The sequence below is a fragment of the Pipistrellus kuhlii genome, unplaced genomic scaffold, assembly GCF_014108245.1.
Source record: "Pipistrellus kuhlii isolate mPipKuh1 unplaced genomic scaffold, mPipKuh1.p scaffold_m20_p_3, whole genome shotgun sequence".
Taxonomy (NCBI): Eukaryota; Metazoa; Chordata; class Mammalia; order Chiroptera; family Vespertilionidae; genus Pipistrellus; species Pipistrellus kuhlii.
Window position 1 is genome coordinate 74807062 of NW_023425529.1, and position 132702 is coordinate 74939763.

General features: G+C 39.7%; 1 protein-coding gene across 10 annotated transcripts; it reads right to left on the reverse strand.

Moving 5' to 3' along the window:
• Nucleotides 1-11211: 11211 nt before the first annotated feature.
• POC1B (POC1 centriolar protein B) lies at nucleotides 11212-120332 on the reverse strand. 10 transcript variants are annotated; one of them, XM_036454890.2, is made up of 12 exons: nucleotides 120019-120332; nucleotides 119340-119424; nucleotides 96559-96730; nucleotides 92300-92479; nucleotides 78142-78249; nucleotides 77899-78014; nucleotides 76558-76691; nucleotides 74317-74385; nucleotides 73258-73410; nucleotides 55847-55927; nucleotides 16195-16413; nucleotides 11212-12294 (listed from the first exon to the last, which is right to left on the reverse strand). In XM_036454890.2, the coding sequence occupies exons 1-12, from the start codon at nucleotides 120031-120033 to the stop codon at nucleotides 12190-12192; spliced, it is 1437 nt and encodes a 478-aa protein (XP_036310783.1). In that variant the 5' UTR covers nucleotides 120034-120332; the 3' UTR covers nucleotides 11212-12189. The 10 variants fall into 10 exon arrangements, 9 of the variants coding, with proteins under 9 accessions (XP_036310783.1, XP_036310776.1, XP_045444286.1 ...); XM_036454883.2 differs by lacking the exons at nucleotides 119340-119424; nucleotides 120019-120332 and adding an exon at nucleotides 117348-119082; XM_045588330.1 differs by lacking the exons at nucleotides 119340-119424; nucleotides 120019-120332 and adding an exon at nucleotides 116666-117015.
• Nucleotides 120333-132702: the final 12370 nt, after the last annotated feature.

Consider the following 132702-nt stretch of genomic DNA (forward strand, 5'->3'; position numbering starts at 1 on the left):
GAAAGAGGGGGAAAAAACACATTAAACTTAACTTGATTAACTGAAAGAACATGAAAATGTTCTTACATGCAGCCATTCCCCCCCCCCCTTTTTTTTGTGGCAAGCAAGAGAAAACCTAGTAATGTGTAAGACCATAAAATATTATTTAATGAGGTATCTAAAACCAGGTGTGAGGTCTATGTTTTTGTATGTTTTTTTCCACTCAAGGTTAGAATCTGTACTTCTGCCTCCAGAATTTTGCTTGGCATTTTCATAAAACTCTGTTCAGGACTGAAAGTCTAATATCTTGAGCCACCAGAAAACTTCCCCTTCCGTCTCATTAGTCAGGATGCAGGCACATGGCCAACCTGAGCTACAAAGGAAGTGAGGAAGTGAGCTTCTGGCAAAGAAAAGTGGGATTGTCATGACCAAGCAAAGCGCCTGCTTCAGCGTGTTTAAAAATAGGGTTTTATTTTACTACAAAAGTTAACACATTAAAGAAAGGTTGGAACATAGAAAAATAATTTCTTAGGGCCACTGCCCACAGTCTTTTCTCAATGCACTATTTTAACAGTTTCAATCATATTGTACATAGTGTGATCCTTCCCCCCCCCCCCACTATTTAACATATGATTAAGACTGTATGGTTTTTGAAATAGATTTACCATTTTGAGATATAATGTAAATGAAAGGAGTCAGCACAAAACAGTACAGGGCTGACTCATGAGTGACGGGACTGTGCTTCTGGCTCAGGTCCTGACACTAATCTATATCTCCATTTCCTCACAATCAAGAGGTGCTCTGGCCGGTGTAGCTCAGCTGGTTGAAGAGGCCCACAAATCAGAAGGTGGTGGTTTGATTTCCAGTCAGGGCTCATGCAGGAGGCAGCCCATGGATGTTTCTCTCTCTCTCTCTCTCTCTCTCTCTCTCTCTCTCTCTCTCTCTCTCTCTCTCTCTCTCTTTCTCTCTCTCCCTCTCTCCCTCCCTAGCTCTAAAATCAATAAAAATAAATAAAGAGGTGTATTTTCCTTAGTTCTATCATTTCTAAGACTACAACATTATGAGACCTGTGCCTTTAAGACACAGAAAGCCACACTGTTCAGATAATGATTCGACACAGCAGGTCACAGCCACCAAGACAAGCAGACCCGTGAGCTTGAAGTTGTTGCCGTGTGAAATTGATGTCCACTATATAATAATGTAACATACAATATGTAATATGTAGTGTATGGCAACAATACATACCGGCTCTTCCAATTTTTCAACAGAAAGCAAAAAAATCTGGATTTTTGTGTAAAATTGTTTGATTTTTAAATATAGGCACCTAATTTGAAAAACAAAATACTGTAGAGGCCAAACACATGTGTGTGGAATGCCCATCTGCCTCTTCACCTAAATCAGCAGCCAACTTGATCAACATCAGGTAAAGGGTATTCAGAAGATTAAAAAAAAAGCTGCTTCCTGGGAGGTCCCAGAGCCCACGCACCTCGGGGCAGCTTCAGGTCATGCCATGTTACAAGTCTACACATCCACGGGCAGTGCACTCAAGGGGCAGGCTCGGTGAGCACCAAGTCCCACTGAAGCAAGTCCTGCTCCACAGAGGTGCCTCTGGCACAGCGGCTCTCCCACTGTAGCTGCAGCTGGTCCAGAGCCAACTGGCCTGGAGGTCAGTTCCTCCCAGTGATGCCAACAGCAATCAAAGCTCAGCTACAAGACTGTGTACTCCCCCCACACAGGGGTGCACCTAGACCCCAGCTCAGGTGACTGAGGACATGTGGGGAGGCACGGGATTTGGTTGGAAGGTCTGTAAGGAGGATTCTCCAAAAGTTCAGGGGCCTCTGGGAGGGTCTTGCCGAAGGCGGCAGCCCCTGCATTTACTTTTCCAAACAAGTCCAATCCCCCGGAGTGTTTTGCTAGAATCTCTACGTTTAGTTTTAGAAGACCCAACCTTGTAAAAGCATATACTTTCTCAAGGATGCTTACCCTGCTGATTGTATCTAGAGGTTAATTTTATTTTAAGCTGTTGTAACAATAAAAGCCTATTAAGGCAGGCGAATAGGACTTCTTTTTACTTCTAAAGTAAAACAGACCCTTAGCCCTCTCTTTCACAGAAATGTCTGTCAGAGGAATCTGTTCATCCATCACTTAGGGTCTGCAGGTCAGCTCTTGCAGGGAGGCTGAGCCACTGGGCCCTATAGGACACCTACTTCCCCAGCCACTCTACCAATTTCCGCCTTCCTCCCTCACCCCTTCCCTCTGAGACATAGCAGCTCTAACTAACACATAGAAAGAAACACAGGGAAGCAGCCAAAATGTGGAGACAAAGAAAAATGTCACAAATGAAAGAACTGAAGAAATCTCCAGAAAAAGAATGAAATGGAAGTATGCAAATCATTAGATACAGAGTTCAAAACCATGATTATAAGGATGCTCAAGGAACTTAATGAGAGCTTCAATGAACTTAGTGAGAATTTATAGGAACTTAGTGAGAATATCAAAGACATAAAAAAGGACCAGTCAGAAATAAAGCATATACAAACTGAAATGAAGAATAATTTACAGGCGATCAACAGTAGAGGACACTGAGAATCAAATCTGTGATTTGAAATATGAGGAAGCAAAATACACCCAATTAGAAAAACAAAAAGAAAAAAATATGAAGATAGTGTAAGGAGCCTCTGGGACAACTTGAAGGCTACCAACATTCACATTATGAGGGGATGACAGGAGAAGAGAGGGAGCAAATTGAAAACCTATTTGAAGAAATAATGGCAGAAAACTTTCCCCACCTGGTGAAAGAAATAGACTTACAAGTTCAGGAAATGCAGAGAGTCCCAAATAAGAGGAACTCAAAGAGGCAACACCAAAACACATCATAATGAAAATGCCAGGGTTTAAAAGCAGCAAGAGAAAAAGTTAGTACCTATACGACTGTCAGTTGATTTCTCAACAGAATCTTTGCAGGTCAGAAGGGAGTGGCAAGAAATATTCAAAATGATGAAACATAAGCCTATAACCAACATTACTTTACCCAGAAAAGCTATCATTTAGAATTGAAGGTTGATAAACAGCTTCACAGACAAGAAAAAGCTAAAGGAACTCATCACCACCAAAACAGTATTACAAGAAATGTTAAAGGCTCTTCTTTAAGAAGAAGAAAAAACAAGATAAAAAATATGAACAATAAAATGGCAATAAATACATATTTATCAATAGTTTAATCTAAAAATTAAAATAAGTGAGCAAGTAATCTAATGAATATAATAGAACCAGACGCATGAACACATGGAACAGAGTGAGGAATCTCAGAAGGAAAGATGGAGGGGGAGGTGGGAAGAGATTAACCAAATATCTTATATGCATATATGCATTACCTATGGACACAGACAATCTATCTATCTATATATAAAAGCCTAAGTGACTGTTATGACTGGTCAACCAGTTACTATGATGTGCACTGACCACGCTCAATGCAGGAGCTTCCCCCTGGTGGTCAGTGCATTCCCACAGCCAACCTGCCATGGCCAGTTAACCTTCCATGGTCCCTCACCTGACTGGTCAGCCCCTATCAGCCTTGATCAGGGTTGGCCGGCCAACCTCCCACAGTATCCTCTCCCCCAACTATGGGCCCTGATCCAAGGCTAGGCCAAGAAACCCCACCCAAATATGAATTCATGCACTGCACCTCTAGTGTATATATATATAAAAGCCCAAGCAACCAGCCGACTGGCCAGTAGCTATGATGCACACTGACCACCATTGGGCAGACACTCAATGCAGAAAGGAAAACCACAGGCATGGAAACATGGAATAGACTGATGAATCTCAGAGGGAAGAAGAGAGGGAGGAAGGCGGAAAGAGATTAACCAAAGATCTTATATGCATACGAATTCATGCACCCGTGGGGTCCCTTGGCTTGGGGTGGGGTGGGAACTGGGTAGAGGGGAGCAATGGGGAAAAAAGGGACACACCTGTAATACTCTCAGCAATAAAGATTTTAAAAATTAATAACATTTTAAAGAGGAGCTGCTTATAAGACATTTTGACTGTACAGCAATTGGGTTATTACAGTTAAAACATCAAATTCTTATATTAATGATGAATACAGTCCAGAATGTTGTCATCTCTGGGTTTTTACATTGACAGTATAATTACTTCCAGTCTATAGTTCCAAATGTCCCGGTGGAGTCTGAGCTGAGCTTTGGTTCCCTCTCTTAAATAAGCATGTACTGTGTTAGAAGCAACTACGTTTGGACCCTCTGAAGACACAGCTCCTTTTATAAGTATTTTTCATGATCCCATCTGCTTCATAATCAAGTCCTGCATCTTTTGCCTTTATCACTCAGTTAAAGGTGAAAATGAAGATAGAAATGATGAGTCTTAGACAGGTATTCGCTTGAGTAAGAACTGCCACCTTGAGCAGTTTATTCTCTTCTGCCCGGAATGTTATGTGCTTGCTCTCTCCTCTCAGAGAGTGATCAAATCACCTGCACCTTTGCTCTTGGCAATTCTGACTCTCTCTTGCTGAAAAGCAGTGCAAAAAGAGGATGTAAAAACTTTGAACTCTTTCTGTGACTTTTGCCTTTGACACAGCTGTTATTAAGAGTTCTGAAAAAGCACAGTCCCTACAAGAACATCAGGTTTCTAAATGATTCATCTCCTCACAGACCTTGATATTCAATCCAGGTGTAGGAATAAACAGTATAGCTCTCGGCTCCGTCCTGCGGGCTTGGACCAGCTTCAGTGAAATTCTATAGCGAAAGGCCCTGCGCTTCCCCTGACTTTCTCTTTGTTCTACTAACTTTTATCTCTGAAAAGCAAAGGGATTTCCTTTGGGGATTAAGCAGGGGAAACAACCTAAGGTAGCGATAGTGTTTCATTAGAATTATGGGATGCACAGTGTCCTGAAGTCTGCCCAGCAAGAAGCTCCTTTCTGTTTAGGACATGCCCAGGGCCAGTCCCGCAGGGAGCTCCAGCCTCACTTCCCTTCCTCTTAGCCCCAGGGCACCTGGGCAAACAGCGGTGGTTTCTTGAGTAGGCAGAGCAGTGACCCAAAAGTGATGAGAAAGTGATACATGCTTTTTTTTTTTTTTTTTTTTTTAACTTTTACTTTGTATTTTTTTTTTTTTTAATGTACAAGTATTATTTTGTCAACACTAAACCATTTTGAAATAACTATCTTAAATTTTGACAGGAGCCACCCTCATCCTGCCAAGCCATGGTTTCAGTCACTGAAATAAACAGGGGCAGAAAACAAAGCAGAGGATACATTTTCTTAATGACAGCTGTACAAAGAATGAGATGGAGGTGAGGAGTTCCCTGTTCGCGGAAGGGACATGGGCTGCTTTACAAATCTGTCCTCCTCAGACTTTTTGTCCGGCCCTGGAGTCTGCAGAAGGCCCAGGGCCTGGCAGCAAAGGGGCAGGGCTTTGTATCAAAGCAGCTACACCCTTGCTCACCTGACATCTCCATCTCCGGTCTGCGCAGATGAGGTGAAAGTACTACTTCGCAGATACTACCCAAGAACCACTAAAAAAAATCTTGAAGTAAATAAGAACATAAGTCACATTTCTACTAGATTTATTTCTGAAATGTTTACATTCTGATTTGCGGTTGAGATTTACTTTTCAAATGTTCAATGCTAATCCAAATGACTGAATTCTAAGTTAACAATGTTTTAATTAATTACTCTTGAAGTAAAACAAGTTTCTTGGGTAAATTTTAACTTTAAAAGTTTCAGAGACACTGTTTTTCATATTTCTTATTTTAACTTTGTTATATTTTGCTGTCACTTATTTATAACCACACTTGACACTTTTAGGAAGATGCTTGGCCATATTTTTACGGTTTTAGCCATATTCCGTTTAATTTGACTCAATGCCTTCCTATTTGTATTTAAAAATCACAACCTTTTGGGGGTTTGTCTCTGACCCAAATATTATTTAGTGGGAATTAAGTTTTCTTTCCCATATTTTCTGTTATTGAGCATTTTATTTTTTTATTTCTAATTTTATGATTTATTCTCTGGATATATGGAGGATAGACTTATGACTTCTATTGTGTGGTCCAGAACATGGTAAATTTTTGTTTGTAATGTACTTGGGGAAAAAAAAAAGCATATTTACTCATATTATCACATAGGTTTTTTTTTTTTCCAGTTCTCACACAGGATATGTCTTTTTAATTAATGAGAGAGAGGGAGAGGGAGGGAAGGAGAGAGAGAGAGAGAGAGAGAGAGAGAGAGAGAGAGAGAGAGAGAGAGAGGGAGAGAGAGAGAGAGAAGAAAATTGATCTGTTGCCTCCCATATGTCTCCCGATCAGGATCGAACCTATAACCTGGGTGGTATGTATTTCCTGACTGGGAATCAGACCTGCAAACTTTTGGTGTATGAGATGATGCTCCAACTAATTGAGCCCCAAGGCCAGGGCACCATGTTGTTCTTTATACATGTTAAATCTGTCTTATTAATTTTGTGTAATTTTATATCACATGGATTAACTAGATTCTACTCCTAAACTGTTGATATTCCCAATTATGTGTTGTATTTCTGTCAATTTTTTCTATTCATGTACTTTGCTTTATACATTTAGAAGTTTTACCTGATCGAGTTAATTCTCCTACTGCTTTTGTTGTGAAATCTACTTTAATATAAACAAAATCTTAAACCAGAGTCTATATTTTTTAATAGGAACAAGTTTCAGATTTAACCCCCCCCCCCCCCCCCCAAAAATGCAACGGATGTAGTCTTCTGCAAAGAAAAAAGGAGCTGTGCACCCACCCCCCCCCATTAACCTCAGCCTCTTGGCAAAACATTGACCTGTTTTCCTCAGCCCAGGCTGCCATTGTGTACCTGGCTGAGTCACAGTTAGGGCTTATAGAGGACAACCTGGCAATCACTCTGTGTTCCTAGACTCAACGTACATTCATAAATCCTCTGTGCATAACGTTGAAACCTCGTGACTTGCTAAGGCAAAACATTGAATAAGCCATAAGGGGAAATGAAGCATATAGTGTATTGATGGTATAATTCCACCTGAATACTAAGATAGACCCATCTGTTTTTATAATTAAACTCACTATTGAATTGAGCATGATTATTTGTCAGTACTTCCTGATATTAATTTTTTTCTCTCTCAGCAACCCAGGGACAGATGGTTTATCTCCCAATTCTTTTAGATGTATAGAATTTATCTTGGGAATAATAAACTCCCAAGTTGGTTCTAAATATGAATGAAGAGTTAAGCGAGAATCTGGACTGCCTTGTCTTTAGAGAAAAAGCAGTGATAATACCTGTTTTCCAAGTGGTCAAAGGGCCGGGATGATATGGGTTGTAGGCTGGTTCACATTCCAGGCCCTTCTACTTCCTTGTTTTTCTCTCATCTTTATTTAGGACTAGTGATCTGGTGCACAGATCCGTGCACATTGAAAGAAAATTAATTAGAAGGTGGCCAGGGGCGGGACTGGGCCAGATGGGCTAGACACGCCCTGGAGCCAACCTCCCAGGGTCCCTCCCAGCTTCTGCAGAGTGAGTGGGGTCCCTCCAGCAGTGTATACATATATACACTGAGTGGCAAGATTATTAAGCGTTCAGAGATCATAATAATCTGGCCACCCAGTGGATATAAATAATTATAGCAAATTTATTCTCAGGTTGAGTTCCTCTGGAGTGGTTCAATGGCCAAGATTTGGCCTGAACCTTGCAGTTTTCTGTGTATGAAAGTCTAATCTCCTAATAGATTTATTATTGTTGTTGAACTTTTAAATAAAATAAAATACTAATTTTGGATTAAGTACCATGCTTTCATTTGTTACCACTGTCAATGTACAATACAAAAATTCCAAACTTGTAGAGCATTTTTATGAGTTTGAGTCAAAGCTGATGACATGCAAGAGAGCAAGATCTCAAATACTCTGGAAAATAAGTTTGCAGTTTCCTTTAAGCAAAATTTGAAATTAAAGAGGGAATGTAAGGAAGATTGCATGAGGGTGGGACAAAGAAAAACCAGGATTGGATTATAAGAAGGAAGGTCTGCAAGGGGGCATCTCAAAGGTGTTTTAACCCAGATGCACAGAAACAATGGACAGGGCCTGAACAAGGCAAAGACAAGGTTGTGTGTGTTATTCTGTTTTGTTTTGTTTTGAAATAAGGTTAAAGAAAAGTGTACTTTAATATATTTTTATTGATTTTTAGAGAGAGGAAGGGAGAGGGAGAGAGTGACGATGGGAGAGAATCTCTGATTGGCTGTTTCCTGCATGCCCTCTACTGGGGATTGAGGCCACAGCCTGGGCGTGTGCCCTGATCAGGAATTGAACTGGTGACCACTTTGGTTCCTGGGTTGATGCTCAACCACTGAGCAGCACTGGCTGGACAAAGACAAGGTTTTTAATAAAGAAGTTATATGCCTGTGACTATCTACCAAAACTTGTGCAGCAAGTAATTTATCAACAGATCATCCTATGAGGCATACTTTGCACAGAATCCCATTTTTTGTCCACACCATTTAATACAATACTTATCTTTGTATCTTTTCCATAGTATAGTTGAAATCCTATTATTTAGAAATGCAGTCCAGTAAAACAAAATGATTATAGCAATGCAGCTACATTTATTGAGTGCTTAACTCTTACTGAACTTATGCTAATCATTTCACAAACACAATTCACATTATTGCTTTCACCTTTTACAGTTAGGGAAATTTCTGCTTTGTATCTTTCCTGAAAGTCACACTATTACAGAAAAGCAAAGATGGAATTTGCACTCAAGTCTTTCCAGCATTAAACACTATGCATTTAAGCCCTAACTGGTTTGTCTCAGTTGATAGAGTGTCTTCCTGCGGACTCAAGGGTCCCAGGTTTTTTTTTTTTGTTTGTTTGTTTTTGTTTTTAAATATATATTTTATTGATTTTTTACAGAGAGGAAGGGAGAGAGATAGAGAGCTAGAAATATCGATGAGAGAGAAACATCGACCAGCTGCCTCTTGCACACCCCCTACCGGGGATGTGTCCGCAACCAAGGTACATGCCCTTGACCGGAATCGAACCCAGGACCTTTCAGTCCGCAGACCGATGCTCTACCACTGAGCCAAACCAGTTTTGGCGGGTCCCAGGTTTGATTCCAGTCAAGGGCATGTACCTTGGTTGCGGGCACAATCCCAGTAAGGGGTGTGCAAGAGGCAACTGATCAATGTTTCTCATCAATGTTTCAAACTCTCTATCCCTCTCCCATCTTCTCTATAAAAAAAATTAATAAAATATATAAAACAACAACAAAAAACACTATGCATTTAAGACTGATCTATAAAACAAATAGCAGGCCAGAACATTCAGTCCCCCACATTAAGCATCTAAAATTTACATCTAAATTTAGATCTAAAGCATCTAACATAGATGTCATTTCCTCTAGTCCACTCAGTCTAGTTTTTGCTGCTTTTGGCTCTAAGTGAAGAGCAATGTTTTAAAGCCCCTTGACTAAATGAAAATTCTCACTTATGCAACAGCTATTTGTTTAGCTTTTCTTATGGATGGTGCGAGGTGGGCAATCTAATGATGACGGTTAGGTGACAGCTCTTTGAGGTCACATCACAGAGGAAGAGGCAGAATTGTATTCTGTTGCAATCTGCTGTACCCGATATGCAGGCAGTGGATGGAGGGTTATTGTTTCATACAGGGCCATTAGAGAGAGCCTGCTGGAAAGGCAGTCTGAGAGCAGGGCTGGGTGAGCAGGCTGGAATGTTATGATATCAGAGAACAGAGTGTTCAGGGCAGAGGGAATGGCAAGCACAAATGCCCTCAGGGGGAGCTTATTTGGTTCTTCAAACGGAAGCAAAGAAGCCCTATGGCCAGAAGTTAGTGAGGGAGTGAGGGTGACTCAAGGGGGAAGGGTGCAGGTCCAAGAGGAGCTGGAAAGAGAGCACATCATGTACGACGTCTGGGCTTTTATGATGGGAAGACCTGAAGGGTTTTGGGCAAAGAGCCACGATTTTAATTCAGGTTTTCAAGAAGCACTCTGGCCTGCTGTACAGGTGACAGGAGGGAGACCAGCTGGAATTAACTGCAGAAGTCCAGGTAAGAGATGATGGTGGGTGATGTAGGTGGTGAGATGTGGCAGGGTTTTCATCTGTTCTGACAAGGTGGGCTGAGGGAATGGGACGTGCGGTGTGAGAGAAGAGTCGAGGATGACTCACTTCCAGGTCTTCAGCCTGAGCACCGGGAAGGCAGGTTGCCATTTATTGAGCCTGGATGACTAGGAGAGGAACTGGCTGGTGGGGGAGGGGGAACTGTGGGCAGCAGAATTTAGTTTTGGACGTATTTAGAGATGCCTACTAATCTTCTAAGTGGAGATGTTCATCAGGCAGCTGAATATACAAGTCAGAAAAGATGAGAGGCTGGAATCCGGTAAACACCAAGGAGAATCTGCAAAAGCTTAAAATAAGAGGAGGTGGGGGGAGCAGCGCAATTAAATGACTCTCTTGAAAAAGTTTCAAGGCATTTTAATTTATACCATCACTGTTTCTATACCACTCACAAAGGTCTGTGATGACTGTAAAAGAATGGGGCAGCATCATGCTGTAAGCAGCAGCTATAGCTAGATCAATGGTTTCTAAAGGGTGGGCTTCAGGCCAACAAACATCTATCTCACCCGGAGCTTCTCGGAGATGCACGTTATTGGGCTCCAGCGACCGACTGAATCCTACACTCTGGGAAGGGGGCCCAGGAAACCGTTTTGACAGGTTTTCCAGGAGGTAGTTATGCACATTAAAATGGAACCAGCCAGATAATAACAAGTTTAGAATTTCCAGGTTTCAATCATTAAAAAAAGGAACAACATTTTTTTATGGGTAAAATGTCTTTATTGTTTGAAGCATAAAAAAAGAATAAACAAAGTCAGTATGACATTTCATTTCTTACTTAATCTTCTCAATGAGTTTATAAAAATACTTGCCACTTAGTCTGTATAGACTCTTGAAAATGTCTAGAAGTTTATATATGATATAAAAAGGCATTTAAAACATGAGATAATAAAAAATCACCTCACTAATACAACTGAAGTTGCTTTGAGAAAAATTTCTACATATAGACTGACTCCTACATAAATAGGACCTCACTCTTTCTTGTTTTCCAACACATGCATAGCATTTTTTCCATGTAACCTATAGACCATCTTCCCTCACCCTCTTTGTCCTTGATATAAGTTAACAGAAAAGCAAGCTAAAATTCATGTTGCTTTTCCCCCCATTTAATCTATTTTGCTGAAGCTAAAACAAAATTCTTAACTTGTAACCAAGATCTTTTAGCACACCTGGCTCATTTTCATTTAGTTTCAAATCACAGTTCAGTTAATTGTGATGATGTAAATGTATTTTTAAAAATATCTATTATTCAGCTGCCAAAATCATACCAAGCAACATTTCTGAAGCATGTGAACATATATGGTGTATATCTGTAAGTATTGCTGCTGCATCATTCTGGCTTTTGAGACGAATGAAATCATAGTAAGGTAATCTTTGTAAACTGAGATTATAAGTTAAAATACAACTCAAAGCATTCAGCTATGAAAGAAAGATGTGTGCTTCACATATTTTTAACTTCATTTTCTTTCAGGTTGGTCAAAGATAAACAATATAAAACATACATTAAATAAAAGCCTGCTGACCTATGTCATACATGTACTGTTGCAAATTAAAATAAGTGTACTCTTGCTGTGGAAGTTCTGTGTTTTGGAAATATTTATACGATCATCTTTTCAAGGCATTGGTAAAAAAGGATAAATGTTTTCTTTGAACATATAGGATGCTATTTTAGAGGAGAGTTATGTTCCCCTAAGAGTTCTCACTAAAAAAATACATCAATTGCTTAAAAGGAATTGTATGAACATAGTTAATCTGAAGTGATTTAACAATGCAATCCAAAGACTTGGTTACTTTTCTGGTGGGGTTTAGACTACATGGGAAAAATAATATGGGGAAAATAGAGCCACTTGAATGCATATCACTTTATTACTGCAATCATAAACGGTAATGATTTGAAATAGTCTTTGACATTGATTTGTGAATTTAAGTTCATCCTTAATTATGCCTTTTCTTCTGCTGCTCACCCTTGTAAGAAATGCCATGATGATTAGCACATGGTTGTGTCCCATGGTGATTCCTGTATTGCCTTCCGGTGTATGTACATGAGATCATTCATCGTGCCTCTGCTCACTTTTCTATTTAGATTTTCTGTTGCATGGCGTGGCAAAGCCTTTGCTGATTTTCAAGGCAGTCTCTCAGCTTATCCTCTGTCAAAGTCAATCGCTGCTCCAAGATTGAAACAGTCTGCAAAAAGGAGAACAAAATAATCAATGATGATGAGGACAATGATGATAAATCTCTGCAAAGGAGGTCTTCTTAGAACCAGAATGCCTACCCTTTTGCCAGGAAGTTGGCTCAAAAATGGGCCCCAGAACTTGTTCTGCCTCTGGGCTGTACTCCAGGGCAAAGCACTGTCAAGCAGTTTGAAGAAAAGAAAAAAAGAAAAAAGAAAAAAGAAAAAAACTAAAAACTGATGCATTTGAGGAAAAACAGAAAAGATCTTCCAAAGCATCGATGATAGGGAAGAGGCCACATGCGGAGATCTAAGTGGTATGGGGAGAAGGGTGGGGCTACAATGCCACATGCCTAGACCATCACTGGCCATTCTATCATAGTCAATGACAGATCATATCTATACCACCTTAGTCTGCTGGCTATCTAGTTTACTTTGAAAAAACCATAATGCTTGCCTCTAGTTCTCATGTCCCAAAGATGATAATAGCACTTCAAAGGGTTGTTAGGAAGACTGAATGAAATGATGTGTCAAAAATGCCAGTTAATGAAAGAGAAACACCACATGACCTCATTCATTTATGGATAATAAAGAACATTATAAACTGATGAACCAAAAGATAGATATAGAGACAGTAAAGTAACAAGCAAACTGTCAAATTACAGTGGGGAGGGAAGGGAGATCTGGGGGAGATAAGAGATCAACTGAAGGACTTGTATACATGCATATAAGTACAACCAATGGACACAAAACTCTGGGGAGGGTGGGTATGTATGGGTGAGGGGGCAATGGTAAAATATGTACACAGATAATTTAATAAAAAAATTTTTTTTAAATGCCTCAGCTAGTGTCTGGCACACAGGACATGATGAATCTTAGCTAGTCTAATGCCTTCAGCTAATAAATAAGTATATGAACACATACATACACACACACACACACACACACACACACACACACACACACGACTACTCTTAAATTTGGGAAATCAAATTTTTTTTGTGATATTGACTTCGTATTCAGTCTTTTGCATCTTTTAAAACAACTTTTACTATAAAACTAGAGGCCCAGTGCATGAAATTCGTGTAGTTGGAGGAGGGTGTGTGTGTGTGTGTGTGTGTGTGTGTGTGTGTCTCAGCCTGGCCTGTGCCCTTTAGCAGTCTGGAAACCCTCAGGGGATGTCTGACTGATGTCCCAAGGGGAGCAGGCCTAAGCAGACAGTCGGACATCCTTAGCACTGTGTGGAAGTGGGAGAAGTTCCTTCCTGCCATAGGCCACTGTGCCAGCTATGAACCCGTCTCAGGGCTCCTGCATTGAACTTCTGCGCCCTGGTGCTCAGTGTGCCTCATAGCAACCAGTCGTTCGGCTGTTTAGTCAATTTGCATATTAGCCTTTTATTATATAGGCTAAAACAGATTCAGGAAGCCACATAAAGGACGCGTTACAATGACTTTTCATGAGAAACTCTTCTAATCAGCACCCAGGTCCAGCACTAGAACTCGGCCAGCCACCCAGGTGCCTTTCCAGGTGTCTGTCAGAATCACCACTCCTGCCTGCTCTCTTAACAGTTACTATCCTGACCATTACAGTATCACTTTCTTTTATTTCTTTATCATTTTACATTTCGGGTATACATCCCCAGACACTTTAATTTTGTCATAACCATTCTAAAGCGTTAATATGCATTTCATCTTTTACTAATCAACTAGAGGCACGGTGCATCTGTGGGGTCTGGCCAGCCCACACCAATTGAAGTAGGGGGACTGACTGGGGGTGGGGCTGGCCGGGGGGAGGGGCTGAGGGTGGTTGGCCAGCTGGCCCTGCCCCTGGTCGAACTCCTGGTCTAATTTCTGGTCGAGGGGACAATTTGCATATTAGCCTTTTATTATATAGAATAGGCTGCTATCCCTTCTCTTCCTTTTCTTTACAAGTGCTGTCAGGCTGAGAACATGTGAAGGCAGAGTTCCCACAAGTCTGGACTTTAGGAATGGAACACCCAGGTCCAGCACAGTCCGCTCTTCTACCCTCCTTGTCTTCGATCATTTGGCAGTTGGACTCAAAGGCTGGTAAGACTTAGGCTAGATCCCTTGGTAAGACTGTAAGTGGAAGTCTGTTTTTTCATTAGAAGGCACATTACTAAGGTTTGGTTGTTTCTCTTTTCGTAATGTTAGTAACTACTCAATGCTGAGAGCTCTGAATTCTTTGGAGTTGTAAGTGATGATACTAAATTCCATCTTTAAAAATATATTAGGGTAATTTATAAATAAGAGACATTTCCCTCATCTACTATTTGGTTATGTAGAGTTCATAGGGGAAAGGCCAGGTAAATCTTGGTTATTTCAGCAGCAAGTTTCAAGATAATGAATAAGTGCTCTATCATCCTTTGAAAGTAACCTATTTTTAAAACTGTTATTATTTATAGCTTTTGCTTTCATATTTGATAGTACAGATCATGACAAGTTAAAAATAACAATGATGCTGGTAATGTTCTGCTATTTCTTGAGTGCCTACTATGAGTCAAGTATTTTACCAGATACTTTATATACATTATCACAATTCCACATGCTAAAGGTGTTAAAAATATTATCAACATCTTTAACAATATACTCCATTTATTTTCCATCTAAACATAATTTCATTTAAATTTATTTCTAATTATAGTTCAGTAAAGATAGTAACACTGCAGCTGAGTTAGAAGCCCAGTCACCTGTAAATAAAGTGAATCAGAACATGTCTGTGTTACTGGTACTGGCCCACAGATTCACTGTTCATGTTTTGCAAGTGTGCTGCGCCTGCTTTTAACCACTTTCATATGTAAAAGCCAGCCAGCTATTCAAAATTGAAGATAAAAAAATCATGCAGACATTCAATAAAGCTTAACGTGATTCATTTATCTGTAAATCAGGCCAAAGGAAGTAGAAATGGGTGAAGCTGAAAGAGTGGAGAATGAAAACATTCACATGAGAGATGTATGAGGACTCAACACTGCATGCAAGAGTGCAGTGAGGCAGTTGTGGCAGTGTGGGGAATAGCCAGCCAGGACTGAATTTGCTGAATGTTTTTACTCTGTATTTAGTGGCTTTAAACCCTGGCTATCACACAAAATCCTATGGGGTGATTGAAAGACCTTATCCCAGACCAATGTAAATAAATTCTCCAGAGATGAGAATAGGACATCTGAATGCTTATGAACTACCCAAGTGATTATAATGTATAGACAGGGTTGAGAACATAATAAGATTATTTCTATGTAGGACCTATTTCAACTAGAAATATTTATTCTGGAAAAGTAAATGACATATCCAGATCACATTACAACCTCTTCTTATAACTGTGACAAGACTGTTTTGATGAATACTGGTATTCTTAGTCTATGTATCAAAGAGGAACAAAAGAAAACTTCTTCAAAGGAAATACTGAATCAGCGAAGTTGGAAAAGAAACCTTTGGTGGTTTCAACACAACACTCCCCTTAAATGAAGTCTATATCTCCTGACCAAGAATTGGAAGACCTTTGGTATATTAACATCCATGGTATTCTTTCTTTGCAAAGGTAAACTGGTAAGATTCTAAAATGGGAATGCAAACCCTATCACCTGCAGAAGAACTCAGCATCAATGCAAGAAGCTCTGGAATGAGGGGATAGCAAGAATATCTTCAGAGTGAAGAAACTGTAAACACTGCCAGTAGTTCTTTCTAACCAGAAATAATTAATCCCAATACATTTGTCTTTTGGCCCTAAATATGCCACTGAAAATGTCCTAATCTGAACATATCAATACTTCTTAGGCTAAAACATTGCTACCTAGATTAAAAGAGAGGAATTTACCCCTACTCTGCTAATTCTACAACCTGCTGTAACCAGGATTGTTCTGCATATCTTGCCCCCCAGGGCAAAGCATAGCAATTCACCTGTGTCAGAACATTGAGCTGTTCCATAATATGCTCTAAAGCTTCAGTCACAGCGAGTGGTATGCTTCTTTGATTCTCAGAAGGGAGGTCACTCATGTCTTCTGATTTCTTTTTCAAGGTTGTTTGTGGATATTCTGATGACATTAAAGAAGGATTCAAGAAATATTTGCTCAGCTCTTCATCCTTGTCTGGTGGAGTTCTAGCAACAGTGTCCGTTGTCTTTGACATCATAGAAAGAAGAAAAAGAGTTCGTTACATTGTCCAAACTTTAAAATAATATATCCATAAAAGTTTTCAATATTCTCCTTCTAAAAGCCCAGCTTTTCTTTAATTGTTTATCCTCAACCATGACAAAGTATGGAAATTACAATTATAACAAGAAACTAAAGCTAAAAATTAACGCAGAAAATTCACAGTTTTCCTTTATTTTTTTCTATGGACTACATTTTGCATGTATCTGTCTGAGAGATTAGCTATTCTATCGTTAAAAGATTGTTAGATGCACTCTAATTCTTAATCAAATATTACATTCATTAAGGTGATTATTATTATTTTTAAATGTAAAATAATAAGAATTGGTGAGGATGTGAAGAAATTGGAACGCTTGTGTATTGCTGATGTATGAAATACTGCAGTTCCTGTAAAAACAGTTTCACTGCTCCTCAAAAGTTAAGCATAGAATTACCATATGATCAATTCCACTCCTAGATATATACCTTAAATAATTGAAATCAGGAACTTGAACAGATATTCGTACACCAATGTGAAAAGTATCATTGTTCAAAATAGCCAAAGGTGAAAACAACCCAATATCCACCATCAGATAAATGTATAAACAATAGACTATTACTTAGCCATAAACATAAATGGAATTCTGATATATGCTACAACATGGATGAACATTATGCTAAGTGAAATAAGCCAGAACAAAAGAAAACACTGTATAATTCTACATACATGAGGTACCTAGAATAAGCAAATTGAGAGACAGAAAGTAGAGTAGGAGTTACTATGAGCTGGGAGGAGGGAAATGTAGAGTTTTGTACCTATTGTTTAATGGCTACAGAGCTTCTGTTTGGAATGATGAAAAAGTTCTTAAAATAGATACTGGGAATGGTTACAATAGTCTTGTAAATAATTACTTAATGCCAGTGAATTACACTTAGAAATGGTTAAAATCTAAGTTTTATGTTATGTATATTTTACCACAATAAAATAAAGATGCAGAAAAAAAACTCAAAATATGTCAGTGAGCAATCTGTAAATACAATTAAGAAAAACAATTCCACTTACAATAGCATAAAAATATACTTAGAAATAAATTTAATAAAATAAGTATAAGACTTATACACTGAAAACTATAAACCATCATTGAAAGAAATTAAAGATTAAAGAAATGGAAAGACATCCCATATGACCATGTTTATGGATCACAAGATTTAGTATTGTTAAAATGGCACTACTCCCCAAATTAATATATACAACAGATTCAATCCAGTTATTATCAGAATCCCAGCTGCCTTTTTAAAAGAAATTGGCAAACTGATCTTAAAATTCATATGGGAATGCAAGGTTCCCAGAATAGCCACCATTGAACCAAAGAACAAAGCTAGAGAATGCATACTTCCTAATTTCAAAACTTATTACAAAACTACAGTTCTCAAGACTGTGTGGCACTGCCACAAAGATAGACATACAGATCAATGGATTAGAATTCAAGTCTAAAAATAAACCCTTCCATTTACAGTTGTTTGATTTTGACAAAGTTGCTAGACAATTTAATGGGATAAATGGTGTCTTTTCAACAAATAGTACTGGGAAAAGAATGGATTTGGGCCCTTACCTCACATCATATACAAAATCAACTCATTCATCCATATAATACAATTGATTTCTTAATTGTTTTCCTTATATATAAGGAAAAAACTATAAAAATATTAAAAGAAAACATAGAAGTAAAATTTCCTAACCTTAGAGTACAAAGAGGCGTCTTATACATAACACCAAAAATACACATTAATGAATAAATAAATAGGTCCTTATCAAAATTAAAAACTTTTGTGCATAAAAAAATCAACAAGAAAATGGGGAAAACCCACAGAATGGGAGAACATATTTTTAAATCATATATTTATATGAAACTTGCATGAAGAACACTCAAAGATCTCTATATCTCAAAGATAGAAAGCAAATAACCAAATTAAAAAATAATCAAAAGATCTGAATAGACACTTTTCCAAAGAAGTTACACAAGTGGCTAATACGCAAATAAAAAGATGCTCATTATTATTAGGAAAATGCAAATCAAAATCACAATGAGATACCACTTCACTAGGATGACTAAAATAAAAAGGACAGAATATAAGTGTTAATAAAGACATAGAGAATTTGGAACCCTAATACATTGCTGGTGGGACTACAGAATGGTACAGTTGGGTAATTCCTCAAAATGTTAAACTAGATAAAGCATGCCAAACTCCCGGCCCGCAACAAATATTTTTTGTGGCCCAGCAATATAACAGTGTGTAAAAAAATGTTTTAATAAAAATTTCATAACTTAATTTTTACAATATTCTGTTATACATAATCCTATATAATAAAAGCCTAACGTCTGGTTGTCTGGTCAGTGGTTGAACCAATCAAAGCGTAATATGCTAAGGCCACTCAACCACTCACTATGACGTGCACTGACCACCAGGGGGCAGACACTCCAATCAATAGGTTAGCTTGCTGTTGGGGTCCAGCCTATCAGGACTGAGTGAGATGGGCCAGATGTGCCCTGGAGCCCTCCTGTGGTCCCTCCCCAGCTAGCCAAACTTCCATGTTCCTCCCCAGCCTCGATCATGCACTGGTGGGGTCTCTTAGCCTGGCCTGAGCCTTCTTGCAATCTGGGCTGAGGGACTCCCCGCTACCCCCCCCCCCCCCCCCCACAAGTCCACAAATTTCATGCACCAAGCCTCTAGTTATTAATAGTGAACTACAACATTCACTAATGACGGCTTACTATAATCGTGTTGCATTCATTTCCCTTATGTGCCTTACCCACAGGCGAACCATTTCTCTCCACGAATACTAGCAGGGAATATTTTAGCAGCTGACTGCCACATCATTAGTCTTGTACTGACTTGTTTGGTGTGCACAACAAAAAATATTTCGCTTTTGGAGAAACAAGAAAAATAGGTTTATTTGTGTTACGCTTATTAATTTGTGCAGTTATTCGGTGTCTGGTAAGTTATTGTTCAAGAAAAAATATTCATTTTTATTAAAATGTTCTATTATTTTATGTTACTGATTACTCATTTATTTTAGCCCTTTGTATTCAGCATGTCTCTATTGAAATAAACCTACATTTCTATGAAAATTGAAGCTTTTATTTTTTTTGCAGCCCACATAAACTTAAATCGTGTTTATTTGCCCTGTTGTTAGACTTGGAGTTTGACATGCTTGTATTAGATGATCCAGCAATTCCACTCCTTGGTAAGTGCCCAAGAGAAATTAAAACATACATTCAAGTCATAGCAGCATTATTCATAATCACCAAGGAAATGGAAACAATCTTTATGCAACCAAATGCTGTAATAATGAGTGGATAAGCAAAATGCAGTACATCCTTACAAAGGATATTACTAGTTTTTACAAAAAGGAATGAAGTAAATATACATGCTACAACATAGATAAATCTTAAAAACATTAGGCTAAGTTACAGAAGCTGTATACAAAGGCCACACATTGTTTGATTCTATGCATATGAAATGGTCAGAATAGACAAATACAGGAAGACAGCTGAGATTAGTGATTACAGGGACTGGGAAGAGGGAAAATTGGTAATGGGTACGTCACTGATAAAAATGTTCTCAAGTTCTTTTTGGAGTGATGAAATATTCTAAAATTAGACAGTGGCGATGGCTATACAATTTTGTGAATATACTAAAAACCAATGATCTATATATTTTAAAAGGGCGAATTCTATAGTATGTGAATTATATCTCATTAAAGCTATTAAGGAGACAAGCAAAAATCCAAATATATGTGTCATAGAAGTTTGTGTTTTTAAAATTTTTAATCAGTTTTTCATTTCTGGTTATTACTTGGGACATGAGAGATTACTTGACAGAAATTACCTCAAACATGGAAAGTGTACTTCTAATAATAATGATAACCAGGGAGGGGGGAGTGAAGAAGGAAGGGGGAGAAAAGGAAAATGACAATGAAAATTAGCACTATAGAGCTTACTGTATATGCACCTGGACTATTTCAATTGCTTTACACATCTTAACTGGTTTAATCCTCACAATAATCCTACCAGGTAGGTTCTACTATTATTCCCACTTCATAAATGAGAAAACAGAGGTACAGATTAAATCACTTATTCAATGACACAGAGGCAGGGAAGACACAGGACACAACTAATCCAAGAGATGCTAGGACTTCGGGTACTGTAACCTTGGGATCAGACCACTGTTCCCCATGATACTTCTAATCATCTTTTAAGAAAATAAAATTTTTTGCCCTAACCGGTATGGCTCAGTAGAGAGAGCATTGGCCCGTGGACTGAGGGGTCCCAGGTTTGATTCTGGTCAAGGGCATGTACCTTGGTTGCAGGCACATCCCTTGTAGGGGGTTTGCAGGAGGCCGCTGATCCCGTGCTTCTCTCTCATTGATGTTTCTAACTCTCTTTCCCTCTCCCTTCCTCTCTGTAAAAAAAGAAAAAATTTTAAAAAAATCAATAAAATATATATTTTTTTTTAAAGAAAAGAAAAACTTTCAAGATCCAAGATGGCTGCGCCCAGGTGAGCACCTAGCTGCAGCCGCACACAACAATTTCAATAAAATACAACTAAAATATAAAACGGACATTGCCCAGAACTACAGGAAGGTTGACTGACTGGAAATTCTACAGCGAGAAGCAAGGAGAAAACAAGAAGGAGGCGCGGAGGAGCTGGAAAAGCCCAAGGTATGGAGACGCGGCACGGAGAGGACGGAGCCGGAGAGGAGGGAGGCCGAGTGCCTGGCGGGCGTTCCCTAGCGGAAAGGAGATAAAACTCCGACTGTGCTGGGCCCCCAACTGCTCTGAACCCCAGTTTTAGGCCAGACCCCAGGGACTCAGGCTCAGCCATAGGGAGCCGGGCTGTAAGGCGGAACCCCGGGGAGAGGCAAAAGGAGGTCCCGGAGGCACGCACACTGCGCGCAGAGAAGGGACGGTCGGCTGTGCCGCGGGATTGCCCTGACGGGAAGGAGACTGGGGCTCCAGACTGCTCTGAACGCCACCTCCAACTCCACTTCCAACTGAACTGAACCCCAATTCCGGGCTCATTGGGGGAGAGCATAGACTGTATGGCAGCAGGCGAAAATCGAGGGCACCTTTCTCTCAGAGGCGCCGGCAGCAGCGAGCACTGAAGGACCCGCATAGGGCGGGGCTGACAGAAGCCAAAGCTGCAGGCTCCACCCTGAAACCCCATCCCATCTGTAACTGCGAAATGCGACAACAAAATAGATCACAAATGAAAGAAATGGAGGACAAAAAGCGTCTGGATATAGAGTTCAAATCTACGCTTATAAGGTTTTTCAAGAATTTCCTAGAAAAGATGGTTAAGGCCTATAAGAATATGAAAAGAGATCAACTAGAATTAATAAGGAGTCAACAAGAAATGATAAGGGATCAACAAGAAATAAAGAATACATTGTCTGAAATAAAAAATATTTTACAGAGTCCTAAAAACAGAAGGGAAGATCGCAAGAATCAAGTCAAAGATTTGGAACATAAAGAGCCAGAAGACACTCCTCCACAGAAGCTAGAAGGCAAGAGAATCCAGAAAATTGAAGATAATGTAAGAAACCTCTGGGACAACTTCAAGCAAACCAACATCAGAATTATGGGGGTTCCAGAAGATGAGAGAGAGCAAGATATCGAAAACATACTGAAAGAAATAGTGACAGAAAACTTCCCCCACCTGGTGAAAGAATTAGACTTACAAGTCCAGGAAGCGCACAGAACTCCAAACAAAAGGAATCCAAAGAGGACCACACCGAGACACATCATTATTAAAATTCCAAGAGCAAAAAACAAAGAGAGAATATTAAAAGAAGCAAGAGCAAAGAAGGTAGTTACCTATAAAGGAGCACCTATACGATTGTCAGCTGACTTCTCAACAGAAACCATGCAGGCCAGAAGGGAATGGCAAGAAATATTCAAGGTGATGAATAGCAAGAACCTACAGCCAAAAATAATCTACCCAGCAAAGCTATCACTCAGAATCGAAGGCCAGATAAAGAGCTTCACTAATAAAAAAAAGCTAAAGGAGTTCATCACCACCAAACCAGAATTATATGAATTGCTGAAGGGGGTTCTTTCAGAAGAGAAAGTAAACAAAGATAAAAATTATGAACAACAAATACGTAACTATCAACAAGTGAATCTAAAAACCAAGGAAATTAAAAAAATCTGATGAACAATATTAACTGTTGAATATAATAGAATCAGAGGTATGGAAGGGGAGTGAACTGACGATTCTTGGGGAAAAGGGGAGAGGGGGGCGTGGGAAGAGACTGAACATAAACTGTGCACCTATGGATGAGGACAATGGGGAGAGGGGAAAGGGCAGAGGGTGGGGTGGGAACCTGGTGGAGGAGAGCAATGGTGGAGGGGAAAAAAAGGAACATTTGTAATAATATGAACAATAAAAATTTATAAAAAAAAAAAAAAAAGAAACTTTCAAGTTTCTCTCTCTCATAATCTTATTAATTCACCATTTGTTGAAAACAATAACAAAGTCAAAATCCACATTTAGAGCTCAAGTTTATTTTACAAGTATGTATAAAATGCGTTTTAGTACTTCTACTTAGCCATGTGCGTCTTACTCAGGGTCTTCTCATCTGTTCACTCAATGGACATTTCTGGAGCCGGTTCCATGCCAGGCACTGTTTTGAGTGACGAGGACATAATAGTGGGCAGCACAACCCTAGACCCTGCTCCCCTGAAGTTTAGATTCTGATGCCTTCAGTCTTTTGATGTATTTTCTTCCTCAGAGATCTATTAACTTACTAGAGGTCCGATCCAAAAAATTCGTGCCCTGGGGGAAGGGGGGCGGGGGTCCCTCAGCCCAGCCTGCACCCTCTTGCAGACGGACATCCCTCTCACAGTCTGGAGCCCTCGCTCCTTACCACCCACCTGCTTACTGCTCCTTACCACTCGGCTCGCTCCTCCTTAGCGCTGCCTCAGAGGCTGGCTTCTGGCTGAGTGTCACTCCTCCTGTGGGAGCACACTGACCACCAGGGGGCAGCTCTTGTGTTAAGCATCTGCCCTCTGGTGGTCAGAACTCATTATAGTGATTGGTCGTTTTGCCATTAGGTCAATTTGCATATTAGGCTTTTATTATATAGGATATTTTTGTTTTATTGTCTAGCAGGCTATATTTACCTCTAAAATTCATTGTGGTCTCTGAGAAGTTATGCTTTGTATTCCCAAATTTTCCACATCTGTGATATGCCTGACATGTTAGAGGGTGAACCTAAAATATCTGTGAGAATGCCTTTTTAGGGGACGAAGCACTCATTAAAATCCACACCCCAAAACAATCACATCACTATCACTTGCAATCACTCAACTCCACATGAGAAAGAAAACCTAACATGGTCCTTAAAATGTCCAGAAGCAGAATTTCATCAAGCACAGCTCATGAAAACACAAATTACCCTAAAGGATTTTAGATGCTTCTCATCAGATATACCCAGAAGTGCCCATGACCTCTACCTATTCATTCTCTGAGCTAAAGGAACCTGGAAATAACATACAACACTTACTTACCTGCCCAGCTATTGGCTGGCGGCAAAGACCGAAACAACAGCAGGTTTAAATAGACCGCAGAATATTCAAAGGATTCACCAAGAAGCCCTGCCTCACTATCACAGTCTGCATTCTTGGTCCCAGCAGCCCCTTCACTGCTTGTGAACAATGCTGGGATGGCCATGCACAACCATCGCCCCAAACAAGCCATTCTTCTCTGCCTGCACTGGCCTTCTCTGCCTTCCTAGCGCAACTGGATCTTTTTGTGCTCTCAATTTCAGCATGACTGTCAACTTCAGAACAGCATCCCTGCCTTTCCCTTCTCTACACAGCATCCCAATGCTTCTGTCAGAACAGATCAGAGTTTGTGTTTACATATTTGTTCCTTGTTTTACTGTCTCCTTCATTAGACTGAACTATGCCCACTCTTTTCACCACTGCATCCTCTGGACTTAGCAAGAACTTGAATATTTTTTAATGTGTTAGCCACTTTATGCAGATCTTACTACCACTCTCACATATGAAAACCAAACTATAACCAAGACAGTCTTTCTTTACACAACATACCTAAGTATGTGCACACATAGCTGCAAATATAGTCATGTTGTAGTAGCAGCTGCAGCTGTTCCTGGGAAAATCCTCAATCTAATTAACAATCAGCCTTTAAACTCTGGGGTTTGCAGTCAGGGCAGTTAGTGAAGGAAGGGAAAAGAAAAGATTTAAGATCACAGTCTAAATTTCAATACACCTTAATAGTGGTTTTCTTGCTGTGCCCACCAATGAATACATTAATATCTTATGACATATGAAGTTGAAAAAAGAGGAGAAGGTATAGACAGAGAGAAGAAAAGGGACTAGATCTCCACCCCACATTAGCCAACTGACATATTTGTCTTTTTGTCTTGCAAAGATTTTGGAATCTAGATATTAGGAGATTCTTTCTCACCAAGCAACCAGGCCTTTACATCCTGTCTGTACAGGGAAAGAGTGAGAAGTAGAACTTTGGGAAGTTTCAATGCACTCATTCATAAAAAACAACACCACAAAACAACTGAGGGGGGAAAAATTTATATTTAAGATTCTGAGCTATTATTAGGGATCCAGCAAATGAGGCTTCAGTACCTGCTGCTCCCAATTTCAAAGTTGCTAATACCCATTGTTTGGGTGAATGCTTACTGAGTATGCCATCATACGAAATATTTGCCAGTGTTAGATTGAATAGGATGTGAAGCCTGCGCTGGAGCATTCTCTGCTGTGGTGAGAGAAGGGAGGGAAGACAGAGCAAGACTGAGATCCCCGGCAGTGCCTGGAACCCCGAATGAACGGCTGCATGAACAAGAAACACAAGCAGCCAAATCACACTGTGTCCCTCATCTCTTACTTTTACTGTTAATACCTGAAGTACAGTGGAGTACCAAGAATTCATTCGTTAATTTATGCAACAAAGGCCTGTGATGGCAGGCGTTCAATCTACAGCAGAGAACAAGCCAGAGGTGGTATCTTCCTTCTGAACCTAACAGTTCCCCAGGGACCCTGTCATCCCTGAGGAAGCAGGGCAAGCACCACTGCCACCTCCAAGTTGGGAAACAAACCCTCATCAAGTGCAGGAATGAGTCCAAGTGGCCGAGAAATCCTTATCTCTGCAGGCTAAAAAGCTTTCCTTTCCATCTGAACATACAAAATAGTGTAAAAAAATTCAGAGCGGACTGATGCAAAAAGTTCTGATAATCCTGAGACCTTCTGTGGACAAATGACTCTCAACAGGTTGTTTAAATGCCATGGTTAATTTTAATGCATAATTTTTCATATGTCACTTACATTAGAGAATTAATTCTTTTAATGCATCAGTAGAAAGTGAAAATTGTGGCATTGGAAAACAAATTTTTATTAGGAAATTAAGCTTTCAACAATGTAATCAAGGTCTCCACATGTATTTATATTAACAATGGGCCATTCAAGACACTGTGGTGCTCAATTACATGTGCATTCACATACTATATTTATGTCCTTTCTTCCTCTCTTCTTTGCTCCTTCTTCTACTCTCCAACCCTCCCACTGTCAGGGCTGTCATGGCAGGACAAATCACTGTTGCCCTTGACTCCCAGAAGTCTTTATTCATGCCATCAGAAGAGTATTTATAACTCCTTGTTATATTTGTGTCTACATGACTATATTCCCTACTAAACTATACCAGGTGTACCGGTTAATAATGGTGGATTTTGTAATCAAAGAACACATGATAATTTCAAGAGAAACATCAAAAGTACTTTATTCATAGCAATGTCCATCGCTAGCTACAAATTTCCCCCATCTTTCAAGTAATTTGTGGATACCATCCCAATAGAACATTTCTTGTTTTGAGGCAAACATTTCAGAGACCCAATTTTCCACTTCTTTATACATTTTGAAGTGCTGCTCAGAAAGTGTGTGTGCCATTGATCGGAACAAGAGGTAATCTGAAGGAGCAAGGTCTGGTGAATACAGAGGGTGGGTTAATACTTCCCAGGCAAGGTCTTTTAAAGTGTCTTTAACTGGTTTTGAAGTGTGTGATGGTGCGTCATCATGAAGCACAATTATTTTGCTGTGTCTTCTGGCACATTCTGGTCGTTTCACTATCAAAGTGTGGTTCAAACTGATTATTTGTTAACGGTATTAATGGTTTCACCTGGTTTTAGAAGCTCATAATACACCATACCTTCCTGATCCCACCAAAAGCAGAGCATTGTCTTCTTTCTGAAGCGAATTGGCCTTGCAGTTGATGTTGATGGTTGACCTGGATCAACCCATGATTTTGTGCATTTGGGATTCTCAAAATCCATTTTTCATCACCAGTCACAATTCCATGTACAAAAGACTTTCTTTCCTGCCACTGAAGAAACATTTTACAAATGACTTTTCGGTTTTCCACTTGTCTTTCATTCAGTTGATGTGGCACCCATTTTCCTTCCTTTACAATCTTTCCCAATGCTTGTACAATCAAAAATTGTTTGCTAAGCAACGTTTAATCTTTCTGCAAGCTGTTTTTGATTTTGACATCTTCATCCAATACTGCTTGTAATTGTTGGTCTTCAAATTTTTTTGGTTGACCTGGATGTTTTTTGTCTTTCACATTGAAATCACCACTTTTAAAGCATTTAAACCAGCATTCACAAGTATCTTGAGATGGAGCATGTTCACCATAAGCTTCTCGAAGTATTCAGCAGCACTTTTTTTTTTCAAAATAAAGTAATGAATTATAATTTCCCACAAATGATCTTCTTTCTCACAAAATTCTACATTTTTAAGAGTAAAAATATCTATGATGTTAACACCTTCAGCAAATTTGACATATGAAGTTTTGAAGCTTGCTGTCAATACAACAAAATAGCATACGTATCAAATCGCATATATATCAACATATGTATAACTCCATCTATTGAAAATATTATTATTTGGTGCACCTAGTAAGGCATACTCTCTTATCTTACAGGATCTTTATCATATTTTTTTCTCCTACATGGTGCATGAGACACAGACAGGGTTCAACATTCATTGAACTGTTCAATGGATTGTCCTACATAAGCTGAACCATTCACAAAACAAAAATAACTGACAGTATTTGGAGAGAAGTAAAACCCAAAGTGAAATCAATATTCTCTACTAAAAATTACTGTCTTAAATGCCTCCACAGAGGCACAAAGGGGGAGCAATACAAGCGGTTATCATTGAACTATAAATCAGATCTTAGTTTTTATCCCATAGAATCTTATCAAATTTGATAGAAAAGCATCAGGATTTTCTGACAAATGTGAAAGCAAAAGTAGGATTGTCACATGTAAAGATACTTAGTGACATATATCTCAGATATATCTTTAATAAATGGGTTTAAATAAGTCAGTGTTGGCTAAAACCTAACATTTCTATTCTTGATTTAATTCTTTAAGTAGGGAACAAAACAGACAAAAGTCAGAAAGGTCTATCCAGAAGTGGTCTTGACCCTTCCAGCTAGAGCGAGTTTCCCAGCATTGAAGGTTCTAAAATAGACTTGGGATAGTCACTTGTCAGGGAAATTGTGAGAAATACACAAACTTTAGATCAGGAAATTCAACTGTTTGCCCTTTAAAGTCCTTTCCATTCCTGACATTCTGAGATTTCTAAATCACTACACACAGAGAGACATAAAATGCCTGCCTGGAATAGACTAGGACAACAAAAAAATATCTTGTGCCCGGACAAAAATAAAAGCAAATATTATTTTTCAAAGAAAGAATGGATCATTTATTTTTTAAAATAACATTTAAAATAAGGATTAGAAGCTTCAACAATCTCTGTACCAAAATAATGAAGATTTACCATTCATTCAAACAGAATCATTGTAGTTAAGGATAACCACTTGCAAAGCTTTCCTGTTGTGCCTCTGCAGAGGCATATAAGACAGATTCATCACTTACATGCCAGGAAAATTCTAGGTGCCAGAGACACAGAAATGTATTAATTTCTTACAGCTGCTATAACAAATTACAAGTCTACTGGCTTCAAATAACACAAAGTTACTATCTTCAAGTTCTGAAAGTCAGTTGTCCAAAGTAGGTTTTACAGGGCTGAAATGAAGGTGCTGGCAAAGCTGTGTTCCTTCTAGAAGCTCGAGGAGGAAATGTGTTCCTTGCCTTTTCCACATTCCTTGGTTCATAGACATATTCCAATTCCTGCTTCCATTGTCATATCTCCTCTAATTCCCAAGCCTCCATATTTCCCTTATAAAGACCCTTAGGTCCACCTGGATAATCCAGATTGTCTCCCCGGCTCAAGATCCTTAACTTTATCACATTTGCAAAGTCTCTTTCACCATAAAAGGAAACATATTCCGAGATTCTAGGAGATGGGGACATGGCCATCTTTACGGGACCATTATTCTGCCCACTATAAGTAATGAATGAACAAAAGAGATCCTGTTGACGTAAGATTAAATTACAGTGGATGAAGTAGAAAAATAAATATGTAAATAAGTGATGTAATATCAGGTAGTGACAAAGGTTATAAAGAAAAATAAAGCTGGGTAAGTTGTTATATTAAGTTGTAGCTCCATTGATGATGCATTTTTTAAAGGGAAGGTGGAAGATAAGTTTTGGGCATTTTAAATTTGAAATGCCTATTAAACATCCAAGGGACAAAGTCATAAATACATTTGGAAATATAGGATTCTAGATTTCTGTAGTGGGGTTGTGGAGAGTTATTAGGATATATACATTAGTTTATATAAAAGATACAAATGAGAAGCCAGATGAAGAAGTACACAGGACAAGGTCTGGAAAGAATCCAAGTACAGGAGCTTTTGTCTGTTGGAGTTGGGGTGCTTGGCATATAAACATTTACAGCCATGGGTCTATGGTCAACCATGGAGGAGGCAAACAAGAGAAGAGTTGCAAGGACTTTAGAAACAGGGAGAGAAGGAGCAGGAATAGTGACTAGTGGTATGTAAGATAGGAGGAATAGTGGCCCAAAAGCCAAGTGAGAAAAGAGTTACAAGGAGAAGAGAGTAATCACCAGGACCAAGTAGTACAGAGAGGCTGATTCAGATAAGTCACTGGGACCTTGACATGAGTAGGTTGGTGGGAAAAAAAGCTTAATTCAAATTCAGAAAAGTGGAAATTAAAGAAACGAAGACTGAATGTCAGCAACTCTTTGGGGGAATCTATATATGTAAGTAAAAGACTAATATGCTAAATATCCCTCCAACCATCCAACTGGTTATGATGCACACTGACCAAGAGGCAGATGCTCAATGCAGGAGCTACCGTGACATGGACTGGCCATTTACAAAGAAACAGCACAAAGGCCTCGCACTGACAAAGCAACACTCGGCTCTCTCCAAGTAAGACACAGGCCCCGCCACCACCCTGGAGCGACAGCCCACCAAATCGCAGCCAATGCTGCTGAGACACCATGGCATAAAATGCAGCCCACAGCCCAGCTTAGCCAGGAAACAGTTGTTGTAAGTGTTTGGTACTGACACTACATAGCAACGCCCGGCTTCCTCTCCCTAGCAACTAGCCTCCTTGCAGTTCCTTCAGCCTAGGAATACGATTTGCTTTATAGCCAGGTGCAAACATTTTACATTTTAACTAAATGTCTGTGAAGTGTTTTCCCTAGCTTCATCTCAATCGATCCTCACAGAACCTCTGGAGTAGGTAGATAGGAGACTCGATGGAATTCTATTTTCTTTTCATTAGCTGTAAAATGGAGATTTAGAAAGCTTGGAAACTTGATCCGATGAAAAGAAGTAAGACATGGTGGGCCTTGAAAATGACTTCAGGTTTTCTCACTGTGCAGAATCTAGTCAAATACTGCTACAGTTAAATATTTTATCCTTTGTTCTCCCTGTGTGATCTACAGTAATAATCTGCGTCATGTTGATATTTACTGCTGTGTTGCTCACAAGTCCCTGAAAGAGAAGTTGGGGTACTTCACTGGGCTAGAAAAGTTTAGCTAAACCAGAAAGCAGGTTTAATTAAGCAAGCTTATCTACATATATAAAGCTCTCGCTGGTGCCAATCACACACATGTGTTTTCATCTGTCATTGTTGATGGTGAATTTGGTTGACACTTCTATTATAGAGAAAGGGCGAATAATGATATTAAAAATATTTCTTCTAATTAATTTCCATTCATTGTACATGAATTCATGCATGGGGCTTCTAGGTTGGCTATAAAAGGGAGCAGCAGAGCAACAGAAGAGCTAGAAAGGTAAGAGGGGTCAAATGTCATTTTCCTTTTTAATGAGGGGAAATACAATTACAAATGTGTACTGATGGGAAAAATATAGACAGCCTTGATGTCAAAAGATGGTGAGGCAAAAACCGCTAGGTAAACAGGTTGGGTAGGTAACTGATTGCCTGGAGCTTTGTTTAAATAAATTTGAGATCAGTCAGCAAGACTGCCTAGTCACTATCAGTTGTTTAGGTGTAAGCATAGATGAGGCAGAGACACAGGTTGAAGGTGTTTTCAGTGAGTACAATAATAAAAGAAAGAGGCAAGAGCATAGCTGTACTGATGAAATATAGAATGTAAGCCACATAAAGAAGAGACACAGACAGGTGGTGGGCAGTGAAATGGCAGGAAACTCAATGAATTAGAAGCCTTTCAGGAATTATCAAAATTGGAGAACTAGAAAAAATGGTGGCCAAAGAGTGGGAGGCTTTACATCAGCACGAAGGACTCAGACAGTCACTGAGTTCATTTGAGAATCCCGACAGGGAGAGGATGTCCATCTTTCAGAAGTAACTCAGAGTGTTACTCTGTCTTTGGTTCCTTCCTTGATATCAAAAGCCAGTGTTAACCAAGAAATGGACAGATAGGGGAAATAGAAAAAAGAGATACAGAGTCATCTGTATGGCTAATCACATGCCCACCATACAGAATTCATTTTCAATTTCTAAAATTTTTCGGAACAAAAGGCTGCTGATCCTGAAAAAGAGAATCCCATCTCTTCCATTTTGTATATTGCCACCGTGCATGGTGCATCCTTCTAAGGAAGGACATATCCACCTGATCAAATATGATGGATTCAAAAGTTTTCTAGGATAAAATGAGAGAATGTCATGTGTAATCTGTGTCTCCCAAACTAAATTTGCAGAACTAAGAAAGCCTCTGTTTGTCCCTGGGAGAAATAATGCATCTTTTTCTCAAAGAGAAAACCTTCAGGCTTTGGGGATAAGGTTTTACACAGAGCTTTGATTTTTCTTCTTCAAACCACATTGGAAATTTCATTTTTGTCAGAGACTTGATAAACATCCCTATGCAGCTATCAACTGGAATATCTGAATGATTAATTCACTCCCCTTGGAAAAGACAGCTGAGGTCACAAATCTGTCTTTGTCTTTAATCTTTATTCTTATCTCTACAGAAGCTTATTAATTTTGAAGCCACGAGTGGGTAGGATACAACAAGGACAAATAAGATCTGTACAAAAATGGCTTTTTATGTTTCACTTCTGACATAATTAGTTAAACATAAACAATAAATTCCATAAAAGAAGCTCTTTCTCCTAACCCCCCATGCTAGTCTAGAATAGTGTATACCATCAGACAAATCTTGATTAATGATAAAGTTCTGACCAGAATTATTGGGGAGTAAGTGGTAGAGTAGGTAATCAGTGAAATAAAATTAGTGCTTTCTCTTTTGCATTAATATTAAACTAAAAATGCTATAAGTATGTACTATTCCTGATAGTTTAGACCAGGGATGGGAAATGTCTGGCCCATGGGACATATAAGGTCCACAAAATCATTTGGTTTGGCCATGCCAAGACATTAGGGGTGAGTTTATTAAATGTTTGGCCAAATATAGCAGGCTAATTTTTAAGTTGTATGGCCCACAAATGATGTTATAAATATCCAAATGGCTCTTGGCAGAAACAAGATTCCCCACCTCTGGTCTAGTCAAATATAATAATAACAAAACTTTCTATAAATTAAAAAAGGAAAACAAGTAGCTATTAATTGTTGTGTGAATCCTACTGTTACATTTAAAGGGGTACAGAGTAAGGGATTCATTCTTTCACATAGTATTCTACAAGAATAATCTATGCAGCATGCTGACATGGCTAGGGTGGAAACAAACAGTTATACTTCACTCTTTGCCCAAAAAAGGTGTATGTGGGTGAGAATCTCAATTCTGAGGCAGGTAATAGCTGATATCACATAATGTCATATTTTTAATATATCTTATTGATTTTTTACAGAGAGGAAGAGAGAGGGATAGAGAGTTAGAAACATAATGAGAGTCATTGATCAGCTGCTTCTTGCACACCCCTACTGGGGATGTGCCTGCAACCAAGGTACATGCCCTTGACCGGAATCGAACCCGGGACCTTTGAGTCCACAGGCGGATGCTCTATCCACTGAGCCAAACCGGTTTTGGCATGTCATATTTTTAAATAGTATTTTATATTCAAGTAAGTACTATCTCATGAAAAAAAATGGAAGTTATTAGACTTTGAAAGCCATACTTGGTTTACTTTCACCCATGTTGAATCTCAAAAAAGCCATCTTTGCATGTCTCAGAAAGCTGCCCCTTCTTTGCATGTAAAACAGCAATCAAGTGAAATTTATGAGTGAATTAAAAAAAGCAACCTCACTGCAAAACTAACAATTTTGAATGAATCAACAATACTTTAAAAAAATCTAATAACAACTTAGTTTCAATTATACTTTAAAAGGTTCAATGAAAAGGTATAAATAATAAAGCAATCCTCTCGCCCATCTTAAGTATAAAGTGTACTGTTTTCTAATTGATCTCCCATTCTTTTCCTCATAAAGCATACCACCATCTCAAATATGGTATCTATCATTACAATCTTTGTCCCTTTACTTTTATCACAGATGTAGATACCTCTAAACAGTAGTATTGCTTTTACATGTTAAGAACATGCAATTAGTATTATATTAGGTCCCTTTGGTATTTTCTGTTAATTAACTTTTTTAAAAAAATTAACATTTTTAGACTTGTCCATGGTGACGCAGGTAAGTTTCATTTACTTTCACTGCCAGATAATATTCCATTGACTATTCCACATTTGTGGGTCCCTTCTACTGTTAACTAGTATTGAATGCTACAGTAAGCATTTTCATGTCTCCTGCATATAGGTATGAGTTTCCCTAGTGTGGAATAGTTAAGTCATAATTTTACCAGATATTGTCCAAAATCGTAGAATCGACTTGTTCTATAAACAGAAGAAAATCTCGCCTTTTCTACAAAGTCAACATATTCAATTGTTAGATATTTTAAATTTTAACAAAATTATGGACAGAAAATGTAAAACCATCACATTTAATGTTTAACGAGTCCACAACCTTCAAATTTCTTAAAAAAATTGTGCTGGCTATTTTTGGACTTATATCCTTCATATAAGCTTTAAAATTAACTTGTTAGGAGTGATTAAAATTTTTACTGGGATTTATTGGAATTGCCTTGGATTTGTTGATTTATTTGAAGAGAACTATCATCTTTATGACATTGAGCTTCCTTCTCTACATATATAGAATTCCCCCAAAAATGTGAAGTATTTTATAAATTTCATGTTTTTCTCACATTGAGGCCCCTCACATTTATATATAAAAAATAATATAAATTTTATTATATGTACTTCCAAAGCAAACACACCACCAGTATCATAACAATGTATATATTCAGAAAGCCAACCAAATCGAGTCAAATTACATCCTCAAACAATTATCCTTGTTATTTTTTGTGAAACATAAAATTATCACAGAATCAATAGCATGATATTTAACATTTCTGAAAAATTATTCCCTGGTGTTGCTTATTCTCTGAGATAAATAATACCTTTCTTTGTCCTTCCTTATAGACTCTATTTTCTGTTGCTTGAAACTCCATATTCCAAGTTCACATGAAATAAGCAGTGTGTAAAAAGTCATGAGATAATTATTTTAAATTATATACACAAAGTAAATCATGCTTTCCTCATTTGAATGACTTTAGCATCCTTATTATATTTGTTTTAATGTTATGAAGAAGCAATTTTAAGGCAAAGATTCAACCAGTCATTTAACAAAGCTACATTCAGAAAACTGGCATGCTTTAGGAAACATTTTTTAGAGGGCAAATATTATATTCATTGTTTTAGTCACCATCTAGAACAATGTGAATATTCTAGTCTGATTAATGATAACTGTGGTTAAAACAGTAATGCATATTCATAGCTGGGTGCTGAGAACCACCCTTCTGTCTATTTATGATTCATTAAATCATTCATGAAATAGAGAGTGAAAGCTTTCTATGTGAATTTAGTATACACAGTGTACATATATTAGTTGAATTAAATTTGCACTTGCAAAATAATGAAGTCTTTTCTTCCCTAAGTAGATGCAATTTGCCACTCATTTAAATCTCTCTAAAAATTCAATTTTGGCTCTAACTGGTTTGGCTCAGTGGATAGAGCATCGGCCTGCAAACTTAAGGGTCCCATGTTCAATTCCAGTCAAGGCATGTACCTTGGTTGCGGGCACATCCCCAGTAGGGGGTGTGCAGGAGGCAGCTGATTAATGTTTCTCTCTCATTGATGTTTCTAACCCTCTCTCCCTCTCTCTTCCTCTCTGTAAAAAATCAATAAAATATATTTTTAAATATTCAATTTTGCTTCTTATGGCAATTATCAATTTTTGTTGCATTTCTGCTGTTTGTAATATCATACAATTATTTATGTTATCATATAATATGGTGGCTATATAAATGACACATCAAGTCACAATGACTTGGGTTTAATCCTATCTTTTCTGTGTTAACTATGTGACCTTGGGCAAATTACTTGACCCCTAAGTTTAATTTCCTCATTTCTAAGTTTAAATTCCTCATCTATAAACTGGAGAAAATAATTCTGAGCTACATTATAAGGTTGTTCTCAGAATGTAAGAGTTTAATCTACATTCTATATTCAATTACCTATCATTATTATATTGTGTCCTACTTCCATGCCACTAAAATCTAAATTGTATCTTTCTAGAAGGCAGAACCCAATGCTTACCTTCTTTCAGACAGTTGACAACTTGCTGACTACAAGCTTATGTGTAAGGCAATTAAAATAATTAATAAATTTTTTGGCATTAAAAATATTTCTCTATCCTTTATATTCTAAGTTTTTTAAAGACTCTTCCCATTCTGTATCTGATTTCTCACATTAAATAAAAACTAATTAATGGTAGGTGGTAATTCAATTAATAAATAAATCGGCCGTACTAAATGTTGACTAGTAAATGAATATGTATATGCTGACTATACATTTAAAATGAAAATTGCTGTTGAACTAATACAAAACAAAATGTTAAAGGGCATTTTCAGATGTAGTTTTTAAAAAGAAAACAAGTTTCTGTTTTCAGGCAACTACCTGAAAAATATACGTAATATTTTTTAAAAGTACTTAGTAGACAAAGACCCAACATCTATTTAAAAATTCTGGTCTTATTTTAATGGATGAAAAATAATTTTCTAATAATCATACAGGAGGCCAATCTAACATTAAGCATTTAAATCTATGAATCTCATCTAAAATACTTAACCCCTTGATAAAGATTATGTAACTGGACATAGAAAATTATGGCATAAATTCTCCAGGAAGAATAGCTTATAAGTAGAAAACCAGTAGCAGATAATTATAAATAATTGAAAATAAGATGCTATGATAACAGTATACTACTGTTTGACATAATACTATGTCTTTCTTACATTTTTGTGTGCAGATCAGTGTAGGTTTTTCCCCCTCTTCATTTTGTTGGTGAAAGAAACTCAGAAACCAAAGATAATAAAAATAATCAGTGTGTTTATAAATATTATTTTTTAAACTAATTACCATGGGGAATAATAGTCCAGGAGAAATAACATTCAAATACTACCATAAAATAAAATAAAAAAATTATCACAGATGCCATGAGTCAAAGAATGAGAACTAGATTCACAGCTTTGTAAAAAGAGTGGTTAAGAGTCATGATAATTTACACACACACACACACACACACACACACTCCTTATTTCACCATTTTGCTGATGTACTCCCATAGCTACTTACACATATATCACTACTACAGGGCTTATTTGTACATTTTCACTGCTTGGAATATAAAGGTACTCAGCAAATGAACTAAATAAAAGAAAGAATTTTAGCTGTCTCTATTGCTCACCTCTCTCCTTCAACCTACTACATACTGGCTGGCCCCTTATTACTAAACCAAAAAGAGCTCTTCAGCAAATAACTACAAATCTGCTAAATTCACCAACCATTTTTTGACATTTTTCTTGGCCCTTGTAATGGTGACTACTCTTATAGCCTTGAAACACTCCTCTCCTTGCTGTCATGACACCACCTTCTTCTCCCATCCCTGGGCTCCAGAACTCTTCTGGGTCCCTAGAGCACAGCCAGGTCTCCCATAAGATAGTCTTTGCACACACTGTTCCCTCTGCCTAGGACACCCCAGGACTCCTCCGTTCCCTTACCGCAACTCCTACTGGGACTTTAGATCAGTGCTTCCCACACTTCAGTGTACACATGACTTGCCTGGTGGTCTTGTACTAAATGCAGGGTCTGATTCAGACGGTCTGGAGTGATACCTCAGAATCTGCATCCCTAACAGCCTGTCAAGTGATGCCCAGACAAACCACCCATGTGTGGACCACATTTTGAATAGCAAGATTTTAGATCTTAGCTCAAATGCTTTTTTAGAGAAATTTTCTCTGATTCTACCTCACTCTTATTGTACCATGTAACTCTCCATGATGGCTTCTGCTTACCATTACAGTCCATATATGCCTCCTTCCCTGACCTCTGCTTCTACCTAGTGCCTGGCATGTTCACTTTTGAGAAATGAATGAACAATGTCTGCTGAGCCAGCCCCCAAATTAGGTCGAGTCACTTCCTTTCATGAGTACAAGCTCCTGCAGAACCTGAGCTCATCAGTGGCTAGTACTCCGAGAGTCTTCCTATTCCTGCCAAGATTCACTCATCTGGGGCTATAGTAGGGGTGTCGAACTCAATCAGAGAAGGGGCCAAAATCTAAAATCCAGCCTAAATTGCAGGCCGAATGGTTTACTGAACAGTCATAAACTGTCATTGTGATGGAAACGCAGCGAAGTGCAGTGATGACAGCGCGGTGCGGGCCACATTGCAAGGCCTGGCAGGACGGATTTGGCCCGCGGGCCTTGTGTTTGACACATGTGGGCTATAGGACTATCAGAGAGAAACTGATTCCATATGTACTGGCTTTCCAACTCTAGCAAGCTGGTTGGCCACAGTCGCCTGGGACAGGCCCTGGTACTCCAGGTCCTCTTATGCAAGGTCTATAAGAAGCGGAGTAAAAAAAGAAAATCCTGGTTATTGGGGTGGGATCCAAATATCCCACTCTGGTGTGAGAAATAACTCCAGGAAAAGTAGAGGTGGGCTGAAAAGACAAAGATTTCTAGTACATTCTGATATTTTTCTATTCAAAATTCATTGCCAAAATTCTCATAAAATACATATTTTTATGTTTAGAAAAAGAATTTTGACTAAAATACTGTAGGAAAAATATGTAAGTTAAGGGCTAGATACAAGAACTAGAACATTTGTAAGAAAAAAGTTGTGATAAGGAACATAATGAAAGATATTAATTGCAAAAACCACATGACAGGCAGAAGCAATACCACTGTTGCCAAGAAAACTGTTTGGAAAGAGTGCCAAAGCAAAAACTAAAAGTAAACAGATAAAACACAGTTTGAGATATAAACTCCATAAATGTCATTTTCCTTGACTAATAAATACATAAAAATAGTCACAGCACATATTAGCAGAAATTAAAAGAAAAAAGATCTTAACACTTGATTAAAAATTAGTAATATCTTGGAGAAAACTGCTCTCTAAACAAAAAGTTTTAAATATACTTAAGGGGACAGGTCATTTCTTCTGAAGTTAATTTTTTTTTTCTCAATTGTGTTTGGCAAATCTATCAGTATATTCAATTAAAAAATGGTGACATTTACTTTTTTTTACACATAATCTTATTTGCTTGAAATTTTTCATGTCATTTAATGATATATCAGAAAGAGATATTTTTTTCCTGAGGTGGGAGAAAAAGGATATTAACCCTCTGATACTTTAGTCCCCAAAATGTAAAGCAGCCAGAGTTTTATGGCATTTATAATTTATAGAACACTTACATTTTATAAATGATTTCTTTAAAAAAGGACAGCATAACTTTTAAAATAGTGTTAATATCATGAATTTTTTCCCAGCATTTTTAGTATGTACTGACTTGTACAAAAAGTACACAATCTTCTAAAAGTACAAAACTGGGGGAGTATATTTCTTAGTTAAATTCAACTTTTCAACTGATTTTCCAAAGCACACAATTGCCTTCACTTTAATATTAATATATTTCTAGTTCTTTTTAAAATGAATAATTATTTATATCCTGAAATTCATTAAATTATCATCATCCCCAACATCTATGTTTATGAATCTAGAATAACATTTAGCCAGTCAGCATGGTACTTTGTCTAATGCCGGATTTAAAATTCATTTATTTTACATAATGTCAACCTTAGAGAATAAGTGCACAGATTCATTTTACTGAACAAGAAGCTTCATACAGAAGAACTGTCCAAGTGAACTACGACAAGTCTTTGAACGTCCCACTTACAAGGACAAAGTATTAACCTGTAACACAACTCTACTACATAATCACTCCCCAAGAAGAGATGGGTCTGAGTCTGCGGGGCCATGAACATGGGAGGCCTGGATCCCCTAGAACTGAGGATACTCGTGATTTGAGGAATATCAAGAGAGAAAGAAGGGTTGGAGGAGATGGCCTGGAATTTGCAAATAGGCAAAAAGCCATAAAACTGTCTCAAATCACCAGGAGAAAAAAAACACAAAACCCTAAATATTATGGGTTTGGCTATGTTTTTGAATCTTGCCCACAAGATTTCTAGCCCATTATATTGAAAATATTTACCAACACCCCCTCCACACACACACAAAACCAAGCATAGCTCTATTTAAAATAAAAGCCAATGGAAAATAGAATTCACTGTGTAAAAAACCACACTAACCAAATCTGATAAAAATTTATGTTGTCATCTATACCACAAAGGGAATAATGCCTTCACAAACCAGAACTAACAGCAATACACCATCAAAAGAAAATGTAAGCCCACACAATTCTTGCTATAAAAATATAATTTCTTAAAAACAACCAATAGCCCTGGCTTAACTGGTTGGAGTGTTGTCTTGTACACCAAAAGGATGTAGGTTCGATTCGCAGTCAGAACACATACTTAGGTTGTGGGTTCAACCCCAGTTGGGGTGCATACAGCAGGCTGTGGGGCGATTGCTGTTTCTCACATCAATGTTTCTTGCTCTCTTTCTCTCTCACCCCCTCTCCCTCTTGAAAATCAATGGAACATATTTTTGGGTGAGGATTAAAAACAACAACAAACAAACAAACAAAAAATATATGTAATCCTCACCAGAGGATATTATTTTCCATTGATTTGTTTTAGACAGTGGAAGGGAGTGAGAGATGGAGGGAAGGAGGGATAAAGAGAGAGAAACACTGATGTGAGAGAGACACAACACTGATGGGATGCCTCCCTCATGCACTGGGAAATAAACCTGCAATCGAGGTCCCAGGTATGTGTCCTTGACTGGGAATTGAACCATGACACTCAGTGCCCAGGTTGGCTGACATTTTAATCACTGAGCAACACCAGCCAGTAAGGGCAATGTACTTACTATATTTAAAAAATATATATTTTAAAGCTACAATAATTAACAATGGTATAATAATGGATCAAGGACAAGCAGATCGATGAGACCGAAGTAAAAGTCTCTGGACATATAAAAGAACACAAGAATTTAATGTTTTTTTAAGGTAAATCAAACAAGTAAAGAAAAAATAACACAAATTGAGGTACTTTGTTAACCATAAATCTGTACCTTATAACTAAAAGTAATTCATCTAGAATTTAAGATTTAATTGTAAAAAAAAGGACCTTAGGAAAAGTAGTTGAAGATATCTTTGGGAAGTAGGAAGGGATTTTCTTTGTATAGACTCTAATGAAGTCATAAAATTAATTATATCTTTTAAGAAATGAATGGAACTAAATTGATCAACAATCAGAAACAAAAATCAAGGGACATGACAAACAAGGAAAATATATTTGTAATATATGATAAAGAGTGTTAACCTTCTAAATTATAATGAGTTTAAAATTCAACTTTAAAATAAATAAAATAGAAAAATGAGCAGAGTATACAAATAGGCTCAGAAATATAGCAATTATGAGAAAAAGTCAAAGTTTACAAGTCAGTGCAATAACAGGTAACGAATATGTTAATTAGTTGTACTGTGGTATATCTACACAAGTTATTTTATACATCTTAAATAGATCCAATTTTTATTTTGTCAGAAATGTTTATAGCTCACAAGTCACTAAAAATATAAATTAACTTAATATTTCTTGCTTATTACATTTTAAAGGCTTTTTAAAAATTAAATAATCAATAACTAAATGAATATAACAGTAGGTATATTACAATGTAGAAAATAGATATGATTATATATTACCAGTGCAAATCCAAACTTGTATACCTATTCTCAAGTAAATTTGCCTTATAAAGTCTTTTTAAAAAAAGTATCTATCCTTTAATTCAATAATTCCTCTTGATTCCATATCCACCCTTCAAAAGCCTATTTTGTGATATGGAGACCTGGACTCTGCAATCTACAGTTTTTTCTTGCTGGTTGGTTCTATTAGGCTCTGTCAACAGAAGACACAGACAGGGCAACCAGAAGCCCAGAACAGAATTGTTTCAAGTTTGCTGCTGCTCCTGTCAGCTGCTCCCAGCAACAGCTTTCACTCTCCTCAAATATACCAGAACCAGCTGGCCCAGGCCCCTCAGTGGTTAGGCCCAGCTCCCTGAGGTCTGTCCTCTGTGCTGCAGCAGATGGAGGGCAGAACCTCTTCTCTTAGAGTATAGGCTCTTTGATCCACAACTTCAACCTAGGTTACTATGGTTTTCTCCTTATCGATTTTTCCACTGACCCAAGGTCAAATCCAGAATCTCACACATTGCATTTAATTGTTGGTCAAGATAGTATGGCTACATAATATTCCATCTATTCATATACTATACTTCTATTTAACTAGTACTGTTACCATTGTAACTCACTAGGTATTATTGTAATAATAGGAAAGGAGCAAAGGGGAGGCCAGACACTGTAAGAATGGTCATCTGGGCAGCTTCACCACAAAGCTATACCTTCCTGCTCCACAGGGGCTCACTGGTCCACTCCCTACAAATCACCGGAGGAAGAGGTCCAACAAAGGGTAAGATGGATGCATTCACAGTGAGGTTGAGGTGATGTAGGGAAGGTCATTAGGTCATTACTTGTCTTTTCATCTTTTCCTCCACCCCACTTTTTTTTTTTTTTTTTTTTTTTAAAGCAATCTAAACTGGGAAAAAGATAACTGGCTAAAAAGGGTGACAAGCTCAAAAAATCCCTGGATTCATTGGATAAGCTCCTAGTTAAAATCCCCAGAGATAAAAGAATTCTCTCTCTTGCTGCTTATGTTCCTGTTTCTCACTTGCTCCATGACATGCACACGTGTGCGTCTCCATAGCCATGTGGCCCTAGAAGTCACATGTGGGCCATGCAGACTCCATACACAATGGACTGCAGCTGAACACAACTAACCTAGTCAGATGCTGAACTGGACTGTGCACATGTGGAGTGAAACACTGGGCAGTGGCTTTGATCTTAGCTCTGCTGAAGACACAATGGGATTTGCTCTGCAGGGGATTGGAGGAAAATGGGACCTTGAAGAGGAACTCCCTTAATGTTACCTCATCAGTCAATAAAGCTTTACACAATACCCATCCTCCCACTGAGGCCTCAGAATTTCTTACTGCCTAGCTTCCCAAGAGTTCCACTTCTACCAGCAACAGGTGGCTGGGGACAAAGAGGACACCTCACCAATAACAATACAGTCTTAAAGGACATCTGATTTGTGTCCATTTCTTAATTTTAAATAATGCTATTGAATAGAATAAACATCCTTGAGTAGAAGTCTTTGTACATCTTATCATTTCTTTAGGATAGTTTAGGATCTTTAGGATGATCATTGAAGACCCAGCGGGGAAACGGAAACCACAACAGATATTTTCACAGAGAGAATTTAATGTAGGGAACCAGTTAAACAGGTTTGGAAGTTTGTCAAGGCTAAAAGGGAGCCCTGAGGTGAGAACAGTAAACACATGAAGCAACTGCCTCTCTGGGTCTGGGTGGGAAAGAGATTGGAATATTAGAAGTTAGACACTTAGAGGCTCCTCAAGAGTTGAGATGGTTTGTTCCTAGGAGGGAAGAGGAATGTTCATTAAGAAGACATTCTGAGAAAGAAGAGGAAATGCCTGGCATTCCTTCTCCTTCCCCCTTCAATAGAAAACAAACAACAAGTAACTCTTAAGTGCTTTGGTAAAGTAGTCCAAACAAAAAGAATTCTGCCACCATAAACATTGAAACCTACCAAAATTCTGCAGAGATTTGAAAAGCAATTTAAAAAGTGCATACGATATGAAAACTGGACTTTGTAGTGGCCATTATTATCTCTAGCAAAAGTAAAAGAAAACACTGTAGGAATTAGTGGGGGAGCAAGGGGGAGGGAGAGAAGGGGAGGAAGGAGGCAAATTATACCAGACTATTTTTCAGCTACAACTCAATTAAAGTCAGTTTGAACTTTTAAATGACAGGTTGGAGGATTTAAAGCAACAGAGCTTTATGTATTCTTGAGCATGTATGATCGTGCACACAGTATGATATCTTCTACAGATATCATCTACTATGATATCTGACAATCTGAGAAAGTAAAAACAAAGACTTTGAAAACTACAGAAAGAACTAGGCAAGGACCAACACTGGGCTGCCAGTTCACTCGGATTATGAGGTTTTTAATCTTTCTGAAGCTTTAATATATTTGACATAACCTGACTTCATAAAGCACAAAGAACTGACTGAAAAATTCACTTTAGCAGGCATGCTGACTACTTCCACCAAATCATTAGCTGCCAAGTGGCTAAATAAAGCAAGCACAGGTAACTTAGCTGCACTGTATAAGCAGTACAAATAACTCTAAACCAGATGTGTACTGATGTACAGAACAGCCCAAAGCTAAGTTCGCTATTTTCTAAGAAATTTCAATAGAAAGAACCACAGATGTCATTTAGCTCCACAGTGAACGTCCTGTAGGTCAGCAGGAAGCGCATTACGGGCTGCCAGTCCAGGAGACAGACGCACTCTTCAGAGTGCTACTGTAGTAATTTCCTGTGTGAAAAGCTCACTGCTGTTCTGCATTCCTCAGGGTGCATTTCTTATCATCTCAGAGGATGTTGCTCTTCCCCAGGAAGAGGAAGGAAGCAGTTGTTACTGGATGTGTGGGCTGAGAGCTGTCAGGCATTTTCGGCATGCCTCAGCTGTGGGAACTGGGGATGCGGCTTAGGTTCCCAGCCCTGGGACAGTGGATAGAGATTACAGCAGCAGTTGGGAGTCACGGTTTAGAAATACAGTACCTCAGGAAGTTGGAAAGCAGAAATAATACTTAGAACTTCAACACTTGCAGTTTCCAGAAATGTGCTAATTTTCTAAAGTAAATTCTAAAAAGTATCTACTCTGTTGGGCTCCCATAAAGCATCCTATATAATAAAAGCATAATACAAAAATTGTCCCCTCGACTGGGAGTTTGACCAGGGGGTGGGGCTGGCTGGCCAACTGCCACGACCCCTTCCCCAGGCCACCCCTGCCCCTGCTGGTGGTGGCAGTCAGCTGGGGGAAGGAAGGCCCCAGCCAACAGCCAGCAGCTGCTAGGGACCTTACCTGAGCACGAATTTCGTCCACTGGGCCTCTAGTGTTTTATAGCATCCTTCTGTAGAGTCTCTATCTACACACACACACACACACACACACACACACACACACACTACATTTCACACAGAAAAGTAAGTGGAGGGTGACCAAACTCCTGTAATCCAAAATGTGACTTTTTGGGATAATGATTTTAAGCTGATTATTAAGAAACAAAAGAGTTAGAAAGAACCTCTGATCTTTCTCCCTTACCTGCCCAAGGGAACTCGGGTAGAAAAACCTGCTCTAAGGCAGGGAACATCACCACTAGCATCATAATACAAACTAAACTAGGGGCCCAGTGCACAAATTCATGCATCTTGGAAAACTGGGCAGTGAGGCAGAGGTGGGCACAGGGGTGAGTCTCAGTCCTCCCACTGCAGCCCCCAGTCCCCTTCTATCCCCTCCTGCCACCGCCACTCCCACACACCAACGGTGCTAGCCCTACTTGCACCTGCTGAGGGCGCAGAGCGATTGGGGCTGGCACCAGCAGTGAGTGCAAGTGGCAACTGCTGCCCTGATAGCCCCTCAGGAGCAGGGGAAAAGCCCACAGGGGTGATTAGGGCTGGCAGCAGCTGCTCACACCCACTGACAGTGCCAACTGATTGGGACTGGCGCTGGGTGCTGGCAGCAGAGGCGAGTGGCAGCTCCAGTGCTGGCAGTGGTGCAAGTGAGGCCGTCACTGGCAGTGGGTGTGAGAGGCAGCTTCTGGCCCTGATCGCCCCTCAGGAGCAGGGGAAGGTGGAAAAACCCTGAGGGGCAATCAGGGCCAGCAGCTGCTGGCAGCAGGTATGAGCGGGGCCAGCCCTGACAGCAGGTATGAGCACCAGAATGGACCACAGCACATGGGAGCAAAGAATTTTCAGTAACCACCAGAGGCTTGTCCAGATGATAGCTACTGGTGCCCCACCTTGGTCTGGTACCCCCACTCACCTGCTCCACTATCCTGCCACAGCTAATGTCCACCATGTTCTGTGCACACCCCCTGATGGTCAGCACGCGTCATAGTGACCAGTTGTTTGGTTGTTCTGCCATTTGATCTATTTGCATATTAGCCTTTTATTGTATAAGATGAGGCAGATAGGGAGAAATCTAGCAAAGCCTGTGTGTGGAACTTTCCACTGTCTCTGGGTGGCCCACCAAAATTTTGTTTATATGTTTGTTCTCTCTTCTACCTGCAAATAACCTGCTTTCTCTTTAAAATTTCAGAACCCTGCCTCCCTCTCCTTTTTCCAGAACTGCCCAATTTACCCTTGAGTCTCATATTCTTATAGCACCACTGTAGGACATCTGTAATACATTTTGGACATTTACTCCTGTTAATCTGTCTCATGTTAATTTTATTATTAGTCGAGCTAGAAGATCTTAGAAGGTGGGAGCAAAATTATTTTTGTGACTCCATAAGTCCTAATCATTTTCCTCAATAAGTATAGTGACCAGTTTTGTTGTTGGTGGAAAACAGGCTCTTCCACGAGATAGTGAGAAGAGCATTTCACTGATCCATGCATGGGAGATTGTGGTGTGGCAAGGTTTATTTGTAATGCAAAATCAATGGAGTTCCTCTCTTGGATTTTCAATGTCTAATCTCCATCCATCTGGCCATGAAAAAAGTCCAACTGTCTTAAGAAAGGCCATGACAAAGGTGAGTGTCCAGTTTCTGTTTCATATTAAAGCTAGTCCTTTTGGAGACCATATGGTCTGCTGCCTCCCATCTCTCTCTGCTGCTAGACCCGCACAGTCACATGTTCCTGGCAGGAAGGAGGGGAGTTTCCAACGAATGAGGCAAATGTGGGTCATGAAGCGAAAGGCCTTTGGGGAGAGGGAGAGAGAGAAATGGGGGGAGAAAGAGAGGGAGAGGAAGAGAGAGAGGGAAGAGAAGAAGAGAAAGGGGGGGGAGAGGAAGAGAGAGAGAAATGGAGGGAAACAGAGAGAGGGAGACAGAGAGTGTGTGCTCTCTTCATGTTCTGGAATTATAACCAGGAACTTTTCCCAAGTAACCAATCATCTTCCCAAGCTTTGTTGGGTTTGCATTGGGTCAATTATCTTTTTCCTAGGCTAGACTGACAGTACTCATTTTGACTTCTATTGCACAGGCCCTCCTCCCCCAAATTAACCTGTCGGGAACAGTTGGTGTGAAGCTGTAGCTTCCTAGTGAAGCATACAGGCCTCCGCTCACCAATGTCTGACTCCCCTGGCTCTCTTCCTATTAATATCTAGCTAACTTCAGTAACAGTTTTACTGCATAAAGTATTATTTAACTAAGGTTATTTTTAAAATTTGAATTAGCATATAATTTTTAGTGAAAGAAAACATCAACGTAAGCTCCCCTCCTCCCCCACTGTGACCTTGAGACTTAAAGGGAATGAAGCTCAAATTAGTAAAATTTTCAGTATGGCTACATCAAACATGGAACTTAGTAATTATTATGATTTTTATTTAAAAAGTATCTTTTATTTGGAGAATATAAAAAAGCCTCTGACCTAAATTACATTTTATAGATTTCCAGATCTCTATATTCTAAGAAACAAAAGAACACGTCCCTTTAAGAAACTAAAAAGTTTTAGTGTGTTTTTTACTTTTTATTTTACAATCCTAAAACATTTTTTTAAAGGTCAGCTATCACATTCACAACTGCTGGTACTTTTTAGAACATATGGGGCCTGATGTACTTCAAAAGCAAGGATAGAACTCATTTGGTAATGGTAAGAAATTTGTGAAAATGTTGTATTTTTCATCTTTTACTTTTGTTATCATGTATGTCCTATTTTAAAAATGCATTTGACAATGTCATTATCCCATTTCTTAAAAATTCAAAGGGCAATGATAGGTTAAACACAAAATTTAACTTCTAAACCTGCTGCAAGCCTTTTCAGAAGGGCTCATTGAGCTAGGAAGGTCCAGGGAGAAAAGGACCAGGTTCCGGAGCAAGAAGTCTAGACCAGGGTCACCAACCAGTGGTCTACTGGTGGTCCATGAGGTCCAAAAGGTTAGCGACCACTGGTCTAGACCACCAGCGGCAGTGGCTGCAGCACCAATGGAAAAGGCAACATGCCAACCGGCCCAGAGTTGAGGAGCACTTTTATACATTACGTTTTGGGGAAGGAAGACATACGCTGTTCTATAATAATTTACATTGGCTACAGATAAAGGGGATGGGATAAGGTGAGGGGGGCATGTTCAGATAGGTGAAAAGTCCATAAGGAAGAAGTGCTTGCTACTTTGGGCAGGTTGCTGGCAATATCCCATCAAGTTCAGGTATAAGGAAGAATTGGCGGCTCCTAAGGTTTGGTGGCACCTGGCTATTCTCTTTCAGATAACTGTGGAGATAGCCAACTGGAAATTAACTCAAAATACCAACTCAAACTAAGGAATGTGAGCAGTTTTATTGGCTGGCTCCCAGCTATTAATAGGCAAACTGACTAAATGCTCTGTCTCTCTCAAGCTCCCGCCTCCATAATTTAATTTAAACATCTCAGAATTTTTTTTTCCTGGTTAGTTTTTAATTATTTAACAACTTTAAATTATTTCTCAACTCTGATAATTACTCTTTTACTTCTACTAAGTATTATAGAAATACACTTAACTTTTTTAGTCACAGGATTAAAAAAATTTACTGTGTCTGATAGCTTGACATATTCACTATGGTTTGAAATTCAGACTATAAGTATTGTGGAAGGCAACAGAGATGGATTCTACAAATGCCTATATTCATTTCCTTTCAAATTCTTAGAGCAGGAACAGCCACTGAACCAATGCCTGAAGATGCCACAAAAATGTTTCCGAAAACTTAGTAAGCAGCAACAAAGTTATAAGCAAATGTACAAGTTAAATGCCACCTTATAAACTGTTGCAAAGTTTAGAAATTTAAGAAAGAACCTCACTCACCTACCTCCACACTTAGAGGCTCTTTATATGTAAATCCAGGAATGTTAGCTTACAGAAAAATAGTGAAAGCAAAAGGTTTGTGCAACATGATTTTTACTGATTTTCCTGGGAAAGGAAAAAGGGATTTGGGGGCAATAAATTTCATATTGCCATCTTACACTTTTAAAGTTATAAATTTTAGTTTTAGAGCATTTAGTTTTGCATACACTGTGTTCTTTCAAGTAAGTCTTTCCAAATCGTTGCTTACATAAGCAGTTGGGAACTGGAATAACTGAACTAGTTATGCAATGTTGTTTAGCAACCAGGACAAATGGTTGCCACAACATCCGTGGAGACATTCTCTCTGTATCTGCAAGTTTACTCTTTATACGTCCCTGTGTTTTGTCAACACATTAATATTTTTCAGACAGCATATTCCATATGACAACCTCCGTGAAATGTAAAACCCTTTTCTTCCTAAAAGTAGACTTATGCAAAAATCTTTTCAAAGGGAAACCAATACACTTTGCTGAAAAATACGAATCTAAATGACATCTAGGAAGGGGTGTGTTTTTACCACTGTACTTCCCAAAGGCACAGAAACAGCAGAATGCCTCTTGCACTGATTCAGCTCATCACTTCACTGATCCCAGAAAAGAAGATAGAAACACCACAGTTCTTTTTCTCTTAGCAACCCCACTGGCAAACAAGGCCAAACCAGGAGATTATCTGGGCCATCCTGAGATTACTCAGGGTTACACCGTATTGTCCCTGGGGAAAGTGCATAGGGAATCCCTCTGCTGACATCCAATCTGTCAGGAAATCCTCTTGGCTCTGCCTTCAAAATAAACCCAGAATTCCAACACTTAGCATTACCTCCTCTGCGAGCACCCCAGGTCATTGCCTCCTCTCTGAGGATTTCACTAGCTTTCTAATTGGCCCCTCGTTCCCTGTCCACTACCCACCCACTCCTCCAGCCAATTTTCCACACAGTAGCCAATTTTAACACATGTCAGATCAGTCCCTCTTCTGAAGGTGACCCTGGTGATTCCTATCTCACTCTCCATCTGGCCATCTAGCATTGCTCCTGCTTGCCTGCTCTTTCCGGACATTCATGTGACTTGTTCCCTTCATTCCTTCAGTCCTTTACTCAAATGTCACCACAACATGACTCTTGTCTTGGCCTTCTATCTAAATAAAACACACCCGCTTCCTGCCTGCCTGCAGCATTTTTTCCATCTTTGCATTTTTTGGTCTACTTTACTGTACAGTCTATTTTTAAATTTGTGAGTTGCTTGCCTCCCCCACCAGAATTTGAATGTAGTCTTCTCAAGGGCAGGTGTTTTTCTTTTGTTCACGAGAACAGTAAGTGACACAGAATAGTTACTAAAAATTCTGACTGAGAGCCAAAAATGTGAGTGGCCATGCTCCCTGCAATCTGCCACATCCATTACCCACTGAGTTAAGTAACCTAAAGACCCCAAGCTAGACTGATGCACTTTTACTACCATGTTGTAGCTTCAATTACTTTTTTGTTTTATTCTGTTAATTCTCACCTGAGGATATTATTTTTTCCATTGATTTTTAGAGAGAGTGGAAGGGAGGGAGGAAGGTGTGTGTGGGGAGAGAGAGAGAGAGAGAGAGAGAGAGAGAGAGAGAGAGAGAGAGAGAGAGAGAGAGAGAGAGAGGTGGGCGAAACACATCAATTGGCTTCCTCCCATACACACTCCACTGGGGTGACATCTAACCTGCAACTGAGGTACATGTCCTTGGCTGGGAATCTTCAGTGCAAGGGCCAATACTAACCACTGAGCTTACTGGCCAGATCCCAATTGCTTTGGAGGCATCTAATTATACCTTGCTGTCCCCATGTGGAATGCCCCTATTAAAAGTCTACCCATCTATGGTCAGGGTAAGAACTGGCCAAAGGTTTTCTTCTAGGAAAGTCCTTGTTTCCTCCAGTCCATTAATGGTCTTTTCTGAATACTCCCATTAGCAGCCTTTCAATTGACAATCACATACACTTGGCAATCTAGTATACTGAAAATGTCACTTGTTTCCTACACTATTATTTCTGCCTGGTGAGGCTGGGCATTTCTTGAGGTCAGGTGGTCAGCTTGAGTCCCCTCCACACCTCACGCAATTCCTTCATGCAGTATGGCTTTAAGAATTTTGATTGATGAACAGCAAAAAACAAAACAAAACTGTAGGCACTGATATTCTTCTATGATATAATTGCAAATTCTCCATTTATTGTAGAGATTCATTTGACCTGAAATACTGTCCCTAATTCTAAAGAAAGGTATACACGTTATATTCATATTCTCTACTCAGTGGCCAGAATGAAGATGAGAACACTGTTTCAGTTCTCTGAGAAGACTGCAGTGTTTGGACAATCAGAGCAATACTGGCAAAATTGTCAATTTCATTTATAGGACAAACAACAAAATTAATACTTCAAAACTTAGGAATATGGTTTATCTATTGTGTCGGCAACTAAGTAATTGCGGATTTTTAAAAGAAAATCAAAGACAATTTTTTTATGGAACTAAATAACTTTATTCTGTAATGTATTGCCCATTTTGATCAATGACCTTTTGCCATCTTTCAGGCAGCATCATAATCCCACGTTCAAAAAACTTCTGGTTTTTATTAGCAAAAAACTGAATCAGGTACGATTTGACATCATCATCATTATTGAAATTTTTACCATTCAAGGAGTTTTGTAAAGATCGAAACAAAAAGTAATCAGATGGTGCAAGGTCAGGACTATATGGTGGATGTGGCAAAACATCCCAACCAAGCTCCATTAATTTTTGCCGAGTGACCAAAGATGTGTGTGGCCTTGCATTGTCATGATGGAATACAACACCTTTTCGATTTGTCAATTCGGGCCGCTTTTCTTCAACTGCATTGTTTAATTTCGTTAGTTGTTCAATGTAGACATCAGAATTGATCGTTCGGTTGGGTGGTAAGAGTTCAAAGTAGACAATTCCTTTGTAATCCCACCAAACTGATAACAAAACCTTCTTTTGATGAATATCAGCTTTTGATGTTGTTTGAGTTGGTTCACCTGGCCTGCTCCACGATCTTTTCTGCTTGATATTGTTGTAAACAACCCATTTTTCATCGCCAGTTATCAGTCGTTTTAAAAATGGATCATTTTCATTATGTTTCTTTAGCAAATCGCAGCTGCTAATGCGTTGCGTTAACTGTGATTCTTTCAGTTCGTGAGGAACCCATGTATCGAGTTTTTGAACATAGCCAAGTTGTTTTAAGTGATTTTCAATGCATGTATGTGATACATGAAGCTTCTCTGCAATCTCACGTGTTGTACTGTGACAGTCCGAATTGATTATTGCTTTGATTAGGGCGTCATCAACTTCAACTGGACGACCAGAGCGTTTTTCATCTTTGAGTGAAAAATCACCAGAACGAAATTTGGCAAACCAATTTTGACACTGCCGTTCTTTTAAGGCTTCGTCACCATAAATAGCACATAACTTTTTATGAGCTTGGGATACGTTTTTCCCTTTGTGGAAATAAAAAAGCAAAATATGACAAAAATGTTCCTTTTGATTTTCCATTTTTCAACCAACGCCAAACAAAAACTACAAAACAGATCAAAAAACTTTTTTTACTGATTAACAGCTGAATAGCCAACTATCAAATAACAAAATGTGTTTTACATTTGTACTACGTCTGCAAACCTAAAAATTCAACTGAAGCCATATATGTGTGAAACCCGCAATTACTTAGCTGCCGACCCAATAAATATAAAAACATTTAAATAATCCAAGATTATTATAAATAAATTTTATTTCCAGTCAGCATTTTTTAAAAGACTTTATATTAGGATACAGAAGAGGAATTCTCATTTTGCTGCTTGCCTTTTGGGTGGGGTGGGGGATACTGAAACATCTTACGTAGCTATATCATGTCAATAAATGCCCTTATACAGTTTTGATGACAAAACCCTGGTCTCATAACTGAATATTTGAAAATATTAAAAAGATTCACTGAATTCTTTAATTAAATAATCTTTTAAAAAATCAGTATATAAGTGACAACACAATAAAGATTCAAAAATTTGAGATCCATAATTATTAAACTTTGTCTATATGACAGCCAATATATGCCTTTACAGAAACACTATTTTACACACAAAGTTTTAAAAATGCAGACTGGTAACAGCTTATTTTGATCCCAAAATATTGTATCAAATTTACTGCCTGGCATCAGAGGCATATGTGCAAGTCACAAAAATACCAATTGGCACACTGCATGCCATAATTCCTTCTGTGTAGCAAAAAGGCATCAGAGTGTAGATAAGATATCAGTACACTTAGATCTTCAACTCATCCTGCACATAATATTGACTCAAGCCAAAGTAGAAATGGAAACCAACAGTTTCTTATACCACAACAAACCAGCTTTTATCCAAAGAAATTTGATGAATTAAGGTTTAAAGAGTAATATTTTTATGTCCCATCTTGATTAAATGAATTTCTAAGGAAACTTTCTTCCTATTTACAAAACACAATCAAGTCCCAAAATAAACAATAATCACAATAACAAAAACCAAACCCACCTTTAAGCACTGCTCTTATTGAATTCCAATAGTTCTCTGAGTCTTTAAATTATAATCACAGGCAAAGTCCATACCATAAATATTTAATCAAATATACTTCATGCCAGAGCAGAAACAAATCTCCCTCACAATTGTGTCTGATTTGTTGTGGAGAAGCCAAAGAAAAGCAGTTAAAGCACAGATGACAGGGTATGAATTACTTACCAGTAGATAAATGGGAAAGCAAACAGTTCAAAGTTGATTTCATTTTAGTTTTCTAACCAATTATCTATCACTGAGCTAAAATTATTACATATACACACTGAAGAGCCAACCTGGGTGTGAGAAGATATTTGCAAATGATTATCCAATAAGGGGTTAATATCCAAAATACATAAGGAACTCACACAACCTGACACCAAAAACAAACCAACAATCCACCTGAATAGGCATTTCTACCCAGAGGGCATACAGATGGCCAACAAACATATGAGAAGATGCTCAATATCACTAATCATTAGGGAAATGCAAATGAAAACCACAATGAGCTATCACCTCACACCCCTTAGAGTGGCTATCATTACTAAATCAACAAATAACAAGTACTGGAGAGGATGTGGGGAAAAGGGAACCCTTGAGTGCACTGCTGGTGAGATTGTAAATTAGTGCAGCCACTTCAGAAAACAGTATGGAAATTCATGAAAATATTAAAAATAAAGAGGCCATATGGTCCTGAAATTCCACTTCTGGGTATTTATCAAAAAGAAATAAAAGCACTAATTTGAAAAGATATATGCACCCCTATATTCACTGCAGCATTACTAGTAACAGCCAAGATCGGAAGCAATCTAGATGTCCCATCAATAGGTGAATGAATAAATAAGTTTTGGCATGCGTGTGCACACACACATACACAAAATGGAAAAATTATTCAATAATGAAAAAGAATGATATTGTGCCACGTGTGACAACATGGATGGACCTAGACAGCATTATGCTAAATGAAATAAGTCAGAGAAAGACAATACTCTACATGGTATCACTTATATGTCGGTTCCAAATGAAACAAAATAAATGAATAAAGAAAACAGAAACAGACCACAGATACAGAGAATGAGCTCATGGTTGCCAAAGGGGAGGATGTGGGAGGGATGGCAATTAAAAAAAAAAAAAAAAACCCTTTAAAAAAAATAAAAAAGGAAAAGGAAAAGAAATTTAAAGAAAAAACACTTCAGAGATGTTCTTTATAAAAATCTAAATGCTTGCCGAAACTGGTTTGGCTCAGTGGTAGAGCGTCGGTCTGCGGACTGAAAGGTTCCGGGTTCGATTCCAGTGAGGAACATGTACGTTGGTTGCGGGCACATCCCCAGTAGGGGGTGTGCAAGAGGCAGCTGTCGATGTTTCTCTCTCATTGACGTTTCTAGCTCTCTGTCTCTCTCCCTTACTCTCTGTAAAAATCAATAAAATATATTTTTAAAAAAATCTAAATGCTTTATGAGCCTCTATTCCTTTAGAAAAATCCCCTAAATACATCTATATACATATACATATATGTGTATATATACACATACACACACACACACACACACACACACACACACACACACACATATATATATATGAATAAAACCAGGAGTCATGCTATACCTTGCCTGGGGGCAAGCAGTGATCTTCCAGATTATAAAAGAATATGCCTAGATGGGATTTCATAAATCAAATCCCAAACCAATTTATAGCAACAAGTTTTTATCCTATGTTTTCTTGTCTGTTTTATTTTTATGTAGCATCAGGCACACAATTCAAAGTAACTGTGGAGTCTTCTTCCTTTTAATGCTTACATATTGGGTTGAACCATGGGAAATCACTGATATTAGCCCATTTTGCTTACAAAATGGCAATCCCACATAATTTAACTTAATATTATCCTCCCATGGATAATTATATCCTTTGGGCTTATTATTCTGTTTTGTATCACAACTGCAGACTTGTCATGTGTTTATTACACAGAATTGTCCTCTATAAGTCCCACATTGACTGCATTTCTGACTGAGGGGCCTATATCACAGACTAGCTGACTTTGGCACCTGTGGATTACCATCCAAGGATGGACAACTCCCTGCTATCCACTGCTAGGCGGCAGTTACGCCACTTCCCTGGCATAGTCCACCGAGAACACCTGGATTTCTCAGGCCATGAAGCACTGCAGAGCTTGAAGGGTATTGGCAGCAAGAGTGAGTCTCAAAGTATGGACTGTCTGCTAAGTCAGGAATGCCCAAATGTAGTCTAAGGAGACATTACATCTCCAAACCACATAGTATTTGCTTCTCTCACTACAGGGACCAAATCCCACTCACCAGAATTTGTGAATTTCAGCACATCTTTCAGCAGTGACACCGTCACAGGAGTGTCACCAAGACCAAGCCACTCCTCTCATTTGTTCTTATAATTAGTTGCACTGACTAACAGAATTGACAGCAACAATGATTAGCCTTACAATGTCAAATACTCAAATTGATATGCTGAGACACTCAATTGTTGAAGACTTTGGATATACTGAGTAAATCAATTATCTGTATGGAATTTTTACAAACAAAATTGCAACTATTGGGAATATTTTTGAATGTCTGCTTAGTCCACCAGGAGGAATTAACAAAGCTAAACAACTCCTTTTAAGGAAACTACAAATAAGTGTAACATCTCTGAAAGGTAATTAACAAAGAAGAAAGTCTGTTCTGTGACAACACGTGAAATGTCACCTGGGTAGCACCTTGACAGGAGGTGAAACAGTGTGTATTGATTAGACTGAGTTTGAAGTCCTCAAAATGAAGATTTTTTAGGAAATTGGGCTGCTCCCCCTTGTGGCTAGGTAGATACATTGTAAATATGACTTTTTGTATAAAGTTTTTCTATGCTAAAATGTTAGGCTACTTAGCCCACTTTTTATCACCTCTCTTTTAAAGAAAAATGGATTGTGCCAAATACCAAAATGCCACTTGAATGTCAAAGAAAACTTACGGTGGTAGAATCAAAAGAAAGGATGTCCACAACAGGGGGAGTAGAGGTCTGCAAGTCAGTTACCTCAAGTTTTGGATTAATCTGTGAATATACATAAGAAAAATTAATATTAGAAATTTATACCATAAAAAACTGGGGGACATTTATAAAACTTAGAGGACATTTCCTAATATATTCTAAAATGAAAGTACATTTGATATATTCATTAACATGAATGTAAAAATTTAAAACAAAATATTAGCCTTTTGAATCCATCAATGTATAAGAAAAGATCATGACCAAGTTGAATTTATTCCAGAAATAAAGTTAATTTTACATCAGAAAATCAATATAATTCACCTAATGAGGGGATTTAAAAACAAAATAAAATGACCCACCTCAAAACGCAGAAAAAATCCTAGCCAGTTTATTAACACAAGAAAAGGAAATAAAAGTTGTTAAGATGTAAAAATTGGAATAGAAGAAATAAAATTGTCATCATATATTATATAACTGTCTATGAAGAAATCCCCAAAGAATCTACTGCTACATCATTAAAGCTAAAAGAAAATTGAAGCTAATTGAAAATAAAAAATTGTATGAATGCACTTCAAGATAGTTAGGAATATAAATTTCAAAAAGATATTTACAATACCATAAAATAAATACATCAGAATCTATATATATAAAAGCCTATGGGACCTTTCAACTGGTAGCTATGATGCGCAATGACCACCAGGGGATAGATGCTCCAAACAGTAGGTTAGGTTGCTGCTGGGGCCCTGTCAGCCCTAAAACTGGTTCACCCGCACCCCAGACCCAGTGAGGAGGAAAGAGAGATCCCTTGTGGAATCAGTTGTGAGTTAGGTTGCTGCTGGGGCCCTATAAGTCCTGACTCTGATTCACCCACTTCAGATTCCCTTTCAATGTGCATGAACCCATGCATCAGGTCACTAGTAAACATAGAAAAATGGCAATGATCTATACAGGAAAAATTAATCAAACTCATATAAAGACACAAAATAAAAAGTTCTAACATTAGAAGCTCAGATGGAGAGTCCTGTATGTATGGGAAATAAATATAAAAGGAAAATGGTACCTCAAATCAACAGAGGAAAGATGATTTATAGTTGAGAAAACTGGCTCATTATATGGGTCCCTGACTAATATACTACATACAAAGGTAGATAACATATCAATTCAGAAAATGGCAGTGGAATAGATAGATGTGTTCCAAGCCTTATCCCAGAGCAGAAAGAAAGAACAGCTAAGGGTCACACAAGGAGTGTTTGTTGGCAAGTTAAGGGGCAGCTAAACTCCAGGAGAAGGTGAGGGACTGCTGGACGGGATTCCCCTGACTGGGCAGCTCCTACTGCTTCTGGGTCCCCGCCCAGAGCTTTGGACTCAGATGTGGAGACTGCGCCATCTTGAAGGAGAAAGTGGATCTTATTGGAAGCCTGAAAATCTACAACTGCAGCAACCACTGAATAGGTGCGAACACCAGAACATCGGTCCCCAATTGGCGCAAACACGCCAATTCAGAGGAGCTCTTCACTCCACCATGGAAAGGTCTCTGGGGATAAGGTGAGGTTATCTGATCCCGGTGGGAAAGAGAAACGCGTGCTTTGCAGGAGCTGGAGGACCAAAGAAGTCTGTGCCTAGAAAAATCCATGGCTGTTGGGGCTGGAGTGATCCATGGACGTGGGTCCTCAGAGCTGCTAACAATAAGGGATCTCTAAAAAGCAACCCATTTTGATCTGATGCAAAAGGACAGACTAAAAATATCAAAAGTGGCCCAAACCGGTTTGGCTCAGTGGATAGTATTATTACTACTACTATTTTACCATTTTTTTAAAATGTCATTTTACTTTCTCTTTAGTTTACTTTGGTATTAGTGTTCTACATTCTATTTTTATCTTTCCTTTAGCATTGTTTTACTCTATCTCAACTCTACCTTTATGCCATCACTCTCTTCCTAACCTTTCCCCTTTTGGTGTCCTGTTTCTCTTACCCCTTTCCTGCTTTAGATTTTCCCTATTCTTTCTGTTTCCCCTCTGTTAAAATTTCACCCTACTTATATATTTAAGTAGGGTGAAATTTGCTGTCTTAACTATCCAAAAAATTGTTTTTCTCTCAATCCTTTTGTTGTTGTTTGCTTGAATGTTGATTATATCTAATTTTTATGCTTTTTTTGTGAGATTGTTTTGCTTATTGTTTTTGTTTGTTTGTTTTGTTTGCTTGTTTTTGTTTGTTTCTTGCTTCTGTTTTCCCTCGCCTTGATGTTGGTGTTGTAGTCTGTCTTAATCTCCAGGTACTTGTTGCTGGCATTTACTGGGATTAGTGCTGCTCTATTGAAGTTTTCTCCCCATACATAAAGTTTGATCCCCTTTTCTTTCTTATTTGCCTTTCTCTGGTGGTCACCTTTATTGGAGGTTATTAATATCGTGAATACATTTCAGTGCCTTGTGTGTTGTACCTGGTTGTGTTGTATTTTGTGCCTTTGAATCAATGCAGGAGAGAGAGAACTACATAACCAGACATCCAGAGAAGAAAGACCATGGGTAGACAAAGAAACAGCCGCATATGAAAGAAAAGCAGCATCACCAGAAAAGGAAATAAACAAAATAGAAGCAAGCGACCTATCAGAGAAAGAATCCAGAGAAATGATCGTAAGGTGGCTGAAAAGAATGGAAGACAAATTCGACAATATGAGTAAGAACCAAGAGGAAGGAAGTAAAGAAAACCAAGAAGAAATGAAAACTGTCACTACTGTAAAGTACTTAATAGGAAGCATCAAGAGTAGACTCGCAGAAGCAGAAGACTGCATCAGTGAGATAGAAGACAAGATGGGAAAAAAATACCCAACTAGAGCAGTTTCTAGAAAGAAAAAAAAAGAAAAAAAAAAAGGTAAATAGCAGGAGGAGAGCCTAAGGGAACTTTGGGACAACACTTAACAAAACAACATCTGCATAAGATGAGTTCCAGGAGAGGAAACTGAGCAAGAAATAGAAAACCTGTTTGAAGAAATAATGATAGAAAACTTCCCTGATCTAGAGAAGAGAAAACCCACACAAACTCAAGAAGCTCACAGAATCCCAAGCAAAATGAACCCTAAAGGACAGATGGAAAGGCACATTATAATTAAATTGGCAAAGTAAGAATCTTAAAAGCGGCCAGAGAGAAACAGAAAGTTACATACAAAGGAACCCCCATCAGACTAGCAACTGATTTCTCAACAGAAACTCATCAGGTCAGAAGGGAATGGAATGAAATATACAAAGTCATACAAAGAAATGGTCTGAATCCAAGAATATTGTACCCAGCGGGCTATCAATCAAAATTAAAGGTGAAATCAGGAGCCTCACAGACAAAAAAGGACTAAAGGAATTTATCTCCACCAAACCAGCAATGCAAGAAAAGAAAAGGTCTGCTGTAAAAAAGAACATAGGAAGCAAAGGAGGAACACCGGGGTAAAGAATAAAAATGGTGACAAATAAGTACCTACCAGTATCAATAACTTTAAATATAAATGAATTAAATGCCCCAATCAAAAGACATAGGGTAACGGACTGGATTAGAAAACAAGACCCATATATCTGCTGTCTACAAGAAACCCACCTCAGAAAAAAAAAAAAAAAAAAAAAAAAAAAAAAAAAAAAAAAAAAAAAAAAAGACGTACACAGACTAAGGGTAAAGGGATAGAAAAAGGTTTTCCAGGTGAATGGAAATGAAAAAAAAGCTGGGGTAGCAATACTTATATTTGACAAATTTGATTTCAAAGTGAAGGATATAACAAGAGATAAGGAAGGACACTTCATAATACTAAATATATAATACTAGACAGCAATCCAACAAGAAAAAAAACTCTGGTAAACATATATGTACCCAATACAGGAGCACCCAAATAAATGAATAAAAAAACTCGTGGGGGATATCAAGGGAGAGATTGACAGCAATACACTCATAGTAGGAGACTTTCAGACCCCACTATCACCATTGGACAAATCCTCTAAACTAGGGGTGTCGAACTCAATCAGAGAAGGGGCCAAAATCTAAAATCCAGCCTAAATCGCGGGCCAAATGGTTTACTGAACAGTCATAAACTGTCATTGTGATGGAAACGCAGCGGAGTGCAGTGATGACAGCACGGTGCGGGCCACATTGCAAGGCCTGGCGGTACGGATTTGGCCCGCGGGCCTTGTGTTTGACACATGTGGTCTAAACAAAAAATCAGCAAAGAAACAGCAAGCCTAAATGACTCACTAGACGAGATGGAATTAATTGACATCTTCAGAACATTTCACCCCAAAGCCACAGAATATACATTCTTCTCAAGTGCACATGGGTCATTTTCAAAGACAGACCATATTTTGGGACATAGGCAAAGTCTCTTCAAATTCAAAAAGATAGAAATCATATCAAGCATCTTCTCAGATCACAGTGGCATAAAACTGGAAATCAACTACAATAAAAACAATCCAAAGAAATCAAACACATGGAGACTAAACAGCATGCTATTAAACAATGACTGGGTTACCAGAGAAATCAAGGAAGAAATTAAAAACATGGCAACAAACGACAATGGAAACACAACAATCCAAAATCTATGTGGCACAGCGAAAGCAGTCTGAGAGGGAAGTTCATAGCTCTACAAGCCTACTGCATAAAACAAGAATCAATGGTAATAAATTACCTAACCCTATAACTCAAAGAGTTAGAAAGAGAGGGACAAGAAAAGCCCAGTGTAAGCAGAAGGAAGGAAATCATAAAGATCAGAGGGAGATAAATGACATAGAGACCAAAGAAACAATTCAAAAGATTAACAAAACCAAGAGCTGGATCTTTGAAAGTACAAATAAGATGGATGAACCTCTAGCCAGGTTCATCAAGAAGAAAAGAGAGAGGACCCAAATAAACAAAATCAGAAATGAAAGAGGAGAAATAACAACAGACCTGCCGAAATACAAAGTATTGTTAAAAAATACTATGAACAAGAGGAGAAAACAAGATGGGGGCGTGGGTGAGCGGCTGGTCTGCCACTCCCACAACAATTTGAGGATTGAAACTAATATGAAGGACATCTGTCATCCAGGACCGTGGGAAGAAGGTACTGGGTAGTTAGTGGTCAACGGTTAACATGATGGTGGGAGCGATGGGGGACTGATGGGGCTCTTAGAACGTGACCAGAAGGAGAAATGGAAGAATGGCAGGCCCGGAGCAGCCAGGCCTGGAGTAGCAGCAGGCAGGCCCAGAGCAGCCAGGCCCGAAGCATCCAGGCCAGGAGCAGCAGCAGCCAGGCCCAGAGCATCCAGGCCCGGAGCAGCATCCGGGCCCAGAGTGTTGTGGGGTCAAACCCTGGGTTCAAAATGAAAGGAAAGAAGGAGCAATGCAGCCAATTCGGGTACCAGAGTGTTATGTCCGTCATCACAATGGACTCAAGAGAAGCTCATGTGTCCTTTCACCCAAAAGGACGGAGAGTTGCCCAGACGACAGCAAAGTGGGAGAAGAAAACTGAAGGCCACGCAAGGGACTGAGGTGCCAACATGGAGTCATCTGAAGAAATTAAAGACTGAAGTGGAAGCTACTTCTTTAATCATGTTCTTACTCATGCTAGCATCTGTTAGCTTCCAGTCTTCTGCAAAGTCTTGTGCAGCAAGTCCAAGGACTCTGAGTAAATCTACACCAGCAACAAAAGACTCATTTAGTAACTAAAAATATTAATATGTCCATAATTCTGATTTCTCGTTTTGTTGTTTTGCATTGGCATTGTTGTTATTATTTAATAGCCAGAGTTTTGCTCTTGACATTCAAGTTTTGAAAATAACATGTGGTTTAGTTTTTGCATTGGCATTGTTTGCAATTGTTTTTAATTTTAGAGCCCTATTATTGATGTTTAAATTTTATTTTAATTAGTAAAAAAGGGTGAGATGTAGAGAGCCGCCTGAGAAGGCACATGGACATTCTTTTAATTCTTATCAGCTGAGCCCGAGGGCACTGGCAGAATCCTCTTATCAGTACTGATTTCTTAATCCATGTGCTTGGAATGAGGAACAAATAGGACCTTGATTCACCCAGGTCTCAATATGCTAAATCTTGTACCAAAAAATAAGGAGCTTACCCAGATTTTGATTAATAGGATCTGGGCACACCCGAAACTCCTTTTGACCTCCCCTTTGGAAGCCAAAAAAAAAAAAAAAAAAATCCAAGGGAATTAAAAAACCTGTTGAACAATATTAACTGTTGAATATAATAGAATCAGAGGTATGGAAGGGGAGTGGACTGATGATTCTCAGGGAAAAGAGGAGTGGGGGATGCGGGAAGAGACTGAATATAAACTGTGCACCTATTGATGAGGACAATGGGAGGTGGGGAAAGGGCAGAGGGTGGGGTAGGAACCTGGTGGAAAGGGAAAAAATGAACTTTTGTAATAATATGAACAATAAAGGTTTATTAAAATAAATAAATAAATAAAAATTAAAAAAAATACTATGAATAACTATGTTCCAACAAACTGGACAACCTGGAGGAAATGGACATATTCCTAGAAAAAATATAACCTTCAAAACTCAATCAGAAAGAATCCAAACTGCCAACAGGCCAATAACTATGGAAGAAATTGAAGCAGTCATCAAAAAGCTTCCAGCAAACAAAAGCCTGGGGGCCAGACGGCTTCACATCAGAGTTTTACCAAACATTCAAGGAAGAACTAAAATCTATCCTCCTCAGACTATTCCAAAAAATTCAAGAGGAAGGAACACTTCCAAGCTCCTTCTATAAAGCCAGCATCACCCTAATACCAAAATCAGATAAAGACAACACAATGAAAGAGAATTACAAGCCAATATCATTCATGAACTTAGATGCCAAAATCCTCAACAAAATTCTAGCAAGTCAGATCCAGCAGTACATCAGAAAGATCGTACATTATGACCAAGTAGGATTTATCCCAGTAATGCAAGGATTGTACAATATTTACAAATCAATAAACGTGATACATCACATAAACAAATTGAGAGATAAAAATCACAGTCATATCAATTGATGCAGAAAAAGCATTTGACAAAATCCAACACCCTTTCTTTCTTTTTTTAAAAAAAATATATTTTATTGATTTTTATACAGAGAGGAAGGGAGAGAGAGAGAGAGTTAGAAACATCGATGAGAGAGAGTCATTGATCAGCTGCCTCTTGCACACCCCCTACTGGGGATATGCCCGCAACCAAGGTACATGCCCTTGACCGGAATCAAACCCGGGACCCTTCAGTCCCCAAGCTGACACTCTATCCATTGAGCCAAACCGGTCCCGGCCCAACACCCTTTCTTGATAAAAAATCTCCACAAGGTGGGAAAAGAAGGATCATAAAAAGAATCATACCTCAACATAAACCCACAGCTAACATACTCAATAGGCAAAAGCTAAAACCATTTCCCATAAAAACAGGAACAAGATGGGATGACCACTCTCATCACTCCTGTTTGACATAGTACTATAAGTATTAGCCACTGCAATTAGACAAGAAGAAATAAAAGGCATCTAAACTGGAAAAGAAGTAAAGCTGTCCTTATTTGCAAATGACATGATATTGTATATAAAAAACCCAAAAGACTCCATAAAAAAAACTAATAGACTTAATAAATGTATTTGGCAATGTAGCAGGACTCAAAATTAACGCTAAGATATCTATGGCATTTCTATATACCAATAGTGAACCTACAGAAAGAGACGAAAAAAGCAATCCCATTTACCATTGCACCAAAAAAATTAAGATACCTAGGAATAAACTTAACTAAGGAGGTAAAAGACCTATACATGGAAAACTACAGGACACTGAAAGAAGAGATAGAGAAAGACATAAACAGATGGAAGAACATACCATGTTCATGGATTGTAAGAATCAACATCATTAAAATATCCATACTACCCAAAGCAATTTATAGATTCAATGCACTCCCCATTAAAATACCAATGACATATTTCACAGACCTAGAAAGAACTCTCCAAAAATTCATCTGGAATAAAAAAAGACCTCGAATAGCCACAGCAATCTTGAGAAAGAATAAAGTAGGAGGGATCTCAATACCAGATTTCAAGCTGTATTACAAAGCTAATGGTCTCAAAACAGACTGGTACTGACACAAGAATAGACATATAGATTAGTGGAATAGAATAGAGAATCCAGATATTGACCCAAACCAATATGCTCAACTAATATTTGACAAAAAAGGCATGAACATACAATGGAGTTAAGACAGTCGCTTCAATAAATGGTACTGGGAAAATTAGACAGATACATGCAAAAAAAAAAATGAAACCAGATCACCAACACACATTATACACAAAAAATAAACTCAAAATGGATAAAGGACTTAATCATAAGAAGGGAAACCATAAAAATACTAGAGGAATCCACAGGCAGGAAAATCTCAGATATATACTGAAAGAACTTCTTCACTGATACTGCTCCTAGGGCAATGGAAACTAAAAAGAAAATAAACAAATGGGACTACATCAAAATAAAAGCTTTTTTACAGCAAAAGAAACCATCAACAAAATAACAATAAAGCCCACTGTATGGGAGAACATATTTGCAAATGTTATCACTGATAAAGTTTTAATCTCCAACATCTACAGGCACCTTATACAACTTAATAAAAGGAACATAAATGATCCAATAAAAAGGGGGGGGGGGGGGGCAACGGACCTAAATAGAATCTTTTCAAAAGAAGACAGAAGGAAGGCCAAGAGACACATGAAAACATGCTCAAAGTCACTAATTATCTGAGAGATGCAAATCAAAACAACAATGCAGTACCATCTCATACCTGTTAGAATGGCTACCATCAACAAATCAACAAATGTCAAGTGTTGGTGAGGATGCAGATAAAAAGGAACCCTCGTGCACTGCTTGTGGGAATGCAGACTAGTGCAGCCACTGTGGAGAACAGTATGGAGTTTCCTCAAAAAACTAAAAATGGAACTCCCATTTGACTTGTAATCCCACTTATAGGAATATATCCTAAGAAACTAAAAACACCAACCAGGAAGGATATATGCACTCCTATGTTCAAAGCAGCACAAATTTACAAAAGGTAAGATTTGGAAATAGCCTAGGTGCCTGTCAGCAGATGACTAAATCAGAAAACTATGGTATAATACATCTACACAATGGAATACTATGCTGCCATAAAAAAGAAGGAATTCTTACCATTTGCAGCAACCTGGATGGAACTGGAGAGCATTATGCCAAGTAAAATAAGCCAGTCAATGAAAAAAAATACCACATGATCTCACTCATTTGTGGATAATAAAGAACATTATAAACTGATAAACAAAAAAGATACAGAGGCAGTAATGCATCAAACAAACTGTCAAATGACAACGGGAAGATTAGGGAGAGGTGGGGGAAATAAGAGATCAACCGAAAGACTTGTATGCATGCATATACGCATACCAACGGATGCAAAACACTGAGGGGGTGAGGGCATGTATGGGAGTGGGATAGGAGGGGCAATGATAAGATATGTACACATATAATACCTTAATAAAAAAAAAAGAAAGAAAATTAAGTAAAATTTAACAAAACAATGCATTTTGGCTCAAATGATGTGATTTGTTCACATGTCAAAATCAATTGAGAATTTTGTAGATCCCCTATTAACTCTTTAAGTGCCACAAGGAAGCCCTAGGAGGTCATAATTGTATGAAATGTAACAATTAATAAGATTTTACTTTAAATAGAAAAAAAAAGGTAGATAACATATCAACTAGAAATCTGTTATGTTTTTACAAAGTTAATAAAGATAAATATATAAAAACTAGAGGCCCAGTACATAAAATTCATGCATGAGAGGGTATCCCTCTGCCCTGCCTGTACCTTCTCCAATCTGGGACCCCTCGAGGGATGTCGGACTGTCCGTTTAGGCCCTACCGGGATCAGGCTTAAATGGGCAGTTGGACATCTCTCTCACAATCCAGGACTGCTGGCCTCCAACTGCTCGCCCGCCTGCCTTCCCGATTGCCCCTGACCGCTTCTGCCTTCCAGCCTGATCACCACTTAACCACTCCCTTGCCAGCCTAATTGATGCCTAACTGCTACCCTGCCAGCCTGAATGCCCCTAACTGCCCTCCCCTGCAGGCCTGGTCCCCCCAACTGCTCTCCCCTGCAGGCCTGGTGCCCTCCCAACTGTCCTTCCTGCAGGCTTGGTTGCCCGCAACTTCCTTCTTCTGCTAGCCTGGTCACCCCTAACTACTCTCCCCTGCAGGGTTGATTGCCCCCAACTGCCGTCCCTTGCAGGCCATTTTGTGGCAGCCATCTTGTATCCACATGGGGGCATCCATCTTGTGTGTTGGAATGATGGTCAATTTGCATATTACTTTTTTATTAGATAGAATAGAGGCCTGGTGCATGAATGGGGACTGGCCGGTTTGCCCTGAAGGGTGTCCTGGATCAGGGTGGGGTTCCCTTGGGGCGTGGGGCAGCCTGGGCGAGGAATCTATGGTGGTTTGCAGGCCGGCCATGCCCCCCCAGTGACCCAAGCAGAGGCCCTGGTATCTGGGATTTATTTATCTTCTATAATTGAAACTTTGTAGCCTTGAGCAGAGGGCAGGGCCGGCCAGGACAGGCAGGAAGTTTGGCTTCCTCCATTGCCGGGGAACTCAAGCCTCCTGCTTGCTCTGTGGCTGCAGTCATCTTGCTTGGGTTAATTTGCATACTTGCTCCTGCTTGACTTGTGGGTGTGGCTTGTGGGTATAGAGGAGCTATGGTCAATTTGCATGTATCTCTTTCATTAGTGTGGGTATCGTTGTGACCCACGGTCAAGAAGGACTACTAGTACTTCACAAAACCTGCAAAAGCAAAACCACAAGGAAAAAAATATTAATGCATCTGATATCAAAAGTAAGAATTTCTGTTTAATAATGAATATCACAAAGTTAACACTCAGATTATGGAACAGAAGGAAGTAGTGTGATGTCTAAAACTAAAGAGGGCAAATATCTAAAATAATTAAGAAATACCTACAAATCAATGTGAAAAGGATATAAATCTCAAGAAAAAAAATTATAGGAAAAAAACCTAACAGCTAACCATCATATAAAGAGATTTCCAGAAATGTTAATAATTAGAAAAGATTAAAGCAAAATAGTACTCGACACCTATTAAACCACAAATACTTGAAAGCTCAATGATGCCAACATCAATATCAGCATTGTTTATAATGCAAAAAAGAAAAAATAACCATGGTCGAAAACCCCAAATGTTTATCAGCAGTAGGGTAGATACATAAATCATGGAGATTACTACTGTGGTAAATTCATCGGAATCCCACCCAGCACTGAAAGAAATGAATCACAACTACATGCATCAATATGTAAATGTACAAACTCAGAGTGCATACATGATTCTCAGGATTTTAATTACATTTATATTAAATTATATTTATATTAAAAAGCAGATTACAGAAAAATATACTCAGTATGATTTCATTTGTATAAAGTTTAAAACCATCAAACCATACTTCTGTGTGAAACATAACACCTTTTTTTAAAAAAAGCAAATAAATAATTTACTAGAGTGGTGACTACTTTGGAAGGAGGTTATTTCTGAATTTGAGAAAATAAAATTAAACCACATCACCACCAACTATTTATTACACATTATGGATAGAAGCAGAACTTGTTATGAAATGAATGATAGTGAGTAAGGACTCCAAGAACTGCAAAGAACCTATTATCTGAGCACCTGGTGAGAAACGCCTCCTAAGGAGGACACAGAGCTGAAGATGGCTCCTTTACAGAAGGTTTCGAAAACACACACACAGCAAACATAGCAATGAGGTAAAAAACGTTTCTGGGCAGAGAGGTGAATGCTGACTTTTGCACAGGATAGCAATAAGAGAGATTGACAAATGTCAAATTGTGAAGGGTGGAGGAATTTGAGAAGGCACAAACTGGAAGCTGAAATGTGCTTTAGAAAAATTAATGGGACAGAGACATGCAGAGTATCAAGAATAAAGCAGGGATAAGAGTGAGAACACCACTGTAACAGTCCTGGGCAGTGGAGGTGAGGGCTGGCCAGAGGTTAGAGGAGTGAAATGATTTTAAAAGCACTTATCCTATTTGAAGGGTATAGCTGTAGTTTTGGAAACATGAAGAAACTTTTATAGATATTCAGCCAATTGTATTAGAGGCAGAGGTACACACACCCAGTAATCGCCATGCTACAGTAAGAAAAGATTACAACTTCAGGGTGAGAAGGGGGACGGACTAGCCTCTCAATAACCCGTTTCCTTCCTGGCTGTCTATAGAGCAGAACACACAGCCCCATCCTATGAGCTCTGAGCCAGAGTTAAAGCGCAAGAAAAGAAATATGAGGATGACAGAGATCCTTTCCATCTTAAGACAAACTGTCCTAAGAAACTGCATGCAAACATTCGATTCTCTTTTATCTACTGCCACCTAGTGTAGATATGAAATTGGTTAACTATGAAAAATACCATCTGGCTTTACCACCTGAACCTGGAACTGCTCTAAAAATCCAAATCACGTAGAATGGTCAGCATCTCTCATGGAGAAATCCTTGAGCTGATACAAGTTGGGAAACTGCTGATGTAACAGCATTTTATTGTACTGTGGCACAAGTTGCTGTAATATATATTAAACAGAGCAGGGAATTCTTATTTAAGTAAAACTTTATATTCCTTTCCATAATGAAAATATGCTGGGGATGGAAGGGAAAGGGTGACAGTCAGAGTTAAGTTCTTTGCTAGCCAACCTTCAGTAATACCATCACTACCTTCCAGCTTTCAATTTACTTATTTATTTATTTTTAAATATATTTTTATTAATTTTTTACAGAGAGGAAGGGAGAGAGAGATAGTTAGAAACATCGAGAAACACTGATCAGCCGCCTCCTACATACACCCCACTGGGGATGTGCCCGCAACCAAGGTATATGCCCTTGACCAGAATCGAACCCGGGACCCTTCAGTCTGCAGGCCTATGTTCTATCCACTGAGCCAAATCGGTTTCGGCCCAGCTTCCCATTTTTATTAAAAGGAGAAACCTTTAATAATTAGTTGCCTCGCAATGAAGTGAGTCCTTATGAGAGGCTGAATGCTCTATCACTGAACATAGGGTATATAATTGAGAGATTCATGCAAGAGGGAGATGCTAGTCTATATGACCTCAGAGGGTGAGAACCCCACTCTGAGGTTCTCTACCCATCATACTTAGGAATCCATGAACACAAAAACCGCTATTAACAAATTCTAAAGGGCAAGGAATCTGCCCACTTTGTCCCCTGATGAACACCCTAAAGCTACTACAATATCCAACACATAGATACTTAATATGTTAACTTTGATTATTCTGAGGTATTACATCAAAATGGTTAAAAGTACAGAATGGAACCAGAGTGCCTGGGTTGAATTCTAGTGTTCCCACCTACTACCTTTACGATTTAACTGCACATGCCTCTATTTCACATGGCATTAAAATGGTACTACATTATAGAATTTTTAGGAAGATTAAATTACTTAATTTATGTGGAGGAATTAAAATAATGTTTTATGTGTTAGATATTAGTATTATTATTATCATGTAATCTCTGAAGACCAATTCAATAATACAGAACAAAATAATATAGCCACATATACTCCAGCTATAACTAAAAAACAGATTGGTAGAGAAATGTTATTTTTCTTTTACCATGAATTATAATGTTTTCTACCTTTATATAAGATTGAAATAAAGCTCAGTCATAGACCTGAAAACTTAAATTGATCACTTGTAGTTTTTAACAATGAATCATGTCCAGATTTTTATACAAATGTTTGGTTATGTTAAAAGAAGTTTTCCTTCCTACTAACATCATACAAAATTTTCAATGCAATTTATAGATTAAGATAGTCTTAAATAGCCATTATAAAATTAAAAGACAATAGAGTAATTATTTTATTAATACTCTTAAACTGATTAACCACTGTTAGGTCAAGGCAGGGGGGAAGCCCAGAGCCAATGCAAGCATCTGCAAGGTGGAAGGTGGCAAAGACAGCTGGCTAGCTGGCTCCTTCCTATGGCCTTCCTAGACCCCTGGCCAGAGGCAGGAATTCCACACCTCTCATGCCCTCCACCCTCCCCTCCCTAAACAGCTATATAAAAGTAGTACCTATGCAGCTTTTTGGAGCGAACTTCCCTGGCCCACCCTCAGACCAGAGAGCTTCGGGAGAGCAGATTAAACCTCCTCCATTTTAATCGCCTGGATTCCATATCTTGCTTCTGCGTCGCAAACCTCTTAGCTGGAACCTTACACCGCCATCCCTTACTGTAGTATTCTACAATTCTCCCAGAATAACTATGTTGATGCTTTACTGTCATCAAGATCTAACACCATCCCTTAGAATGACTCTATTGTCTTCCAATGAAAATATGCACAAGAGTTGGAGATTGCTCAGGATAAAGGGTCATGCACTCACAGTAAGTTCCTTCTCCAATATGTGAAGTCTGCTTTTGTTTGGGAGGAGGGCTGGGCAATTTATAGTAGCTCCTAACAGCTTGAAAGAAGAAAGTCAGCATGACCTAGTGATGTGCCACAGCACAGTGTAGGCAGAGCTAAGACACATTATTTTGAAATTACATTTCTTTCCCATTAAAAAAAGAAAAAAGATGTTCTCATATTTTTAATTAAGATGGAGTGCCTAGGACAGAAGTGCTACAAAGGATATGCAGTTAGATCAACAGAGAGGACACAGGAGGGGTGCTTCACATAAGGATTTTATGCCTCATACCTTCTTTCATGTGATCTTCTCTCATGCATTCTAAAAGCAAACTGCTATCTCTCTGTCTACCCATGTAGAAATTATTAATTTATATATTTAGTCAGCTGGTACCCAACGTCTAAGACTCCACAGGATCCCCCACCTTCAAAGGAGAGGAGCACTTTAGGCTAGTAATGGATTGTTTTTGCAAAAAAGGCCAAATAATCTAACCCAGAAGACTGAAATTATGCAATTCAAATGAGTTTCTTGGAAAACTGAATAAAATTAAATCACAGAAATACTATGTTGCTTCAAATTTGGAAAGGAAACTTTCATTGCTATTGCAAAAAGAAAAAGTTAGTGAAAGTAATCAAGTTATAGATGCCATTTATTCCATATCCTCTCATAATACACTTTTGTTCTTTTACTCATGAATTCCAACCTCAAAAACATTTTTTTTTGCTAATTTTCAAACATTTCCAAAGTAACAGGTAAGTTGAGTTTGTCTAAATATTTGAAAAATAATTCATTCCACAAAATTAGTCTTTCAAAGTAAAATTTACTTAATCTAAATGAACATACTGCATAATATCTAGTCTGATTCATACTATTCTATTCTAGGTGATATTTAAAGTATTTAAAAATAATTAGATATTTAATAATTATTTATTGATAATATTAAATATGTTCTATGTCCAGAAAACATGTATTATAAGAGATTTTTTAAAAGTTGTTTAAAAATTTTTTTGTTAATCCTCATTCAAGGATATTTTTCCATTGATTTGTAGAGAGTGGAAGGAGGGGGGAGAGACAGGGAGAGACAAGAGACACACACATCAATTGGTTGTTTCCCACACCAGGGATTGAGCCTGCAGCAGAGGTACTTGCCCTTGACCAGAACCCAGGACCCTCTAGTCTGAGGGCCAATATAAGAGATTAAAAAAAAAAAAAAAATTTAAACAATTGTTCATATGCAGAATCCTATCACTTCTCTGGTATTTTATATTACAGAATATGAAGGTATTTTATGAATGTTCATTATGTACTTAATTTAAGCAACCATGAGTGCTTACAGATAATTTAAAGTAGGTATACTCAGGCTGACTTTCTTAAGGCCACAAATATAATTCAGTCACAGTGCTTAACATTCTGAACTGAACTCTGATTCCAAGATGAAAAGGATTTTAATAGGATTTTAAGTTATATATGAAAAATACAGTTGATTGTGCTTTGCATGGCCTGGGTCATCCTGACCCAGAGTAACCAGCCAGTTCACTGCTTTCTGGCTGCAGTCAGAGCAGAGCTACTCAGGCAACTTGTTGATGTTTTGAAGAAGGGACAGCACTCTTAAATGGCCTGGGATTGGCAGTAAACCACAAAGAAAATGGCTTGAAGTGCCAGCAATGAGGTAGTGTGGAGTCATGGAAATAGCACTGAATTACGAGTAAGCATAGCAGAGCTTAGCCTGCAGCCCAGCCAGCCATCCCTGTGAAAAGGTGGCCGGGCGGATGGTAGGGCAGCAAGTACATGGATGGTTAGGCTCTGTCACACCATAGTAATGCTAGAACAGAAAACACAGAGAATGTTAGCAAAACCAGCTGGGGTTAAACAAGAAAAGGGAACACAAGTTAAAATATATTCCACATATATTTTATGTGAATACTTGAAATCACAGAGGATCAAAACACATCTATCATTATAGAAACTAAAACACAAATCTGATGAGCCACAAATTATATATTTTCAAAAAAATAAGAGGAGTAGTAAAGTGTAATGTAAATACTTTGTTTAGAAGAACTAGAAAGAAGGTCAAAGTTGGAAAGGACCAAAGTTATATCGAGGACCTAAAAATAAACATTACCAATGAAAAACCAGGAAAAAAATCCCCAAATGTGGTTAGATTAAAAAAATATATAGACAATAATCCAAAAAACTTAAAAGTTTCTAAAACTTCCACTTAAAAGTCAAAATACTCTAAAAACAAAGAGAGGCTCGGTTAATGATAAAAATTTCAGATGAATGAGAAATGATTTAATATTAATTATTAACTCTTGGAAGAGAAAAGGGCTTATAAAAGACTTTAGATCTATTTATGGAGTATCATGCAAAATGGAAAGAATTGAGCAATGATGATTTTTTTTTGAAGAGCGAACATTTAAATCTATAGGACTTAATTATATAATATATTTAAAAATATATGTAAGCAAATAGTAAGAGTATCAATTACTAGGTTTAATGCCCAAATCTCTTCTTTTTATTGTCCATAAGATTTTCTTCTTCGTTATAAAAGGACTTCAAGATTCTTATTTCAATAACTGTCATAAGTATTGCCCTTTACCACTATTTTCATGGCAGCTATCACATGAGCTCCCTACACATGTCTAGAATAAGAAACTTGTTCAGACTTCAGTCACCAAAGCCTTAGATTTGTCATTTCCTATCACTAGTAACACAGTTTTTAAGTTTTATTTCTAAGACTTCAAGAAACAAATATGAGACGCTTTAGATCTATTACATACTATCATATTTAAAGTTTTACTAGTAGAAATAATTGTTTCCGAAAGTTCTGCTGTTGTAATGCAGAACTAGGTTTTCTATAATTAAGTATAATTTCAAGCATCTAGTTGACCAGTAGCCCCAAAATTTGCAATTACAAATATGTACAAAGTACTCACTTCAACAGTCTCGATTTTCCCCTCATGGCAATGTGGTGTTCTTGGATAGATGTCAAAAAGATGTGGTGATGAATCAAAATGTAATCTTTTGAGATTTCTTTTAAGAACATCTTTAGAATTCAGTTCATCAAAGTTAGTCCTCCATAATAAAACCTGTTAAAAAAGTTAAACAAGTTGGCACCTTATTGACTTGCATATACAAGCAATAAAGCTGATTTTTTTTTTAAACGAATATACAAAATTGCCTTTCAAAATAGGAAGACTGGATAAATATTCCAACAACATTACTACTTCTCAATACTTTTTTAAGGGTGAGAGATTTAGCCCTCTGAATTACCTTCATGTCGTTTAAAATTCATATTAAGAAAATAACATTACTTCAAAATCCTCTTTTTCCCCTTATAGCCAAAAACCATGTTGTCTACTTTATTCAATAAATCTGACTATGAATGACTTTTGGCTATTTTAAGTAAATGCAAACTTGTTGCATAAACAATTTATATTTACAATCCTCAAGAACCTTAACATTTCAAACACAAGATACAGACAAAATATTAGGCAACAATTCAAGTGAAAATGACACATTAATATTTGGCATACAATAAGTGTCAGTTACATGTATAAGTGTAAATACAAACAAAGAAAATAACTGCTACTTGAGTTCCAAGAATTATCAAAACTGTCACGATTTCAGCTATGAAACAGAAGATGTCCTGGCATTGAAATAAAATATAAATTCATTAATATTCACTGGAATATATACAAACAAGCTGGTTGTAAAAAAATCTGTGCTGAGGGCTTGGATTCCTTTGCCCTAACCCGGTGGTCAGCAAACTGTAACTCAAGAGCCAAATGCAGCTCTTTGGCCCCTTGAGTGTGGCTCTTCCGCAAAATACCATGGCCTGAGCGAGTCTATTTTGAAGAAGTGGCCTTAGAAGAAGTTCAAGTTTTAAAAATTTGGCTCTCAAAAAAATTTCAATCTTTGTACTGTTGACATTTGGCTCTGCTGACTAATGAGTTTGCCAACCACTGAAAAAGAGAGCTGAAAAACATACAAACCTGCATATCTGCACCTCCTGATGAAAAGAGCTCTCCACCTTTTGAAAATGAAGCAGTAAAGACAGGTCCCTAAGATATAAATGGAGATAAAAGAAAAGTTACTTGATGATGTTTTTTCATGGCCAAGTGTACTGTGAATATTAATTTTTTTCTAATTTATATAGACTATTGATCCAATAAGTCTAAGAGAGCATATTTAACTGCTACTAATTAATACAGGTAGAGTGAAGGTAATCAAAGAACCAATCCAATTATATCAAAACACATATAAATTCTATTAAATGAAAAAGAAATTATAATAAAAAGTTTAAAATACAATTTTTTTTCCTTTTTAAAGAAAAGTTTGTACATGTGTAAGTTAACAAAAATTTATCTTAAGACTGTCTGGCTTTGGACTCATTATTCAACAAATCATTAGCAGAAACTAAATGATAACTCTGAGAGCGATAAGAATGATGCTACATGAAAAAAAAGGCCATATTTCCATTTTCTGACTTCAATAGCTTCATTGAGTCACTCTCATGTGAGCAACAGTGAGCCACTAATATTTTTAAAAGCAGGATATTAATAGGAAAGCTGTGTTGAAAACTGATGTCACAAACACTTTGTAAAGCATATGACTGTCTAACCACTATACTGTGTACCTGAAACTAAAACAAAACAATACTGAATGAAAATTGATGTTGCAATTGTGAGATAATGGATTGAAGTAAGAATGAATGGTTGGAAGCCAATTAGGAAGTTAACTGCAATTATTTGGGTGAGAGGTAATGAGAACTTGAAATTGAGCAATGACTGTGAAGTTGGCTCAGTCACAACATGCATAGCCTTTAGGTCAATTTTTCAATCAAGATAAGAGTAATTATTTCTCAATTCAAAATATCAGTATATTCTGTTCTGTTAATGTATCCTTAATCTATACAAGAAAACTTCTTAAAGAAAACCTTTTATTTTTTTAAGTTGACAACCCCACAGGTTTAGGTTACTGTAGCCCCATAAACATCGTTTTCCTCCACATTGTGAAAAATTCCACCTCTATGTATAAATTTTTCTTCTAAAATATTGTTTATCTTTTTTTTTCTATTAATCTATTTCCATGGATATTTGAATCCTTAGCTACTTTTATTGGTTATTTATTCAGCTTAAATACACACAAGAGCTGGTTTGTGTCTATTTCTGCTTCACACTAACACAGCTGCAGAGCAAATGACAAAGCAAGCAGGAAGCCAAGCAAGATATATGAAGCTAGAAAAAAAAACAAAAAAAAACCCTTCTCCCCTAGACCACTGAACCCATTCTTTTTTCTGGATATATAAACTGCTTATACTTGGTTAAAAGGAACTATCTAGTACTTTTTAAAAAGGATGCAATCTAAAAAATTTAGAGGCATTTGAATATTTTTTACCCAGAAAGGAGGATTAGTTTACTTACTTAAAAAACTTTTTCTTTAGTGTGTTATATGCCAGTGTGTGTGTGTGTGTGTGTGTGTGTGTGTGTGTGTCTGTGTGTTTGTGTGTGTGTGTAATTGAACAAGCTCAATAAATAGAACCTCACTTCCCCACTGGATTCTAAATCAATTGAGAAATAAGACAAAAAAAAAAAAAAAATAAGGCATATGAGAGCCAAATACCACCTTTCTTACTGATAAAGGTTTACAAAGAAAGAATGTGGCTTTATGTGTGCAAATGGGTTTACCAGAATGAGTCAGATCTGAGTGCCCAGTCACAGGCAAGATTGGACAAGGGCAGGCCTCCCCACAATAAGTATCAGAGGAAAAGTAAGGGCAGACTTACTTCCAAGAGCGGAAGTCATTGAGCTCTACTTGTTAAATTACTCCTTTTTATCTCACCAAACTAGAGAAAGAAATGATTGCAGGGGTGCAGGAGGCTGAGTGTCAGAGCTACTGGGACAACCTTCACATGAGAAGATCAGAGATGGGGGAAAAAATGTATCTATCACCACTTAACCAGTTAAACCTAAGCTACATCCTGATGAAGATAATAGTGAAAGATTAATTTAAGGGCTATAAACTATACTTCTTTATTTTGACAAGAATTACAATAAATTTTATTTCTAAGAGTTGCTTCTAGAGGATGAAAGCATCATCTTGGAGGCAAAAATATTTTTATGGCAGTAGAAATTTATGCTACATTTGGAAAAATATAACAAAGGCATATAATAAAGTGGATCAAAACTTTAAAATATGTATCATTTAAAAAACAAAAATCTCAGTATTAGTACCGAATGTCCTTGAAGTGTATATATGAGCCTTCCTTCTAGTAGATCCAGAATCTTAAGTGTACCATCTGAAGAAGCAGTGATGAGATAGTTACCCGAAGGATGGAATGATACACAATTAACTCCGCCACTGTGAACTGATTTGTAGAAAATAAAGCAAAAATTTTAGAGAACAATTCTTAATTCTACTAGTAAAGATGCCCCTTGGATCTATTAGCAGTATTAGGTTGAAAACAAAAATCAATTTAAGGCAATGTCTCCACAACACCCAATTTCTAAGTAGCTTACTAAAACAAATACTAAGTAATCTCGTATCATATAGCTTGAGTATCCAGCTAATGAGAAAGAATAGCTTTCAATATGAGAATAAGTCATGGAAAGATGATCTTGTAAACCACATCACATAACTAAAAGTCTTCAGATATATTACCAATATAACCAACCGTTAATTATTACCGGCTCACATAAGGTATACAACCTTGCCTTGATTACTAAAGCTAAATTTAGTAATCAATTAGAAGCTTGGTAATAAGGGGTAGAGTGTTGAGATACTACTATATTTGGAGAAGGGCACAATCTTGCCAGTTTGAGCAATCATTTCTCATTTCACCATCCTTCCAATAGGAGGCAGTATAACACAGTGATGGAAAGTCTAAACAGAAAGATCCAGGTCAATTTCCAATTCTTCTAGAAGGTCACTTAGCCTAAGCCTCAATTTCCTTATCTTTAAATGGGAGTAATAATAATACCGCCTCTTGGGGCTGTTGTTAAGATTTATCAGTGTAGCTACATGGTAAATATTACACTTACTATTGTGTCTGAGAAATATGAACTTACTATAAACTCAATATAAACCAAGAAATTAATTTATTTCTCTTTTAACTTGAATACATAGGCACAGTCAGATGTTGTTTTCTATCAGTTATTAACAAGTATTTGTGCCAATTTCTATCCCCGACTTCTCATAATTATAATTATATAATCAGAATTACTCCAGCAAATAACCAGTGTTTGCAAGTCTCACAGTAATCTATCTTCCTTCCTTCCTTCCTTCTTTCCTTCCTTCCTTCCTTCCTTCCTTCCTTCCTTCCTTCCTTCCTTCCTTCTTTTTATAATCCTGGCATCATCTTTAAGGTGTCTTCACCTCCCTCTCCACTCTGACATCTACCCCAGCTTCTCAGACCATGCTGCTGATGGGGGCTAACTGTTCTTTAGTCCACTCAAAGGCAGCCTGAGACGTGACTCTTCAGAGAGCCAGACCACACTGAGAAGGATAGTCTGTCAGTTGAAGAGTTTCCCAGGAGTCCACTCAACAACTGAATTATTTTGTTATAGAAACTGTACCTTGATAATGCTGGAGTAATTTGTTTAATCGTATATCCCAGATTTTCACAGTATGATCAGAACCTGCTGAAGCTATGCATGTACCATTAGGGCTAAAATCCACAAAATTTGCAAACCTAGAAGGAAAGGGTAAAATGGTTTCATATTTTGATTTCCTTAGTTTCATTTCTTTATTCAAACTGTAATAAATTAAATATCTCCTTATTAAACCACATCACATAAATGCACAAATAGAATACTTACCCTACAGAATCTGAGAAATTACTGACACACTGCTTACTTGTGGTATCCCAAATTTTAATAGTTTTATCCTCACTACATGATACAATTAGTCTTCCATCGGGTGAAAATCTGGAAAACACAAGAAAGAAGATTGTTTCTGTGAAAGGCTCCTGATAATCACAAGCACAGCCATCACATTCCCACCATATACAAGTCAGGCTGTACATATTAAATATTGGAGACCACTGTTACCACAACATGTAGCAAAGTCTTATTCTGTAACCACCATCTTTTTAACTAAGCACGACAAAGGATACTGATAGGCCATTAAAAGGTCAAATCACACTATATAGATTAACCAAGGTCCTTCTCCTTTCATTCTTTTTTTTAAGTAATTTAGTCTTATGGCACCTGTTCTAGTTTTTTGGTTCATTTCTGCATTCATTTCAAGCCAAGTACCTTGCACCTCGCGCGCGCACGCGCCTCTCTCTCTTACCATGTACCTTGCTTTTTAAAAAAATATTTCTTTCTCCTATATCTGTCATTTTCTGGTGTTATCCATATGACCCAAGAAAGCCTTTATTGTTCATCCCTCCTGTAGTTAAGGCTTTTTGCAAGAAAAGGACTTGTGTGTTTAGAATTAAAATTAAATGATATCATCAACAAGAGAACCAGCTCCCTAAATCCGTAAGTTCCTGGATATGAAGAGGCCAGAGAGCTCCACTGGACTGAAAGGAGGACAACTCATTAACATGGAATGGAAACTCCTTCATGGACACACCTATCATCCACAGGCCCCATTAAAAAATAAATGACAGCCAAAACCGGTTTAGCTCAGTGGTAGAGCGTAGGTCTGCGGACTGAAAGGTCCCGGGTTCGATTCTGGTCAAGGGCATGTACCTTGGTTTCGGGTACATTCCCAGTAAGGGGTGTGCAAGAGGCAGCTGGTCGATGTTTCTCTCTCATCGACATTTCTAGCTCTCTATCTCTCTCCCTTCCTCTCTGTAAAAAAATCAATAAAATATATATTTAAAAAAATAATAAAAAAATAAATGACAAAATTTTTATATGGCTTGTCTACTGTTTTTATGCTCTCCTTTCATTTTAAGATCCTTTTAAAAGTTTCCCCTGTCCTAAGTGCCTTTTTAGGATAGAAGAGCAGAAGACAAAAAAAAAATTTTTTTAGACTACTATAAATTATTAATAGTATTATTATAATTAATATTTTAGTGATAACAAAACCCTCCCCAAAAAGATGAATTTAGGTCACAGACTGATTATGTTTCAATCTTATTTGTATTTCCCTCTATGTCCAGATTACTGTAAGTCATCAATTGTGCGTGTGGATTATAATTAAAGGCTTTTCTTTTTATTCTCTCATATGATCCTCTCCTCCCTTCCTGTTCTTAAGGTTGACCTAAGAATAATTTTTCCTGACAGAAACTTGGGATATGGCACCTTTGGATTCTCACCATTAAAAAAAGAAAAGACACAAAAGCACAATTAATTTATACATTAAATTTCTTTAAATAATCTTGTAAGAAAATATCTTCCATGATGGCAGTTCAGTCTAATTTTATAATAATGTAATATATTATTAATCTTTTTTAGGAGAAAATATGTGATGAAGATTCAAATATAAAGGACAATATTCTAGAAATGCTCCAAACAGGTAAAATTTATTTCACAGACCCTGGGGATAAGAAACCTATTCAATATCCCCATGAAAATAAATTTTACATAATAATGTAAACAACTAATTAAATTGTATCTCTTAAGAAGCTATCTTTAAAAAAAAAATTACCTAATGTGAATATTTCTTCAAATGGTAAGAATATTTCTGAATGACTTGATTCTTACATTTTAAGAGAGCAATGATGAAAAAAAGTAATAAAATGGAATGATCAAATTAAAAACAAAGTACGGAAATTCTCTCCCAACATTACTGACTAAATCCTACCACCACTACCATCACCACTATCCTGCTAACCCTACAGCAGCTCTTAATCCTCAATCAACCCTACAAAACAGGTGCTATTGCTAGCCTCAATTTACAGATGTATAAATGGAGCACATAAAGGATCAGTAACTGCCAGAGTCACACAACCACGAAGATGAAAACCAGACAATCTGGCTCCATAGCTGAACTCTCAGTCACTCTGATGGCTCCCTACTGAAAGGGAAGTGTCTCTATTGGCCAAAGAATTTGGGACAAACCAAGTTCCTATGTGACTCCTGTGTGAAGAAGGCCCTGAAGTGGAGAAGCATGAGACAGTGCTCCTCAGATGCTATGTGATCAGCTCTGACAGGCTAATCTGGACTACCCTGTAATAAAAATCTGTTTGCATTACCATACAATGTGCATTCCAGACGAGTTTGGAATATTCATTCATTCATTCAAATATTAACTGAGCACCTGCCAGAAATGGCACTGGACAAGTCCTGGGTAACAGGAATATAGTGGCAAATGAAATGGAGATCCCTGTGTTCAGGAAGCTTTTAATCTAGGGAGTTAACAGGAGGGAAGGCACACAAATAATATATTAGGTGTAGTAATAATGTCGTTTTCTAATACTTTTTTAAATCGAATTTATTTAAACAATACAACAAAATTTAATCAACAATATAGTTGCCGTTGTTTTCTACTACTTGTGCCCAACGCTCAGGAAGCATTTTAATCCCTCTGTGGTAAAATTATTGTGATTTTGATGCAAAAAATTGGGTCAATGCATTTTTGAGGCAATCTTCATTATTAAATTTTTTTCCAAGAAGAAAGTTTTGCAAAGAACGAAACAAATGGTAATCAGAAGGGGCAATATCAGGAGAATATGCAGGTTGAGGGAGAACTTCCCATTCCAACTGGCGCAGTTTTTCAGCAGTGATTCTTGCAGTATGCGGTCGTGCGTTATCGTGGTGAAGAATTACGCCCTTCCGATTAATCAGCGCGGGTTCTTTTTCTCTTAAAGCTTGGGCTAACCTTTCCAACTGGGCACTATACACTGCACTTGTAATGGTTTGGTTAGATGGTAAAAGTTCATAATGAAGAATTCCTTTAAAATTCCACCAAACACACAACATCACTTTTTTCGCATGCAAGTCAGGTTTTGGCGTGGGCTGCGGAGCCTCATTTTTGTCCAACCATTGAGGCTGTCTTTTCAAATTAGCATACAGCACCCATTTTTCATCTCCGGTAACAATTTGCTCTAAAAACGGCAAACGGTTTTGACGAGAGAGGAGCGAACTGCAAATTGTGACTCTTTGATTACGGTTGTTGTCGGTCAACTCATGAGGAACCCATTTTCCAAACTTTTGGACTTTGCCAAGTGCACGCAATTGATTGGAAATTGTTTTTTGTGAACAATTTAAAGTTGTCGCAAGCTCTTGTTGGGTAATTTGAGGATTTTGCACCAAAAGAGCTTGAAGAGCTTCTTGATCAAAATTGGACACATGGCCTCGACCACTCTTGACATCTAACGAAAAATTTCCCTCGCGAAATTTCTCAAACCAACGCTGGCATTTTCTGGCGCTAACTGCATCTTGACCAAGAGCACTACAGATGTTTTTTGCAGCCTCACTTGCTTTTCTTCCTAATTGGAACTCGTAAAGCATGCAGTGCCGAATATGCTCTTCATCCGCCATCTTCTTAGCCCTAGTTTTGCAACAAAAACCAAACCAAACACAAACTTTTTCAAGCAAAACTTGTTAATTGCACTTCACACGTTCTGTAGATACCACGTGTTTGAAGGTTATGTCAATACAAGTCAACGCCAAGCAAGATTTTAAACGAATGTTTAAAAACGACATTAATTATTACTAGACCCGATAGTTGTAGACAGTGATAAAACAAAAAATGTGCCAATTTATCATTAGAAACTCTGTCGAAGAAACATGTTTTTAAAGCAACCTGTGAAAATGAGAAAGGAGGTATACTGGCCAGATAGAATTCATCCTAAGAAGAAGGGGCTATAAATAAGAGATATTTTTCAAACTAGAAATTTATCTTGAGCAGGACAGGTTACATACAGTCTGAGAAGCTTTTCCATGCTAAAGAAAGGAAGGGAGGGCAAACATGGATAGAGGACGGAGGAGGTAGTGGGAAGAAGCTGGCAGCAGAGGGAGAGGTTTTTACCTACAACTCCACATGACCAGAGGGGTATTCAAGGTCAAGGCCCCGCCCCTCCTCTGGACACTATTATAATCCCTGCTTTCTGCATATGTTTTTTGCCTTTGGAGTGGTTGAAAATAAAAATAGTGGCTTATATCTTCTCCTCCCCTTTCACCTTTAATTAGATTCATTAAAAAAAATAAGCAAGCACCAATAAAATAGGCTTTTCTTTGCCCTGACTTTGATCAGAGCTCTGAGACATTAATAGATTTCTAATTCTCTAATTCAGTACCACCAACAGCCCTTTAAATTCAGAGTCTGAATCACCATTGTATTAGTCAATGGAGACTAATGGATCAGGAGATGTGAACTGTCTATAAGGCATTTGAGAAGTTAATTGAACTGCTTACTATTCAATCCTTCAAAATGTATTGGTACTCATTTGAGAGAATGAGGAAATTCTTGAATACTTTCACATTTCTTTGTAAGCAGACTAAAAGTTATATAATAGGAGACCTTTCATTTGGAATCTATAGAGTTCCTAAAACTGTATGTATTAGTAAAACTGCATGTCTATTCTATCTAATAAAAGAATAATATGCAGATTGACCATCACTCCAACACACAAGATGGCTGCCCCCATGTGGTCAAATATCCTGCCCCCATGTGGACACAAGATGGCCACCACAAGATGGCCAGCAGGGGAGGGCAATTGGGAGGCACCAGGCCTGCAAGGGAGGACAGTTGAGACCAGGCCTGCAAGGGAGGACAGTTGAAGGTGATCAGCCCTGCAGGGGAGGGTAGTTAGGTGTGACCATGCAGGCAGAGGAGGAAAGTTGGGGGCAAACAGGCTGGCATGGGAGTGGTTAGGGGGGAGATCAGGCTGGCAAGCAGAAGCGGTTAGGGGAAATCAGGAAGGCAAGCAGTTGGGAACCAGCAGTACTGGATTGTGAGAGGGATGTCTGACTGCCCATTTATGCCAGTGGTATCAGGTCTAAATAGGCAGTTGGACATCCCTCAAGGGGTCCCAGATTGGAGAGGGTACAGGCTGGGCTGAGGGACAACTCCCCCCCCCCCCCCTTGCACAAATTTCGTGCACTGGGCTTCTAGTATGTACATAAATAGTTATTCATTCATTAGACAGCCAAATGGGCCCATGAACCATGAGATGTTTTACAGTAGTTTCATAAGAAATCAAAATTTTCATTTAAATATTTCTTATTATTAGAATAAGTATTCAACAAAAACAAATTTCTAGCCCTCAACATTGTGAGACCAGAGTGGACATTGTCCATGTCCTTTAGGAAATAAATCATTAGTAAGTAGTACTCTGAAGTCAGCACTATTCAACAGGAGAGGGAAGCAGCAAAAAGCAGTAGAAATAAGACTGCCCAGTTAATACAGAGTCCTGAATTATAGGGTCAATTTTGCAACTACCCAGCTCTGTAACCTTGTGAAACTCATAACCCCCCGGGTCACCACTTTCTATTTGGATAATGTGAGACTCTAGATTGCATTCAAACCTCAAACTTTCATAGACCCAAATAAAAGTAGTTTCAGTTTGCTTTAATGGGGCTGTGTTTACATAATGAAGTTGAAGTTCAAGACAATAAACAAAACATTTATGTCTTTTTAAGTGCTGGTCAGCATTAGAAGAGAAACCATCTGTTGCAATAACAGGATTCACTCCTGCAACTGTTGAGACAAAAAACAGATGAAAGAGGTATAAAAACATTTAAGTATGCTAGTTATTTGTTGGATCATCCATCATTTATGTGCCCAGACTTCTCTCCTGAATCTCCACCCTTAAGTACAATTGCCTACTGTGTGTCTCCTCTTGGATAGCCCTAGGCACTCCTGACTCTGAACTTGTCCAAACCTAAACTCACCTTCCTCCTCAGACAGCTTTTTCTCCAGTGTTACTTTCCTGAATAAACGGTTTCTGAAGTCAGAAACCTAACAATCATGCTGGATTCCTGTTTCCCCTCCACTCCCCTACATTCTAATCCAGGGGTCCTCAAACTTTTTAAAGGGGGGGCCAGATCACGGTCCCTCAGAGAGCTGGAGGGCCGGACTATATGAACTACTAATTCCTACTGTAACACCTCGGCTGCGCTCACTGCCCAAAAAACCTGTCGGGCCGGATCAGACTCCTCTGCAGGCCGCATGTGGCCCGCGGGCCGTAGTTTGAAGACGCCTGTTTAACCCCATCTTTTCAAACGACAATGGGTCCTGCTACTTCCTTTCTCTACATGCAAGAAAAGTGAACGTTAAATTGGAAATCAAATTTTCCAAATAAAACCCTTTTGGTGGCTTCACATTTCCCTTGGGAAAGAGTCTGACACCGTTACCACTGCTTATCAGGTCCTCTGGATCTGCCCCCCTGGTCTCTTCATCACTCCCCTCTTTCTGACACCACACCCCTCTTTTTTCTCAGGACCTTGCTCCTGCCTCAGCTGTTTCCTCCCACGTTTGTTCCTTATGCCTCAAATACCTCCCCCTACTCTTTACCTAGTTTGAATTACCTAAGAGGATCTTATTCCTTCAAGTCTCCGCTCCCCTCACTTCTTCCATGAAAAGCCTTCCTGAAACATTCCCTCTCCCCCATTAACTTCTCAGGAGGTGTTCTTAACAAGATTCATATGCACATACAATACATGTTGTGTTTACTTCCCTAGCAAAAGGTAAGCCCCAAGACCACATCTGTCTTATTCACAGTTGTGTCCCTAGGCACAGTGCACGGTACTAACTACATCCTCAGCTAACATTTAGGGCACGAGAAAAAAACTTTATAAGGGAATTCGCACTAACTTAGAATTATAGTCAATGAGAGCTTATACTTAAAATCCTTGTAATTTGTCACACAATATGAACATACTTAATGCCACTGAACTATATATTGAAAATGGTAAATTTTATCTTACATATATTTTAGCATATTAACAAAAATATCTTCAATTTAGATGGCTAAAGATCTCATGTAACACTATAAACAAATCAAAATTAAAGGCAGATTTTCCCCCCTAAAAATTAATGCTGTAAAAGCAATAATGTTGGAAAAGTCTCATTAGGTTCTACTTGTTTTTTTACTAAGAATACCATAAAGATACCTAAATTATCTCACATTATACATTATTTTTTAAAACTCAGGGCTACAATAATCCTAACATTTATTTATTTATTTTATTAGTCTATTTATTTATTTATTTATTTAATTATTGTTGAAAGTATTACATGTCTCTTTTTCCCCCCACTGACCTCTCCCCACCCACTCCCACCCCCCAACACAGGCCTTCACCTCCCCCGCCCCACTGTCTGTGAATCCTAATTTTTAAAAGAATTATTTTGCCCCTAAAACAGGTAATACAATAATTCTCTCAAATATATATATATATTATATATATTAATAAATTCTCTCAAATGATAAATGTTTTTTCTTCATTACCCAAGAAGTTCTGTCATATATAACATTAACTCAAGAGTACAGAGTGATACATTAAGGATGCATATTGTAACTTTTAGAGATTATCAATAAAAATAAAAAACACACAGCATGGACAAAGAATAAAGCTAAAATGCCTGCAGAGGAAATAAAATGGGATACTAAGAAATACTCAATTAATCCAAAAGAAAAGCAGGGAAAAGAAATAAACAAATGAGATAAATAGAAAACAAAGAGCAAAATGGTAGACTTAAACCTACTCAGAGAGCTAGTTACATAAAATTAAACAGAATACACATGCCAATGAAAAGACGGAGATTTTCAAACCCAAGTACTTAAAAATAAAGTTATCCTCTGATAGTTAAATATATAAAATGCATATATGAAAGGAGGATAGTAGTTACTATATATAGTACCAACCTCTAAAACTATGTGCAAATATGTGAAATGACTTTTGGATACAACCTAAGCATGGCCCCAGTATAATCCTGAGGAGGAAAAAACTGGAATGTGAGGGTAATTACTAGCTGACATTAGTTACATTCATTAACCTGTTTAATAATGATGACTATGAAGAAGGTACCCCTTTGGACCCAATTACAAAAGAGCAGACAAAGGCCCTAAGAGGTTATGTCATGTTCCCAGGATCACATGCTGGTGAGCCCATGCTCTTAGCTACTTCCTTCCATCCCTCTGCTGGAACGAAGCAATAAAACTGCACCACCTCAAAGAGGGAGGTGCCCAGGGACAGCATGTCTCCCGCCAGGCCCAGGGAGAGAGCACCTGGCCAGCAGAGTGATCCTGCTAATTCCTTGGCAGGTGTGTGTGTTTGGCAAAGATAAGGTCCACCTCATTATCCCAACTCAAGGAAATTATCCATCAAGATTTTTTTTTCAGCAAACTCTCTTGCTTTGGTTCCAGGGCCCACTGAAATTTTTTTTTGTTTTTTGTTTTTAAATATATTTTATTGATTTTTTACAGAGAGAAAAAGAGAGGGATAGAGAGTTAGAAACATCGATGAGAGAATCATCTATCAGCGAGAATCATCGATCAGCTGCCTCTTGCACACCCCTTACTGGGGATGTGCCCGCAACTAAGGTACATACCCTTGACTGGAATTGAACCTGGGACCTTTCAGTCCGCAGGCCAATGCTCTATCCACTGAGCCAAACCGGTTTCGGCCCACTGAAGTCTTATTGTGACTTTCTTGGCAAGTGAAGAAGATCCTGACTGAGGCACAAATCTAGTCCACTTGAAAGTTAGTGTTGTCACTGTAAATAACTAAACTAGTATCTACCTTAAGTTTCCTAAAATTTTTAAGTGCGCTTAGATTCCCTCTCAGCTTTCTCACCTCTGAGTAAAGAGCAGAAACAGGACTTCTAGTTCTTCAGACTTTGGAAGAAAGTCCTGGACTAGGATGACCTTATTAAGGCTGTATTTTCACAGGAAGTTGCACAAACACTCTGAGAGGCTGAGCCTAAGCGGTCAATTGGACCCTCTCACTTCTCTTTGTCTCTAACAGCAGTAAGCTGAGCCAAGAAAAAGCACAGTAATATTATAAATACTTGAGAAGAATCTCTAAGCTTGCTGTAGAGCACCTATAAGGAAAGTTGCCAAGATGAAATCTTTATTCATTCAATTTAACCCAATTATTTATCAAAGAACATTCTTCCAGAGAGTCCTCTGGAGCATTTCATATGAATCACTCCCTCCGAACAGTAAGAAAGCAAATGATTTTTAAAAACAAACCTCAGAACCATAACGTAACAGCATGATAAAGGCATCCCATTAACACTAGGTGTGCTGAGTATAAAAATTATTAACCTGAACAGAGGTAGACCAAAATGGAAAAAGAAAGTAGTGAAGCCATGTGAACATTCCCCTTGGGGAATGCATTGCAGTACTCCTGAATTTGATACAAAGAATCCACAAAAATGACTCCTGCCTCAAGAGAATGCCCACCAAAGCTACCTTGTCACTGATTCATCAAAATTCATTCAAACCATGTTTTTGTACAACTCTGAGCCTTCCCCACTCTATCACTAATACTCTCCAGTGCTCCTCCCACTGTATCCGATTCCACCTCAGAACACTCTTCCCGACTCTGTCTCACTGGCTACCTCACTTCAGTCAATGCTCTTTAGAAAAGACACTTCGCCGACCACTATCTGTGAAATACCACCCCTATCCCATCACTCTCTAGCATGTTACCCTACAGTATTTTCCTTCAGAGCACATATCACTAAAATATTTGTTTACTGTCTGATCTCTCTTTGGTAGAAGGTACTCCATGAGCACAGGAATTTTGTATTTTGTTCTCTGTAGTATCTATACAATTTAGAACAGTGCCTGAAAAGAGACTACAGCATGAATAAAATACCTGTAATTCAAAGTCTAATAGGAAAGAGAGGCCTAAACTGACAGACTTCATAAACAGAGCAAGGTGGCAGCATGAGGAATCAACAAGCTCAGCCTGGGAGAGTGCAAACACTTCTTGGAAGAAGAGATGCAGAGCAGGATTGTGAAGGAAGGGTGGGATCTGGGTTATTCCAGGTGTCTCAGGCAGCATGTGGGAAGACACAAATTGTAACGGAACCTCACACACTTGGGCAGCTGTAACAAAGTGAATGGTGAAAGGGACAAAAGATGAGGCTGGAACAGAAGGCAAGCAGATGTGCCAGGGCAAGAAGTCAGAATTCTTTTAAGCTCAGGAGCAGCATTTCAGAAGGTCTCTTTGGAGGCAGTAGGGGGTGAGGAGAAAGGCTGAATGAAGGCAAATCTATAGTCAAGGTTATTTAGGAGGTTATTGCAGAAGTCTCTACAAGAGCCAGTGATGCTAAAAATTAAGGCAGTGGTGTTGGCCTGGAAATAAAGCAGGTGTCTTGAGTGCACATGATCAATGTGAGGATAACTCCCACTTTTACAAAACTCTGCTCCATTATCATTTCCTATGGAAAGTGCCTTTATTTTATTTTATTTTTTGTTAATTCTCAACCGAGGATACTTTTCCCATTGATTTTTAGAGAAAGTGGGAGGGGGAGAGACAGAGAGAGAGAAACATGGATGTGAAAGACATCGATTGGTTTGCCTCCCACACATGTTCGGATCGGGACTGGGGATGGAGCCTGGTGCCTTGACTAGAATGGAATCTGAGGCCCTTCAGTCCACAGGTCAACACTCTATCCACTGAGCCAAACTGGCTAGGACTGGAAAGTGCCTTTAAAAAGAAAGCAAAAACAAATTTTTTTCCAGGCTCATATCTCCCCTCCTCCACACACGTGCTAATAATTCCATGTATAGCTGTATCCATAAACTATAATACACCATGTAACTAAAGACAGCCATTCATTCTGCTTTATCTCACAGTTCTGCTCCCCTTGGAATCAGCATCATTCCCATGGCAACCCTCAGCAGCTACAGGCTGAACTGAGCCTAGAGGAAGCAATCCCAGAGGAAAGTTCTGCAGTCCCAACAGGACTCACTAACTCCTAGACCTAGAGGGAGATGCTCTGATCTGCATGACAGGCCTGAGAAGAATGCCTACGGCTGGAGCTGGAGATAGGGCCTCTCCAGCACATGCACAACATGGGAATGAGCCGTGGGGGAGGGCTGGTTCCTCAGAGAAAACTCGGGCACCATTACCACCCTATGAGGAATGGATTCTAGGCAGACAGCTATGAAGAGTCCCACCGTCGCTTTCTTTTTATGGATGGATAAGGAATAACATTTACAGTGGCTCCTCCCCATTCCCGAGCTGCTCCCTATCTAAAGGGGCCCAGCTGGAGGAATGGCAGCCCTAGGACTCCACTCCATCCCCAACACAGTCAACTTGCATTTCTCATCTTCACAACAGTCTGCAGAGGTTGAGAGCCATAACCTCACTTGCCCAGTGGTAACAAGGCGGTTCAGGTAGGCATGGGAACCTTGGCATGGACTCTCTTACTATAGTCATGCGGTTAAAAGACCAATAAAAAAAGAAGAGCTCAGAAATGATCATGTTTCTTCCCAATTCCAAGCCCTCATGACTTTGTATTTCATGTAGGATGAAGTAAAACCTTTTTATATCATCCAGTGACCCTGAGCCTCCCCCACCTCCTCCGACCTTGTCCCACTTTGCTTCCTGTGTCTAGCCATAGCTGAATGAATAATGCATGTCCTTAGAACACACTCTGAACTCCCAGGCTACAGTGTTTACTCCTGCTGATTCTTTCCAATGACCGGTTTATCACCTCCTTCCCATCTGGTAATATCCAGCTGCCTCCCCTTCCCCTTTCCTTTCCGCAGTTTTGGGCCGGGAATACCTTCCTTGGCTTTTCCTCACAGAAGTCTAGTTCAATGGATTCCCTTATCATCTTGTGTATCATCTTCTCATAGGACACACCATTTTATAATTATTTGGTATCTTATTCCTACCCTTGAACTGTAAAAGCTCCTTGAGGCTAATACTGTTTCTTTCAACTCCAGACCTAGCATAGATATGTGATACAGACTGGGGATTATGCTTATTAAGGGAATATTTTGAAGACCAAAATTTCACTTCATTGGTGACCTTTCAACCTCTCATAAATTCTTCTGCTCTTTGTTTTCTATTTATCTCATGTTTATTTATTTCCCCTGTTTTTCTTTTGGGTTGAGTAATTCTTAGTGTCCCATTTTATTTCCTCTGTAAGCTTTTTAGCTTTATTCTTTGCCCATGTTGTATGTTTTTTATTGGTAATCTCTAAAAGTTATAATATGTATCCTTAAAGAATGCACTCTTAAATAAATTTTATGTCATTTTATAATGTCAGAACTTGTAAAACTTGTTAGAACTTACTAAAATATATCTTCATTTACCTACCTCTCAGCCCACAATACATTAAGCAACCATTTCTAAAAGAAATAAGAAACAAAGTCTATTATAGTATGTACCCCCATATTTACTTTTTCTAGCACTCTTTATTCCTTTGTGTACTACTAGATACAAGTTTCCATCTGGTATCATTTCCCTTCAGCCTAAAAACTTCATTTACTATTCTTGTAGTGCAGGTCTATTGGTAATAAATTATCTCAAATTTTTGTTTATCCTGTTTAAAGGATATTTTTGCTGAGATGTTGAATTCTAGTTCAGTGGGTACTTTTTCTTTTAGGACTTTAAATATGTCATTCCAGTGTCTTCTGGTTTGCATTTTTAAATATGAAAGTGGAGATCATTTTTATTGTTACTCCCCCTAAATGTAATCTGTTCAGCTCAGCCTCCCAGTCATTGTTCTCTGTCAAGCCTCAGTCCCCTGTGCATAAGCAGCTTTGTATTAGACCAAACACTCAGTATGATTCATAGGTAGAGCTTTTTTTTGTGTGTGTGTGTGTGTGTGTGTGTGTGTGTTTCTGCTCTTCATGGTTTCTTTCTCACTTCCTGCCCTCAAAACTCCAACCCCATAGCAGTTCTGAATTCTAATTTCTGTTTCCTCTGCCCAGCAAGACTGCTGCTGTCTTCTTGAGCTCTATCTCCTTGTGCCATGGTCTGAAAAATGCTCCCAGGTGGAAATCTGTTTTGGATTTGGTGCTCATTTTATTTGTTTCCATGTGTCAGGATTCAAAACCCTGTGTTGTTTCTGTAATATCTGAAAACAGCTGTTTAGTTTATTTTGCCCACCAGTGTTTGTGGTAGGGATATAAGTCCCCTTTGTCCATGGCTGTCAGCTGACAGTAACAACTAAAGCAGCACTTCTCCAGATAGAACGTTGCCAAGCTTATGGAGTCATTCTTGGTTCTTTCTCTCTGTCACATCCAGTGTGACAGCACGTATTGTTGGCTGTACCTTCAAACTACTATATCTAGAATCCAACTACTTCTCAAAATCTCCAGTGCCACCAGAGATTGGTGGCACTGGAGATTTTGAGAAGTAGTTGGATTCTAGATATGTGACTGTTCTGTTTACCATTATGGTCCAGGCTGGGATGGGAACTATTGCAACAGCCTCCCAACACCTCCTTGCTTCTGCCCTGACTTTTGAATCTCTTCTTGATACAGCACTCCTGGTGATTCATTAAAGTGTAACTCAGAAAATGAACCTGTTCCAGTGGCATTTCCTCTCTCTCAGGGTATACATCAGAGCCACTCCTGACCACCTGGCCCGATCTCCCTAGTCTCCTACTTGTCCTTAACCAGCCCCCAGATTCCAGCCTCAGGGTAGTCTGTCCCACTTGCTCTCTCTATCCAAGACCCTCCCTTCCCAAGTATCTTTAAGCCTCCTTCCTTCCCTTTCTTTAGGTTTCTGCTCAAAGACCCCTCCCCCCCCACCCCACCCTTTGTGACCCTGTTTAAAACTGCAGCTCCCCTTCTAATCCAGTTCTGTTTTGTTCTTGAAAACTTATCACCATCTCACCTACCATATCCATTTTCCTATTTGTTTGCTGCCTGTCTCCCCTCTCTGGAATGTAAGCTTCATGAGAGCAGGAGTTGGTGACTGTTTTGTTTACCATTATCCTCAACCCTGTTGTGTTCCCAGGCACACAATAAATGCTTGCTGAATGGAAGAAAGGAAGAGAGAGAGGGAGGGAGGAAAATTAATTCCTTTTTTTGGAGGTAGAGGACAAACATAGACTATGGCGGGGGAAATGTGGAAATCTTATGAAACTTTTTGCACATACTTGGCACAGCGCACCCAGTGTGTATGTCGGCACAAGGCATATAAGAATCGTTGGCGATACATGTTCCATACTTTGATGGATTTGTCTTCAGAAGCTGTAGCGAGATACTGGCCATCAGCAGAAAAGTCCACACTTCGAACCGGAGCTGTATGAGCTTTAAATTCAGAGGACTTCCCTCTCCTGGAAAGAAACAGTTCAATATTTACAACCTTTGATTTAAGTATAAACAATAGCTAACCAGTATATAGACTGAAACATAAAACAGCCTAACTCTTGTAAAACTAACACCAGTATGAAAAGGTTGTGTTGTACTGTATGCACTCTTCATCAATACTGCTTTTGTCAACTAAGGTCACCACTGATACTTAATAAGAGAGACCTTGGAAATGCATTTGCTCTCTATGTTTTCATTGGAAGCTAGGCAAATAATATTTTTGAACAAATCTCTACGATGCCTTTTAGGTTCCTGCCATTCCACTGTTCCACTAGCAATAGCAATACATAAAGAACCTCCACCCTAGAAAAGCTAATGATTGATGAAATGAATAGCTCCAAGGCAATGTTTTAAAAATAGGGTCACAAGTCTGGGTTGGGAAGGAGATTTACCTCCAACTTTCCTGTTTCCACCACCAGCAGTGAGAACTAAGATCTGGGTGGATGTAAGGCCTGGCTGGCCTCAGGCCCAATCTTACCTCAGAAGCAAAACAAAGGATAAATGGTAACAACATAGCACTTTTCTCAGCACCTTGAAATTTCAGATGCTTTTTTTTTTTTTTCCTTAGCTAGGGTAGGAAAAAGAGAATAGGATAAATGGATGGAGAAAATAACCCGTGGCATTTAAGGAGAAGCAGGGGAGGGGGGGGGGGGGATGTTAAAACGGCTCGGAGCAGGCGAGTAGATAGCACTGGAGTTACAAGGTGACACTTGGGACTTCCTACTTTGTGCCGGTGTTCCGAAGTTTCCAAGGCACTTTCACTTTACACTACATCCAGACTTAGCCATTTTCCATTTAGAACGTCATATTTATACAGGTGATACCTTAGAAGGACAATTGCCATTAACTGTTTAAGGAAGATCAGGAACAGAATTTGCAGAAGCCTGGAAGTCACATTCAGTGCCTCCCCTGCCTCTCCTCCCACACCCAGTAAGTCAACACACCTACTGAGTGATAGTGATATCACTGTCACTGCCCAAGTATCTTTTGAATCCCTCCTCCTTTTTCGGCCCCAGCTATGCTTGCTTTAAGGTTGATATGCCCTCAATATCCTTCACCTTGATTACTGCAAAAGCCTCTTAGCTGGTCTCCCTGCTCTAATTTTTTATCCCTCTCCAGTCACCTACACACTGTACTTACTATCTTGCTATCTCCAAGCATGTACTAGTAGATCCCAGTGTCAACGAGTCACTGGCCACCCTCCAGAAAGAGGCACGGCACCCAAGCCCTTTGGCAGACATCCTGTCACTGCTCTGAACTTTGTACTCTGAGAACAGTGCTGCGCACACACCGGAAATCACTGCTTTCTCAGCCTGAACTATTTTCCCCATCCCAGGCCTCCCTGACCACCCGGACAGGCTGAATTGCCCCATTTGCTACATCTATTTTGCTTATTACATTTTGTAGCACTTTAAAAAACAAACAAACAAACAAAAAAAACAGACCTGTTTTTCTCTTATTAAGCAGTAAGTTTTTTGAAGATAGAAATGATGGTTTATTTATCTCTAAAGACCAGAATGTAGCGCAATGTCAGACACATATTGTAAAAAGAGCTCAATGTGTTTTGTTGAATTCCACTGGGAAGAGGCAATACTTAAAAATTCTTAGATCCATCCTGGCTTATACTTCTAGTGGCCTAGGTGACTGCCATGATTCTACAGCAGGAATAACTAAAGTCAGTATCTAAAAAGATAGGAGGAGCATTGAGGGACTAGGTCAGTGAGGTTTCAGAGGGAGTTTTATGAGTTGAGGTCAGAGTACAGTTGGGCCTGAATTCAGGTATAAAACCCAGAGAAAAGTAAAGAAAAGCCTTGACATCTGCCATGACCCAGAAACCAAAAGACAGTTTCATCAAAATCAGCCCTGCTCTTCAGTTCTACACTGTGCACTCCAGCAGGCTAGCCTGCTTGCCTTCTTTCTAAAGGCCCTCCTCTCAGTGTAGGCTGGCCTTGCCTGTATCCGGCCTCAACAGGAAGCATGTCTAAAAAAAAACACCACGAGATAGGAAAGCCTTGTTTGTTGTGCCAGTGCTCAAGTGGTTTCTAATTCCTACCTTGCCTTAACATAGATCTTTGCCTCCTACATACTTACCTGTACTTTCTGCCCACATTCCCTTAACTGCCTACCATGACAAACTGCAGGCCAGAACTGCTTCCATTATTCTTTTTTAGCCTCCCAGTCACCAACGGATGTCTGCCTGAAAATATGGCCACCCACAATTTCTTTCATCTCTGAACACACCTAGCACCCCTCCCCAAAGGAGGTGGAATCTGTTAGTTTGTCCACTCCTTGAATCTGGGCTAATGTGAATTACTTTGACCAACAGAATGGGGCAGATGTGACACTGTGCAAGTTTCGGGCCTGGCCCTTTAAAGGTCTAACAGCTTCTACTTTACTATCCTAGAACCCGCTACCATGCTATACATAAGTCCCTATCCTGCCAGGGAAAGGGTATATGGGGGACCAAGGTGGCCCAGCCAATAACCAGCACCAAGGTCCTTGGCATATGAGCAAGGTGTTGGACCTGCCAGCTCTTCTGTCAGCTTAATGAAGCTATAAAGTAATGGCCAACACCAAATGGGGCAGAATCATCCGGACAACCCACGAAATTGTGAGAAATGACAGTTACTATATTTAGATACTGTGTTTTGAAGATATCTATATTTAGATACTGTTGTTATGCAGCAACAGATAACTTGATGCATGAGTTCCCTTTCCATTGCCACGATCTGCTATTGCCCTGGCCCACTATGATTTAAAAAGAGGAACAGGAGATTTCTGCACAAGCATAGTTGTCCTTAGATCAGCCAGTGCAGATTAGTGACGCAATGTGCTTTTAACTCAGGTACCCCTCTATAGTTTGTTCATTGAAGTTTCCTTGAGTTAGTAATGGGTAACTGCGGCTGTGTTGTGCTGGCTCTCAATTCCCAAAACTAAGGATTTTAGGAAATGCTTCCCTTTTAAACCAGTCTCTCTTCTTTACAATTTCCCTCTATATTGCATCCACCATGTCATTATAACATGTCATTTCTCTTCAAGATTTTTTGCTGCCATCAGGATAACGTTCAGATTTCTGAGCATGGAGTTTCCATTGGGCGGTGGGCGGGAAATGCCCTGTGAATTTTCTTTCATTTGGGAGTGCCTGTTCAGGCACAGACCAACAATCAATCCTGCCACAACAGTCAGAAAACGCTCAATTCTTACTCTCTGAAGTATTTACAGGGGAAAATGACGTGATGTGTGGGATCTGTTCTAAAAATTCTACAGCAAAAAAAAAAAAAAAAAAAAGGTGGAGGGGGTGGGAATAGATGAAATAAGGATGACTGAATACTGCTAATTGTTGAATCTGATCCATGATTATGGGTTTGGGAGTCTTTGCGCTTTTCTTTTTTCAAGTATGTTTGAAAATTGCATAATTAAGACTTTAAAACTTAAAAAATAATTCATGGCTTAAATAATAATTGCTTAAAATATCAACTAACGTTTGAAAAGTCTCTTACAGAGAGGTTTGTTATAATGAGATAGGACCTTAAAACAAAAGCAATGATTTACACTTTCATAGGAAATTTTAACAAGAACATTCTGGAGCCTAATAATGAATGATATGAGTCAAAGAATAGTTCTGGCCCAGTGGTTTTTAATGGGGATCGAAAAGTCCCTAAAGATCCACGAAGGGACTTTAGAAGATTAATAAACTGTGCAATTTTTGGTTATACATGCCAATGTGTATCTCTCTGGGGAGACAGTCCAAAGCTTACATTGGATTTACTAAGGGACTGATAACTACCCCCCACCCCAATAATTTAATACATATTAAGCATAATTTCATGGTTAGAAAGTTTTCAAATAGAAAACATAATTATGAGTTCAAGATGAGGAAAAAATGCTTTGAAGCAGTCAGACTTGACACCTCGGGTGTGGCTCGGACTGAGTACAGGTAGGTAATCCGAAGTCTGACCATCCCGAGAGGTACACCAGGAGCAGCCAGGACCAGCTTTCCTTCACATTTCTAAATCCAGAGCATACCAGGTACTTGTTTCCTTACTTATCAGGAATCCAGAGTCTAACAGTTCTGTCTCGTGAAGCAGACGCCAGTAAGTTTCCAAGTGGAGAAAACTGCACGCTGGTTACAACGTCCTTGTGACCCACGTATCTGAAAGCTCTAGCTTGTGGCTTGAAATGCCATAGCATGAGAAATGTGTCCCAAGAAGCAGTAGCTATCAAAAACAGAAGAATAAAAACACTATTAGTTAAATTTTAACATGTAGGCATATCTCATTACAATGGGCAGCATATCTAACAACAAGATGTCCAGATAATAGAGGGGCTAAAGGTTGAAAGGCTGACCAGGTAACAGCAAAAATATTTTTAACAGAAACCGAAAGCTATGCCATAAATATGCAAGCACAGCTGTGATAGGTTAGAGCTCAATGACTGAACGCTGCATACCATAGCAGAGAACGCAGCACAGCATACCAGAGAACACAGGACTAGGAGTCAGTGATGTCTCTAACTCCCAGTGTTACTGATGAAAAGTTACTTAACCTCTCGGTCATGAGGACTGAATGGGTTTCTGGAGAGGGCTGGATGAGATGACTTCTTTTAAAATTGTTGTGTCTTTGTTTTTTGAGGGTTTTTTTTTGTGTGTGTGGAAATAATTTCACATTTATAAAGTTACAAGAATAATATAAAGAACATTAAATACAAACTACCAGGTATGAACCTCTTGTTACTATTTTGACACATCCTATATAATAAAAGCCTAATATACTAAGTGTCTGGTCTGCAGTTCAACCAATCAAAGTGTAATATGCTAATGATATGCTAAGGCCACTCAACTGCTTGCTATGGCGTGCAAAGACCACCAGGGGGCAGATACTCTGACCAGTAGGTTAGCTTGCTGCTGGGGTCTGGCCGATGGGGACTGAGCGAGAAGGGTCAGAAACACGCTGGAGTCCTCCCACAGTCCCTCCCCAGCTGGCCAACCTCTTACAATCCCACCCCAGCCTCGATTGTGCACCAGTGGGGTCCCTCTCACAATCTGGGACTCTTCAGAGATGTTGGAGAGCTAGTTTCGGCCCGATCCCACAGGCCAGGCTGAGGGACCCCACTGGTGCATGAATTTGTGCACTGGGCCTCTAGTTTAATTTATATAATAATTTGCTTATGTTCTCTCTTTCTCTATTAGAGAATGCACACAAACACAGGTTTTTCTCCCTGAACCATTTACATCATCATGGCACTTTGATTCCTAAATACTTCAGTATATTTTTCTAAGAATAAGGGTATTCTCTTGCATAGCATAGTTATCAACTTCAGGAAAATTATCATTGACAATACTTTAATCTACCAATGTATTCCAATTTTGTCAGTTGGCCCACTAATGTTTTTTTCCCCCCTCCCATCACCATTTATACCCTCTATGGCCTCCTCCACCTCCACCCTCTCCCCCCACCAATCCTCTCCAGCAATCACCAGGTGAGGATATGTATAGAGAGAGGGAGGGAGGGACACACAGAGAAAGACATTGATGTGAAAGAGAAACATTGATCAGCCACCTCCCATGAGCACCTTAACTTGGGGATAGAACCTGCAACCTATGTACATACCTTGAACAGGAACTGAACCCGCAACCTTTTGGTACATGGGGCAACTCTCCAAACAACTGAGCCACCCAACCAGGGTCCTTAATGTCTTTTATAGCTAGACAAGATTAATTTTAAAGTTTCCTTTTGCTGTTAGTTTATGACATTCTACTATTAATAAAAGAATTATCTGTCAGACATTAGCTTACAGCTTTAGGAAAAGGAAGACAAATGCAATCAATGGGGAACTAGATGCCTTGGACAAAGAATGAACAAACAGCCTTGGCTGGGTGGGTCAGTTGGCTGGAGCATCATCATCTGTGTACCAAGAAACAGTTGGGATTCAACACCCGGTCAGGGCACATACCTAGATTGTGGGTTTGATCCCTAGTGTGGATAAGTAAGGGAGGCAACCCGTCAATATTCCTCTCATATCAATGTTTCTCTCTCTCTAAAAAATTAATAAAAATATATCCTTGGTTGAGGATTAAAAAAGAATGAACAAATAAATGAAAGTTTGGTCTAACTCTTGGCTCAAAACTAAACTTTACATATACATGTAACCCCAAAAATAGCTCCAATAATAGTGACCAGCTTAATGAGAATAACTAGACTGTAGAATGCTTAGAAAAAAGTGAAACTTTATAAAATTTAGATGCAATTAATATTACTGCAGATAGAATATATATAAAGTCACTAAAAACCCTCTAAATTCTTTAGCCACAGATAAAATTCATTTGGGCTTACTTAGCCTATGCATTGCTTTCATATAAGACATAAAACAGTTAAAGTGACTTTATACATTTCAAACTGTAATGCTGTCTACTACTCCCATTTTAAAAAGTACAAAGAGCCGAAACCTGTTTGGCTCAGTGGATAGAGGGTCAGCCTGCGGACTGAAAGGTCCCAGGTTCGATTCCGGTCAAGGGCATGTACCTTGGTTGCAGGCACATCCCCAGTAGGGGGTGTGCAAGAGGCAGTTGATCGATGTCTCTCTCTCTCATCGATGTTTCTAACTCTCTATCCCTCTCTCTTCCTCTCTGTAAAAAAAAACCAATAAATTAAAAATTTTTTAAAAGTACAAAGAGTTGATGTTCTACCACATGTCTCAAATTATTAAATATTTATATCAGGGTCCGAATTATTTGAGGCAAATATAGACAAGATAGGAAAAACAATGACTTATCATATGCTTTATACTTAGGGCTCAATTTGAATTCTAGCGTATTATGTTGCAAATAAGATTTACAAAAGGAAAACAGGACATAATCCTCAGCGAATCACAATATTGTAGGGGAAAACGTTCACTCATACATGTTCAGAGGACTTTTATATATTATTCAGTCTTAATATACAAGGGGTGGGTATGGTTCTTTCCAAAGGACATGTGAGCAGACATCTGAGTGAAATGAGTGATCTGGGATAAGAAATGGAGAAAGAGCACTCTGGGCAGAAGACACCCCACGTACAAGGGCCTGATACAATAATGCACTTGAAGACCAAGGAGCAGTAAGGAGGCCAGAGTGTCCACAATGGAGGAGAGGAAAAGAGAACACTGAGATGGAAGTGGAGAAGCAAGCAAGATGCCAGCCAAGGAGCCGTGGTAACAGGTGTGTATTTGTTCTAAGTGCAAGGGGAAACCACTGAAGGATTTTAAGCAGAGAGATCTCATGAACTGATTTAAGAAAATTGCCTTTCTAACAATGAGAAAAAGATGGTCTTTTCAAAAAATAGTGCTGGATCAACTGGATATATATGTATATGTGTGTGTGTGTGTGTGTGTGTATTAAATAACTTGATTCCTACATTTTATGCTATCCATATGGCAATAATAATAACAATTCCATTTAAATGTGATAGGTAAAACAATAAGCTTTTAGATAAGAACATAGGAGAGTATTTCCACCGCCATTATGATAGGCAAATATTACTTAAACGGGACATGAAAATTACTAAATTACTAAAGGAAAAGAATAATAATTGGTATTACACTAAATTAAGAAATTTTTCTCATGGAAGAATACTACTAAGTAACTGAAAAGGCAGGCCACAGAGTGGAAGAAGATATTTACAATACATACAGCCAACATATAACAAAGAATCTATAAAATTCCTACAAATTAATTAGAAAAGGCAGGAAAACAGGCAAACAGCCTAAATAGGCACTTCATTAAAGAGGATATCCAAATGGCCAATAAACATAAAAAGATACTCAATTCCATTAAGTCACCAGAAATATGCAAATTAAAACCCCAATGAGGTATTACTACACACTCATCAGAATGGCTATAATTAAAAAAAAAAAAAAAAAAAAAAAGCAATACCAAATCTAGGTGAGGATGTAACAATTGGAACTCTGCTACAGTGGAATATGCATTTATCATCTGATTCAGCAATTCCACTCCTAGGTAGAAATTCTTATATAATACTAGTGGCCTAGTACATGGTTTCATGCACACTGAAAAAAAATTAGGTGACTGGCAGGGTGGGACTGGGGGGTACTGGTCAGACGTGCCCTGGAGCCAACCCTCCCTAGCCGGGCAGTACGTGGGGCAGTGCCACAGCTCAAGGGCGTCTGCGGTCACCACAGTTGGGCAGTAAACCAGATTTGGGGCCAACAGTGCCCCAACAACATAACCAACGGCCAAAGGTAGAATCACGCAGTGCCGTGAAGAACTGGGCTCCCTCCTCTCTGGTTCCGGGGTGCATTACCCAGGAACAGCTGCTGCCAAGTCACTGCAGCTCGGCAGCTCCTGCTTTAAGCATCTGCCCCCTGGTGGTCTGTGCACATCATACTTACTAGTTGGTCAGATGATCGGGCAGAAGCTTAGCCTTTTATATATAGAAGATATGTTTAGCAAAAGACATACAGTAATGTTTGTGGTAATGCTATTAAAACAGACCAAAACTAGAAACTCAAACATCCATCCAAGTAAAATGGATATATAAATTGTTGTACATTGATACTATGTACCTATTGTGTAATTAAAGTTCATTTATATCAAGTTCAAGAAGTAGTAAACTGATCTATGGAGTCAGAAATCCACATAGCGATTATTTGAATGGCAGGGAGGGAGGACAGTAGCTGGAAGGGAACACAAATGGGGGCCTCTGAGAATACTGTAATCTTGAGTCTCTTCTCTGGGTATTGCTATTGCAATAACTGAATCAGGGGAAGGTGGTGGTCTGGATTAGAGACCATGGAAGGGGAAGGTACATGGTCAAAATAGAGCCTATGAGGCTTGCTGATGTATGGATTAGATGTGAAGGAAAAGCAAACAGATGAAGCAAAGATGCCAGGCTTCTGGCCTGGCTACCCAGGTAAATTTCAGTGCCATTTAATGAGACTGGAAAGACCAGAAGAGGAGGAAATTGAGAGTGTGACAGAATGGGGTGGAGAATCAGAAGTTCTTTTTAGAATATAAAGCTTAAGATGCCCATTTGACCTAAAAGTTGAAATGCCAAGTGTTGGACATACTCACCTAGAGCCCAGGAAGAGATTTTTAACTGTACAGTGTGGTGGTTTAAAAGGAAAATGGTAGAATTCAACTTGTGACTGAAATCCAGGCTTACCAGCTGTGTGCCCTTGAATAAGCTACCCAAACTTCCTATGACTGGGACACTTCATCTGCAAACTGAAGTATTCAAAGTATTAAGTGAAATAACACTTGTAATTCATACCTAACACATAGAAAATTAAGTCTAATGTGGCCATGATTACTAGAATTTTTGTTACTACAATAATAGCAGCAGCAGCGGTCTAGGTAATATATTAAAGACTGGGGCCTGAGTGGGATTACCCAGGAAGTGATGAAGTGATAAGAAGAGGATGAAGGTACTCACTCTGAGAGAAGAAAAAGCAAAGGATGAAGCCATAAATGAAGGAGGAGGAGGCGAGGAGATTGTGGTGTCCTGAAGTTCAGGAAGTATTCCAAGAGAATGACGAGATGTGTCAAATGCTACCAAGAGATTTAGTAAGATCAGGCCTGGAAAGAACCCACTGTAAAATGTAAATGGGGGAGGGGCTTTGTCATGGTTTGTCAAAAGAGGAAAAGGGCAACTGACCTAGAGTGGACACTCAAAACATAACTTTAGAGTTGATAGCATATACCCACATTAAAGCAATACTTGCTATTATTAGCAATGAGGCCTGCTAAAGAGAAGTGACAGAGAGCAGAATGAACAAATAGTTTGAAGGATGGAGATAACCTAACCTTAGGGTAAGATGGCATTCTAGAAGCCTATTAATTAGAAAACAAGAAGCAGAGATGTCCCAATTACAACTGTGTGGCCCAAGGTACACTCTATTTTATTTTATTTTATTTTTTAATTTTAGCAAAAAAAAAATTAAAAAAAATAGACTAACAATTTCTAAAAACCCCATGAATGCATTTTTATTAAATACTGTGAAAACTAACATTGAATTTTCCTTACTTCCTTATTCTCCTCCCACCGAACCCTAATACTGTGATAATAAAAGGTGTTTGATTACCAATGTCAATACTATATAGTGCCAACTTGGAATTTGCTTTCATACATTTCCACTGAAGCAACACCCTTTATAAACATTACCACATAATTTAAAATGTCAAAGCCATACAATTCATCATCTCGCTGGCCTATTTCAAGATAAAATGTCAAAGGGGGAAGTAAAAAGAAAAGGTTAACTACCCATTAAAAAAAATCCACATTTGTCTAAATGAAGTAATTCATTGTTTCAAGACATGTAACTTTAGGACAAAAGAAAGAACAAAACAATGCTTAAGTAGGCTCTGGAGATAATACAAGGAACATACTAATGGAGAACACGCTTGCTCTATATATTGTCAAAAGTCAACAGTAATTGTTACTCTAAGTAGCAATAACTTTCTTTAGTCAACACAAGCTCTCTCGTAAATTTAACCAAAATCAACTACTTAGAGATCTGCTCTGTTAAGAACACTACCAGTATTTTCTGGAAAGAAATGGTACTGTCTCCCCTTTTTGCTTTTGTTGCTAAATTATCTTTTCAGTTGTAAATACATTTACATGGTTCAGAATTCTAATATTACTAAAAAGTATTTATCAAAATCTCCTTCCAGCCTTTGGCCCCTGGTTCCTCTCCTAGAGACAACCAGTGTTAACTATTTTCTAGAGTATCTTCCAACATGCTTAAACAAATGGTGTCAATTCACATGTATTTTTTATACAAAGAGCAGCATGTTACTCTGGCCATTCTGCATTTTGCCTCTCCATCTTCCACTTGCCCAGCCTGCTTAATATATAATACACTGGAGATTATGCTTTATTAGTACAAAGAGCTATCTTATTCTCCCCACCCCAGTTTTGATAAATGTTTATTTTGATAATTTCAAGCTTACAGTACAATTACAATGTAGCACAATAAATTTATATAATGTTATTAACCAATGTACCTCAATACATTTAATAATAAAAACATTTTTATATTCTCTACTTTAGATTTTGCTGATAACATTTTGTCCATTTGTTTTATCATTCTCTCTATATATAAACACTTTTATATATGCATATTTTTCCTTAGCTAATTGAAATGTTAAAAGCGTTTTTTTTACTACCACATACATTTGTATGTATTTCCGAAGAACAAAGACATTAACTGACATAAACCATAGTACAATTAACAAATTGTCAGGAAATTAAGTACTATTTAATGTTTTTATTACCCATAGTCTATATATGGATTTGCCAATTATAGTGATTTTCCTGCCCATGATGTAAGCCAGGATATGCATTGCATTAACTTCCATGAATTAGAAAGATTTCCTAGGTCATTCTTTGTCTTTATTGACCTTGATACTCGTGAAGATTAGACCTGTTATTTTTGTTATATGTTTAACAATTTTTCCCCCTGATGTTACCTTGTGGGTTAGATTCAGAATATATTTTTTAATAAGTAATCCATGAAGTTTATGTTGTTCTCTTATCAGTGCATCATATTAGGATGCATGTAATATCTCTCTGTCCCAATATTGATGACATTCACTTTAATCACTTGATTTAGGTGAGATTTTCCTTGTAAAATTAGTAATTAATAGTTTGTGGGGACATACTTGAAGACTATATAAACATCCTCTTCCTCAACAAACTATCACACACTAATTTTAGCATCCTTTAATAATTTTTCAACCTATCATCATTTCTTTAATTTACTAATTAGTAATTATTTAATGAACTTATATTTGATTTCTTAATTTATCATTGTAAAGAAAACCTTTCCTTATCCATTTATCTATTTATATCAGTGTGGACTCAGGATTATTTTACTGGGGTTGTAATCCATCCTTATTATCATTTATTTTTACTCTTACATAGTTCCATATTTGGCTAGTAAGCGCCCTTAAAGCTTACCTTCTGATATAAATTCATCATTCTTTGAGTATTTCCTTACTTCTAGAATTATAAAATGTTTCAAGATGCATTTTTTCCTGCCCCAGCCCTGGGATTGGCCTTTTCCCCCAAGATGCTATAATCATTAGTAATGCCCATTAATGGAGAATGACATTAGAAACCAAGATCTGGGAATTATGTTTGCTCATTGCTACCATTGTGTCAGAGAACATAGCTAATAAATAAGATATAAATATAAGTTTCAGTGGCAGAACTAAGAAAAAAAAGGCTGTACTATCTGTATATATAAAAGCCTAATATGCAAATAGACCAGATGGTGGATCAGATCAAGCAAACAACCAGTCGCTATGACGTGCACTGACCATCAGGGGGTGCGCACAGAACACGGCAGGTGTCAGCAGCAGGCGGCAGAGTGCAGAACATGGCAGGCATCGGCCATGGCGGGATGGTGGAGAATGTGAGCAGGGGCGCCAGACCAAGGCAGGGTACCGGTCGCTGTCATTGGGGCAAGCTTCTAGTGGTTACTGAAAATTCTTTGCTCCGGCGCCATGGTCCCGTCAGGTGCTCACACCTGCTGCCGGCACTGGAGCCGCCAATCACACCCACTGCCAGCGCCTGGCACTGGCCTCCATCGCTCAATGCCGTCAGTATGTGTGAGTGGCAGCTGTCAGCCCCAATCACCCCTCAGGGTTTCTCCACTTCCTCCTGCTCCTGAGGGGCGACTGGGGCTGGCAGCTGCTGCTCACATCCATTGCAGGCACCCAGCGCTGGTCCTTATCACCCTTGAGGGCTGTTCCACCTCCCGCTGCAGTGATTAGGGCAGCAGTCACTGCTTATACCCACTGACGGCCCCAGCCCCACTTGTGCCTACTGCTGACGCCAGCCCCAATTGCTCTGCACCATCAGCAAGTGGGAGTGGCAGCAGCGGGAGTGGGACTGCCAGCAGATAGGGACCAGGAGCCTCGACAGGAGGGGACGGGTGGAGGCATGAAGAATGGGCCAAGACCCGCCCCTGTGCCCACTGCAGCCTCACAGCCCACAGTTCTTTTCAAGGTGCACGTATTCATGCACTGGGCCCCTAGTGTAGATATAAAAACATTAAAAACCATGAGTTCATAATCATAACTTCAATTCCAACCCAAAACTACTGAATACATTCTAGCCCCACTTCTTTTCATAACCCCCCCCCCACACACACACACACACAAAAACTTGGCTCTCATTGTGCTCAACATGTTTTATTCAAATTTAAAATACACAAATAGTAGGGTGATCATCACTAACCCACACCTTTGCAAATAGCAATCTCACTATCGGTAGTTCAGGATTCAGTTTTGCTCCTTTTTGGTCTTGTCAGACTTGGTTTTATTCTTTGAGAGTAGATCTACTTCAGTTTTGAACATAGGTTTAGGGCATGGCTTTTATATCAGGTGTGATCCAGATTCTAAGGTGTGGCCTCCTTGGTGTCTCCACCACATGTCTGAGGTGCTTGGCAAGATTTCCCCACATTGGCTCAGCCAGAGATACAGGGACACCCAGCCCTGCATGGTCACTGGAATCATCAATCCACTCCCAGCACAGCATTAAGCAATCTTTGTTAAACTTCACAGATGCACAAGTGTGCTGGGCCCTCAGCCAAAACTATAACAATCCCCCACAGACTTCTGTAGCTGCTTACCTGACTCAGCAAGAACATATCAGGTATCCTGCCACACAAAGGTCACCCCATCAGCCAGAACAATACCTCTGCTGCCTCAGTGCAGCCAGGTTCTCACTGCTTAGGCTCTACCTCTCTGCTGTGTAGCAGGTGGAGTGCCCCTAGGGAGGAGGCCCAGTGATGGGGGGCAACCTTATGCTTTCCTTCTTGAAATGACCAGTCTTTGTTGCTCTGAAAACAGCTGTCTCATATACTTTGTCTTATTTCAGTTGTTTTCAGCTGGAGGGCAAGTTTGGTAATCAATTACTCTGCCATAGCTTGAGGCAGGTCTGCTTTATTCCTTTTAACAGCTGCATAGTATTTCACTGTGCACCTTCATTCATTTAACCAGTCCAGGCTTCTTAGGTTGTTCACAGTGCTTTTACAAACAATGCTGTGATGTACATGTGTCATTTCTGACATGTGCAAATATATCTTTGTGACAAATTCCCAAAAGAATTATTGATGGGTCAAAGAACAAACATTTTAGAATTTACTAAAAAGGTTTGTGTTCACAATATAGTATCTTTCACAACTTTATAAATCAGGATTATATTCCCTGAAGTCTTCATCCCATATTCAAGGAAGTCCTAATAATTCAATCACCTTCATGTAGAATTCCTGAATTTTCAATTATTTCAGAAGTCCCTCTCTGTTTTCTACCCTCATTATGCCCTCCTTTAAAAGCCACCTACCAGAATTCATGTCAGCTTTCTAGTATGAAGCACCATGATTCTGTACTTTCTGTTCCATTCCAGGCACATGCTAGTCTTTGGGTCACAAAAAAGCGCCGGACTTCCTACTTCAGGGAAAAATAAACAAGTAAACCTTCTAAGGAAAACTATGAGAAGGAGTTCTCTATAAATATTTTTAAGAAAAGAAAAAGAAAATGTAATTCGCAGGCTTACATATCTATAAACCTAGACAGAAGAGGGTTGCACAATAAAAAGATAATATTCTAATCATAAGTAAATAAACTTTTTTCGGAAGTAATTATTACTATGCTAGCCCTGTATACTAATATAATTAGATGAGGGCATAAACTTTAAAATTCTCTGCCCTGAATGAGGGAATAATTAGCATGTTTTCCTACTAGCTCACTACTAAGTAATTAGCTTGCTAGCTTAAGCATGGTCTAAAAGAAGCTGCAAGCACTTTAAAAATAATCTTTAGTAATAATCAATCCGGAGAAATTTAATCTAACTTACTCAAACTCCGAATCTCCAGGAGGCCTGATAAATCATATCAACACAAGCCTTTACTGAGTTGTTATTACAGCCAAGTATCTTTAAAGACTTCATAAGCATTCTTTTACTTAATCCTCACAACAGGGCTGGTAGATATAATTATCCCTCTTTAACAGACGAGGAAATATTAAGTGAGGTTAAGTAACTTGTCCAAGGTCACAAAGAAGGAAAGTAGTAGAGCTCCATTTTGGAGCCTATCAGACTCCAAAGCCTGGGCATTTATCAATAGCCCAGTGTTTCTCAAAGCGCTGGGGACTTATGTACGGATTATCTCCATTAGAATTACTGGGGACCTGAAAATGCATACTTCTAGTTGTTTACATTCTTTGGGTGTATATTATCGAAATTTGAGAAACACTGCAACTCAGTGAGAACATAAGATTACTTTAGCACTTCGAGTAATTTTTAAAATTATAACAGTAAGAAAAGCTTTAACCAAGCACTATATGGTTGCCATCAACAACTATATTAGAAAAAGAATTTCTGGCAAATTTTTATTATCACTTCACAATAAGGAACTAACTTAAAAATTCCAAATTTAATTCTGCTTCTTTTCAGTCAAAAACAGGAGAAATTAACTTGTTTGTTACAACCATTTATTCTACAAACAACCCACGCACATTAAACAGTGACTGAGTCAATGCAGGGTAACTCTGAAGGGAAAAAACTGAGAACTTCAATGTTAAAATTTTATCATTTTAAATGGAAACTTCTGAAGTGCAGCACGGATTCTGAAAACTATGTGAAAATACTTCTAAAGTCTTCTAATGTTTATATTCTTGAGCGTGCCCCCAGAGCCCAGCTCCAGACCAAGCTGAGCCAAGCCTTGCTGTTCATTTGGTCCATAGCTTCACGGAAGTTACTGAACTCTCAGCTTCTGCATTCATAAGAAGGGATGACAACACTTCACAGATACTGCTTTCTCCCATCCTCTCTCCTCTCCTCTGATCACCTCTCAACCTATCCTGTGAAACCCAGAAAAGGCTGTCAAGAAGAAATTAACCATGTAAAATAATCATGTAAATATTGTAATATTATGTAAGGTATATAAATATATAATCAGTATAATGTACACCTGAAACTAATATAACATTGTTTGTCAACTCTAATTTTTGATAAAAGTTTTTTTTTTTAATCCATCATGCTTCGTGTTCTGTTTTCTCTAATCATGACTAGTTTAAGCCTTAAGCCTCTCTGGTCATCAATGATCATGTACTCTCACTGCCATATGCTAGGGATCTCCTTAGCTGAACTTGACACCATGTCTTTTCTCCTTCCCAAAAGTTACCACTAGACCCTCCTTGTCCTTAACTACTTAAACTTTAACCTTGCTTGATGACACCAAGATTGTGAATCCCTTTCAAGCAACAATTATTTTCTCTTTCACACCTCTCTTACTCCATTCCAACACTTAATATCACTAGTTCACTAGAGGCTGGATGCTGCTTCGGCCCTGGCTCCCAAGGTTATCAGGAAAGATGGCCAGTCCAATTAGCATATTACACTTTTATTATTATTGAAGATTCAACAGATATCTCACCCCTAAGACATGTAAGGCATTTGTGGGTGGGTCAGGGGAAGTGCTAAGTAACAAAATAGCCAAAATCTCTAAACGGGGAGCTTATATTCACTTGGAGAAAAGGAAAACAAACAAGCTCATAGGAAAATAAAGTAGAAGTCATAATGAGAATTTTGTGTGGGGCAGAATACTCACTTGAAATGGAGTGATCAGTGGCATTTTTAAATGGGGGTATGAAAGGTAAGGAGCCAGTCAAGCCAAGAGTGAGACGGTGAAGAACATTTCAGACCGAGGGCATAATAAGGAATTCTTTGCCTCCTCCATAATCTATTTGTGCTCACACCCTGGATCTCGTCACCAGCAGAACCTGAATACTTCCCATATCACCAACTGAAATTTGCCATACCCTCTGACAACTTGCCTTTTCATAGATGTCACTTCATCCAGAAGTCTAATCCACTGACCTATGTTCCTCAGGAAAGCTCTTTTTACTATCTTCCTTTATCCAATTTACAATTCCCCTCTTACACATACATTCAATCCCTTGACTCTCCTGCTTTCCTTCAGGCTAGCCTGGCAAAATCCCAATCATTCCGCCTTTTCTAAGACTCTATCTGTGCCAGTGAAAATGCTAGACACAATCCCAGACAGATTTGGAACACTGAAAATTCATGATCACTAATTTCATATGAACTTCTACACTGCCCAGTAGTGCTAAATAATGACTACTTGGGCCCTAGCCGGTTTGGCTCAGTGGATAGAATGTTGAGGGGTGGACTGAAGGGTCCCAGGTTCGATTCCAGCCAAGGGCACATGTTGGGGTTGTGGGATCGATCCTCACTAGGGGGCGTGCAGGAAGCAGCCAATCAATGATTCTGTCATTTTTGATGTTTCTCTCTCTCTCTCCCTCTCCCTTCCTCTCTGAAATCAATAAAGAAATATATTTTTAAAAATAATAACTATTTGGTATCTTCTACATTCTCTTCAACATTTTTACCCTACTCTCGACCCTAGCTTTCATGATGCCCTACTATTACGGCTTTCCCTCCTACCTTTCTGATTATTTTGTTGTTATTTCCTCTTCTGATCTAAAGCTTAGAGATCTTTTGGACTCAGATGTGGGCCATTTGCCCTCATTGTTCTATGTTCTTCCCAGGTGACTTTATCTATTCCCATGACTTTATCATCTATATGCTAATAACTCCCAAGTCTTTCTTTCCCAGACCACCTCTTTACTTTCAAGATCACCATTTTTTACTAAAACCACCATCATCTCCTGGTGATCCTATCTAATAAAGAAGGAATATGCTAATTGACCCTCACACCATCATAAAAGATGGTGATGCCCACAGTTAATAAGGAGGAAATATGCTAATTGACCCTGCCCTCAAAGATGGCAGCTTCCATAGCCAATAAGGAGGGAATATGTTAATTGGCTGTCCTGCCCTCAAAGATGGCAGCTTCCACAGCCAATAAGGAGGGAATGTTAATTGGCTGTCCTGCCCTCAAAGATGGCAGCTTCCACAGCCAATAAGGAGGGAATATGTTAATTGGCTGTCCTCCCCTCAAAGATGGCGGCTTCCACAGCCAATAAGGAGGGAATATGTTAATTGGCTGTCCTGCCCTCAAAGATGTTGGTGCCCACAGCCACAAGATAGTAATGCCCAGTCCCCTCAGCCCTGCCAGGGTGGCAGGCATGGCGGCTGAGCCCACCTAGGGGCAGGCCCAGCCTTGACACACGCCTGCCTCGGGAGTCCCCCAGTCCCTTCAGCCCCTCCCAGCCTCCCAGGGCCAGCCCGAGGCGCAGGCAAGCCTCAGATGGCAGCTGCCCAGCTAACCAGGTCTGCCCCAGGCATAGGTAACTAGGGCTGTCTGAGGCTTTGCACTGCTGGCAGTGGCAGCAGCAGAGGTGTGATGGGGCGTCGTCTCCCACCTCCGAAAGCTTCTGGACTGTGAGAGGGGGCAGGATGGGCTGAGGGGACCCCCCACTCCAGTACACAAATTTTCATACACTGGGCCTCTAGTATTACTATAATAGCTCTTAATTTCTCTGCTAATAGTTCAGTCTTCCCTTGGTAGCCACAATGACCTTTCTATTGTATAATTCAGATGTTTTTTCCCTTACTTAAAACTCTCAACAGCTTTCCACAACTCTCAGAAAAAATCCTAAAAAATGGCCTCTTGAGTCTGCCTTAACACATTACCAAAAATTTGGAGGCTTAAAAAAACAGAAATTTATTCTCTCACAGTTCTAGAGACTGGAAGTCTAAAATCAAGGTGCTGGCAATACCACAATCCCTCTAAAGCAGGGGTAGGGGACATCTAGCCCACGGGCCTCATAAGACATGTGAAAACGTTTGGTCTGGCCTTACCAACGCATTAGGGGTGAGTTAATTTTTGACCAAATACAGCAGGCTAATTTTTTAAGTTGATAATTTTGTATGGCCCACAAATGATTTATAAATATCCAAATGGCCCTTGGCAAAAAAAAAAGAAAAAAGGTTCCCACCCTTCTCTAAAGACTAGAGATTCCTCGCCTCTTCCAGGTTCTGGAATCTTTGGAATCTCCCTGGCTTGTGGCTCAATCACTCCGATTCTTTATCTCTGGCTTCATTATGGCTTTCTCTTATCTCCTTCATTTGTCTTATAAGAACACTAGTCATTGGACTTAGGGCCCACCCAAGTCATTCTAGATTATTCCTTCTCAAGATCCTTAACTTAATTGCATTTGCAAAGACCTTTATTTAAAAAACTGTCACATTTACAGGTTCTAAGGATTAGGAATGGGCATATCTTTTGGAGGGCCACCATTTAACCCACTATAGCCTCTTAGCCTCCAAGGCCTTACCCAAGCTGCCTCTGCCTCCCCCTGCAGCTTCATCTCCCAAAGCTCTCTTTCTTGGTGCATGGCTTTATCCATGCTGGCTGCCTTTTATTTCCTTGATTGAGGACAAGCTCTTTCCCAACCTTCTGCTAAATCCTATTCTATACCATGCTCTCTAGTCTTTACCTAGCTAACTCCTCCTTCAGGTCTTGACTTAAATCTAACTTCCACAGAGAAGTGTTTTTTGATCCGTACACAAGTATATTGTCATAGTTATCATCCCTCAAAGCACTTTGTTCCTTCACAGCATTCAATTATTTTCCTGTTTCCAAGTTGAACCTGCATATAATTTGTGTGTTTGCTTGTTATTGTCTCTTATCACTGGACTGTGAATTCTTCATACCACTCTGGCACACCTGCTTTGTTCACTTCCATTGGTATGCCCAGGTGTGGGCCAGCACCTGGCACAGAGGCAATAACTAAATAAAGATGTACTGAGTAAAAACAGCACTTCCAGTTCCCCCTTTGAACAGGATTAGGTAAGTACAAATAAATGGGTTAGAAGGGTCACCAGACAGCTCAGGACACGAGTCCTGCAACAGATCTCTCTCCCAGGCCAGCATGATATGATGGCCAAGCTGGGTAGAAAAGGAACAGCAGTACCCAATTACTAGCAAGTTGTTTCTCTGCTCTTCAGTTCTGTCATGAACAAACTGTATACCTCAAGAACTCATTCATCTTTTATAATAATCTCTACCTACTGTCTTAAAGGATTAATTGAGGTTTTTCAGAATTTTAGGAAAAACTCCAATAACAACTGATTTCTTACTGAAGCCTAATACTTAACTGGGAGATTCACATTATATATAAGGTTCTTAATTCTACTAAATCACAAAAATGATTCAAGTATTAATAATAAATACTGCTGGCCTGTTTTAAAATCTAGTATGCACAGAGGAACACAGAAAAGAGAAATATTTTCTAGGACACATGAAATTCTCCAGCCTCTTTTTTACCCTGAAATTTATTTTTTAAATTCAGATATAATTCACATACTGTAACTTCCCCCTTTTAAAGTGTACAATTCAGTGTTTTGCCCAAAGTTGTACCACACTGTCACTATCTAATTCCAGTACATTCTCATCACCATCACTCCTCCTCCCCGTCCCCCCCCCAAAAACAAACAAACAAACATGCTCATTAGCAATCATTTGCTATTCCTCCCTTCCCCAGTCTCTGGCAACCACTAATTTATCATCTCTACAGATTTTCCCATTTGTTTTTCATATTTATGAAACAAATATAGAGACATGAAATGATTTGCACAGGGTTGTAGTCACCTCATAAGAAAGCAAGATTATAATATGCGTATTTATAGCAACTTTTTAAACAGTACAAAATATAAGAGATCAGTGAAAATGTGTTAAGCTCAACTATACATATCTTCATTGTGGCTATAAGACACATGGTGCTTAAAGCTCAATTCTTAGGGTAGTAGTTCTCTGGCAGTGTGTCAGGCTGGGTGGAGGCAGGAGGGCAGGGCGTTGGGCAGGGATCACTAAAGAAGAGATGCTACTGTTGGACAGGAACTGCTTATAGGGACAGGATGATGAGAGAAAGAAGGTTGAGAAAGTGTGAGACAACGGGGTTTATGGATCGTTCGTTTGTTTGTTTTTTTAGCCCAAGTGCCCACTTGCTTTCTTTTATAGTGACCTCAGTGGGCCCCACAGATCCCTAATTATTCCCAGTTTTTTTGAGTAGTTAATGCATAAATAGTGCTGTCACCATTTCAGAATACTTGCTGGTTTATGACACTTTGCAAAATAATATAGAAAACTTGACTTTTTTATAGTCTACTGTTCACATTCCCATTTAAGTTAAAGAATTACAAGCTTAACTTCTGCACCATCAATAAATGTGTACACAGGAACAGTGATCCCACAGACTAAGGTAATCAAAATCCATTTGCAAAAATAATTAGGCACACATTTTATTTTGTCTTAATATTGCAAATACATTTACAAAGGGAAAAAAGGATAGAAACTGCTCATCACACAGAAAAAAATGCATCATTCAAAACAGATTAATCTGAACTTCAACATTCTTTTTTTTAAAATATACTTTATTGATTTCTGAGAGGGAGGGAGAGAGAGAAAGAGATAGAAACATAAATGATGAGAGAGAATCATTGATCAGTTGCTTCCTGCATGCACCCCACTGGGGATTGAGCCTGAAATCTGGGCATGTGCCCTTAATGGGAAGTGAACTGGGCCCTCCAAGTTCATAGGTCAACGCTCTACCACTGAACCACACATGCCTGGCAAAATCTCAACATTCTTTGTGCTCATTTAAATATATTTTTAAAACACAAACTCAAAAAGACAAGTGAAAACTGTTTAATCAATTCAAATTGAAATCCTAAATCAACTATGACTACAAAACTTAAAAATAACCTTGTCTTCAATCTAGAAACACTTGATTTGCCAACACATAATGAAAACACATTTTCTTTTACTAACAAGTTATTTTGAGTTATAGAGATCTTGCATACGACTAGCTTATCTTCTTCTTTTTTTTTTTTTTTAATGACTTATAAAAATGCCAAGTTAGATGGTCAAACTATTCAGAGACTCGGATACTAAATGACATAGTGACTGGCTATTTAAAGTTGAAACTTCTAGTTTAGCAAATATTTTTCTAAAGTTATGATTCAGCATGTAAACTAACTTAAAAGGTCAACTCTTAATTGCCCCCCAAAAAAGAGAGATTTAGTATCAATAAATTAGAAGTAGGGCAGCCAAATACATTTTGTTTAGTTTTATAGTGTGTTTTTTAATTAAATTGGAAATGCCTATGCATGAAAAGTGGAAGTCTCATTCTTCAGTTATGTACAGGATTGTAAGGAATTAACAGCCTAACTCTTCCAAATTAATTGATATAAATAAAGCACTAGTCTAAAATTTCTTCCAAAAAGCCCTGAAATTTAGACCAAGAGTAAATAAAGAATTAAGTACTACTCTAGTTTTTAATGTTCCCTTTCCCTCTTGACATGAGCAGCAAGATACTAGGATAAAAATAATTCCAGTATGTACTTCCAGAATATATCAACTTTAATTCTCCCATTTGATAGGGGGCTAAGAATAATAATAAAAATAAATTAAAAACTAAAAGGTAATTTAATAATTTAAAAAAGGCAGGCTGAGCATGGAGAGAGGGTAGGTTTAGGAGAATATCTGTTGTCAGTCAACCCTTTTGTAAAATTCGAGCACTATGATAAGTCCTCTTTAAATTATACCCAGTGCCATGGCAATTCTTTGATAAATTTTAAGGTTGCCAGATAACTTACATAAAGCTAATAACACATTTTCATTTTTAGAAGCAAAATAAAAAAATAAAAATATTCAAGCCACTGAACAATTTCACTTTTTGAAATAACTATCCTAAAATTTTTTCTTAAATTCAGATTTGCAAAGTTGCTACATCATTAAGTAGACGCTGAAAACAAATTTTCATATAAGGATTATGGATTAATTTTTTATCAAGCATGTATTTTTCAAAAATCTAGGCCAAACTGAACTAATTTGAGATTTAATTCTAAATTTAGGTTTCTAAATATAACATCGCAATTAAACCAGTTAAAATACTTTTGTTTAGTATGTTTACTTCTCCAATTATTTAGTTTGGGAAATATTTACAACCTTGCCCCAAAAGATTATTTACAGTTTGAAAGATTAAAGATAAAAACAAAAATTGGTTCAACAACTGACAAAATGAAATGAATACAACTTTCCACTCAATCCAAAAATAAACCACTGCAGGTGAGCTCAGCTCACATAAGTCTTAAAACCAATTCTTTTTCCCAGCTTCATAACTGGACTGAACGTTGCTCAAAAACAATACCTATGTTAAAAGTGAACAGATAAAAAGTGTTGTAAAGATTGCACAATGATTGAAACTGAGACGGATATAATGCATAATCATAACATTTCAGAGCTGGAAGAGATCTTCAGGATCCATCTAATCCAGCATCCACATTTTGCAGATCAGGAAACTGAGGGCCAAACTGAGTCATTTGGTCAAATGACTTGACCAGTCACATTCCTGGGCTGAGCCATTCATTCATTCACTCAGTCATTTCCCCACTTTGGAAAGCAGCCTAAGTGTGAGGCTCAGTGGAAAAAAGCTGGAAGGCAGCATTCACCATTGTCAAGACAGGCTTCTTTCCTTATCTTCTTAAGATTAATCCTGAAATGCCCTAAGCAGCTAGAACTCACAGAAGAGTTCCACAGCCTCTGCAAAACAGGGCCCACTTTCGTTTTCACACATTTCAATAAACACAGTTGGGTTTAACTTCAGAGAGGCCTCAGTTGTATTTACTTTAAGTGATTAAGCATTAACAAAGGGAAGGAAGTACAATATTCTGAATGAGTCCCTCTCTAGTACATTCATAACTTAAGGAAGTGCAATCAGATAATGCCTTAACACACTAACAAGTTCACAGACAGGACAGGTTATGAAATCAAAGCTATCTGAGGTATCACTATAGATCAGTTAAGTCCAATAGCTCAAGTTTGCAAAGTGTGGAATGTAAAGATCTCCCCATTTCATTCAGATGTGGGTATATTTTTCTGAGTGTCTATATGTAAAAAAAGACCTCCAAACTCACATTCAAACTAATGCCCTCTTCTAATGACACACATATCTAAACAAGGCCTTTCTCCTTAAAATCAACTTTCTTTAATTTCCATTTCATTTTAAAAAATTAGAAAAAATAAACAAACCCCAAAAGTTAATGTGTTGGTTAAAGAAATCCAAAATCTATGTATAATCAAAACAGCTTTAGCTCAAACTGCACATTTAAGAATTTGTAAAAAAAAAAAAAAAAAAAAAAAAGGATGTGCAGTGAACTTACCCATCAACAAAAATCACCTATTTTACTTGGGACTTTTACAGTCTGTACGATCATCTGGCACCTACATGTTTTGTGTATCTCAATTCACAGTCAACTTCTTTAAGGAGAAGAAACCATATTGACAGAACTCTGAAATAAAATAAAACCACTTCTAAGTAAGGCACTTTCAAACGTGAAACAGCAGCGCTCTGCGCAACAGTTTGTGTTCTATGCCAAGATGAAACACAGATTATACAGCACTCTCAGAGATGACCACTGGGCGATTTCTAATAAAATATAATCTCCATTGAGGCTCTTGGACTTTCCTGAATATACTGTCAACTCAGGACTAAAGTGCTGCTTATGCTCCTTTAGTTCTCAAACTTCCAGATTTGATTTTTATCCAGAGCATCACAAGTTCTCATCTGCACATCAGCGCGGCCCTCAGGTGTCCGATAAGCACTAAGACAGAGTCCTGAGTGTGGATGAAAAATGGTTCCGTCTTCTTTGAAATGCCAAATAATGTTTGCTGGCACAGAGGACCCATCTTTTGGACAATTCTGCATTCCTACGTGATTTTTTTGCTCAGGGACCTGTGCACATAACTCAGTCACAGAATTAAACCTGATTTCTTTGTTTGAAGTATATTCAAAGAATTGATTGCCCCCTTGACCATGGCATCCAAACAGTGAAAGGTTAGCACCTGTGGGGTTGTTGTCGGGAGAGTTATAATCTAAACATTCAGAAGAGATCCCCATACTGCGAATAGCTCCGTGCCAGCCTGGCCTATCCTCTGGAACGTGTAAGTTCGAAAACACATTTTTCAAATACCAGTCAAAGCTCTGGCACTTCAGCCGTTCTCGTAGCAATTTTCTTTCAGAAATATCCCCGTAAGATTCTTTCCTTGCTGGAGGGTTTCGATTGTAGAAATGCTCTTTGTACTCATCCATCCACACTTCGGCCGCCCGAGCAGTGTTCTGCAGAAAATTGGGCCGAGCATAGGGAGCCCGCTTAGGGAATACGTGGCCCACGTGGGAACATGGGTGGATCTCCAGTTTCCCTCCACACTGCCACACTCTGAAAGAGAGCTCCAGATTTTCACCTCCCCACACTTCCATCCCAGTGTCGTATGTCCCAAGGTACTCAAAGTATTTCTTGCTGACAGCAAACAGTCCTCCGGCCATGGTGGGCGATCTGATTGGCTCAATTCTCGATTTCCTCCTGTCCCTTTCGTGCTTGGGGACAGAATGCCACTGAAACGTTAAACGCCAGTCAAACCCACCAATCATGGGTTCCCCAGTCTGCATATAGAATTCAAAAGTATTCCAATCGATGGTATCTATCACAGGACAAACGATGGCCGTTTCATCCTCACCAATCCTTTCCAAAAGGGGTTCCAGCCAACCAGAGTTACACTCACAGTGACAATCCAGGAAAGTGAGCACATCCCCCGTGGCGAACGTGGCCCCGATGAGGCGGGCCCTCACCAAGCCCTCCCGCTTGGTGGTTCGAATCAAGCGGACTCGGTCGAGGTTGCTGATGTACGTTTCAAGCTGTGTCTTCAGATACACCCGGTCGCTCAGGTCATCCACGAGGATAATCTCCTTCAGGAGGACAGCGGGGGAGGTTTCCAAAACACTGTGGATGGTGCGGAGCAGCGTGGACCAGGCTTCGTTGTAGAAAGCGATGATGACGGAGGTGGTGGGGAGCCGCCTGTAGTCGAAGGTCTTGGACTTGCACTCGTGCATTCGCTTGTCCTCTATGTGGCGGTGCAGGGAGATCCTGTCACTGAGGTAGATGTTGATGGCATATCGCTCAATGAGCTCCTCTTGCTGCTTCCGTTCGGCCTCGCCGAGCTGCAGTTTGCTGGCTTTGCCCCACTCGCCCAGGGCGCGGGGGTCTGCGGGCGGCTTGTCGTACAGCGGCCGGGACAGATCCCCGGCCTTTTGCGCGGGGTCGGAGAGCCGCCCGGGCCCCCGCTCCCAGGCCGGGCCGGCTCCCGAGGAGGCATGGAGATTGGAGACGGAGAGCTCCACCAGGACGTAGGCCACGGTGAGCAGCGCCAGCAGCAGGCAGCTCTTGCCCGCCCAGGTCCACCTCGCGGCCGCCCGGAGCCGCATGGTCTCCGCGCGGGGCGCGGGCAGCGGACCCGCCGCCGCCGGGCGTTCGGGACTCAGCGGGCCCCCCCACCTCGCTCTCCCTGCGGGTCCTCGGCTCCTCGGCGGCCGAGGGGCCTCCCGGGTCCCCCCCGAGCCCGCAGTCACCGCGCGCCGCGCAGCCCCAACTCGCTCGGCACTTCCTCCCGCGCCGCGCACAACTTTTCTCAAACTCGCGGCCAACACCCACCCCTCCCCGGGCGCGGACAGGCCCGCCCCGCCGCCCGCTCGCTCCTCCTGGCGGTGAGTTCGCGCAAGGCTCCCGGCCGGACCAGGCCAGGCGGGACCCAGCGGCCTGCTCCCCGCGCTCCTGGCCGCCCCCCAACCCGGGGCCTCGGGGGCCTCTGGGGGCGGCGTGGGCAGGAGGCGAGGCGTCCCAGCAGCGGAGCGCTGCCCCGTTAGAAAATGAGGGGGGGGGGGGAGAGGGAGAGAGGGAGAGAGGGAGAGAGGGAGAGAGGGAGAGAGGGAGAGAGGGAGAGAGGGAGAGAGAGAGAGAGAGAGAGAGAGAGAGGGAGAGAATATGAATGAATACAACTTACCCAATAGTTTGCCGTTGGGACTGAAGTCCAAGGATGTGATCGCAGCTTTGTGGCCCTTAAAGTAACGTTCCAGAACGGGGTCCTCCTGGGAAGGAAAGCGGTCAGGATGTGACAGCAGGTGCGGGCCTCCGACGCGGGGGGCCGGGGGCGCGCGGGGGGCCGGGGGCGCGCGCGGGGCCCGTCCCGGGAGCGGTCGCGGGCGGCGGGTCCGTGGGCAGGAGGCCCCGCAGGGAGACGCGGGGTGGCCCCGGCCCCCGCAGGGCCGGCAGCATCCCCGGGTCGCGCTGCTCAGAACCGCAAGGACCGGGGAGGCCTCCCGGGCAGCGCGTCTGAAACGCAGGCTCCCGGGCCCCCCGGCTCCGGCGCGTTTTAAACGCCTCCCGGTGATTCTGACGCAGGCGCTCCACGGGAACCTCCGAGGATTCTGGAGGCAGAGCGTCCGCCCGCAGGGGCTCCGTCCCGAGCCCGGCCGGGGCCGGACGCTCCCGCCGCCTGGGCAGCGCTGGGGGAGGCGCGGGCGCCCGGGGCGAGGGGCTGGAGACTGCGTTGGGAGGGGTCGGGGGGGGGGGGCCGGCGACGGACACCTGCCTCCACCTCCCGCCAGGTGCGGGCGCGGCTCCGACCGGGCCCCGCAGCCCGCAAAACCGGCTCCGGGGAGTCGCTTCCAGCCCGTCCTTACCGGGACGGAGGCCATGGGGGGAGCGGCGGGTCACCGGTTCTGCGGGTAGGGAAACGGGGGAAAAGAAGGGGATGAGATGCGATGGGGGACCATGCGGCGCCCGGAACCGTCTGCCTGGGGCGGCGGCGCCTCCCGGTCACTACAACAACGGCGGCCCAATCACCCCCGCGCTCCAGGCGTGGCCAGCCGAGCCCCGAGGTCCCGCGGCGCCGGGCACCGCCGGACGTCCTCCAGCTGGCAGGCCAGCCGCCCCACGGTCAGAAGCGACCACACGCCAAGACCAAAATGTATTTACACTCACGCACCTCCAAGCATGACACCCAGAAAGAGAGTAGTCTCCGTGGCTGGAATTAAACCGCTTGGAGCGAGAGGGTCAAGAGTCTGTGATCGATTCAATCGGAATTCCATTACTCCTTAAAGAGACAGCGCCAGCGAATTCAAGAGGGTTCCCTATTGCTTGTTATGACCAAGGAGGGAGATTTGAACCAAGCGGGAGCAGCTTGTTATGACAAGGGATGGAGATTTGAACAAAGCAGAAGCAGCTTAATGAGCACAAGGGAGCTAAACCTTTGGAGAACTGATTTAAATTTATTTAATTACTATTTCTCATACCATGTTCTGCGTGATGTAAATATAGATTGTGGATAAATGAGATAAATGATTGAATAAATGAATATTGTGCATCCACTTAATGTTTTTCTATTTTTTTATTCTAATCTCATTTTTGTATGTTTTAGAACAACCAACTTATGCAGCATATCTAGTATTTGAAAAGACTTAGGAATAAACATTTTGTTTTGTTTAATTACTAAGGCCACATAGTAGCAACAGCCATTTCTGTAGTAGGCTTCGTTATACATATCACTTGAGCTTCAGCAACATTATGAAGGTGACAGTTACAAAATGTTACCAACGTTTACAAATTATAAACTTGATTCTTAGATATTTTATATGTAATTGTCAAAAATCACAGAGACAGCTCTTCCAATTCCAAGTCCATTATCTTTTGTACCCAGCCTCAAAGCATCAAGGACACATCTGAAAATTACACACAGAATAAGAATTCTTGGCAGTATAAGATGGCATAATAGATCACTGAGGGTAAAATACATATTCTATGCAATAGAAAGGTATATAACTTAATTACAGTTTAACTGCTGAATGTGATGGAATTTAGTTTTAATGAATACTGTACTGAGCAATTATACAGATAGGAAATAGCTTTCGATTGCAGTATTAGTTTAACTCTAATATAAATTTGTTGAATATCTGAGGAATAAAAAGGTGACTGAGATATCTTCCCTTCCCACTTAACAATCTAGGTTTCTGAGCCTCATATTTTAGCACATATTATGATGATTTAGGGCAGTGGTCGGCAAACTCATTCGTCAACAGAGCCAAATATCAACAGTACAATGATTGAAATTTCTTTTGAGAGCCAAATTTTTTAAACTTATTCTTCTAACGCCACTTCTTCAAAATATACTCTCCCAGGCCGTGGTACTTTGTGGAAGAGCCACACTCAAGGGGCCAAAGAGCCACATGTGGCTCACGAGCTGCAGTTTGCCGACCACAGATTTAGGACCCCCCCTCTCCCCCCCCCATTCTCAAAGGTGCTGATTCAACATATAGGGGGTGGAACCAGAGTCCTTCCTATGTAATAAGCCCCTTAAATGATTGTGAGGGGAGTTTCAGCTGTGTACAAGGATGCGGGGGCTGTTTCTCTGTTTTCCGTGTCCATCTCCATCACGGAAAAGGAGACAGGTTCCTGAGTGAAGGAGCTGGGGATTAAGAAACTAAAGAAAGAAAGAGACCAAAAGGCAAAAATAGATTCATCAAGCTGGGCGCTAGGTGGGCGCCATCTTTCTGATGGAGAGGCAGCAAGCACCTGAGCCAGGCAGCAGGTTTATTTTATAGGGTCAAAGGCACTTATTTGCATTCTTAAGTAGGCCCTAGCATTACTGGATTTACATATTTAGACCCGCCCCTGCTGACACCTGGACAAAGGTAAATCAGAAACTGAATAACACCCTCACCTTCTTGGGAGGGTATAAGACCAGTGCCTCGGGCTTGGCTGACAATTTAAAGAGTGTCCATGTGCCTTCTCAGGCGGCCTTCTATACAAGGAGAAACATTGCCCTAGTCTAGGAGGTGATACATCAAGAGTGCTGATACCAGCAACTTGTCAGCAAAGTGGAAAGTCTTCGCCTTGCTATTTATTCCCAATCTAGGTGTGACGTGTTTTTTAAAGCCTTACATTCTTAAAAATAATGCTGGGTTCTGGAGGGATTATTCAATGGCATAGCACTGTGAAACACAGTTTGGCTGTTCCTAAAAATGCTAACTCCTAGGTATGTACCCACAGGCGCTGAAAGTAGGGGCTTGGAACAAATGCTTGCACGCCAGTGTTTATAGCAGCCTTATTCACAATAGCCAAAAAATGGAAACAACTCACATGTTAAACAGATGAATTGATAAGTAAATGTGATGCATACATGCAATGGACTGATATTCAGTCATAAAAATGAATGAAGTTCTAACATATACTACAACATACGTGAAACTTGAAAACGTCATGCTAAGCCAGACACAATGGAACTTATATGAGGCACCTTGAATAGGTAGATTCATAGAAATGAAATGTGGAATGGAAGTTACCAGTAGCTGGGGAAAAGGGAGAATGGGGAGTTATTTTTTAATGGGTGCAAAGTTTCTGTTTGAGCTTATAAAGTTCTGGAAATCATGGTTGATAATGGTGATGGTTGCAAAACACTATGAATGTAGTTAATGTCAGTGAACTATACACTTAAAAATAGTTAAAATGGTAAATTAATGTTATGTATATTTTACTACAATAAAAAATCATTCTGGGCCGAAACCTGTTTGGCTCAATGGATAGAGCGTCAGCCTGCAGACTGAAAGGTCCCAGGTTCGATTCCGGTCAAGGGCATGTACCTTGGTTGCAGGCACATCCCCGGTAAGGGGTGTGCAAGAGGCAGCTGATAGATGATGCTCCTCATCGATGTTTCTATCTCTCTGTCCCTCTCTCTTCCTTTCTGTAAAAAATCAATAAAATATATTTTAAAAAATAATAATTCTTGGAATTCTGAGGGATAACCCAAACCTTAGGATTTCTCACAGTCAAGATATGTCTAATATGGGGTACACAAAATTACAAAAAAAGGAACATTTGGATATGTAGACTAGCTCAAAAGGAAACAAAATTTTAAGTATAGATTTTCTGTATTTTAGTAAAAAATATTAAACTTTTCCCCAAAATATAAAAAAATACATGTTTTTAATCAAGTAGAAAAAAAAATCATCTATTGTCCCATCACCTAAAGTTGACTTTTATAAAAGTCATCTACCCATTATATGCTCACTACATGCCAGATACTCTTCTAAATACCTTACAAATTCTGACATTTAATCCTCATAAGAATCTTATTGTAGAGATGCTGTTATTGCCATTTTAGTCTTATAGAGAAGGGAATTGATGTGCAGAGACATTGAGTTAGTTGCCCCGTACACAGGAAGTGGCAAAACTGCCTCCAGACTCCACTCTCTTAATCACTAACTAAGTCATCATGCCTTTTGCATGATTGCAAGCATATTGTAAATATGTAAAATTCTGTATCTTAATCAAAGAGTAAGTTTTACAAAAAGAAAAAAGTAACATTTGCTTTATTTTCAAAATATTTTTTTATTAATTTTTAGAGAGAGAGTAAGAAAGAGCAATAGAGAGAAACATCAGTGAGAGAGAAACATCGTCGATCAGCTGCCTCCTGCACACACCCTTCTGGGGATTGAGCTGGCAGCCTGGGCATGTGCCCTGACCAGGAATCAGACCTGCATCTCTGGCTGGTCGCTCAACCACTGAGCCACACTGGCTGGACCATTTGCTTTGTTTTCCTTGTACTGTCTTCATCTCTTACTTCAAACTGCCCTTCCTATGGTTCTTTTCCATATTTGATTTTATTCCTTTTTGTTATTCCTCACCTTTGTAAACAGCAAAAGCTCAGATGGACATTTGGAAATATGACCAAATTGATGATATTTTTCCTAACCTCAAGTGTGCTTGAGTTCATGTAATTCTACTTGCTGCAGTAATTATTAGGGGCCTCCTCAAACTACAAACTTATTAACTGTATGGGAGCCACGCTATTTCACAATATTTAAAAATGCACAAGGTCTCATTGAAAGCCAAGTACTAGGCAGGGCAAACTGACCCTTTCATTAGCTCCCCTTTTAATGGTCCCCCTCAAATCACAACCTGGATATATATATTGATTACTAAAAAGGGCTGTTTGTATTATAGTTCGAATCATTCCTAGGTTAATTCACTTCAAACGTTGAAATTTCAGGCAGAGCACAAAAGTGCCATCTACTGTCCACATTCCTACTTGGCACTTGGAGTGAAAATATTTGGTAGCCTATTTCCAGGCTCTGTAACTCTCTTTTGGACACAGTTGCTACAAAATATAGGAGAGTACATAGAAAGGAAACTTCTAGATATGTTTTTCTTAAATATATTTTTGTTGATTTCAAAGAGGAGAGAGAGAGAGAGAGAGAGAGAGAGAGAGAGAGAGAGAGAGAGAGAGAGAGAGAGAGAGATGACAATGCTCAACCGATTGAGCCACACTAGTCAGGGCATTTCCAGTTATGTTTGAATCATTGAAGCATTATCCTGTTTTATTTTTTATTGTTTAATTCTCACCCAAGGATATATTTTTTGAATTTTAGAGAGAGAAGAAGGGAGAGGGAGGAGAAGGGGGGACATCAATGTGAGAGACAAACATAGATTGGTTGCCTCCCATATGTGTGCCAAGCAGGGATAGAATCTGTAACCTAGGTGTGTGCCTGGAAATCGAACCTGCAGCCTTTTGGTGTGTGGAATGATGGTCCAACTGAGCCACCCAGCAGGGCTAAATCATTATCTCCCCCCCCCACCCTTTTTTTTTGACAACTATCAGTGATTTATTTCAATGAACATTCATTCTTCAAATCCTATCAACTATATCCTCACAATTGATTTGTTTCTTCCCATTTTTCTGTTCCTGGGGCTACTGGCTCTCTCTAAGCCCTCTTCTTCCACCACCCTCTAGACTCCAGAGCCTAGAGGATTTCAGTAATCCCCAATCTACTTCTAACTTCAAGATTTACCTCTGTCTGTCGTGCATACTGCCAATAGCATCAGAGTAGCTTGCTAAAAGTACTGATAATTGGGTCCCACCACAAAGATTTGACTTAGAAAGTCTAGTGTGAATACTAGGAATCTGTGTGTTCTCAAACAGGCTTTCCAGGTAGTTATAATGTGCATCAATATTTGGAAGCCATTGGGCAAATCATACCACAAGACTTCTTTAAAATGCATGCTGTCACTTTATGGTCTGAGTCTTAAATTCCTATTTCATATTCAACCACACATATCCCCCAGGCCGATTCTTAAGTTATTACAAGAAACTATACACATTCATACTTTGGAACATTTTCTAGAACTATTTCTATAGTGTGAATGCCTGTACAACTCCCAACTTCTGCACAAAGAAACCTATCTCAGGACTTGAGAAGATACCGTAATTTTGAGCAATTGCCTTTCTTGGAAACTATTCCCTACCCCCTTATAAAAACACTAGAGGCCCAGTGCACAAATTCATGCATGAGTGGGATCCCTTGGCATGGCCTGTGGGGATTGAGCTGAAACTAGCAGTCCAAAGCCACCTGCCACTCCTGCCTGCTGTTTCTGCTTATCCTGGCCAGCTGTGCCTGCCACAGGCTCTCGCCTAGTCAGTCCTGATTGCCAGCAGTGAACCCTGCATCTGGCGCCCATCCCAAGCGGGGAGGGGCTGGTACACAATCGGCTCTCTGGGAGGGCGGTGGGATGCCCTTGTCAGCAGGGATGTCAGGAGCCACCTGGCAGCCACTTTTATATTGTTTCTTCCTTGTGAAGCATCTAGGAATGGGCCATGGTGCCCAAGGCTGACTTCCAGGTGTCCGGCAGTGCTGTCAGGATCATGCCACTGGCACGGGTCCATCGGTGCCTGGCCAGTTCTCCGGATATTGGACCTGCAGGACTATTGAAAGAGTGAGTGCTGCTGTTGGGCTGGTGGGCCACTGGGAAGGGTTAGTCGGCTGAGTGGCACTCCTGCACTGACCATCCAGGGGCAACTCCTGTGTTGAGCATCTGCCCCTCGTGGCCAGTGCATGTTATAGCGACTGGTTGACCAGTCATTTGGTTGTTTGGTCACTTAGGCTTTTATATATACAATACACTGAGTGGCCAGATTATTATGATCTCTGAACACATAATAATCTGGTCACTCAGTGTGTGTGTGTGTGTGTGTGTGTGTGTGTGTGTGTGTGTATAAGAGGCCCAGTGCATGAACTTGTGCATTGGTGGGTCTGGACAGCCTGGCCAGGGGGAGGGGACATGGCAGTTGGCTGGCCTGCCTACTGGTTGATCTCCTAGTTGAAGGGCAATTTGCATATTAGCCTTTTATTATATAGGATATGCACTGAGTGGCCACATTGTTATGTGTTCAGAGATCATAATAATCTGGCCACTCAGTGTATAGTTTAGTGGCTCAGTGCATGGATTCATGCACATTGAAAGGAAATTAATAAGAAATATTTTAACATCACTATTTACGCTTTCTCTATAATAGAAATGTCAGAGATGAAAGAAAATTAGTAAAATGTATATGAAAATAATATGTAAATTGATAATAAATAAATAATAACAACATGATATAACAACAAAGATAATATATAAAAGCAACAAAAACATGATATAAAAACAATATTGGTAAAAACAATAACTGATAAATGGATTGAACGTGTTCTATTATCTCCCTGTATACCACATTAAGAGTAAAAACACTTTCAAAGTGCTTGACTAATTTCTCCTGGGATGAAGTATTTACAACTTTAATGTCACATGCTCTTTGAACCCAAGAGAAAGCAATATATTATATAACTGTCCATGTCCAAAAACAGATTCAGGTAGGAATATTCCTACTCTGTGTAGAGTTTGTCCTTGTGATTTATTAATAGTAATTGCAAATGCTGGAATCATGGGAAACTGTATTCAAATTGCTTTAAATGGGAAGCCAGTGTCAGACTAGGACAAATCAGTTCTTAGAATCAGAACCTCTCCCTCTGCAGATCCTACTAATGCTTCAGAGTTTTATATGTGTCATGCATGCACAAGTCAATGTTTATTTTTAAATTGCCAGTGCACATGATATGTATCTGCCGGTTGGTTGGATGGATTGTCAGTCGTTCACTTAGCCTTTTATATATATAGATAACATTTCTTCCTTTGCTCCCTCATAGCATGCTATGTACTTAGAATTCTCCTTAATAATTTTTTTCTTCCTCCCTCCCTTCTTTCCTTTTGTTTTGTTAATTTGTTTTGTTAATCCTCACCTGAGGATATTTTCCCATTAATTTTTGAGAGTGGAAGGCAGAAAGAGAGAGAATGTGAAAGAGACACATGGATTGGTTACCTCCTGCATGCATCGTGACCCAACTGTGAATCAAACCAGCAACCCAGGTATGAGTCCTTCTGTTCACAGGCTGACGCTCTAACCACTGAGAAGCACTATCCAGGGTCCTTAGCAATATTTTATGTTGCTACATTATATCTTTACTAGAGGCCCAGTATACAAAATTCATGCAGTTTGAAGGGGAGGGGGGTGTGGGGCTGTCCCTCAGCCCAACCTGCACCCTCTCCAATCTGGGACCCCTCGGGGGATGTCCGACTGCCAGTTTAGGCCCGATTCCACAGGCCCGATCCCACATCCCTCTTTCAATCCAGGACTGCTTGCTCTCAAAGCTTGCCTGCCTGCCTGCCTGATTGCCCTTAACCACTACCAGGCTGGCCTGACTGACACCTAACTTCTCCCCTGCCAGCCTGATTGCCCCCAACTGACCTCCCCTGCAGGCCTGATTGCCCCCAACTGCCCTCCCCTGCAGGCCTGGTCACCCCCAAATACTCTCCCCTGCCAGCCATCTTGTGGCAACCATTTTTTGACCACATGGGGACAGCCATCTAGTGCAAGGGTGTGACGGTCAATTTGCATATTACCTCTTTATTATATAGGATTATGTTTATGTCTCTAACAGTTCTCACTGTAGTGAAAGGTCCATAAAGACAAGGACTGTGTTGTACTCATCTTGGTGTCACTGCAGCCACCACAACACCTAACACGGAACAGAGGCTCGTTAAGTGTTTTCTGGTTGGCCAGCTCTGTATTCACATAAAAGGCCTCCAAGGGAAATAGAAAACATTCTCTTTGCCTTCAAGTAGTTTAAAGTCTAATTGTGAAGACAAGACCTTCAACATGAAACAATTCATGAAGCCAGTCAACGTAAAAACTGTGTGAAGCAGCAAGTCCATAATGACCTTAAGAATGCTACAAAATATCTGTATTGTGCCCATATGATTGTATTTTTACAGTGTCAGATATTCTTAAGACATGTGACAGGTCCTTGGAGAGGAAGTTCTTGTATCAGAGAAGGTTGAAGGAGAAGAGGGGCAATAATATAGGAAAAGATGGGCATTGAGGGGGCAGACAGATTGAGAGAAAAAAAAAGAAAGAAAAAACTCATGGGCACGGACAATAGGGTGATGACTGCAGTGGGTGGAGTGGAGGGAGATGAGGAGGGTAAAAGGGGGATAAAAGATGGTGGACAGAGACTTGACTTGTACTGATGATAAGTAACAGGTATGTCCACACAAAAACTTGAGCACAAATGTTCACAGAAGCACTACAATAGCCAAAAAAGTGCAAATCACCCAAATGTCTGCCAACTGATTAACGGGTAAGTGAAATGTGGTATATCCATTCAATGAGATATCACCTGGTAATGAAAAGGCATGAAGTACTGATTCGTGCTACAGCATGGATGAAACTGGAAAACATGATGCCAGACACTATTCCATTCATACTGAATGTTCAGAATAGACAAACCTAGAGAGACAGAAAGTAGATTGGGGGTTTGCCAGAGAATGGGGGTAGCGGGGGAGAGGAATGAAGAGTGACTATTTTGGGGGCTGGCGAAAATGTTCTGGTATTAAATAATGATGATAGTTTCACAACTTGAAGAATATACTAAAAACCACTGCTTTTTATACTTCAAAAGAACATTTTTTTTTTCCTTTTAAACAAACACAAATAACCAGTTCTCTCTCACCAGAATGTAAACTCTGTCGGTGTGTTTGTGTCTCTGCCCTCCTCCCCTCCGGCCTGCTGAGAGATTAGACTGTCTTTGATTCAGATATGGACCTCGGGGTGTATGCTGAGCACGGTGACTGAGGTGGCACGGGCCTATGAAATCAAGAGCATGTGGGTGGCTGTCTGCTCTGAGGGCAGAGAGAGCAGAAACCAGACTGCCCAAAGCAGAGTGCTTCCCACGGAAGACAGCGGGGAGGGTGCGTGAATGTCTCTCGGGGCCAGCTGTGAGCTGCAGGGGACGGAGGGAGAGCAGGTCGGCAACCCGAGAGCCCAAAGAGGTGCCATAAACCCAACAGGGGGAGGAATGAAACTGACCTACAAATGCACCGTCCACCTCCCACCCCCAAGGCTGGCAAACGTCTACTAGTGGCAGAGGGCAGGGAGCTCACGAGTGCAGTCTACCCAGGCCAGCGGGCCGAGGCCCAGAGCAGAGTGGAAGGGAGGGGAGAGTAGGCCCAGAGACACACAGAAAACACCCAGCACCGAGGAAGGAACAGCGGAAGGAATGGACAGAAAAGAACAGAAAACGTTCCGTGGCCCTGAGACGTCATTGAAGTTTCTGGCCTCTAGAGGGTGCTCAAAGCCTTCTTTCCTTTCACTCCTTGGAGAATATGGACAGAGCTAAGGACCACACCCATCCACCGCTAGGGGATGGAGCCAGGAGATGAAAGGGATGGTTCCTGGAATGAGAAATGACCCCTTTTTACTTAGATTCACTCCATTTGGGTCGATTTGTAACACTAGCATTTAATATAATCAGAGCTAGCACTAAGGATTTGCTGTCTGCCAACCTCTTGCTCCTCATTTATTAAAGTTTTTTGAGATGAATACCTTTGTAATTCCCAGTTTATAGATTAGGACAGATAGAGCCTCAATTTGAACCCACATCACACTAGACCATTCTCTGCTCTTTTTTCCTCAAAGGTTGCCTTTGCTTAGAAGGCCTGACAGAATCAGGGCAGGCTCCTGGCCTGGTGGCTCCGCTGGAGGGAGCATTGTCCTATGTATCGATACCAAATGGTTGTGTTGTGGGTTTAATCCCTGGTCCTGGCACATAAGTCAGGCAACTGATTGGTGTTTCTCTCTCACATTGATGTCTCTCCCGCCCCCCTTTCTTTCTCTCTAAAAATGAATTAAAATGCATATCCTCAAGTAAGGATTAAAAAAGAAAGAGAATGCAGGGTTTAGAGAAAAGGAGACCCGAGAAGAGGCTGAACTCTCTATGTTGGGCTTTACCTTCATTTAAAATGTTAAGCACATATTTAGTGATCAAGTCCTGGCCACCTGGCAAACTCTGAGCCAGATGCCAGGAACACCCAGGTGAACAAGGTGGGTGAGAGGTTCCAGAGCTTGGTTGAGTGGATGTGAGTTCCAGTCTACACATGCTATCTGTGTGACCAAGGGCCAGTCCCTTAAGTCATGTAACTCTCTGTTTCCTCATCCCTAACATACAGGTAATACATAAATGTAAAGCACTTACAACAATGACAGGCACGTTGATAATGTATGAGCCACTACTGACATAACACACAGTGAGCCTGTGAAACGTGTACAGTAGTGAAGAGACCAGAGAGAGACAAGATCTGGTTCTTGGCCAAGTGCAAAGGAGCCAAAAAGGCCATTACTGCCCGCTACTTTGGCAAAGCCCAAGGGTATAGGGAGGCTCTCTTTGGCCTCCTTCAGCTTTCGCATTTAGGGTCAAAGCTCTAATTCAGAGGTGACTGACGGGCTCCTGTCTGGCGTTCTGATCAGCCACACTGGCTGCCTGAACCACTGCACTCCGCGAGACCCGCAGACTGCATGTAGAGTTACTGAGAAAGAACGAGGGATAAATGAAGTCTGCCACTGACGGAGGCCTGAGGGGAGCCGCACCAGAACAGCGTTTTTTGCCGGGGAAGTTGGCTTCAGCAGGCCTCAGAGGTCCTGGTTATAGCCACGGATTAAGATAACCATTAGCACTGAAATCCTGCATCCCAGGAAAGCCCTCAGTCAGGAGCACAACCCAATTAGCTCCACAAGTTTTTTTCTACCTGACAACACCTTTCCTGAAAGAATAAATAAATAAGTAAGCCATAAACTCTGAGCAGCAGAGATGATTGTTTTTATCCTAGCCAGTGTCAGCCTGTGAAAATGCATCGTATTCTGGCCAGTTGTCACAGGCCAGCCTTCTATCCTCCTCACACACCCCCCCCCCGCCCTCCCCAACAGCTGCCCACGGTGCTCTCTCCTTTCTCAGCATTTCCCTGCTCTGTCCATGGAGGTCTGCACAGAAAGCAGAGGGCACCCTCCAAGGGGTTTAACTGAAAAGCATCCCAGGTGGGATTATTTACAGAGGCATGGGCAGGGTTACCTGAACCAGCAAGGTCTGGGAGACGCCCAGGGTCCAGCCTTCCCTGAGGGAGGCCAAGGGCCTAGGAGAGGGAATGGCCCAGCCTGGAAAGAGCTGGAGTTGGGCAAGAGCAGAGCTGGGGCCTCTGCTGGGAAGAAGGAGGAGAAAGGACAGAGCCCGGACCCCCCTCCTGCATTCTGGCCTCTTGCCAAATGGCAAGCAGCAGCAGTGAAATGACAAGTTTAGGGAAAGGACAGCTTTAGGAGCCTTCAGCCCCCCAGGCCACAGAGAGTAGCAAGAAAAGGCAGAGGAGAGATCTTAGACTAGCCAGCCCAGGCCAGCCTCCCTCTTTCCTCTGCTGAAGAAACTCAGGCTGGGAAATCAGCCTCATCACTGAGGGGTGACAGAGTTCTCATACTTCTTCCGGAACCACACTGCCATGGCAGCCACCACCAGGCTGCAAGGCAGCAGGGGAAGAAAGAAAAAGAAAGTTACAATGAAATGTAGCTGCTCCAGACCCACATCTGAGCAAATCTAACCCGATAATCTGACTTCCTTCTCGCACCACCAATTCCACGATTCCCTACTCCCCACTAGCATCCTGCCAGTGGAGAGGTTTGCACCAGAACTTCATACCCATCAGACCCCGGTGCTGAGCGGTTCTGTTCTTCCTGAGTTGCTGCTGTTTCCCATGGACCATTACCATTCGACACGGGAGTGTAATAAATCCCATGGGCTCCAGACATAGTGTTGTAGCAACAATCCAATTGCTCCTTGAAACGCGAATCAATCACACCGGCTCCTGCTGGCACCCAATTCTCTGTCCTTGATGAGTGGCATGAAGAATCCAAATGGCCAGGGGACATTCTCAGTGTTTCCTGGTGAGAATATTCCTCTCTGTTTGGCAGGAGGATCCATTCACTAGATACAATGTTTCAGGGACAGAAAGGAGATACTCTTACAGTGAGTTATCAAGTGTAAAAGCGAGATAAGCCACTTTGACCTCCATGCCTGTGTTTCTGAGGTCATGTCTTCAATATCCTGTATTGAGCACTGATCTGACCATGTGAAGTGCAGCACCCGACCTCATAAGATGTTGTCTCTATGCTGACTCCA

Coding starts and splice junctions, on each gene's coding strand:
- POC1B (XM_036454883.2), bottom strand. CDS start 118,764: ATGCGGCTCCGGGCGGCCGCGAGGTGGACCTGGGCGGGCAAGAGCTGC. Junction 96,731..117,347: donor TCCCGACAACAACCCCACAG/GTGCTAACCTTT, acceptor TGTTTTTGATAG/CTACTGCTTCTTGGGACACA. Junction 92,480..96,558: donor AGACTCTGGATTCCTGATAA/GTAAGGAAACAA, acceptor GTTTCTTTCCAG/GAGAGGGAAGTCCTCTGAAT.